Genomic DNA, 144,179 nt, shown 5'->3' with positions numbered 1-144,179 from the left:
CTTTCGTTAATGTTATATTTTCTTATATGATTTGAAAATTGCTGTCCTTGTATCGTTTTTGGTTACTTAATTAAATCAAGTCGATCGGATTAGTTTTCAATTTCATAACAAAGTCTAGACCATCGGCAAGTTCATTTCAGTCAAATTCAAACCACATTTACCAGCGTGCATGTTATTTTGTTTCGTTTTGTGAAATTTCTCGCAGTTTAAGCTTTGACGTTCACTGACACTGTGGTTCCAAATTCGATAAAAGTAAATTTCACTCCGATTAGTTCAAATGGCTTAATAAGGTGTTTGTGGAATTATTTAAATCTGAGTTTTATGAGAGGGGGACTAGACACGGGGTTGTTAAAAACGGCGGTTGAAAAATTTGAGAACACAGTTTGATATCCAAAAACTTGAAAATTTCGATTTCATGAAAAAATTTAAACACTCAATAACTTATGGGCTACGATAACACTCGGCCAAAACTTTCCATTGTAGATTTTTTAACCTGGTATAAATAAACAAAACAGGAAAATGCGAGCATTTTTTTTTCAAATCGTGCAATTGAAAAAATTCAATTTTTTGTGCAGGAAGTCAAGGCAAACTTATGCTGGCTTATGGGCAAGCAGTTCAAAATGTTTTTTTTTTCAAAAAGCAAAATATACAATTAAATGATCATAAAACAACAAACGGACAGTTTTCAAAAAATTTTGTAGCTTGTTTGTATTCATTGGTTTGAATTGTTATTTAAGTTGTTATTTTAAATATCTTAATCACGTTAGATTCAATTCTGTGAAGAAAAATACCTTTATCTGCTTTCTGAAATGGCAATACTTCAGCTTGACTTTATTTTTCAGCAAAAAAAAATCTTTATTTTATTTAACACGGCGGATTTCCAAGAAACCTCCATATCTACAAACTATCATACCTTGAAAGCAAACCTACATCAAAATTACATAACAATTGCATAATATTAGTAACCCTGGTGACAATTTATAGTTATTTTGAAAAAAATATTTTAATTTTCGACTTGTTGTAATGGTAATCTTTCATGGTATTATGCACGAATCGGCCCAACATCAATGTTTTTATATCATGAGCTTATTATACGGTCGAGAAAAATTATACGGCCGAATCTGATTTGTTTATAAAAGCCAGTTAATTTCAAGCAACATAGTCCGGTAACCTAATCAATCAAAACTTCCAGCAGATAAAACATTAGCCATGAAAAATATTTAATTTTGCGCACCAAAGTTTTGCCCCGCAAGGAAATTAACTTCAAGTTGCTTGGAAAATTTTACCCAGGAAAAAAAATTCAGTAAATGGATTCAGCAGAAAAATTCCTTTATTTTTAGTTAATTTGGCCAACAATTTTATTGGCTGGAATTTTTTTCAAAAAGAGCACGTTGAGTGTCTGAATAGCCTATCAAATTCAACCTTATTAATTTGAGTTCAAGAAAGATGTAGAAAAACTAATTTCGGGCCGTTTAGTGCATAAAAACCTTTTTTTGGCTTGTTGGCCAACCACCATGCAACAGCCGCTTTTTCGATGATCTATAAGTTTTTGTTGTTCTGAGCACACAAAAGAGAGAACATATTTTGTAGCAAATTTTTGTAAAGATTGAAATTTCAGTGGATTTTTCAACATGCCATTTTGCTTGGTTTTTTTCTTTTTCTTGGCTGTTTTGGGTTCCACGAAAAAAAGCTAAGCATTGATGTCTCAAAAATGCTCCTAAAACCGGCAGACTTAAAGATTACAAAAACTTGAGATCTATCTTAATACTACGCTGTCGCAAAATCCTCACATGTGAACGAATTCCGCAAACTGTGAGCTGAATTTGGAAATTGTCAGCGGAGTCTACTTTGATTTGCTAAATCTGCCAAAGCTTTGCGGAATCCACTTATAATTTTATTTTGGAAGAACTTTAAAGACTCTTCAATTCAGTGACCTACAGGCACTAAATTTTAATGAGGTTTGTAGGCAAGCGGCAAACATTGTAAGGAAATGGGCAAACTAAACCATTCCAATTTGAATTAAGGCAGACAACTTGCTTTTTGTTCCGACTTTCGTAACGAAATTAAAGGAATTTTGTGCTCGGGGTAGATTTTTTTCTTCAGACAAACTTCGACTTTTCAACTAGCCATTTTTTACATCATTTTTTACATCATTCAAAAGGTATTGTTGTCCTGAGCTTAAATTTGAAACGATATTTCACTTGTGATCATTTTTTGCAAAGTTATGGGGGTTGAAAGAATTAATCCGTCTTAGAAATCGTTCCAAATTGGTTGAAGGAAGCTTATTTGCCATTATTGATTTGTTACTAGGAGCGAAATTTGTCACTTCGTACTAGTATGGCGTGTGGGGGGATGATTTTCGCAAAAACCTGAAATAAAAAAAATATATTTTTTTTTACATTTAATTTTTCATGTTTACTGCTCCATAGACCTTAAAAGGCAATCGGAACATTCAAGGCCTCGCCCTAATACGAGGAGACTTGTTTTAATTTGTAAGTAAAAGCAATTTTCATCACTTTTTACTTTTCTTAGCTGCCGCGACGGGTGATAAATGTGGAAAAGAAGGAACAGCAATCAAAGTTTTTAATTTTTCTTCAAGCTTTTTTCAATTTTTAATCAATTGTGAATGGCAAACAAATCATTTTGCAACGAGAAGTCATATTCAAGGTATGCAATCATTTAGGAAATGAATTGCTGTTAATTTACTTTGGGAGCAATAAAAACCCCATCAACTTTAAAAAACGAGTTTAAATTAAACGAGTCTGTAAACTCCTTTTTTACTGATCGATCAATGATTATACAAAGCAAAAAACAGCAATTTAGTTTTGCAGTAACACTAAGCTCTACAAATAACAGCAAAACCTTTTGATTTACAGACTCAATGTGCGCATAAACCTTAAAATAAAAATCAAACGCATATCTAGGGTTTTTCTAGATTTTTAGGGTGCGAATTTGTATAAAAGGAGGGGCAGACTTTTCATTCTTGGTTCGGCCAACTTAATTTTTGCGAGCTCTCCAAAAACACGATAAAAATCTCATAATACACAATGTGCCGAATGACAGTTATTGTATATTATCGTTGCTTCTCAAAATTATTGTATATTGGCGCAGAAGAAAAATTTTAGGGCCAGTTAGCCAAGAAATAAGTCGTACAGTAGATCAGAAAGGTTTCCAAAACAATTCATTATTTTCTCGATAGCGCGCCATCTCGTTGACGTTCAATTTGATTTTATTTTGAAATTGGGCGTCTTTTTTTGCTCAAAAGTAGGTGAAGTCAGCATCATATCATATCGAACCCTTCTTCCGAAGCTTTGTATTTGAAATCATCTGGCTTGAAAAACAAACAATTACTGGCATGAAGTGTGGAATTGGGAAAGAATCTTACAAAGAATTTGGAAAGAAGTTCCAAATATAAGTATCGCTGAGGTCCGCAGATCCATATCTCGGATTTCAAATTAAATTAAAAAATAATTTGGAAAGAAAAACTTGAATTTGGAAAGAAATTGCAGATCTAATTATCTCCGCAATTCCGTATCTCGGGTTTCAAATTATATGGCAAAAAGCTGTCGAAAAAAGCCTTAGTCGTTTTACGTCGAATAAAACTGTTAAGATCCTTGTACTATCGACATTTTAAAAATAGCAATTCTATGTTATGGAGTGGTGGTTGAAAATGGTTGACGTAAATGCTGGTCTATCGAAATCGGTGATTAAAAAAACAAAACCGCAAACCCACCCACCTCACCCCACCCCATCCCAATGTTATTTAATTGATTTAGGTTGTTCATATAACTGGGTTATTTAATTGATTTGGGGTTGTTCATATAACTGGAGTTTTCGTTTCTGGGTTGCTTAGATTACTGGAGGGATTACTGTTTACTTTTTCTAGGATATTCGTCCCCGTTTCTGAGTCGAGTTCGTTCGGGTGCAAGATTGCCACTTGGCAGATGCAGAGCACTCTAGTATCTACCCGTTCTCTTCAGCTGTTCTTCGCTGTGAACTGTCTGATAGCAGTGCAGTTCCCCATTTTCTACCAGGGCTCTTGCAAGAAAAACTTGAACTACCCTCTGACTGTCATCGGCATTCTTCTGGTTTCGTCGGGACTACTTTTCTCTCATGTTCTTTTTGATTTTGGCCTCAGAGAAGATGGAAAGTGTGCCCTGAAGGAGGGAATCGAGGGCACTATGTGGGGCCACGTAGCAATCGCGCCCTTCATAGTCATGTACCTTATCTGTCCCTACATATCGGAAATAGCCGTTAACTTGTGGATCTTCAGACGTCTAAGGTTTGTGGTTCTTCAAAATTTGTTCATTACAGAATGGCAACAAAAGTTGTTCCCTTTTTTATATTTCAATTATTTTAATATAAAATGTTGTTTACGTTTTTAGGCAGAAAGGGTGTTCCAAATAACCCTTAAAGCCCTCAGACTATCTATATACAGATGCCTCAAATGTTCGTGTACCTGAAAAGTTATTCATGGATAGCAAATAGAACATAGCCAAAAAGCAGTGGGAAAAACTCAAGGAACGCAAGCAAACAGATAAAAAATATTGACTTGTTTTTTTTTTTGAAAAAATCTCAACTTTCGAAGTTCATGGAATGAAAAAATAAATAACCTCAAAGCTCTTCAAACTTCTAGAAAAGTTTGTGATTGGCACTTTTTTGATGAAACTAAACAATTTGAGAAAATTCAACCAATAGGTAAAAATTGTAATTGGCTGATAAATCTAAAAATTAAAATAAATTTTCAAAATTAGAAGTCGATCACGTTTTTGTGATCTTTAGCTGTTCAATAGTGCAGTTTGCCTTCCGTTTAACAAAGGAAATGAAGTGAATTTTAAAAGAAATTAAAAGTCAAACCGCAAAAAAATGAGTATTAACAAAATTGACTACTTTTCCTGAAACAAAAAAGTCAGTGCGACTTATATAAAAGTCTGCTCAAAAAGAGCAGCTACAAAACTTCCCTCATTTATGCGTTCAAAACAAAGATAACCTACATGGTGCCGAATGAATGCATCAAAAGACAATTGTTTGTTTTACAAAAAATCATATTGTCTTAGCCTTTAATCATCATTATACCATTCTAAGAGCTAAAATGTTTGAAGCGTCTTGCCATTTTCCCTTATTTTCAAAAGATAATAAAAATTTAGGGTTTTCAGTATTAAGAGCATTATCTTAAACGCAAAAATTAATTGAATACGAATTTGAACTGCTCAAAATACCAATATTATAAATGTCGAGCAACAGGAATTACACACGGAAACGTTTTTTATTGAAAGTGTGGTTATAACAAAAGGGAAATTACTATGGGAAAAGCTGATGCTCGCCTCTTTTTGAGAAACATCAAGTTTCGGAGTGATAATATTAACCAACCGTCGCTTTCACAACCGCAAGCCAGCTCATTCCAGACTACATTGGCAATCATTTAGCCCTAACAATTAGAAAAAATTAAAGACGAGAGCACAAGCAAGGAGAACAAGTTTTTTTTCCTCCAAGCAACCAGAAATTTCGCAGCACCCGAGCTCTTCAATAATTAGATAAAATTTGACAGTAGACAGAATGATCACGAGAAGTTTTCTGTGGCGACGCCGAAAGAATACATGTTCCAGAAAAATCAAACTCGTGGCTAGCTGACGTTTTTTTTTCAAAATCACCCCAAAAATGTTTTATCAAAGGCACTCTAGTCATGTTAGTTTTTCTGGAAAAACCACCGCTTGCACATAGGCATTCTTCTCAAAAAAATCAAAATGCCGCCCATTCTTAGAAGTTTTAGAAATACCAATCATTAATGGTGGACCTTGAAAAATTTTGCTGATTTTTGACCAGACAGCTATTCAAGCGTTTCAGAAAAATGTCCCAGAATCCAAGATGTCGGGATGTTTTTTTTTTATTTTTCACAAAATTATCTGAAAAAATTGGTCATCTGGGATTACAAAACGAAGACGAAACAAATCACGCGTTCGCTTCAGGTCTTAGTTGTTACCCCCACTGAATTTCGAAAAATAAGAAGAAATAGGAAACTCATACCGTAAAATAGTTCACAAGAATCAAATTGTATGCGACAGCGCGATGAAAGATCAGGAAAAAGCCAAAAAAAAACGACGACTTATGCCTGTAATTTGGATGCAATTAGGATCTCAAACCGAAAAGTCCTGTCCCCATTTACTATAAAATAAAAAAGATGCGGCATCAATTAGTTTGTCCAGAAAAACAAATGCTGCAGAGGAATGGCTTTTTGACCGGGTTCTAAACAAGCAAGTGCAGAATTTTAAGCATGCTTACGAAAAAAATTTATTGGCTTTTGCAATTTAAATTGTTCTTTCGTTAATGTTATATTTTCTTATATGATTTGAAAATTGCTGTCCTTGTATCGTTTTTGGTTACTTAATTAAATCAAGTCGATCGGATTAGTTTTCAATTTCATAACAAAGTCTAGACCATCGGCAAGTTCATTTCAGTCAAATTCAAACCACATTTACCAGCGTGCATGTTATTTTGTTTCGTTTTGTGAAATTTCTCGCAGTTTAAGCTTTGACGTTTGCTGACACTGTGGTTCCAAATTCGATAAAAGTAAGTTTCACTCCGATTCGTTCAAATGGCTTAATAAGGTGTTTGTGGAATTATTTAAATCTGAGTTTTATGAGAGGGGGATTAGACACGGGGTTGTTAAAAACGGCGGTTGAAAAATTTGAGAACACAGTTTGATATCCAAAAACTTGAAAATTTCGATTTCATGAAAAAATTTAAACACTCAATAACTTATGGGCTACGATAACACTCGGCCAAAATTTTCCATTGCAGATTTTTTAACCTGGTATAGATAAACAAAACAGGAAAATGCGAGCATTTTTTTTTCAAATCGTGCAATTGAAAAAATTCAATGTTTTGTGCAGGAAGTCAAGGCAAACTTATGCTGGCTTATGGGCAAGCAGTTCAAAATGTTTTTTTTTTCAAATAGCAAAATATACTATTAAATGATCATAAAACAACAAACGGACAGTTTTCAAAAAATTTTGTAGCTTGTTTGTATTCATTGGTTTGAATTGTTATTTAAGTTGTTATTTTAAATATCTTAATCACGTTAGATTCAATTCTGTGAAGAAAAATACCTTTATCTGCTTTCTGAAATGGCAATACTTCAGCTTGACTTTATTTTTCAGCAAAAAAAAAATCTTTATTTTATTTAACACGGCGGATTTCCAAGAAACCTCCATATCTACAAACTATCATACCTTGAAAGCAAACCTACATCAAAATTACATAACAATTGCATAATATTAGTAACCCTGGTGACAATTTATAGTTATTTTGAAAAAAATATTTTAATTTTCGACTTGTTGTAATGGTAATCTTTCATGATATTATGCACGAATCGGCCCAACATCAATGTTTTTATATCATGAGCTTATTATACGGTCGAGAAAAATTATACGGCCGAATCTGATTTGTTTATAAAAGCCAGTTAATTTCAAGCAACATAGTCCGGTAACCTAGTCAATCAAAACTTCCAGCAGATAAAACATTAGCCATGAAAAATATTTAATTTTGCGCACCAAAGTTTTGCCCCGCAAGGAAATTAACTTCAAGTTGCTTGGAAAATTTTACCCAGGAAAAAAAATTCAGTAAATGGATTCAGCAGAAAAATTCCTTTATTTTTAGTTAATTTGGCCAACAATTTTATTGGCTGGAATTTTTTTCAAAAAGAGCACGTTGAGTGTCTAAATAGCCTATCAAATTCAACCTTATTAATTTGAGTTCAAGAAAGATGTAGAAAAACTAATTTCGGGCCGTTTAGTGCATAAAAACCTTTTTTTGGCTTGTTGGCCAACCACCATGCAACAGCCGCTTTTTCGATGATCTATAAGTTTTTGTTGTTCTGAGCACACAAAAGAGAGAACATATTTTGTAGCAAATTTTTGTAAAGATTGAAATTTCAGTGGATTTTTCAACATGCCATTTTGCTTGGTTTTTTTCTTTTTCTTGGCTGTTTTGGGTTCCACGAAAAAAAGCTAAGCATTGATGTCTCAAAAATGCTCTTAAAACCGGCAGACTTAAAGATTACAAAAACTTGAGATCTATCTTAATACTACGCTGTCGCAAAATCCTCACATGTGAACGATACACGAGCAGTAATAACATTAAGAAAATAAGTGTACTAAAGCAAAATGAAATTTTTTTTCTAAACTTGAAATTTTTTATGAAGATCATCCCCCACACGCCATATAAAGTTCAAAAGGATAGATTTTGCTCCTTGTAACGAATCATTTACGGCAAATAAGCTTCCTTCAACTTATTTGGAAAGATTTCTTTGACGGATTAAATCTCCGCTTACGCGTTAATAGCGCGAAATATGTCGCGCGTTAATTGTCCTAAATTGGCCAAAATGGCAATCTTTAAACCCCAATAACTTTACGAAAATGATCACAGCTGAATATCTTTTCAAATTTGAGCTCAGGACAACAATACATTTCGAATGATGTAAAAAAAAATCCGTCAAAAATGGCTAGTTAAAAAGTCGAAATTTGTCTGAAGGAAAAGAAACCCATCCCGAGCACAAATATTCCGTTACTTTCGTATCGAAAGTCGGAAAAATTACATAATAAACGGATCTTTTTAACTGTATCCTCCTCGGGTACCTAGTAACGAATATCCCCCTATAAAGAAATAAATCAACGGTTAAGCATATAATTTTATACCTCCCCTTTTGCACAAAGGGGTATATATTTAAAGAGATCCAAGTTAACTACTATGCTAAACAAAAAGACTGCTGGAGCATTTAAGCATTTAAGAGCACTTTTTGTTCCAACTTTCGGAACGAAAGTAACGGAATATTTGTGCTCGGGTGGGTTTTTTGTTCTTCAGACAAAAATTGACTTTTTAACTAGCCTTTTTAGACAAAATTTTTTTATACCATTCAAAAGGTATAGTTGTCCTGAGCTTAAACTTGAAAAGGTATTTCACCTGTGATCATTTTTCGTAAAATTATGGCGGTTTAAATATTGCAATTTTGAGCAATTTGGGACAATTAACGCGCGATATATTTCTCGCTAATAACGCGTTAGCGGAGATTTAATCCGTCTAAGAAATCGTTCCAAATTGGTTGAAAGAAGCTAATTTGCCATAATTGATTTGTTATAAGGAGAGTAATCTGTTCTTTTGTACTTTCGAAAAAAAAATTAATTTTGTTTAATTACATTTAATTTTTTTTCATGTTATTACTGCTCGATAAAGCTTAATAAGCAGTCGGAACATTCATGGCTTCGCCATGATACGAGCATTTTTTTCTTTTTTGGACAGGATACAAACTGGATCTATTTTACATTCCCCCCATATGGTATCTAACTTACAATCTTACCCTCCCCCTATGAATAATTACAGTAAATTAGCACAGAACTTTCTAATGCGAATTCTAATTTTACTCCATTCTGATTTATCGAAAATTCGACTGTTCTAATCTCCTCAACAATCTCCCCCCTTTCTTAAAAAGGGGAGATTGTTAAGCAGATCCTAAACATTTTCATTATGTTATGTTTCGGTTTCACAGATCATTTTACCTCGCACTGCATTGATGTTTTTTTTTAAATAATAATTCCCAGCTATTTCTTACTGCTATACGAACTAATTTTTTGACCGAACACAATAACAAATGACTTTTTGGTACCGTCATTTTGATTGCTTCTTCAGAACAAAGCACTAGTTTATCCAGCATTAAAGATAAGATAATGGTTGTCGTATAGGTCACTAATGTTTGTGATAGCAAACCTCAAAGTATTTTTTTGAGCATTATTGAGTTAATAATCGTTCGAATATGCCAACATATCAATACACCTTTTGCTGTTACGCGGTATAATACCCTGAAGATTATTAAGGTACAAGAAGAACAACAGAGGACATAAAAAAGCTCACTGGTAAAGACTTTTCCAGTCTGAAACTTTGCTGTTAGTTTTTGCTTTTCGACATTTGATTTCGATGAAACTTTCAACCATACTGAGGGATTGCTTCTTCAATAATTAATAGCTTACAGAGTCATGTTTAATGGTAGACCAACTTCGCTTTTGATAGGTCAAGACACGCAGTTGCAACAAATTTATTTAAATCGGTCATTTAAATCGGTCATTCTGTGAAAAAATGAACGCGTTATCAGTAGATGAGCGTGACCTGCGCTCAAATGTGTATTTCTTGTTGCTCCCACTTTCGAAGAAACTGACCGAATATTTGTGCTCGGGGTCAGGGGCGGATCTAGGATTTTCTCGAGGGGGGGGGGGGCGGATTTTCAAAAAATTTTCGAAAATTTTGACGACTTTTTTTTTAGATCGACTAAATTGATTTTCCGAGCTCTCCTAAAGAAGTATAAAAACGCTGTTTCGGCCAAATTTTCTGCGCCGCCGGCAAATTTTTGAAAAAACAGGTAAAAAAGCCATTTTTGGGCTTTTTTTGGAAAATTTTGACAAAAAAATCGCGTTTTTTTGGGCGCGCGCTCCCCATCAAAGTTAGTATATATTGGTGCCGAAGACGCCTTTAGAAAAATTTTAGGGTCGGTCGGCCAAAAATGGATTTCTTAAAAAGTGCCAAAGGGGGGACCCTTTGGGTCGGCAGGGGGTCGAATCCCTGAGGGGGGGGGGGGGCGTCCGCTCCCCCCCCCCCCCTTTAAATCTGCCCCTGCTCGGGTTGGTTTTTTTTCTCCATAAAAAGTTCAATTTTTAAACTCGAAATTTTTGACGGAAGCTTTTTTTATATTAGCCGAAAGATTTTGTTGTCCTGAGCTCAAATTTAAAAAAATTTTTCACCTGTGATCTTTTTTTCCTAGTAGTATTGTTCCAAATTGGTTGAAGCACGCTATGAGCCTCGCCCTGATAAGAAAGACTTTGCCCTGATACGTGCAGTTTTTTTGTGGATCTAAGAAAGCTAAATATTGGTTTTAAAAAAAGTTTCTGAATTATTTTGAAAAAAACTCCCCGAGCACAAATAATCCGTTACTTTCGTTGAATTGCCTCAAATAAACTTAGAACGCTTTAACCCGCAGCTTACGCAAATTTTAAGAACGCAACATATTACAAGTGAACAATCCCAAATTTGTCAAATTAGCCATTTTCAAACCTCAAAAAAATGAATACAGGTAAATTTTTGATTTGAGCTCCATTCGACGATATATTTTAGATGGTATAACAAATTTCCGTTGAAAACGCCTAGTTATAAGGTCGAAAATTGGCCAAATAAAAAAATCAACCCAAGCATAATTCTTCCTCACTTTCTTTGAAAAATTGAGTCCATTTAAAGTGACGATCTTATCTTGTTTTTACTCCAAGCAGTAAATATAAGATAAGCAAGATAAGATTGTTTTTACTTCAATCTTATCTTGTTTTTACTCCTCAATTTTTTTGAAAACCCGCCCCCCCCAAGAAAATTCTAGATCCGCCCCCGCCTGCTACAGACAAAGTTATGCAATAGTCAAATTCACTCATTTCACTTGTTTGACTACTGTTTTCACGACATGTTTTTAGATTGTTGAATAAATGCATTGATCATGAAACCGAGGGGTTTCACAATTTGTGTTATACCGTTTTTGAAATACTATGCTTATATTTCCAAGGACCAGGTGAATTGATAGTTTTTTTGAATGCCATCGTCTTTGAGAGAAGTTTTTAAATAAAATGGGTCATACACATCTTTTTTTACTTATTTGTTCAGAATGATCTTGTGACACTTTTACAGCTGAATTTTGTCTCGGAATTGAAGCTCACATTTAAGCATAGCAAAATTGAAAATTAAACTCTCAATTCTGTAATTAATTTTGCATCAAAAACATAATTTGAGTCATTCTAGTCGATTGGAGGAAATTGAGATAAAACAAAGTTTGAGTCGAAAAGCAAACAATACTAGGGCAGAGCCCTAATTATTCCTACTGTCCCTTAATTCATATCGAATAGTTGTTTAGGAAAAGAAAACGGAAGAAAAAAAAGAAAGAATGGGAGCGTCCTTTTTGCGGAATCATTTCTTTTCACAAAATACACAGTTTGGCCTCGTACTGATTGTTTTTGTAGTAGTATTGTTTCAAATTGGCAAATTGGTTGCGTCACGCTATTTGTCTTTTTGAACTATATGAAATTTATCTCTTTGAACTATATATGAAATGTGCGGAGGTTATTTTAAAAAAATGGCCAGAAAATTTTACAAAATGTTCAATTTTTTTTTTGAAAAAACCATAATGTTTTCAAGTAAATAAGCAGCCCCATAGACTTTACAATGCAGTAAAAACATACAAGGCTTCACCCTGATACGGGCAGTTTAGTGTTTTGTGAATACAAGAAAGCTAAATATTGAAATTTAGAATAGTTTCTGAATTGTTTGAAAAAACATCTGTTATAGCTAAAATTTTATTTTTAGTCAGATTCACTCTTTTCACTCTTTTGACAACTGGTATCGCGACAATTTTTTTCAAATGTATTGAGAACTAATTTCTCGAATGAATGCGTTATTTATGAAACAGACGGATTGCTCAAATTTTGTTATACCATCAGTGATGGCCCATGTGGTTACTTTTCAGGACCTGGTCATTTGTAAGCACTGATAGTTATTGAAAGTTTTTTTGAATGCGATCATCTTGGAGATTAATTTTTCAATAAATTGGATCATACGCATCGTTTTTACTGAAGTAGTTGTTCAGAATGATTGTGTGAAACTTTTACAGTTGAGCATAGCAAATTTGGAAATTGAACTCTCTCTCTCTCTCTATCTCTCTCTCTCCTGTAATTAAATTTGCGTCGCAAACATTATTTGATTCCTTCTAGTCCATTGACGAAAATTGAAATTAAACGAAGTTTGAATTTAAAAAAAAACGAGAGTGCTAGTATATCAGGGCAAAATCCAACTGTGCCTTAACCCACATCGAATAAATTTTTGGGAAAAGCAAGTATTGAAAAACTATAAATTTTGGGCAACATCAAAAATCAAATGTGAAAATTTGATTACGAAATTATAACAAACAAGCTGATTTCGTTTCATTTTTGGAACCATTTTGAATCTTATTTGAAAAAATCTTCAAATGAAGCATAAATTAGTCCGGAGCTTGAAAATTGGCAATTTTCAAACACCTAGAATTTTGCAAAAATGGTCAAAGGTAAAACATACATGTTACATTTGGTTTCAGGGAGTCAAGATGTCGGGATGTTTTTTTTTATTTTTCACAAAATTATCTGAAAAAATTGGTCATCTGGGATTACAAAACGATGACAAAACAAATCACGCGTTCGCTTCAGGTCTTAGTTGTTACCCCCACTGAATTTCGAAAAAGAAGAAGAAATAGGAAACTCATACCGTAAAATAGTCCACAAGAATCAAATTGTATGCAAAAGCGCGATGAAAGATCAGGAAAAAGCCAAAAAACGACGATTTATGCCTGTAATTTGGATGCAATTAGGATCTCAAACCGAAAAGTCCTGTCCCCATTTACTATAAAATAAAAAAGATGCGGCATCAATTAGTTTGTCCAGAAAAACAAATGCTGCAGAGGAATGGCTTTTTGACCGGGTTCTAAACAAGCAAGTGCAGAATTTTAAGCATGCTTACGAAAAAAATCTATTGGCTTTTGCAATTTAAACTTAAAAATTGTCCTTTCGTTAATGTTATATTTTCTTATATGATTTGAAAATTGCTGTCCTTGCATCGTTTTTGGTTACTTATTTAAATCAAGTCGATCGGATTAGTTTTCAATTTCATAACAAAGTCTAGGCCATCGGCAAGTTCATTTCAGTCAAATTCAAACCACATTTACCAGCGTGCATGTTATTTTGTTTCGTTTTGTGAAATTTCTCGCAGTTGAAGCTTTGACGTTTACTGACACTGTGGTTCCAAATTCGATAAAAGTAAGTTTCACTCCGATTTGTTCAAATGGCTTAATAAGGTGTTAAATGTTTGTGGAATTATCTAAATCTGAGTTTTATGAGAGGGGGATTAGAAACTGGGGTGTTAAAAACGGCGGTTGAAAAATTTGAGAACACAGTTTGATATCCAAAAACTTGAAAATTTCGATTTCATGAAAAAATTTAAACACTCAATAACTTATGGGCGTTCTAAAAAGGTTTTTGCTACGATAACACTCGGCCAAAATTTTGCATTGTAGATTTTTTAACCTGGTATAAATAAACAAAACAGGAAAATGCGAGCAATTTTTTTTTCAAATCGTGCAATTGAAAAAATTCAATTTTTTGTGCAGGAAGTCAAGGCAAACTTATGCTGGCTTATGGGCAAGCAGTTCAAAATGTTTTTTTTTTCAAATAGCAAAATATACTATTAAATGATCATAAAACAACAAACGGACAGTTTTCAAAAATTTTTGTAGCTTGTTTGTATTCATTGATTTGAATTGTTATTTAAGTTGTTATTTCAAATATTTTAATCATGTTAGATTCAATTCTGTGAAGAAAAATAACTTTATCTGCTTTCTGAAATGACAATACTTCAGCTTGACTTTTTTTTCAGCAAAAAAAAATCTTTATTTTATTTAACACGGCGGATTTCCAAGAAACCTCCATATCTACAAACTATCATACCTTGAAAGCAAACCTACATCAAAATTACATAACAATTGCATAATATTAGTAACCCTGGTGACAATTTATAGTTATTTTGAAAAAAAAAATGTTTTACTTTTCGACTTGTTGTAATGGTAATCTTTCATGGTATTATGCACAAATCGGCCCAACATCAATGTTTTTATATCATGAGCTTATTATACGGTCGAGAAAAATTATACGGCCAAATCTGATTTGTTTATAAAAGCCAGTTAATTTCAAGCAACCTAGTCCGGTAACCTAGTCAATCAAAACTTCCAGCAGATAAAACATTAGCCATGAACAATATTTAATTTTGCGCACCAAAGTTTTGCCCCGCAAGGAAATTAACTTCAAGTTGCTTGGAAAATTTTACCCAGGAAAAAAAATTCAGTAAATGGATTCAGCAGAAAAAGTCTTTTAATTTTAGTTAATTTGGCCAACAATTTTATTGGCTGGAATTGTTTTCAAAAAGAGCATGTTGAGTGTCTAAATAGCCTATCAAGTTCAACTTTATTAATTTGAGTTCAAGAAAGATGTAGAAAAACTAATTTCGGGCCGTTTAGTGCATAAAAACCTTTTTTTGGCTTGTTGGCTAACCACCATGCAACAGCATCTCAAAAAAAATTGCGATATTTCAACATGTAGTTTGGAAGAAAATGAAAATTATCAGTTCGTTAACTGTTTTGAAAACGATGACTAGAGATGCTACAATCTTCTACTCCGGGTTCCATGTAGGCAGGTTTATTTCCCAATTTCAACTGTTTTTCAAAATAAACAAGACTGCTCGTATCAGGGCGAAGCCCTAAATGTTCCGACTGCCTTTTAAGGTTTATGGAGCAAAAATAACATTAAGAAAATAAGTGTACTAAAGCAAATAAAAAAATTTTTTGTAAACTTGAAATTTTTTATGAAGATCATCCCCCCACAAGCCATATAAAGACCAAAAGGATAGATTTTGCTCCTTGTAACGAATCATTTACGGCAAATAAGCTTCCTTCAACTTATTTGGAAAGATTTCTTTGACGGATTAAATCTCCGCTTACGCGTTAATAGCGCGAAATATGTCGCGCGTTAATTGTCCTATATTGGCCAAAATGGCAATTTTTAAACCCCCATAACTTTACCAAAAATGATCACAGGTGAAATATCTTTTCAAATTTGAGCTCAAGACAACAATACTTTTTGAATGATATAAAAAAATTCCGTCAAAAATGGCTAGTTAAAAAGTCGAAATTTGTCTGAAGAAAAAAAAAACCACCCCCGAGCACAAATATTCCGTTACTTTTGTATCGAAAGTCGGAACAATTACATAATAAACGGATCTCTTTAACTGTATCCTCCTCGGGTACCTAGTAACGAATATCCCCCTATAAAGAAATAAATCAACGGTTAAGCATATAATTTTATACCTAGAAAACGAATCTCCCCTTTTGCACAAAGGGGTATATATTTAAAGAGATCCAAGTTAACTACTATGCTAGACAAAAAGACTGCTGGAGCATTTAAGCATTTAAGAACACTTTTTGTTCCAACTTTCGGAACGAAAGTAACGGAAAATTTGTGCTCGGGTTGGGTTTTTTTTCTTCAGACAAAAATTGACTTTTTAACTAGCCTTTTTAGACAAAATTTTTTTTATACCATTCAAAAGGTATAGTTGTCTTGAGCTTAAACTTGAAAAGGTATTTCACCTGTGATCATTTTTCGTAAAATTATGGGGGTTTAAAGATTGCAATTTTGGGCAATTTGGGACAATTAACGCGCGATATATTTCTCGCTAATAACGCGTTAGCGGAGATTTAATCCGTCTAAGAAATCGTTCCAAATTGGTTGAAAGAAGCTAATTTGCCATAATTGATTTGTTATAAGGAGAGTAATCTATTCTTTTGTACTTTCGAAAAAAAAATTTAATTTTGTTTAATTACATTTATTTTTTTCATGTTATTACTGCTCGATAAAGCTTAATAGGCAGTCGGAACATTCATGGCTTCGCCATGATACGAGCATTCTTTTCTTTTTTGGACAGGATACAAACTGGATCTATTTACATTCCCCCCATATGGTATCTAATTTACAACCTTACCCTCCCCCTATGAATAATTACAGTAAATTAGCACAGAGCTTTCTAATGCGAATTCTAATTTTGCTCCATTCTGATTTATCGAAAATTCGACTGTTCTAATCTCCTCAACAATCTCCCCCCTTTCTTAAAAAGGGGAGATTGTTAAGCAGATCCTAAACACTTTCATTATGTTATGTTTCGGTTTCACAGATCATTTTACCTCGCACTGCATTGATGTTTTTTTTTAAATTACAATTCCCAGCTATTTCTTACTCCTATACGAACTAACTTTTTGACCGAACACAATAACAAATGACTTTTTGGTACCGTCATTTTGGTTGCTTCTTCAGAACAAAGCACTAGTTTATCCAGCATTAAAGATAAGAGAATGGTTGTCGTATAGGTCACTAATGTTTGTGATTGCAAACCTCAAAGTGTTTTTTTGAGCATTATTGAGTTAATAATCGTTCGAACATGCCAACATATCAATACACCTTCTGCTGTTACGCGGTATAATACCCTGAAGATTATTAAGGTACAAGAAGAACAACAGAGGACATAAAAAAGCTCACTGGTAAAGACTTTTCCAGTCTGAAACTTTGCTGTTAGTTTTTGATTTTTGACATTTGATTTCGATGAAACTTTCAACCATACTGAGGGATTGCTTCTTCAATAATTAACGGCTTACAGAGTCATGTTTAATGGTAGACCAATTTCGCTTTTGATAGGTCAAGACACGCAGTTGCAACAAATTTATTTATATCCGTCATTATACTGATTTTTTCTGTGAAAAAATGAACGCGTTATCAGTAGATGAGCGTGACCTGCGCTCAAATGTGTATTTCTTGTTGCTCCCACTTTCGAAGAAAGTGACCGAATATTTGTGCTTGGGGTCACGGGCGGACCTAGGATTTTCTCGAGGGGGGGGGGCGGATTTTCAAAAATTTTTCGAAAATTTTGACGACCTTTTTTTTTAGATCGACTAAATTGATTTTCCGAGCTCTCCTAAAGCAGTATAAAAACGCTGTTTCGGTCAAATTTTCTGCGCCGCCGGCAAATTTTTGAAAAAACAGGTAAAAAAGCCATTTTTGGGCTTTTTTTGGAAAATTTTGACAAAAAAATCGCGTTTTTTTGGGCGCGCGCTCCCCATCAAAGTTAGTATATATTGGCGCCGAAGACGCCTTTAGAAAAATTTTAGGGTCGGTCGGCCAAAAATGGATTTCTTAAAAAGTGCCAAAGGGGGGACCCTTTGGGTCGGCAGGGGGTCGAATCCCTGAGGGGGGGGGGGGGCGTACGCTCCCCCCCCCCTTAAATCCGCCCCTGCTCGGGTTGGTTTTTTTTCTCCATAAAAAGTTCAATTTTTTAACTTGAAATTTTTGACGGAAGCTTTTTTTATATTAGCCGAAAGATTTTGTTGTCCTGAGCTCAAATTTAAAAAGATTTTTCACCTGTGATCTTTTTTTCCTAGTAGTATTGTTCCAAATTGGTTGAAGCACGCTATGAGCCTCGCCCTGATAAGAAAGACTTTGCCCTGATACGTGCAGTTTTTTTGTGGATCTAAGAAAGCTAAATATTGGTTTTAAAAAAAGTTTCTGAATTATTTTGAAAAAAACACCCCGAGCACAAATAATCCGTTACTTTCGTTGAATTGCCTCAATTAAACTTAGAACGCTTTAACCCGCAGCTTACGCAAATTTTAAGAACGCAACATATTACAAGTGAACAATCCCAAATTTGTCAAATTAGCCATTTTTAAACCTCAAAAAAATGAATACAGGTAAATTTTTGATTTGAGCTCCATTCGACGATATATTTTAGATGGTATAACAAATTTCCGTTGAAAACGCTTAGTTATAAGGTCGAAAATTGGCCAAATAAAAAAATCAACCCAAGCATAATTCTTCCTCACTTTCTTCGAAAAATTGAGTCCATTTAAAGTGACGATCTTATCTTGTTTTTACTCCAAGCAGTAAATATAAGATAAGCAAGATAAGATTGTTTTTACTTCAATCTTATCTTGTTTTTACTCCTCAATTTTTTTGAAAATCCGCCCCCCCCCCCCAAGAAAATTCTAGATCCGCCCCCGCCTGCTACAGACAAAGTTATGCAATAGTCAAATTCACTCATTTCACTTGTTTGACTACTGTTTTCACGACATGTTTTTAGATTGTTGAATAAATGCATTGATCATGAAACCGAGGGGTTTCACAATTTGTGTTATACCATTTTTGAAATACTATGCTTATATTTCCAAGGACCAGGTGAATTGATAGTTTTTTTGAATGCCATCGTCTTTGAGAGAAGTTTTTAAATAAAATGGGTCATACACATCTTTTTTTACTTATTTGTTCAGAATGATCTTGTGACACTTTTACAGCTGAATTTTGTCTCGGAATTGAAGCTAACATTTAAGCATAGCAAAATTGAAAATTAAACTCTCAATTCTGTAATTAATTTTGCATCAAAAACATAATTTGAGTCATTCTAGTCGATTGGAGGAAATTGAGATAAAACAAAGTTTGAGTCGAAAAGCAAACAATACTAGGGCAGAGCCCTAATTATTCCTACTGTCCCTTAATTCATATCGAATAGTTGTTTAGGAAAAGAAAACGGAAGAAAAAAAAGAAAGAATGAGAGCGTCCTTTTTGCGGAATCATTTCTTTTCACAAAATACACAGTTTGGCCTCGTACTGATTTTTTTTGTAGTAGTATTGTTTCAAATTGGCAAATTGGTTGCTTCACGCTATTTGTCTTTTTGAACTATATGAAATTTATCTCTTTGAACTATATATGAAATGTGCGGAGGTTATTTTAAAAAAATGGCCAGAAAATTTTACAAAATGTTCAATTTTTTTTTTGAAAAAACCATAATGTTTTCAAGTAAATTAGACTTTACAATTACATAGACTTTACAATGCAGTAAAAACATACAAGGCTTCACCCTGATACGGGCAGTTTAGTGTTTTGTGAATACAAGAAAGCTAAATATTGAAATTTAGAATAGTTTCTGAATTGTTTGAAAAAACATCTGTTATAGCTAAAATTTTATTTTTAGTCAGATTCACTCTTTTCACTCTTTTGACAACTGGTATCGCGACAATTTTTTTCAAATGTATTGAGAACTAATTTCTCGAATGAATGCGTTATTTATGAAACAAACGGATTGCTCAAATTTTGTTATACCATCAGTGATGGCCCATGTGGTTACTTTTCAGGACCTGGTCATTTGTAAGCACTGATAGTTATTGAAAGTTTTTTTGAATGCGATCATCTTGGAGATTAATTTTTCAATAAATTGGATCATACGCATCGTTTTTACTGAAGTAGTTGTTCAGAATGATTGTGTGAAACTTTTACAGTTGAGCATAGCAAATTTGGAAATTGAACTCTCTCTCTCTCTATCTCTCTCTCTCCTGTAATTAAATTTGCGTCGCAAACATTATTTGATTCCTTCTAGTCCATTGACGAAAATTGAAATTAAACGAAGTTTGAATTTAAAAAAAAAACGAGAGTGCTAGTATATCAGGGCAAAATCCAACTGTGCCTTAACCCACATCGAATAAATTTTTGGGAAAAGCAAGTATTGAAAAACTATAACTTTTGGGCAACATCAAAATCAAATGTGAAAATTTGATTACGAAATTATAACAAACAAGCTGATTTCGTTTCATTTTTGGAACCATTTTGAATCTTATTTGAAAAAATCTTCAAATGAAGCATAAATTAGTCCGGAGCTTGAAAATTGGCAATTTTCAAACACCTAGAATTTTGCAAAAATGGTCAAAGGTAAAACATACATTTTACATTTGGTTTCAGGGAGTCAAAACTTTAATAGGGTATAACATGCAACCACAGAAGAACTTCGAAAAAGATGTGAAGAATAATTATTGTGATTGACTGCTGGGCCAAATGAAACAATTTGGCTATGCACTCTACAAACTAAACAATTACCCTAATGTGAATCATGTTTGTTTTGATTTACATGAAGTCTTCTATCCCGTACCCAGGTGTTTGTCTGTGCTAGATCTGAAATTCTTTCTTTCTGATTTTGACAAGAATTTGAAAAATTTAGATAGAAAACTTGGATCTGAAATAGAAAACTTCAGATCTGGAATAATATTGAAAAACAAAATTTCAGATCTCAAACCCTTTGTTGAATTAGAATTTATGGATTTTGAGCAAGCATTTGAGTTTTTTGGATGTTTCAGCAAAACATAGTTATGTTTAGATTGACTAGCGGTAAAAACACTTCCCAATAATTTCACGAACAATTTTTTTTGTCCAAATTTTTTGCTCAACTGTTTTAAAAAGTTTTCAAAAACTGTTAGAAAATTTATCTAATATTTGATTTTCATGCGCTACTTATGCGTTTTCAATGTTTATTCCATGATAAGATACGTTTTTTAGCAGTCTCTCGTTTGAGGCTTTGCTGAGTACCTGCTAGTAGCTAGCAGAAACTATCAAATAGTGAACTATCGAAAACAGCAAGAATTGGCTTATCAAATCTGAAATAACCAAAAAACAAAAAAAAAACTAAATTTTAGATCTGCAATTAGATCTGAAATAACCCATTCCTATAGTATCCAAGCGTGAGTCTAACATTTCCGAAAATTAGATCCGAAAAAGACTAATTTTATATCTGAACCAAAATATTTGCTAGGTACGGGATTGAAAAGATCTACTTAACAATCGCCTTATGGTATCTACTAAAAAATTGCCACCCCAATGAGTAAATGCAGTATTTATTGTTCTGTTTATTTTTCAATTTTCGTTGCATTCTGACTGACAGAAAATTGGAGCGACTTCATTTTTCTTACATTTACTCCCCTCTTCTTTACCTTTCCTTTTTCTTGCAAAGAGTTAATTGTTAAGACTTTTTCAAAAAAAAGCAAAGAAAATTTAATTAGACATTTTTTGTTAAATTTTTTTCAAAGATTACAAAAATGGCAATTTTGCATATGACTGCACAATAAGAACTCTTTAAACCATTGTTTAATTAAAAATTTTTTCAGTTTGCACACTTTTTGTTCCAATTTTCGAAGAAGATGCCGAAATTTTATGCTTTTAGTGGTTTTTTAATTGGTCAATTTTTGATTTCTTGACTAAGATTTTTTTTGTTTTTTTTTCATCTAAAACAAATTGTTGTCCTGGGCTCAATTTCAAAAAGATCTTTCAGTTTCTGTAAATTTACAGGGTTTTCAAAGTTACTAATGAGGTCAGTTTTTCTAATTAATCCACGTTATAGTGCGTTCTGAATTGAATTGAAGCCAACAATTTAGTTCTTTTAAAACAATATGAAACGCTAAACACAGTCATTCCATATTACATAATATGTGGGGGGATATAACGATAAAAAATATGATTATTTTGTCAGTTATTCACCATTTTGTCAATTATTTGTGAGACACGAGCAGTTTTATTCAAATATGCACCAAAAAAAAAGACTAACTTGGTGTTGATTTACAACTGTATATCTATTAAGTTTTCATCATTTGCTACAAATTTATAGATGAATGCATAAAAGATGAAAATTGGCATTCTGCGTCCTGGGTATCAAGGAAAGTAACGAAATATTTGAGATCGGAAAGTTTTATCTCCGGAAATTCTTCGACTTAATAAACAGTAGTATTTTGCATTTTGATTTTTTTTGTTTTGTTCGACAGATATCGTTGTACCCATCTCAAATTCCAAAAAATGCATTCAACATGTGATATGTTGTAATATATTCAACATGTGATACACAACTCCGACTGAAAATTCCGACTGCCTTTTAAGGTCTATGAAGCAGTACTAATATGAAAAATTGAATAAATAAAAAAGAAAAAAATATATATATTTTTTTTAGTTTGAGGTTTATTTGTAAAAATTACCCCCCCCCCCACGCCATTTAAAATACAACGTGATAAATTTTGCTCGTAGCAACACATAACATATCAATTACTGCAAAAAAATCTTCCTTCAACGATATTGGAATGATTTCTAAGACGGATTAAATCTTTAAACCACCATGACTTTGCAAAAAATGATCACAACTGAAATATCGTTTCAAAGTTAAGCTCAGGACAACAATACCTTTTGAATGATATAAGAAAAAATCCCGTCAAAAAAAGCTAGTTAAAAAGTCGAATTTTGTCTGAAAAAAAAGCCCACCCCGAGCACAAATAATCCGTTACTTTCGTTGAATTGCCTCAATTAAACTTAGAACGCTTTAACCCGCAGCTTACGCAAATTTTAAGAACGCAACATATTACAAGTGAACAATCCCAAATTTGTCAAAACAGCCATTTTTAAACCTCAAAAAAATGAATACAGGTAAATTTTTGATTTGAGCTGCATTCGACGATATATTTTAGATGGTATAACAAATTTCCGTTGAAAACGCTTAGTTATAAGGTCGAAAATTGGCCAAATAAAAAAATCAACCCAAGCATAATTCTTCCTCACTTTCTTCGAAAAATTGAGTCCATTTAAAGTGACGATCTTATCTTGTTTTTACTCCAAGCAGTAAATATAAGATAAGCAAGATAAGATTGATTTTACTTCAATCTTATCTTGTTTTTACTCCTCAATTTTTTTGAAAATCCGCCCCCCCCCCAAGAAAATTCTAGATCCGCCCCCGCCTGCTACAGACAAAGTTATGCAATAGTCAAATTCACTCATTTCACTTGTTTGACTACTGTTTTCACGACATGTTTTTAGATTGTTGAATAAATGCATTGATCATGAAACCGAGGGGTTTCACAATTTGTGTTATACCGTTTATGAAATACTATGCTTATATTTCTAAGGACCAGGTGAATTGATAGTTTTTTTGAATGCCATCGTCTTTGAGAGAAGTTTTTAAATAAAATGGGTCATACACATCTTTTTTTACTTATTTGTTCAGAATGATGTTGTGACACTTTTACAGCTGAATTTTGTCTCGGAATTGAAGCTCACGTTTAAGCATAGCAAAATTGAAAATTAAACTCTCAATTCTGTAATTAATTTTGCATCAAAAACATAATTTGAGTCATTCTAGTCGATTGGAGGAAATTGAGATAAAACAAAGTTTGAGTCGAAAAGCAAACAATACTAGGGCAGAGCCCTAATTATTCCTACTGTCCCTTAATTCATATCGAATAGTTGTTTAGGAAAAGAAAACGGAAGGAAAAAAAGAAAGAATGAGAGCGTCCTTTTTGCGGAATCATTTCTTTTCACAAAATACACAGTTTGGCCTCGTACTGATTTTTTTTGTAGTAGTATTGTTTCAAATTGGCAAATTGCACAAAATACACAAAATATCTACGGTATCGCCTTATGGTATCGCCTTATGGTAAATAAGCAGCCCCATAGACTTTAAAATGCAGTAAAAACATACAAGGCTTCACCCTGATACGGGCAGTTTAGTGTTTTGTGGATACAAGAAAGCTAAATATTGAATTTTAGAATAGTTTCCGAATTGTTTGAAAAAACATCTGTAATAGCTAAAATTATATTTTTAGTCAGATTCACTCTTTTCACTCTTTTGACAACTGGTATCGCGACAATTTTTTTTTCAAATGTGTTGAGAACTAATTTCTCGAATGAATGCGTTATTTATGAAACAGACGGATTGCTCAAACTTTGTTATACCATCAGTGATGGCCCATGTGGTTACTTTTCAGGACCTGGTCATTTGTAAGCATTGATAGTTATTGAAAGTTTTTTTTTGTTTGCGATCATCTTGGAGATTAATTTTTCAATAAATTGGATCATACGCATCGTTTTTACTGAAGTAGTTGTTCAGAATGATTGTGTGAAACTTTTACAGGTGAGCATAACAAATTTGGAAATTGAACTCTCTCACTCTCTCTCTCTCTATCTCTCTCTCTCTCCTGTAATTAAATTTGCGTCGCAAACATTATTTGATTCCTTCTAGTCCATTGACGAAAATTGAAATTAAACGAAGTTTGAATTTAAAAAAAAACGAGAGTGCTAGTAAATCAGGGCAAAATCCAACTGTGCCTCAACCCACATCGAATAATTTTTTGGGAAAAGCAAGTATTGAAAAACTATAAATTTTGGGCAACATCAAAAATCAAATGTGAAAATTTGATTACAAAATTATAACAACCAAGCTGATTTCATTTCATTTTTGGAACCATTTTGAATCTTATTTGAAAAAATCCTCAAATGAAGCATAAATTAGTCCGGAGCTTGAAAATTGGCAATTTTCAAACACCTAGAATTTTTTGTAAAAGAATATTATTTCGATCGCCAAAAATTGACTAAATAAAAAACAACACCAAGCAACCACATGCAACCACAGAAGAACTTCGAAAAAGATGTGAAGAATAATTAATGTAATTGACTGCTGGGCCAAATGAAACAATTTGGCGATGCACTCTACAAATTAAAGAATTACCTTAATGTGAATCATGTTTGTTTTGATTTACATGAAGTCTTCTATCCCGTACCCAGGTGTTTATCTGTGCTAGATCTGAAATTCTTTATTTCAGATCTTGACAAGAATTTGAAAATTTTGGATAGAAAACTTGGATCTGAAATAGAAAACTTCAGATCTGGAATAATGTTGAAAAACAAAATTTGAGATCTCAAACCCTTTGTTGAATTAGAATTTATGGATTTTGAGCAAGCATTTGAGTTTGTTTTGATGTTTCAGCAAAACATAGTTATGTTTAGATTGACTAGCGATAAAAACACTTCCCAATAATTTCACGAACAATTTTTTTTGTCCAAATTTTTTGCTCAACTGTGTTAAAAAGTTTTCAAAAACTGTTAGAAAATTTATCTAATATTTGATTTTCATGCGCTATTTATGCGTTTTCAATGTTTATTCCATGATAGGATACGTTTTTTAGCAGTCTCTCGTTTGAGGCTTTGCTGAGTACCTGCTAGTAGCTAGCAGAAACTATCAAATAGTGAACTATCGAAAACAGCAAGAATTGGCTTATCATATCTGAAATAACCAAAAAACAAAAAAAAACTAATTTTTAGATCTGCAATTAGATCTGAAATAACCCATTCCTATAGTATCCAAGCGTGATTCTAACATTTCCGAAACTTAGATCTGAAAAAGACTATTTTTATATCTGAATCAAAATATTTACTAGGTACGGGATTGAAAAGAACTACTTAACAATCGCCTTATGGTATCTTATAAAAAATTGCCACCCCAATGAGTAAATGCAGTATTTATTGTTCTGTTTATTTTTCAATTTTTGTTGCATCTGACTGACAGAAAATTCGAGCGACTTTATTTTTCTTACATTTACTCCCCTCTTCTTTACCTTTCCTTTTTCTTGCAAAGAGTTAATTGTTAAGACTTTTTCAAAAAAAAGCAAAGAAAGTTTAATTAGACATTTTTTGTTAAATGTTTTTCAAAGATTACAAAAATGGCAATTTTGCATATGACTGCACAATAAGAACTCTTTAAACCATTTGTTTAATTAAAACTTTTTTCAGTTCGCACACTTTTTGTTCCAATTTTCGAAGAAGATGCGGAAATTTTATGCTTTTAGTGGTTTTTTAATCAGTCAATTTTTGATTTCTTGACTAAGATTTTTTTTTGTTTTTTTTTCATCTAAAACAAATTGTTGTCCTGGGCTCAATTTCAAAAAGATCTTTCAACTGTGATCAGTTTCTGTAAATTTACAGGGTTTTCAAAGTTACTAATGAGGTCAATTTTTATAATTAATCCACGATATAGTGCGTTCTGAATTGAATTGAAGCCAACAATTTAGTTCTTTTAAAACAATATGAAACGCTAAACACAGTCTTTCCATATTACATAATATGTGGGGGGATATAACGATAAAAAATATAATTATTTTGTCAATTATTCACCATTTTGTCAATTATTTGTGAGACACGAGCAGTTTTATTCAATTATGAACCAAAAAAAAGACTAACTTGGTGTTGATTTACAACTGTATATCTATTAAGTTTTCATCATTTGCAACAAATTTATAGATAAATGCATAAAAGATGAAAATTGGTATTCTACGTCCTGTGGTTCAAGGAATGTGACGAAATATTTGAGATCGGAAAGTTTTATCTCCGGAAATTCTTCGACTTAATAAACAGTAGTATTTTGCATTTTGATTTTTTTTTGTTTTGTTCGACAGATATCGTTGTACCGATCTCAAATTCCAAAAAATGTATTCAACATGTGATATTTTTTTCGTTAAGGTTTTAATATATACAAAGACTAGGGCTTTTGTTGGCTTTGTTTGTTTTTTACTGATTAGTTTACTAAATTCTTACCTGAGTTGATTCTTAGGTTTATATCAACATAACCTGGTCATTGATAAGAAATATTTCATAAAAAGATATAAATTCACTATAGGTGTTAATAAAAAAAATGTAGAAATACTGAACAGCTTGGTTATCATAATATTATTAATTATCAGCGGGTGGTGTTAAATGGTAAACTACAACGGGTTTCTTAAACATCTCTGGGGGTACTGGGGGCAATGTTGTTGCATGCGTCGCTGAAGTTCCAGGTCGGGGCTATCTGCTTGTCTCAGGTTGTCCGAATCAGTCTCTCAACGTGTATTCTTCTCAAAATCAATGAGTGCCTTTTTCTATTTAATTTAGTATTTAATGAAAAAATTTAAGAGATTAATGAAAAAGAAAAATTTAAGTTTGACCAAAACTCCGACTGAAAATTCCGACTGCCTTTTAAGGTCTATGAAGCAGTACTAATATGAAAAATTGAATAAATAAAAAAGAAAAAAATATATATATTTTTTTTAGTTTGAGGTTTATTTGTAAAAATTACCCCCCCACGCCATTTAAAGTAAAACGTGATAAATTTTGCCCGTAGCAACACATAACATATCAATTACTGCAAAAAATCTTCCTTCAACGAATTTGGAATGATTTCTAAGACGGAATAAATCTTTAAACCCCCATGACTTTGCAAAAAATAATCACAACTGAAATATCGTTTCAAAGTTAAGCTCAGGACAACAATACCTTTTGAATGATATAAAAAAAATCCCGTCAAAAATAGCTAGTTAAAAAGTCGAAATTTGTCTGAAGAAAAAAAAGCCCACCCCGAGCACAAATAATCCGTTACTTTCGTTGAATTGCCTCAATTAAACTTAGAACGCTTTAACCCGCAGCTTACGCAAATTTTAAGAACGCAACATATTACAAGTCAACAATCCCAAATTTGCAAATTAACCATTTTTAAACCTCAAAAAAATGAATACAGGTAAATTTTTATTTTGAGCTCCATTCGATGATATATTTTAGATGGTATAACAAATTTCCGTTGAAAACGCTTAGTTATCAGGTCGAAAATTGGCCAAATAAAAAAATCAACCCAAGCATAATTCTTCCTCACTTTCTTCAAAAAATTGAATCCATTTAAAGTGACGATCTTATCTTGTTTTCACTCCAAGCAGTAAAAACCGATTTAAAAGGACGTTAATGAAATTTTGTAAAGCATTGAAATTGAGAATATTTTTAACCTAGAAAGTGGTACTAACTTTACAAAAACTACGGTCTTATTTTCAGTGCTTCCCTTTTCCTTGCCGCAAACCGAGACAATGAAATTGATATCAATTATCAAATATTGAGTGTTTCATACAGAAAAGTAGTATAAAAAAAAGTAATCTTTTAAAAGATTTTTCCAATGAATGGTTTTCTTAGATAGATTGAATAACATTGCAGCCAAAAAGGAGTAAGGTTGTTCTTCAAATGGCAATGTGGTTTGAAAACGGGATGCAGAAGAAGAAGAAAGATTTATTTGAAGCCTGACTCCACTTTGACTTTTTTCAAGATTTTTTTTCAGTGTCTTATTTTCGTTTTTTTTTTAAATTTGGCATGCATGCTAACTACATCATGTCTTAAGACAAATGTTATCTGCATGCACAATTTGGTTTCATCATTTGGTTAAAAATTGCAACAAAATCAATTTTTTTTTTCATTTTCTGCACACTCCTCGACTCTTAATTTATTGTGAAGGCTGACTGTAATTAGGTGAAAAATGCAAAAATAATAAATATTAATAAAAAATAAAAGAATGTTGAAATTATTTTAAAATTAGGTTAAACTGCAATTATTTCTCGCTATACTCGCTCAAAATTAGACTTAAATGCAAAAAATACGAACCAGTTTTTTCGACACTGAGTTTATGTTAAGCAAAAATAATGCAAAAAAAAATTATTGACCCAGTTACAAGAAGAAAGAAGAAGAAGAAAAAGAAAAAAAGAAGGATAAAAAAGAAGAAGAAATTTACCTTTCTCTTTTTCGAAATTCATAGGATTTTGAATTGAACTTCCAATTGACTCCATAATTTAGTTGAAGAAAACTTCTTTTAATTTGGGAGAGGAAAAAAACCGAGCCTTGTATATAGCTATCCAGAAAAAATTGTTTTCTTATTTTCTGGAAAAAGATGAGGAGTCCTTTTACGGTAAAAATTCTTTCTTTTAAAATTATTGAACACTACAGGAGCTCTCTTTGCATTCTTTTTTCTTCCGAAATCAGTTTTATAAAAAGAGTAGGTTGCATCTAATACTTTTGATTTCTAATGACACGAGTATTTTAATTAAAACCGTATGGAACAAAAAACTCTGCGGTACATTCTAACAATTTCCTAGCATAAAACTCAAAAACAGCTGGGCACTCATCAGTTTCGTTTTTGTATTGCAGAGAAGCTGAAATAAATGGTAAACAATAAGAGGTTTTCGATGTATTCAGGCTCCAGTTGTCCTGGCTAATTTTGTCCTAAAAGAACAAACTAAAAATTACTTTTTATGTCTAATGATAATCGTATTTTAAACCTAAGTTAGCACAGTGAAAAATCTAAAACTAATGCTTGAGATGGCTTGTTTCATTTTTCGTAACAGTATGAGTCACGACTTTTTTAATGTTATATCCCACGGTTTCAAAAAAGAACTGTATTTTAATTTATTTCAATCAAATGTCAATATACAATTTGGATGAGCGATTTTTGAAAGGCGCCTCATAGTGCCAGTAGTTAATAAACATGATGGGGAGTATAATGGGCAGTAGCGGATTTAGAAGGGGGCGGTGGGCGTACCCCCCTCAGGGATTCGACCCCCTGCCGACCCAAAGGGTCCCCCTTTGTACTATTTTGAGATATCCATTTTTGGCTGACTGACCTTGGAATTTTTCTAAAGGCGTCTTTGGCGCCAGTCTGTACTAATTTTGAGTGGGGAGTGCGCGCCGAAAAAACACGGTTTTTTGGTAGAATTTTTCCAAAAAGTGCCTAAAAACGCCTGGTCAAATTAGGGTCTTTAAAGTGATTTGGGAGAGCTCAGAACTTCCCCCCCCCCTTCGAGAAATTCCTAGATCCGCGCCTGATAGTGGGGATTGAGCACACGCAAATTTTGCATCATAACTTGACATGTTTATTGCATTGAAAAAATTGACGTAAAGTGCAGAAATTTTGGCAAAAAAGGGGATAAAAAATTTTCGAGGAAAAAAGGCCGAGGGAATTATCGAAAACTTTTTGAAATCGCCCACTCGCTAAAATTCTTGCTCAACTTCTGCTTTGAACAAAAGAAATGAACTTTTTTTGAAAGCCAGCTTCTCAAACTTAGCTTAGACTTGCTACAATGATGATTGCAAGCTAGATAGTACCAAAGGGTGATCTAGTCAACACCCTTGATCCTCTGGACAATCTGATTTATGTATCGTTTCAGATCCAACCGACAGAGGTTTTTAGCGTATGGGTGCAACATCAGAGCAAATGACATCAAAATGGCCAAATCTTCATTCAAGTCCTGCATACTATACATATCAACAGCAACAGCTCTTGCTCTGATCCTTTCTAAGTACTTCTACGTCCTTATGTTCGAACAAGATGCTTTAGTTGAACCCATTTGGAAAAAGAGCGAAAAGGTAGCCCAAATATATGGGCCATTGGTTAGCGTTATTAACTCTTCCGCTAACTTTTTTGTCTACATCCTTGGAAACGATTTATACTGGAAAGAGTTTGTTAAAATTGTCCGCAAGATTCGAAATCGCCAAAAATACACACAAAGTGTAACCCGTCGTCAACTAATCACTGGAAAAGTGATGATAACGTCAAGTCCAAATATCAACATGAATAGCGAAAATGCAAAAACAAGCTGTTTAGCAGTGGAACATATTAGTGATTCAAAAAGAGCGGCGTCCTGGGCGGGAATCGAACTCTTACCGGTGAATGCTGAAGTAGTTCTGAATGACGGCAAAGCACAGCTGCCGAATGTCAACATATCTCATGTGTAATAATGTCTGATGTTCATTGTATAGTTGTTGGTTGTTCAGTTTTAGTAAATGCTTCCTGAATTAGTTTTAAAGAAGAACCGAATCGACTTTCATCTAACAAGGCAAAAAATGAGAAAAGACATTATGAAAAAGCTAACAGTTTGAAAACATTTACCGTGCACGGGTTATAGGGGAAAAAACTGCAAATTTTTAGCGCAATTTTTACCGATTACCAATTTACTTAATGAAAACATGAGGGTCAGTTCGAAGTTCTATTATTATTTTTTCTCAATTTTGAACATCTTGAACTAAACATCTTCAGCCATGCCATCCAATCAGATTTCTGAAAAAAAGCAAAGCGTCAATTCTGGGCCGTCAAACAAGAAAATCCATGTTGTATCACCTGATCATTTTCCGGCCACTGTTAAGGCTATTTTGTAGTAATTTGAATGTGATTAAAGTGTATTTAGTTTGTAAAAATGAATTGAATTGACTCTTCTTATCAAGTTCGTTCCCCTCAATTCTCCAAAGAGTTTCAGTTTTGATTACCAGCTTTTGAATAGATTAACACAATTTTCAGAGGACAAGTATGGATTCACTTCTCAAAGTTTTAGTTACTGTTCCGACTACTTTCGTAGAAAATGACAAAAAGTTTGTGCTCGGGGTGGCTTTTTTCTCCAGACAAATTTCTATTTCTTTGAATAGCACTTTTTGACGGGAGTTTTTTTACACCATTCAAAAAATATTCTTGCCTTGAGCTCAAATCTAAAAAGATATTTTATCTGAGATAATTTTTTGTTATACGGGTTGGAAGATGGCCAATTAAGCCACTTTGCAACCATCAACGCACTTTAGTTTTCGCGCGACTAACGCGTAAGCGGAGATTTAATCAGCCTTAGAGTTCGACACAAAGTGGATAAGCAGGGAAAGCTGGCTAATTGTCATAAATGCTACCTTACGAGTGGTGAAATCTATCACTATGTTGTATATGGCGTATAGGTTGATGATTTAGTAAAAATCTCAACTTTTTTTTCTGAACAAATTGAAAACGTTCATCATTATTTTCTAGGCAAACACTTCTCTGTAGACCTTGAAAGTAAGTCGGAACATTCAGCGCTTTGTCTTGATACGAGCAGTTTTGTTAGTTTAGGGATTAAATTTAAAAAAGACAGAAGAAAAGTTAAACAAAAAACTCCAAATCAGTTTATTTCAAAATAACCGGTAATTTAGCCAAATATATCAACATCGAGTTCAATTCAATACAAAGCTACTCTGCAAGATGCCAGAAACCATGCCATTTGAATTTTGAAAAACCAGAAATATCAATATTGAGCCGTCTAACTATATTTTGTAACAAGACTGCTCATATATCAAGGCAAAGCACTGAATGTTCCGACTGCCAAATAATCTATATCAAATAGTTTTTGGGAAAAATTTTGTTGAAAAACTATAAATTTAACACAATATCAAAAATCGAGTGTAAAAAGTTGAGTCGTACGAAAGTTATGCGACCAAGCTAGCCTCATTTGAAATTTGTGTACGGGATAATTTGCCCCGCATGATTATTTTGCGTTAAGTTTTCAGCATTATGATTAAAACCTCTATGGCGCACATAGATTAGTCTAGAGCATGGTCAAATTGACAATTTTCAAACAACTAGATCTTAAAACAAAGAGGTACACTTTTTTATATTTGATTCCAGGTAGTCGATATATTCAATGGGATTTTAATTTTTTTTGTTACAAATTATGATTTCGATTGCCGAAAATTGATTGAAAAAAAAAACACACCAAGCATAAATATTCAGTTTTTTTTTGAAAGACGAGGCAATTAAACTGATTCAGTTTCCGGAAAATTTCAATTTTTTTAGTTTTTTGGAATTAGCTAATCAAAAACTAGAACCAACAACATGTTTCTTTGAATATCACCATTAAAAAAAGCTATATATCACTAAAAAAAAATTAGTGTATATTGGGGCCGATGGCGCCTTGAGAAAAATTTTAAGATCCCTCAAGCAAAAATTGATTTTTCAAAATAGTACAAAGGGGGACCCTTTGGGTCGGCAGGTAGTCGAATCCCCCCTAAATGAGCCGCTGTTCGAAAGTACGCTCCTATAACTTTTAACAAGGTCGTTCCAAGTAGGCAGGTAGGGCTTCATCCCACCTGTCTTCCTGAGTTTTGATCTTCCTTTTAAACGATCTGAAAAGCATTACTGGTCACCCAAAACGTTTCACAAATTTCTTAAAATCTGTTTTTTTTCTCAAAAAAAAAACTTGTTCGGCGAAAAATATTTTGGTGTAATGGTACAAGTAGACATTCTGGATTTTTGGCGGAGCTAGAAAATTTCAGAATAACCAAGCAACGGCTAATTTTTCAATCATTCGCCGTCGAAGCATTCCAGCCTCAGTCATAATTTTCATGGAAACATCAATTTGGCGAAGTCTATTATAAGTCTCAAAATACATAAAATTTATGAAAACAAACTTGACCCAGAGTTTTTTAATACTTCTTGCACCATTAGTTTTTATTTTAAGCGTAACATGAGAAAAGTTATGAGAGAAGACTGATTGTTCCCTAACTAAACTAGAGTTAGTATAAAAAAGCATATTGTCTGCTCCTATGTAATGAAATACTGTGTAACGCTTATGTTCTTTTTCAGGGCTAATTATTCAATCTGTTGAGAACAGTTCATTGTCATTAATACATTATATTGATGGCAGCGTATTGCACTTTATGAGACTGCCATATAGGTAAAATTTTTCCAGTCGGTTATTTTTGATCCAATTACGTCAATGAAATTAGTTTTTACTTCTTGAAAATAAATTAACGAGTTTTATCTTTCAGTTGAAAAAATTCGCCTTGTCCTTTACCTTTATTTTATCTTTTTAAAATAAGTAAAAACAAAAAATATCGATATAAATGGAGTTATCATCTTTAATTTCTACTTCTTTTTACCAGTAATGAAGTTTTAGTATTTCAGAAAAAAAGTCTTCATGAACGATAATATGTTCGAAGATAATATGTTATTATCTTTATTTTTTACTTTTTTTACCTAAAAGAAGTCTTTCTCTTTCAGATAAAAATCTTCATAAAAGATAGTACGTTCCAACAAAAAATTATTGCTAATTCATTGCTACTGCATTGCTAACCCCTATGTATTAAGATAGGGAATAGAGTATCCGGTCACCAACCTATGTATTAAGATAGCGAAAAGGTTTCCTAATGCATTAAGATGGCAAGGTTTCAGTGTGATGGTAACTTTCAGAAAATTTTCTCGGCGCCCGATATTACCATGTATTAGGATAGTGTATAGATTTCCCTATGTATAAGAATTAGAAATTCATTGTTGGGAATTCAGAAATCATTAAGATAAGGAGTAGGTTTTCCAATGTACTAAGATATGTAATGGTAAGGTTTCAGTGTGATGGTAAGAGAATGGTAAGAAAAACGGTAATTTTTTGGATTTTGTGTGTAAATGTCTAGTTTTTCGTCAAAAATCTGGGCACGCGTTATTTAATTGGTGAGTATTACTTAACAAATAAGTAATGAAGGTTTTATGTTTTTTTTGGTTAATGGTAAGTCAATAGTAAGATGTGCAAAAAATGGAACTTTCATTTAAAAAAATGAAATTTTTTAAAAAAATACTTCAAAACAAGATAAGATTTGATATAGTTTGACTTGAAAACTAGTTTATTAGATGTTCGTACTTTTTAAAACAGCTAAAACTCTATCTTGCTAAAACTATGTTGAAACCTACTGAAACTTTGAAACAAAAACAAGTTTTCGGAAAAAAATGCAAAAAATTTCAAAGTTTTTGGAAAAAACTGCAAAAATTTCAAGTTTTTGAAAAGAAGTGTGGAAATCTCAAGGTTGGGCTAGTTTTTTGTTGCTTCTAATCTAATTGAAAATTATTTCACGTGCATGTTTTAACATTAAGCTAAAATTAAAATTTAATTGGCATCATGTTGAGACAATGATAAAAAATTTTGAGACAATGATAAAAATATAGGTTTTTCCACAACTTTCTCTCAAAATCTTGAAATACGATAAACTTACCCTAATTTGAGCTAAAAAGCGGGTTAATCTTTGTTCTGAACACTAAATTGAAAGCTAAAATTAGCTGAATCATGATTGAAATTCTCGATCACAATTTTTCGGAAAAATCACGATTTCTCGGGAAAATTGGTGAATTTTATTGTAATTTTTCAGAAAGTAAAGTAAAAATTATTAAAATCTATTCAAAATTTTTTTCCTTGACCTTTAATTTGTGTAATTAACTGGTTTTTTGTTCAGTTCAGCGCAAATTCACCCAAAATTACAACTGTTTATCAGTTTTTTCTCAATGATGAACCCAAACTGTACAAAAATTACAACTTCTGAGAAGTTTTTCACGTTACTAACAAATACTAAGTTTCAAATCATTGATAAAAAACAAAAAATTTACTGCTAAAAACGACTAAGAATGGGGTAAGTGTTTCTTAAGAGTATATAAGGTTGGATGAAAATTAACAAAATCTTCTTTAAAACCGAAGATTATCTCTCTGTTGCTTCTACAACATAATTTTCATGATTTTGCCGTAAATTTTTTTTGTTTTAAGTTTAATCTTGCGTTCTGCTTACTACATGTTTTCGCTATTGAACTCACTGTGCAAGAAAAGGTAGTCAGAACTGAGGAGTTAAGGAGGAAAATAGTATCAATTGAACAAAAAATTTACATGTTCTCCTTTAGGTTCCCTTGTTCAGTTACTACATTAAACTATTCAAGCAAAAAAACAATTTTTGGGATCATTAACCATCCCTTTTTTTGCAAAAAAAAGCTATTAAATAGCTTTTGATTCTTGATTTCTGTCGAAAATTTTCTTAAAATTGTCTGAGTGAGAAAATATCGGCGCTAGTTAAAGCATTCAAAGGTACATGTAAAAAATGAAAACTTAAAGCTGTATTTATATGTTGAGTTTTTAGAAAAAATTAAGAACAGCTCTTTTGTTTATAATCTGAGAGCCTCCGGAAGTAGAAATACGCAAGTGGGCCTGGCCTAGTTCCTAACTTCTGCAACGTCTAAATACTTCTAGCAAAACGCTTCTGAAAAAAAAAATCGATTTGGAAAAGGAAATCAAGGTGCAAAATGCGACAATTGGATAACTTTGCGAAATTTATTAAGCAAAAAAAACTCTTTAGTTCTACGTAATTTTCTAAATGAAACTTGAAACTGAGAAAATTTCAGCAAGCTCCTTATTAAGCTCTCTAAGAATCTTTCTAAATTAATTTTTTTTGTTCTTCATCCAAAATAATGAATTGTTATTCTTGAAAGCAAATTTTTGATTCCTGCTTCAAGTATCATCTTCCAAAAGATGTCGGCTTGGGTTTATTTTGCACAAAATATCCTCAAAACATCTGAATTATCATATAAATTTACCTAATATATCAAATGATGAAAAATTTTCCAAACTTTACATTAAAATATAATTCAATGAGATTTCTGTTCATAATAAATTTCAAATAATTAAGAGATCCTACATCTGGTTTTGCTAAAGTATCAGTTTGTTTAAATTTTTCCTGCAAGCTCCATAATATTTTCCTTAAAAACCTTCCTTCTTATCAAATTTTTTTGTTTTTTATCCAAAATAATGAAATGTAGATCTTGAAAGCAAATTTTCGGTTTATGCTTCATCTATCGATTTCTAAACGATGTCGGAATTGAGCTTACTTCATGAAAAAATCTCAAAACATCTCGTTTTTCATTAAAATTTAGTTAAAATACCATATGAAAAAAAAATTGTATAACAATTTTTACACCAAAATATAAATCTTTGAGACTTTTTTTGTTGGGTTTTTTCTCAAGATATAATTTAACTTTTGAATTTTAGTAAAAAAATCTCAAAATTACTAACAAAATAAATTGATTTTCTATCCAAAATTAGTATTTTCTCAGGTTTTGCTCGATCTACTACCTTCCAACTTAATCAAATTTGAACAAAATTTTATTTGGAAACTGATTTTTAGATGGAGAATGTATCATTTTGATGAATGTTCAATAATCCGAAGCAGATTTAATACCAGAAATTTTTTGCCAAACATCTTCAAATGATTTTCTGAAACTGATATCTGTATGTTGCTGTTTCAACTCTGAATTTCGATAGTTAAGTAAATATTTCGTTGAGAATGATGTATATCTTGAAATTTTCAAAGAGTAGCAAAAACAAATTTTTTTTATATTTTCTAGGTCAGTCATCAACTTCTTTCTCGTCAAAAAGTAGTAGAAAACTATATTTCTTGATAAATCCAAACCCATTATCTGCTTAAAATTGCACTACTCTTTTAACACTTTTTCAAGCACTAAACAAGGAAAGTTTTAAAATCGTAACTAGGCAAAACCGTTCAATTAGTCGATGTTTTTATAAATACCCAACTTCGTATAATTTTTTAACATATACTTAACCACTCGTTAGCTTATTTTATGCGCTTTCATTACAATTTTATTGCAACAAAATCTCTGCAAGCTTACAACCAATGGAGTTTTTAAATTCATCACAATTGTATAGATATTTCAGTTTAAAAAAAAATCATTATTCAAAGTTTTTTCTCATATGTTTTTATTAAAAATAGTTTAATTTTAAGTTCTCTTGGAGTTTGTTTTGAGACAACTGAGGACATAAAATAACGTTTTGTCTTTTTGTTGACAAGAACAATGCTTCGTCTTAATATGATTAAAGAGTAAATCATTGGTATATGTAAAAAAAGTTACAAGTTAAACACTTTACAACATCACAGTGCTTACGATGTCTTGACGCATCTTTATGTGTATATTCTCTAACACATTCAAGACATGCAGTTTTTTTGTTTCAATTGCATGACGGTATCTCAACAAGTAAAGAAAGAACTTTAGAAAAAAAAGGAGATTTAGAATGTCCAAAGTTTTTAGAAAAGAAGAGTTGAATAGCCTCAAAAGTGAATAAAAGTAAATAAAAACAGTTGTGTGAATTTATTAACCAATTGTTTTTAACGTGAAAAAAAATCAGAATGGATATGCTATATGGCCTAGCTGAAATAAAAATCATCCAACCTAACCAATGGAGTTTTCAAAAGTTTCGGTATCAACCAATCAGAATCGAGCATTACTTATAAGCAAAATGTTACCTTTTTTGATAATAACCAATCAGAATCGGGCTTCAATGGTCATGGTCTTTGACAACAGTTTCAATGTCAATAAATCAGAATTGAGCTGTGTTTCTCATGGAAACTTCAACAATGAATTGAGTATTCTTTTAGTAACACTGTTTGTTGGATATCAGCCAATCAGAATACACCATTTTCCAAAAGGGAAGTTTTATTATTTTTAAAAAAACCTTAGTCCTTATTTGAAAAGTTTCTATCAAAAAATATTTGAATTTCATCGAGTTACTTTAAAAGAAAAAAGAAAATATTCCGTGCGATTTCCTTATTGATGAAATAGATGTAGATTCTTAATTTTTTCAAAATTTTTTGGACTTTTATGTTGTAAAAATTACAGTTATCCGGCTAAATAAAGGTATATCCAGAGAAACTTACTCAATCAAAGAGTTTACTTTCGAGTCAAGTGTTGAGTATCAAAGCTTCAAAATTAGTGCATAGTTACACTGACAAGGAAAAAAAATTTGTTTATTCTCGAGAATTTGAAATTGATCAAAAAGTCGTATGATAACATATCAAAGAATCTTTTTACCCCCTACCCGAATCCCAAAATTGTCAAAATCCACAGCAAAGTTCTCTATTCTTTCGTTTTTTAAAAGGTTTTCAAAGCTCAATATCCTGCATGATCAGATTGGAATCAGATTTCCAGAGATTTGCTTTGAAAAAGTGTTCAACTTTGAGTTATCCTCTCAAATTTATATCACAACCAAAAAACTTGAATATTTACTCAAAAATTAGCAATTTTTGATTGATTACATACAAAAAATTCAAATAACTTCTTGAAAACACTTTGGAAATTCTACTTGTTCTAATTTTTTTTCTTGTGTTACTTATATCGGCAATATTTCTTATTTTTACAGCAAACAAATTCCAAAACGATTTTAACAGTTTGCAAAAGCATCTTGCCAAAATTCTTGCAAGAGTTTTTGGCACACGTAAAAAAACTATTAAGATTTTTATATTGAAAAATGTTCAAGGTTGAAAAAATTTAACTTTGACAAGATTATTATAACAAAAAATCAATTATCAAAAAAAATATTTGAAAAAAGCCAATCCGAGGGTCTGATATGATTTTCGACAGAGCTAAGAGGTGTTTTTTGAATTTTTTAGGCAATAAAAAAGTAATTCCATCTGAGAAAATGACGTCCTTATACTTTAAGTTTTATGAAAGGGTAAAAGTTGTAGAATATTTCCACAAGAGAAATTGATGTCATTATTCATTAACTTCTAGAATCTTCTAATTTTTAGAATCTACAGATTGAATCGTCGAATTTTAAATGGAATCATTACACCTTAACCATAGATATTTATCCCCTACCCGAATCCCAAAATTGTCAAAAAATCTACAGCAAAGTTCTTTATTTCTTCATTTTTTTATAGATTTTTTGAGCTCAAAATCCTGCAATGTCAGCTATGGAATCAGATTTCCGAGATTTTTTTTGAAAAAATTCTCAACTTTGAGTTATCTTTTCGAATCTATATCAAAACCAAAGAACTTGACTATCTACTCAATCATCAGCAAATTCTCATTGATTACATACAAAAAATTCAATTAACTTGATGAAAAACATTTTGGAAATGCTACTTGTTCTAATTTTCTTTCTTGTTTTAGTTATATTGGCAACATTTCTTGATTTTACAGCAAACAACTTTTAGTCATTTATTTTTGCGACTACTTTTGTATATATTTTTATTTTTTTTGGAAGATTTCAGTCCTTAAACTTGTTCTCTGATTGGATATGACAACTAGATCAAAAAAGAATATTTTTGTGATTGGGAACGACAGTGTCTGCAATTTCCTAAAGTGGAATTTTGTTTCCGGTTGGACACGACTTTCATTTAAAAAATCCATAAAAGGAAGCTGATATCTAATTGAAGACGACTTCAGACCAAATACGGAAAATCAATTCTGATTGATTAATTCCACTTATTCGAGTTGAAGGTACCCCTCACTCCTACCTAAAAATCATTTTTTTTCAACTTAACTACCGTCAACCACCTCCTCCCTCAGCTCTAATCAACGTAATTTTAACTAATTTTTCATCAAATACGTCCTCTCTCAGCTCTAAATAAATCTTGTTTTACTCTTTATCTTTTGCTCAACTTATTGCTCAAAATGATTTTTTCATACAAAACAGCAGACTTATGTACTCTGTAGAAGTTTCGCCTAAATTAGTACAAATTCAAATTCGAGAAATAGTGTCTGGAGTGTTTTTGGTACAAATGGACATCCCAATCCACGTCTGGCACATGGTGGAAGTGATGCGAAGGGATTTTGACAATTATTATATAAGGCAAGTTCCCATTACAGAGAACCAACTTGGAGAAATGCAAATGATGGAGGAAGTGGCTGAGCATGTGGGAATGGACTACCCATGACTCAAGATTTGTGGCTCAACCGGTCGAAGATTTCCTCTTTCCTTGCGAGGAAGCAGGATCAGTCGAAAACGCCATCACAATAGATGAAAGTGAGGGCTTTTCAGAAACAATGACACCTCCAGCTCCACAGCAACCACTACAACCTCGTCCAACTCCGAGTTTTATAGAGAACTTCCAGAACTCTCGAGAATTCTTCGATTGAGTATTTTTTGTAAATAACTAATGCTTGATATTTGTTTCGTTCTTTGTAATTGATTATATTCTACAATTTCATTTTAATTATGAGAATAGATGGGAAGTTCGGTGTAAACTATTGAAAAACAAATAGAATACAACTTAAATTAGTGCTCCGAATTCGCGCACATATTAATAATTTGATTAATTTTTGCAAACAAATTAGAGAAGAAAACAATCAAAAATTTGTACACAGTAAAAAATACAAAATGATTTTTTGCACCTTGTCAAACAACTCAAACACTTTTTGCCTTTGTCCAAAAAAATTTAAACACTTTTCGCATCTTGTCGAAAAAACTGAAAAACTTTTCGCATTTTGTCGAAAAAAATGAAACACTTTTCGCATCTTGTCGAAAAAATTGAACCTGTTTTCGCTTTTTGTGGAAAGAAAAGGAAAAACACTTTTCACATACGGTTGAAAAAAACAAAACATTTTTCTTATCCTGTTGAAAAAAGTGAAACAAGTTTTGCATTTTTTCAATATGAAAATCCTTTAGAAAACTAATTTTAGCATGTCTGTTGATCAGAAACAATAGAAAACCAATGTATTAACATAAGGAATAGCGATGAAATTCATCAAAATTAAAATTTTCTAGGCAAAAGTCAACCTGTTTTTTATGTTGAAATTTTGCGTTTTTTGCTTAATCGTTTGGGAAAAAAAATAATTTTTCAAAAAACCAAGAAAAAACACGCATTTTACCAAAAAAAGCATCTTGCAAAAATTCTTATGAGAGTTCTTGGCACACTTAAAAAAATTCTTTAAAGATTTTCTTATTAAAAACTGTTTAAGCTGGAAAAAATTTAACTTTGACAAGATTCTTATAACAAAAAATCAATTAGCAAAAAAAATGTTTGAAAAAGCCAATCCGAGGGTTTGACATGATTTTCGACAGAGCTAAGAGGTGTCTTTTGAATTATTTTGGCAAAAAAAGTATTTCCATCTGAGAAAATGACGTCATTACACTTTAACTTTTATGGAAGAATTTTTCCACCAGAGAAATTGATGTCCTTATTCATTATTTTCTAGAATCTTCTAATTTTTACAATCTATAGATTGAATCCTCGAATTTTATTTGAAGTCATTATAATTTAACTTCTAGATTTTTCTGAACCTTCTAAATTCTAGAAATATCCAATTACAATTCAACCAATCAGAGTTCCAGAACTAACTCTTAGATGATGAGATTGATGAGAGAATATGTGTATTTTACTTAATTTGCTAGTTTTTCTACATCTAAATTAAGTTACTCCACAAGGTTGTAATTAAAAGAACAAGTTTTTAAGTAAATTTTTCCTTTTTGAAAACCTTTCAAAATTAGCTTCAGATCAACAAAAATTCTTTTCTATAAACCTTTTATAAACAATTAAAGTCAACCAAGTGTTGAACAATTTTTGAATGATTTCAGATATTTTTAGAGATTGTCAGCAAAATATGCATTTACTGTAAGCAAAATCTACATTTCAGCTGAAAATAAAATATTTCACTTCAATTGAAAATATCCTGCAGTTGAATTTACTCTATCAACATGAGTTAAACTTATCAAAGAAACGGAATTCTATCTCAAAATTTGAAACCAATCATAATCGAACGGGCGACTCACTGCATCCAGCTTGAAATTGGTGCCGAAACTGTCAAGATTCTCAAATTTAACAAAAATAAGGCTTGTGAGCAAATTATCATAGAACTTTCAGAATGGAAAGAACTCGAGAGTGAAAGAATTAGATAGTTTAGAAAAGAATTGGCTATGTCTAACTCACCTTCGAGAAAAAAGTACGGGTTTTTATATGATTCATATGAAAAAATTTTTGATGAAATTGTGGATCTGGGATACGGAAATAGTTTTCTTTTGCTTACGAGTGAACTTTACTACAAATCACTCTTTTTGAAGAAATGGTTGATTTCGACATCTTCTACAGAGAGCCGAAGAAGTGTTTCAGGCCTTTAAGAATTACCCCACATGATTGGCGAAAAATCGGAACAATTCGTGATAAAAAATTCAAGAAAGAAAAATTGAATGTTCAACAGGATATCATAGCTCTGTTGAGAAGAAAACATGGTGTGGCTTATGAAGAAGAAAGTGACAACGAACTCGAAATTTAACTTAATTTTTGTTTCACACAGATTTTTCCCACATTTTTTCAAGTTTCCCATTTGTTTGTATTCAATTGAATGAAATGTTCATAAACCAAAGCTAGGTTTTAAAGACATATAAGGTCAAACTACTAAGAGAACATTGTGAGACAGTTGATTATTTTATCTTGCATGATCACTATGCGTTGAACCATGACAATCAATAAAACGATCAATAATCTCACAAATCATATTCATATGTTGAATTTTGAACTTTTCGAGTTCTGTCCAGAAATGCTGAACCATGAGTTTGTATGGAAACAAGTTTTTGATTAGAAATTAGATAATGTCTCTTGAATTTTTCCAAATGAGTCGTTTCTTTGCAAAACTAGGTATCTTTTCGGCCCCTTTTCATCGTAAGTTATGTTGCACTGCTCGACTAAGCTGACTGAATACTTCTCCGCTTGATGTAACAGTACTTGAACGGATTCTGTGTTTGAACAAAGTGTAAAGACAGTCAATTTCTTGATATATGTAAATTTATCTATCTAATCTCTGCAAAATTTGGCTAAAAGATGTTACTATTGAAACGAAATGGAACTTAAAATTCTCCAAAGAACGCAATGAATTGTGGGTAGACACACAATAATCTTTGGTTACTATACATTTTTCGTAAAAAATCACTGGAAATGGAAATAAAAAGCGATATTTCGTTATAATCTAAAAAAAAGCTGGGAATAGCTTGACACATAGCTGCAGCCATCTGGACAAATCATTTTTGCTGAGAACTGTGGATTTATATAGGAACACTACACCTACACAATTCCATATTTGGAAACTTCACACAAAAACTCCATTTTTAATTTTATTTCCTTTTATGGTTAATTGGAGGACTCAGTTTGTTATTTCCATTTTTATATAGTCTCAGAATCAATTCTTTTATTTCTCTTCATCTGATTAGTCTGTTCTTCTATTGAAAAATACACTAAAAAAAAACACTAGTCCCAAGTAAATTGATTTCTCAAAAATCAAACAAGAATTGGAATATTTGCTTGGTCCCAAAAATCCTACAAGGGGAAAATTTATTTTTAACCCTGCTTTCAACTATTCAAAAAAAAATGATTTGGAACAACTCGAAAAAGACAGCGAATCTATCTTGGTGAAAAAAAAGAAGAAGCAACCTCGGCAATTAGAAATACTGTTACTCACGATGCTGAAAACCGTGGAACCCTTCCTATATTGGAACTCACTTCTGACAAGGAGTCAAATGTAGATCAGGAGCTTGCCAACTGCAACAAAAAGTTTGACATAACATCGTATAATAGAAGACAAGTTTGTGTCACCATCAATTAGTGCAATGTTAACAAACCTCCCTACATTCAGATTCGACTCTTCACTGCAAAAAAGAATGAAGCAATGAAACAAGTTGTCTATGTCAACTGTACTTTGAACGAATTCAAAGAACTGTCCCAATTTTTTGGAGACTTTATCTTTCCAGATAATTGTAAACTTCAGTAACGGTTTGTGATGTTTCGTATGTTTGGTAATTGAAATACTATTGGTTCAAATCTTTTTCTCTAACTGAAGTGTACATTTAGAGCTAGGATATCTGAGAAAAAGTCAGATAAAACATACAATTTAATCAAAAGTGATTTAAAACACTAATCAATTATCAGTCTAATTTCTAGTATTTGTTTAAGAAATTACACAAAAAACTTATTTAACTACTGTATTATCAAACTTAAAGTAAATATTGTCTTCCTTGAGCAAAATTACAATTAAGACAGTATATTTAATTGAGACCTTATCATTATTTTTCGAATTTCTGATTTTTATTGATTGTTTTTTAGTTTTTTGCCTAAAATTGAGGTTTTGATTGGCTACATGAACTACCTATAAATTAATTAGACTCTAAATAAGGGAAAAACTTTTTATGGCGATTGTTATCTCAAAATAAATTTAAATTGATAAAACAATTCGAGTTTTTTCAAGTTTCTTTGTTTTTTTTTAGTAAAAAATATGTTATCATCAAAAGCGTTTTCAATGTCTGAAATGAATATTGTTACAATGTCTGAAATGAAAAATGCACATTTTTTTCGAAATACTTTTTGCAATTTTCTCCAACTACTTGACCTTTTTCGAAGTTTCAGTAGGTTTCAACATAGTTTTAGCAAGATAGAGTACTGATTTAAAAAATAAGATCATCTATTAAAGAAATCATGAAGTCAAATTATATCAAGTATATCGTGTTTTGAAGTTTTTTGAAATAATTTTCAAATTTTTTGGTAAAATTTTAAATTTTTGTATATCTTACTATTGACAGGCCATGAACCAAAAAAACCATAATGCCTTCAATACACAACCGACAAGTAATACTCACCAATTAAATAACGCGTACCCAGATTTTTGCCGAAAAACTAGACATTTCTACCCAAAATCCAAACAAATACCCTTTTTCTTACCATTCTTTTACCATCACACTGAAACCTAACCATTCCATATCGTAATACATTGGGAAATCTATTCACTCTCTTAATGAATTCTTAATTCCCTACAATGAATTTCTAATCCTTATACATAGTGAAATCTATACACTCTCCGAATACATGGTAAGATCGGGCGCCGAGAAAATTTTCGGAAACTTATCATCACACTGAAACCTTACCATCTTAATACATTAGGCAACTTTTTCCCTATCTCAATACATAGGAAGTCTATTCCCTATCTCAATACATAAGTTGATGACCGGATCCTCCATTCCCTATCTTAATACATGGGGGTCACCACCCAACCCGCCACCCCCCACCTCCACTCTCCCTCACTCGTCTACTACTCACAATATAGTTGTGAAGTGGTTTCCCCCTCGACACAAATTATGAGTTTAGGTTGCTGAAATCCGGCAAGCAGAAGCGACAGTTCATGATGGTGCATTCGCAGCTGATAGTCCACGTGCACGTCCTAGTGTTCTTAAAGTAGCTCCAGTAAAAAGCTAATAGTCTGTTTTTGAGTCCTTGTCTGTCGAAGAAGGGGATAAAATTTGGAAGGGTATTCACGAGTCTTGCTGTTCGGAAAAAGAAGTTCTGCTCGCATACAAGTCTCTTCGGTCGTTCCATCACTATCTTCTGTTTGGTCGAATTTCTAATTTTGTTTTGGTGATCTGCTGGTAAAATGATATGATATGTCCAAGGAATGTCGTAGTTTTCTGATATAATTTTCGAGAGTGTGAGCAAGTCAGAAACATCAAGGAAAAGCGTGTGTGGCAACAAGTTCAGAGCATTAAGCCTCGTAAAGTAGTCAGCTTCAAAGTTACAAATCCATGCAGTGAATCTACGTTGAACAGGCTCAATGTGACGCATATTGGTTTTGTTGGCATACCAACAGCTAGACGCATAAAGCAAAACAGCATGACCATCGATTTATACAAATTAGGTTTGCTCCATGTGTTAGGACAAGGCGAGTGTTACGCCGGAGAAAATGACAGACGCCAATAGCATTTTGACGATATTATGTATATGTAAAGACCAGGAAAGGGAACTGGTGACTGTTAATCCAAGATCAGTGATGCTCTCAGCCCGAGGAATAACACCATTGTCAAAAAAACTAGGGGACTCACCGGAGAAGGTCAGATGATGACACTTGGTGACGTTAAGCTTTAACATGTTGTCAGAAGTCCAATATCTGGGAAAACACCGGTCTGCTTGATCTTGTAGAACAAGCGAGATAAGGAGACAGCAAGAGAGCTACATCACTCAGTAAAGAGAATGGGTGGAAGATTGTCAGGACCAAGATTGCTAATAGCATGAACAGAAGTGTCAAAGTCGTCAACAGTTGCAGTGGAGACCGTAAGACACTGCTGAAGAAAGACACTGTTGAAGAAAAGATTAAACAGCTCAGCTTGTTTTTGGGATGAGAAGTACTAAGGTCACCATTATGAAAAGTAACAAGAAGAGGACCATCCCCACGGAAACTCTTGAAGAACTTGAAGAGGCGATCAGTAGAACGCGTACCAGATAGCTTGGATTCGTAATCAGCTTTATCAGAAATCATGCAAGTGTCGACTTCATCTCTGAGGGCCAGTAGACGAACAAGAGGACGGATGGCATTACTAGCATATCGGACTTCCATCGTGTGAAGGCGCTTCATCTTATCAGAAGTACTGGATGTTTCCAAGGAGGAAGCTTAGAGCGATGTTGAGTGCGAGTTGGAACAAAGCGACACAGAAGACCTTCGAGTCAAACGTACCATTACTTGAGAAAGACATTTGGATTGGACCAACAAACTGGAACAAACGGATTAGAATCTATAGCCGCACCAAGAGAATCGAAGTCTGCTTTACAGTAGCTGAGACGCAGAGGAGTAACACCGCAGGACATATCGCTAAGATTATCAGTGCGGATAATGGTTTAACAGGAATATGATAAGAGAGATGACAATTGTCGTTCGAGTAGAAATCATGAAAGGCAGAGAAATGCTGGATGTGAAGAACAACATCAGTCGACCGGCAAATGAACAAGTCCAGAATGTCACTACCACGAAAAGGGAAGCAAACTTGTTGAATAAGCTGCAGAGAATCAATACAAGAAAGGAAAGTGCGATCATACTCGTGATGAGACTCATAAGTATCCCAGTTGACATTTGGGGAGTTGAATTCACCGGTGAAAACAATGTCGTCGAAGTCGTTGACGAAAAGAGCAAGGACACTGAAGAAGGTAAGCAAATCAGAAGCGGGCACACGGTAAGGACTTTCTACGAGGGTTGTAAAAACAGATGACAAGAAGACAAGAACTCGGAAGACGGACAGAGACAGCGACGCAAGTACAGGCGACACAGGCAGGGTAAACATCAAGATACCTACTAGCAGCGATCAGAAGTCAGCCATGTGTGCTAACACCAGAAGAGCCAAGATGCCTATGAACGCGGAAAAAAAGATACCGAGGAAGGAGGAGCACTGAGTCAACACAGTCGGGAGTGAGCCAAGTCTCTGTAGCACAAACAAGGCTAGGAGAGAAACGAGACACCGTCTGTACCAGTGCAGAACGCCTCTGCAGACGGAGAACGCTACGAACGTTGTATGTGATATTTCAAAGGTCTTCAGGAGTCCTAGACTTAGCTAGTCAAGATTCTTGATTCCTAGCATTGTCGTTTCTTATTTCAATTTTACAACTTCTTATGCGTATGTTCTTTCCAGACACTCCGCTTGAGAGAAGTTTTCGAAGGCTCAATTTCACACGGAGAAAGATCATTTGACATGTAGATTTTTGGATTATAATCATGGAGATTAACCAGACGGGACAATTTTCAATTTTTCTCGCAAAACGATCCCACGGAGACAAGAACATCCCTAGCTTTATTTTCATTGAATGAGTCGAGACGACGAGCATCCATTATTTGGCCTTTGACGCCCAAAAAGTCAAATAATTTACGAACTTGCGCTACATCCTCATCAAGCCGCTCATGCTTCTGGCCACTTGAATCAGGAATGCCTCTTATCCGTATACCGTTAGGGTCTGCCTCGCGGGATTTGGTAGCAATTTTTTGAGGAATTTCCATTTTACTTTAAAATTCAACAAAACCAGAAGTAATACTCCGAACTTGTGCATCAATTTTACCTGTCAGTACTGGCTCACTGTACAAAAGTTTCTGCTCAGGAGCAGGTTCGTAAGATACATGGGAGTATTTGATCATTTGCAGTTCTTCATGAAGTTTCGCTTGCTGCTGATTGAGACGATCACCCGAGTCGAGATTTTTCACCTAATTTGAAGCAAGATTTGAGCGGTTTGAGCGGTTTTTTAGACAATTACGCTCAAAATCTTGCTTCAAAATGAGCGGTTTGAGCGGTTTTTGAACGGTTTTATCTAAAAAAAACCCGCTCAAAAACCGCGCAAGATTTGAACGGTTTTGAGCGGTTTATCTAAAAAAAAAACGATCAAAAACCGCTCAAATCTTGCGCGGTTTTGACCGAACATCTTCACCTGGTTTGCGAGCATTGCTTCGAAAGTTGCAGTATGGTCCTTGTCGTTGATCGGCGATTGTTGAGCAATTTTTGTGATAACGAGGTCTCGATTGCCGTCATCTGCACAGGAATTGCAGAATAGCAGAACATTGACTCTAACCAATTTATACCCATCAAGGAAAATTTTTGGGAAACCGGTACAGTCCTTGGTCCAGTGGAATTTGGAACAGCAAGTGAAGCATGAACACAGGTCGCCTGATATCACCTTCGTACACATCTGGCAGTTGTGGGTATTTGCCAGAGCCCCCCTGACTCCGCTGCCGTCATTCAATCTGAAGCTATTTAAAAAGTTTAAAACATTCACTTTTGTGGACACTGACAATGAAACTAAATTATAATCGAATTTTTTTGCACTTTACTGAGATGCGAATTTCAATGCACATAAAGTCTTTTCTACGTTTCAAACTAAGGTTGGTTACGTTGGTTACATGTTGTTCAATTTAATTTTTTTTCTGCCTAACTTTGATATTTTTGTTACTTTTTATATTACTCAAAAACAGAATTTTGTTCCTTTCAACAATTTTGGTTAATTTATTAGAAACTTTGGGGGTGGGGTAAAGTTGAAGGTGGACTAATCCCCCTTCCATTACCCCCCTAGCGTTTGCCGATTTACATTACCCCCCTAGCGGAGCAAAAGGGGCAAACGTTAGGGGGATTGAAGGGGCGCAAAGGATCAAACGTTAGGGGATGGGGGGAGAGTTTAACGGAATCTTTTTGCGAATTGAGTTTAGTTTTAGAAATGGATCAGGCCGTACACTCACTTTGCAAAGTTCCCGCATAACTCACTTGATAAATGCTGAAATTCTTGCAAAATTTTGCACGAAGCGCGAAACAAAAATAAAGTGGAAGAATTCCATTTTAATGTGATTTCCTACTTATTATAAAATCCATCATAGCCGATTCCAAATGAATTATAATGTATTTTGTTTTGGCAAGAAAAAATGGATTTAAATCCATTTTTAGTCCAGTTTTTTTGTCTGAACGTAACATGGGAATCGATTATATTTACAACACTTCAGACCACGAAAATCCATTATGATCGATTTTTTTCCTAAATGCGGGAAGTCAATCAATGTGATCAATTTTCTGTTCTATGCGTACATAAATTGAAATTACAAAAACGCAAAATTCAGAAAATTGGGCGTAATAAATGAAACGACCCAAATGTTGCTAATTCATGGCTAATTTTTGAGCTTTCTGCATAAATTAGCTATTTGGGTAAAACCAAGGATGGCGACCGCAGTGTTTTCGAATTTCCATTGCTAATTTTGAATCAAAACTCAACCTCAAGTTCGAAGTCCCCTTTGCTAGTTCCTGAGCGTCATGCTGTTGAAATTCTATACTTGATGTATCGCACGTGGTTTTAGCTTGCGTCGAAGAATCTGTAGCTTGCATCTTGATGTATTGCAAGTGGTTTGAGCTTGCATCAAATGAGGATGCTTCGCCTCTGTGATTCAGCTGGCATCGAGGAAACCTCATGTATTACTATATATAATCTATGAAAAACAATGAAGAGCTTCTAGCAGTTAAATTCAATTTCTTATTCACATTAACAAATCATTTATGGTTTTTCAACCTTAGCTCACAGCTTATTTCAGCCAAAATTTAGGCTTGCTGAGTTGAAACGGAACCCATAGATTTAATACCACTACATATATTTTTACTCCTGAAAATAACTTTTAATAAAATTAAATTTAAATAAATATATTTTTTCTAAATCAGCCTTATGAAGTCTTTTTTCTAGTTCCATTATGGCGTCTGGTGCAACTTGACTATTTCGTTGATGAAACTGTCGTAGTTTATGAGGCCATTCTTTGAGGCATCCACCTAGACAACTATTTTTCTTCATCAACCCATGTGATTTCTAACCAAATTTCGGATCAACCGTACAACTCCCCCCCCTTAATTTTGAATGAATATAGACTATTCCTAATTTGATTGGGAGGGAGGGGGGATTGTACTGTTGATTCAAATTTTTAATTAGTTAACGCATAAAAATGCAGTAGATCGCGTTTGCCCGAAAAACTTGGTTATATTGTTCAAGTGTTCTCCATTAAGATGGCTGAATCGATCGATCCAAAAAGAAAATTTCATTCATACTCGTAAATATTAAGGTGTGAGAACAAAAATAAGGAAGAAGCGCTCAAACGGTTGTAAATTGCAAGTTTTAAAACATAATTTGAGCAATGCGGTCAATCAAAATATGTTTATCCAGTACACACTGTTTTTTGGGCGAAGAAAAGAATAAGAATCATCATGCCAAGTTACCGCGGGTTTACATTTAACGAGCCGTGGCTTCGTTGCCTAATGATCAATTTAAGCATTCCCATGGGCGTGAAAAACTGCAATTTCTTTTTGCAGTCTCTCTATTCCTACCATTAAAAACAAAAACCTTTACGGCAGTTATTCACAGAAGCATATAGTTCATAATGTTCATAAAGTTTAAGGACAAAAATTCCCATGCCGCATCTCTGATCGAGCAAAAACAGTAATTAAAATTTCTCGTATATGAGGGCAGAGCCCTGAAGGTTCCGACTGCCCTGTTAATGGTCTCAACGAACATAGCCAATTGATGTCAATATAAGTGACCAGATCTTACATTTTAAAAATGAAACTTAGTCATAATCTTGTCTCATATTTTTGACACATAGAATAATGCTTGATATATCATTTATTTTGATTTTAATCTTTCGTAATGTTTTAGAAAAAAGTATCAAAATTTGCACTTTAGATTGTCTGAAATAATCTTTAAAAATTTTAAACTCTTTGATTGCATTTACATCTTTGTATATTGAATCATTGTATATCTCGTCGGAGATGGAAAAATGGTCTAAACTTTTTATTAGTTTGTTTTTTTTTCTGTAAAATTCCATTTTTAACCACCTGATTTCCATTGCAAGATTACTATTCTTCTACAGGTGAGCTTCTTACGTAAAGCACTGGTCGCAGTTTGGAAAAATGACCCCTTTTCTGCTTGTCATTTGAAAATGCTTTGCATAACCCTAACTGCGACCCTTTTCCTTCTTGCTACGAAAAGATAATTTCCATAGCAATGGGTAATTGCAGATTTTGAGCTGAGCTAGTTGTCACAAATAATTGTGCTAGTTCTTCCTTAGAGTTTGATTTTCTTCGTAAGTTTACTAGAACTATTTACTAGAAATTGGTTTCGTCCAGCTTCTTTCACGCTTTTATAATCGTCCAGTTTCGCCATAGCATTTTTTCTCTCAGTTCAGTTTTGGTTTGGCCCAGCTTGCTTGCCGCCTTACTAGTCACCTGTAGCCGTCTACGTTATTTCTTCAGAGCAAACTTTTTTCTAAAAGTTGGCTCCGTTCAAGGTTATTGTCGCCTTGCTAGTAAATAGCTAATTGATGGACAAGCCTTATATCACAATGTCTCTTTGTTGCAATCGTGGCAAAAACTAAAAATCTTTTGAATGGACGCGTTTCAATAGCAATGTTGTTAACAAGAAAGTTTTTCAACCTTCATAGTCCATTCGTCTATATAAAATCAGTAAAATTCAGTGACGAGCCGACTATTTTTTTTCTGCCAAGATTTAGAGATTGGTAAGTGAGAAAGTGGGTTAAATACAGGGGCGGATCTAGGATTTTCTTGAGGCGAGGGGGGGGGCGGTTTTTGTTAATCTCGAGGCTTGGCGGTGGCTGATATCGAAGGGGGTCTAAAAAAAATAGTTGAAGGCGCGCGGTTTCTTTTCAAAATTAGAAAATATGGGCGCCCAAGTTGCCTTTAGAAAAAATTAGGGTCTCAAAAGTGGTTATCTCAAAACAGTACAAAAAAGGACCCTTGGGCCGGCAAGGGGTCAAATCCCTGAGTGAGAGGAGGCGTCCGCGTCACCCCCCCCCCCCCCCCCCTCAATCCATCCCTGGTGAGATAATTTACCTCTGGCGAGGGAGATTGCTTCTGTCGTCGCCTGCTTAGGTTCCTTAAAGAATGGTCCCCTACCCTAAATTGGTAGATCGAAAAACCGCAGCACCTATATTGATACTCGAGGACTTCGTGCCGAGTGTAGATTTAGGAATTTGCTTCTCTGGGTTCTTTCTTTCTCTTACTCTCCCTCTCCCTTAACTACAACGCAAAGTGGTTCCTTGGGTAGTGAGTTTAGCGGGGCGACTGAGTTTCACTACTTTCTACAATCCGGAAAGGGTTAAGTTGGTGCTACTCTGTACTGTATTATGTTACTTTCCTCCTTTTTGTCTGCTCTCAGAGCGGTGTCATCCGGCCTCACAATCGCACGAATTTCCAGAGGTAATTAACTTCAGAAAAATTAATTCCGATTACGCAAAGCTTTAAGTGACCAGAGTATTGTCTAACAATCTCATTGCAAACTATTTTCCAACTAACTCAACTAGATTTTTCTCTCTCAAAAATAAATTAACAAATTACACACGGTAACTCCAGACAATTACGCAATTTGAACTGCTAGAAATAATAGTGTCTCTACGGATCACTGTTCCTCTGAGGTACTTCAACTGATCTCGTTAACTTCACAAATCGCTGTTCTCAACTATGATGAGAACCAACTATCTAACAACTTTGCAATGTCCGTTCTCTGGTAATTGTTCTCTAACTAATTGAGAACCAACTGTTATTACGCAGAACCAATTGTTCACTGACTAACTAGGAGAGTCAACCGTTCGCTCTCACAGCGAAATTAGTCAGCCTAAGGATAGAATATCCGTAATTTTTTCGCACTTTGTCTATTTTAGTTTCAATTATGGTTAGAATTATGATTGTTAATACAAATCCTGAGATTTACTTTGTTACCCTTTTCGGAAGGTTTTAAATGAGACCTTACTCTGTCGTCACTAGTCCCAAAATCCATGTTCATTATAGGTATTTACAACTAAGTTGTGCAAATATCAAGCTATTTTTAACTTACCAGTCTCCCAATGTTTTTTTTGTAATTATCTGGTTCACGTTCCGACATCCCAGGTGTAGAAGAGGACCCTTTCAATGGGCCGCTAAATCATTCCAAGCATTTAAAATTTTGATATATTCATTATTATAATCCCGACCTTCTAGATATTAGGGGAGCGTCATTTGCTTATTAGAGGTCAAATTGTGCCAAAATTTCACCTCCATGAAGCTAATTGAGTATCCCGTCTGTTTCCACTACGGTGTTCCGATTGAGTTTCTTTTAATAGATTTTTCGCTAGGCTAAGATGAACCCATTGTTTGCACAGTCTACTTTAATTCTTTCCACTACTCTAATGTTGCAATGTAACAATCATATCTTTTTTCAGCGTTTGCTTCAGTTCCCGGGAAATAAAATCTCTCTGATTATGAAAAACGCGACAAAATCTCACTTCCAAAGAATTACGCTTGCAAGAGGCCACTTTATGGTGAAATTCCTGAGTTTTTTTCTGTGCATTTTTAGTGCTTAACGCCCAAAGTTTATTTAAAAGTCAGCTCGATATCACCCGGAGTCACTTTTTATTTTTAGGCTCAGAATTCTAAGGGAGTCCTACCTACCAAGTTCCATTCATATCCCATTATTTCTTCCCAGTTTATCTCAATTCTAAGGTCCTTTATCACTTTTCCCGGGAAAAGGCAATTAAACCCGAAAGAGTCTTCAGAGGGGTTATACTTACATGTTTCATGTTTTCGGGGGTGGGTATCTAGTGTCTATTGCCTCTATAAAACCAAATGCACTCGCTCATTTATTCGCGTAAATTGGCTGCTATTTCCCGGTTAAGGGGTGCTTTTCCCAACTGCTAATAACCTACTTCCGGTCCAACAACCGGATTTGACTCAAATTATAATACATGACATCCCTACGCCCACCTACTTAGAACGCACGCCCACCTATGCTACGGCAAATTCACCGACAAAAAGCTTCCGTTGATGTCTGATAACTTTCCGATTGGTCATGTTTTGTCAAAACACTCCTGCAGCAGCCTTCCATGAAGCACCTACTCACAACTCGTCCGAAAGCAAGGAAAAGACAGAATTGAAAATGTGAAATCATTTGAACACGTCTACTTGAATGATACGCCCAAACCCTCATTCAGTGGGCGTTCGTTCAGTACCTATCATATCCCAAAGTTTCAGCTCCCTGTGTTCAACTGGGCCCGAGAAACGACCTCCGGAAATGAAGATGAGGTTTATTTGCTTAGGGCATAACACCGAAGTAGAGATTCATGGGGTCTGGAGTTCGAAAGTTATGCTTCCCTCAACTGGGTTTATCACCTACTAAATTTTGATTCAATTCCAACCGCTAGTTACCGAGGTCTAATAGGGCTATTTGCTATTTCTGCAACCGTTATCACTTGCCCCGAGTGAGTTCGAGGGCTCCGGGTCTTTGCAAAAATCGAGACTGATCATTTGTTTGCCTTTCTAGTTATCATATTTCTTAGTGAATATCAAGCTACCTACTACTCATTTGCTTTCCTTATACTGCAGGCATTTTTCAAGGTAAAACTCTGAATAGAAATCTGAGCATGGCGAAAGAGTGTTAGGATCACCGATACTACACCGAGTACCATCTCACCACTCGGACGACAAATGAACGAGATTTTCAACAAACCTGGCGTAAGAGCACGCTCGTGCGCGATAAAACAGCGCAAGAGAAACTAACTAATTTTTAAATCGCTAATCGCGATTACATTTTATGTGTTTTACACTTAGGTATAACACTGAAGACTCATCCCAATATTTTAACTATGATATCAAAAAACAACTTACAGCGTGACTTCTGCAAGTTTCCGTTCAAAAATCTAAGGAAATATTATATTTCGTTTTCCATCGTTGCATGGTGCTTTTGACATTCGACTGAAAGCTTAAATCGGAAAAATAGTTTGAAAAAAAAATACATACAAAAAAAAATGAAGAAAGAAAAATGTCCTACATAACCTAAATAATAAGAAAAACACGAAAATAATTTTCATCAAAACATCAAACTGGATCATGGTGCCAATCAACGAAAACTTGTTTTTGAAAATTTTTGCACCTAATGACTTAATAGAAAATCGCTTAACAAAACATGATATTTTTCCATTGATTTTTTTGATTTGAGTTTTTTCAATTTTTTGGACAAAAACGCGGGGAACTTGTGTTTTCAGGACTCCATTGTTTTAAACCAACCGGCCAATTAATATGTTTCTTAGGATAATTATCAAAAATAACAAGTTATTGATTGATTTTTAAAAGTAAACTATCGAAAAACCATAATTAATGAAAACGCGCATTAAAATTCCGCCTATTCTTCAAAAGTTGGAAAAAAAATTATTTGAAATTAGACAATTGGTTCAAAATTCATGAAGAAAATTAAGATTGAACGACATGTTTATGAAATCAAAAATGAAAACAATTCGTCCTCCAAAAAATTTCATATGGTTCCAGATATAGTATTTCAAAAAGATGAAAAATTTGTAATACTTAGTAAGCTTGTTTTGTGAGCCCATTCAGATCAGCTATGAATTTTTTTTGAACCATTTTTAGACGATTATTTACCAAAAATATTTGTCAAATTTCTAACTTTTGGAACCTGATCTAAACTACATTTTATGATTGGATAAATTAGATATTTTACCAATGTAAAGTATTTAATATTAACCAATCATGATCCATCTAACTAACAATCCACTTATTTGTAAGTGCTGAAATTACTTGTAATTTCAGCACCAGAGAGATTTGAATTTAACTTAGAAATTAGTTGAACTCTCCCGAGTACTTCAGCAGCCGCAATAAACCAGTATACCCTAGATCTATTGAGCCTAGCAGAGACTAGTTAAACAACCTGAGACTAGATAGTATAAGAGTAAGATTAAGATCGGTATTAGACTAAGAAGTTGCACGAATCTATCCGGCCGAAAATAAGATAGCGTGACGAGCAGACGGTGTACCCTATCCGAAATTACTCTATGAGTTATACCCATCGGTCCTAACTCATCTGGTGCGACCATAAGTCTCGAACAAGACCTTAATAGCTTAGAATTAACCAATAATAGATTAGAATTTAGACAAAACATTTACAAAAAGTTATACGACAATAATTTAATCGAAATGTCTCTACGACTCAATAGATCAGAGCCAATATTCCGAACGATAACAGAACTACCCGGAATTGGAAGAAGACCTCGAACCAGAGACGACATACGACAAAGCAGAAACTTACCATATAGTTATATGATTGTTCGGCAAAAGCCAGAACAAACTTTTGTATTTAGAATACTAATAGCAATGAATTTAGATTTTCATTTGCAAACATAAAATTTTGAAGTCAATCTTCAAAATCATTTCAGGCGCTAAACAAAATTATTAATATACAATAACGATTGATAAAAAGATCTCAGATCGTTTTCCTAAATTCTGCAGTAATATACAAAACATGTTTGAAAAGATTTATTGAAAAATCAAAATAAAAATTAGTAGCATGACAATAAATGGTTAGTAATTATAAATCATCCTGTTGTTCCAGCTTCATCACCTAAACATAACAGCATTCATAAGCTCACTAATATCATAAAAATACTAAATCTTTTCTTTACACAAATTTAAAACATTTTAAACTTAAATTCACTTAATTTTAAAATCAGATCATCAAGGCTTATCCTTGGATCTTAAATCATTTTCTATTTAATTAAATTTAAAACTTGATCATCAAGGCCTATCCTTGGATCAAAAAGAACAACTTTGTTCTCCCCCACCCACTTAACTAGTGTCTAACGACCTCAAACGTCGATTCACTATCCAACCCTTTCTAAAAACCCAGGACTAATAGAAATTTTTGAACAAAACTAATCATTCAAATTAGGATAAACAGTGAAGAACTTCGGTTATTCATCCTTCACTTGATCCCCCCTCTTACCAGACCCAGGATAAATCTTAAACTTAGTAAGTTTAAAATAGTATCTAACGAACTACTCGCGTTCTAATTATACCTGAACCTTGTGGATCGATTTACTATTCTCCAACCCTGAACACAATCACTACCCTTAAGTAAGATTAAGTAAGTTAACACCTTAGCTTATACTATCCACGAGAAAGTATAAAATCATTCTTCGGAATCGATATACTTTTCTCCCCAACCCTGAACAAATAGACCCAGGTTAGGCTAACAAAAAATCGTAAGGACTAACAGTTTAAGCAAATAGAAATCATTTAACAACCTTTTGCATCCGTCATCCTAAACCTTATGTCATTTAAAAACCTAGGAAATAAACAAACAATCGTTTTACACAATTGTGAAATAGATAATAAAAAATACGACCTTGTAATCACACCTCATACACAAACAGTTGGATACATTAGAACAAAACGACAAACATTAAAGAGAAAAATAATAACTAAACAAAGACAAATAACACGAAAAAGATTTTCAAAAAATCGAAACGCATTTTCAGAATCAGAAACCAACAGTTTAGACGGACTTTATAAACTAAAAGAATCAATAGATAAAAATTGCCCAATTCACGATCAATTATATTTCTCTGACTCAGAAACAACTTCAAATTCATCAAAAAGAGGAAAAAGAAGAATAAAAAAGCAGTATAAACATAAACCAGTACATTTATACAATTGGAATCAACCAATTAGACACATTGATAATTACATATTAACAGTCATCGAACGAAAAAATGAGCTCAACGCACACCCCAGGTGAAGAAAGTCCAGATGATGATGATATTTTCCCCTTTATCGTAGATGCAACCACTGATAGAGGACAGCATATATTCTGCAAAAATTTACTCTTAAATTTGTTTGAACCCGGAATCAGTCCATGTAAAACAGAGTTCCCAGATGTAAAAATCAAAAGACAAATTATCGATCACTATCTAAAAGATATATGTAACCTAACACAACAATACGGAATCTACTCCATAGAATTCAGCTCACCAAACCAGAATCACAGTAAATATATAATTCAAACAGACGATCTTGATTTAGAATTCTCAAAAGTATTCTCAGAATATATAAAAAGCATCCAATATCATAACTCACAAAGAGCAAACTCCATATTCACCAATGAAGTTTTTGCGATAATATATAGTTATATCTCGATATTAGAAAACGAAATCCAGATACCAAATGTCTCACCGACAGAAACATCTAAACATATAAGAGTACGACATGAAATCACACTACTCTCTAGTTTTCTAAATATAATTAAAGAAAATTTCACGAAAGATGAAGTTTCACAACATACAAAACACGACTTACAAAAAATCTTGGCATGGTTCATAATAGATTATTTCACACATAATATTGATTTAATTTCACAAGCAAGAAAAAATTTTAGACCCCAAAACTCAAACGATGATACTGCCATCACAGAACAATCAGACTATGTTTGGGACCCCGAATGGTCTCATCCCGCATCCATAAACTTCCCACAATCAATCTCAAGTCAAGCAATAAGTACGATATCTTATGTAAGAGATTATGTACGAGTAATACCATTAACCATTGATGCAACACCATTAAACTATAATACATTTTTACCCGATATGCAAAACAATAGTTTAAACTCTACAGTCATACACAATGAAAACCTCAATGGAACTAGGAATCTTACTCAACAAGATATCCAGACACCATCACACTTCATAAATGAAGAAATCGTACACACAACAACTACACAACAAAGTATTTCACCAATACGTCCAAACTTAACAACACCAAGAAATACAAATCCTTCACAAACACAGGTAACATTACAATCAACCGTTAAACCTTCGGTTGCCCCAAAATATTCACACATGGATTACCAAACATACAGACCCATGACAATACCACCAAAAACACGCAAAACGTTCACTAGAAACAACTTTGCAGACCATAATTATAATTACACACATCCATCAAAAACAAATTATCAACCACGAAAAAATTTTAGTAATTATACAAGATCTCGAAACTGGGATAACCCAATGGCACCACCTTATTCAGTAAATTTCCAAACAAATTTACATCCTTCACAGGATCGTAGTGAAAACTATCCATTTTTTCAACAAAATAAAAATAAAAAACAAACATCTTATCAAATGGATTACTTATCCTCAGATGATGATTTCTTACAACCAGATATATTTACACCCTATAATCAAGAATATCGTGGACAAGGAATACAGAAACCACATACATATAATAGAATTTTTTCTCCACAACCAATAGATACACAAAACCAACAACCAATTCAACAACAAAACCCAATTAATACAAAATCTTTTCAACCAATTCAGCAACAAAACCCAATGATTGCAAACTCGTACCAACCAGCACAAATGCAAAATGAAATACCACTCCCATATTATCTTCAACAACACGAAATAACAAGAAATCAACTTTCAATTTTTTCTCAAATGCCAAATGCAGCAGAATCATTACAAATGACGATGAATCCATACCTTATGGGTGGATCATCAATAACATCAAATAAACCTTTAATGGTATTCACAGGAACAGACCCTGAATATTCTGTAGAAGACTATTTAAATGCAGTCACAGCAAATTTGATTTTAAATATAGGACCTGAACCAATTAATACGCCACTACATCAAAACTGGATACATCGACGCACAGCGTTAATACAAACAACTCTAGATGGCGCAGCCCAAAAATGGTTTTCAGTATTGCCTATAGAAATAAAATCAAATTGGAAAAGGTTTACACAAGAATTTTCAAAAATGTTTGACTCCGAAAGAAACAAACAACAACAAAGAGTTTTATGTAATGAAATTCGCAGATTACCAAACGAAACCATCAAGCAATTAGCAGTACGAATCGAAACACTAGTTCGAAAAGCATATTCATTAAATACACATGACTATAAAAACACAAAGATGACAGAAATCTTAATGATGACCTTAACACCACAATTAAGGAAAATAGCAATAAAAAAGAGAGCATCCCATCCTTCGTCAATTCGAGAACCCGATTTAGATTTTCGAAAACTAGTAGACAAACTAGAACAAGCAGAAATCACAATGAAACTCGAAGAAACGGAAAATCTGAAATTACAATACGTTAACAGAATTGAAACAGCTTCCACAAATATAAACAATATACAGGAATCAGATACAGACCTCGTTGAAAAAATCACTGAAATACTCAATATTTACGAAAAACACCCAAACTTTAAAGGCAAACCATCTTTCAAAAAATGGTGTAATTATTGCCGACGATACGGACATAGTATTTCTGAATGTAGACAAAAACAGCAAGACAATCAAAATAAACCTTAAAAATATAAAGAACCAAATAAATCATTCTACCAATACATGAAAAAAGATCAAAATCTACCGAACAAAACAGTCTACAGCAACAACAGTTCAGGAAAACCACTCCCGAACAATACAAATTATACAAGAAATCAATCCCCATATAACTCAAGTTATAGAGGAAGATCACCAGAACGAAGAAACACGCAAAATTCGTCACAAAATCACTACAATAGACCAAATAGTCGAAATAACTATTCCAGATCAAATTCAAATACACAACGATTTGTTTCTAGATCTAATTCCCAATCAAGAAATAATTACTACCCAAACAATCAATCACGAAATTCATCATACAATAGGAATAGAAACTACTCCAATAATCGGAATAGAAGTTATTCAAACAACTGAAACCAGAATTACCAGAAAAATCAATCAAGGAATAATTCATATAATAGATCGAACTATAACAGACCAAACAATAATTACCAAAATAGATCGCGAAATAATTCACAAAATCGCCACTCAAGTTATAATAATCGTTATAGAAATTATTCCCAATCACCACACCGGAATAATAATAACTATAATAATTCTAATAATCGCCACAGAAGTAGTACACCTAAACATCAAAGACATATTAATCAAGTACAATCTAATCCAGAAACAACATCAGACCCTCCAGGTATTGATGACACAGTAACTGATACGTTACAACTCAATCCAATAAACTGTGGATCATCAGATTCAGAAAGCGATGCAGAAAACACTCTCTCCATCAATATGATAAAAGTCGAAAATGACTATGAACCTGTTTTATATGAACAACCTTTTTCATCACACATATATGAGAATCAATCAGAACTCCTTCACAATTATTATATTGAACCCGTCCATTCCACACCGACGACGCAAAAAACTAATGAAATTAACACTACAAATCAACCCAATGAGAAAGAAAAAACAAAATGCTTGAATACAAATCACATCTATCAAAACATACAAAAAGAACAACCCAAAGAAAAAATTTGGACAATACCATTTCTTTTGGAAAGTCCAAGAAGCAAAGAATTTCAACCACCAGATCTTGAAATTGATTTTTTAATTGATTCAGGAGCAGAATCAAATATAATAAACATTCCCACATGGAATGAAATAAAAACCTTACACCCAAAGCTAACACCTCTTGAAACCTCCAGCAAACTAGCAACAGCACAAGGATCAACATTAATAAACTACGGAAAAATTCAATTATTTCTTCTCCCCACAAGAACAATGGAGCAAAACAAAATTTTAACCAAACCATTTAAACAAATATTCCATATCACTGATATTAAACACAATATCATTGGAATACCATTTATCTCTAAATATATACCAACAATCAACATCTTGAATAGTAAAATATTAATCAAAGATAAATATACAAAAACAAAAGACACATCCCTAACATTTTTTCAAAGATTAAATAAACAACCACCATTTTTTTCAAAATTTTACCCAATATATAACCAACAAAGAAAACACTTGAAACCACTATCAGGAAACATCTATAATTTTTCAATCAAACAAGTTCACCAATATGATAAAAAACTAAACAAACAAAAATTTTATATGTCAGATTTTGAATTCAAACCTATTCATAAGTTTTTCAAAATCACAATCTCATCAATAAAATATTTGAAAAACTCGAATTCAGATATTATTTCCTTACATGTATACAACAATACACCTTACCAAGTAACATTACCTTTAGGACTTTTAGGCTATTGCGAAACCAACGCTACAATATCACCAATACACGAAAAAGCATATCGTGTAAATAATATACTCCAATTACTAGATATTTGCCAATCCACAATCCTTAATGAAGAATTATCTATAAATAATATAATAAGTAACGAAAACAGAAATACGGATTATTTCACAAAAACCCCATATTTCAAACCTACATTCAACATAAGTAACTACACAGAGAATCAACAGAAATTTTTAACAATGTTTTATTTCCAACATTCACAAATAACACAAGACGAATTTGAAAAAACTAGCAAAACAGCTAATTAATTATTCATCAGTCTATGCAACATCCAAATTTGATGTTGGCAAAATCAGCTCATCACTACATCTCCCATTAAAACCAGACGCAGTTTTCAAAAAACAAAGAGCAAGTAAAGAACCAATTCACTTACACGATAAAGTGAACAGATTACTCGACATTTTAGAACAATACAACATTATATCACCAGTAAACAAAGAGGAACAACCAAAAGGCAACACATTTATCAACCCTGTTATCATTCTAGCCAAAGGAGAGTCATTAAAAATTGTTCTCGATGCTAGATACCTCAACTCACTAATAGATGAATCAAAGTGTAATTGGCCCATTGAACCAATACAAGTTATTTTAACAAAAATAAACGGAAAATACTTTACCACCGCCGATATGAATAGTGCATATAATCAAATGCCATTAGATGAACAATCACGACGCTTAACACAATTTGTTATTGGAAACCAACAATACGAATTCAACCGCTTATTCTATGGAATATCCATAGGACCAGCAGCATTTTCAGCTTTTATGAGCAAAATTTTTCGACCACTAACACTCAAGAAAAATGCAATCACCTATTTAGACGATGTTTTTATGCAATCACAGACAAAAGAGGAAATGTTCAATGTTTTAGAACAATATCACCAAATACTTCAGAACGAAAATCTGAAGGCCGCCCCCGATAAATCACACTTATTTTTTGACAAAAGTTAAATTCTTAGGACATAATATAGAAAGAAAAACAATCACTCCATTGAAATCACGTATAGACGCTATTCAAAAACTCCAACCACCAACAAATCAAAAGAAAATCCAAGAATTCCTTGGAATGTTAAACTTTTTAAGCAAATATGTTTATAAAATGCAATTATATCTACGACCATTCTATAACATACTTAGACAACAAAATAATTTTGAATGGAATACAGAACATCAAGCACGATTTGAAGAAATTAAAAAACTTCTAACTGAACAAATTTCAAACACAATTCCAGACTCAAATCAACCATTTTATGCAATGTGCGATGCTTCGAACTTTGGCATCGGCGCAGCATTATTACAATCACATAATATATCAAATAAAATGAACCTCATATCAGCAAATTCTCGATTATTCACTCAAGCAGAGCTACGAATCTCAACTCTAATGAGAGAATGTACAGCCATAATATATACACTAACAGAATATGAATTTCTGATACTTGGATCAAAACATCCCACAGTTCTATTCACAGACCATAAACCAATCATCTTTCTTTTTACACAAAAGTCTAATCCAAACCACCGAGTTTATAGATTTCAACTCATTTTAATGAAATTCCCAAACTTACATATAGTTTGGACCGCAGGAAAAAATCTTGCATTACCAGACACCTTAAGTCGAAATACGCCACCTGAATTACTTACACGTAAAACCACAGTCGAAATACTCAAAAACATAAAATTCTACCTTGCAGAAAATGAAACATCACCCCGATTGGAATGCAAATATGCAGTAAAAACTGACGTTGAACAATCACAAATAAATAATTTACAACATTTCCCACTTTATTTAGATTGTCAAAATAATCACTATGAAGTTGATCTACTTGGAACATCAACTTTTAAACCAATCCCATATTCACAATGGATAAAAAATAACACCCAACAAAAAAGAATAAAACAACACCCGCCTAAAAAAGACCATTTTCCACTAATTGAAAAAGAAAATTTAACTGATAAAATAAACTTATCAGGACCACAAACAAACGATTCAAAATACACAATAAATCAAGTTTTTGACCTCCATGACCCACTTGACACAATACCCTTATCTAAATTAGAAATTGAAAACCCTTTTCTCCCCCCAACAGAAACAATTACAATTTCAACACTGAAACAATATCAAAACCTTGACCCAGTAATTCGACAACTGAAATCATGGCACAAATATAAAACTAAACCTATCAAAGCAGATTCAACTATTCTAGGAAACAAAACACTCCTCCGATATTTTCGAAAATTCAATAATATAACAATTAACGAAAACACAGACCTTCTAGAATACAAACTAAATGAATCTACAGTTCCCTGTCTCCCTTTAAGTATGATTCTTATAGCTTTTAATATTTCACATACACAAAATATTAAAGGACACTCTGGATCAGAAAAAACATATTCAAATTTTGTACAAAACTTTTATTTCCCAAATGCACCAATTTGGATAAAAGTACTATGCAATAATTGTATAGTATGTCAACTAAATAAACCTTACCCAAATCAAAAACAAATAGCACAAAAACAAGATTTTAAAGGACAAAGTTTGTACTTTAATCATCGTATCTCATTTGATACCAAAGGACCAATTTCACCCTCATCCGAAGGAAACTCCTACATTATGGTAATTGTTGACGCATTTACACATTATGTAGCACTTAACCCAGTACCACATTGTAACGCTTATTATGCTTACACAACACTCTATGAACACTGGATAGCCAAATTCGGACTACCAGAAATTTTAGTTACAGACAACGGTACAGAATTCATAAATAATGAAATCATCACACTATGTCATCTATATAACATTAAACACAAACCACGTACATCTCACGCACCTTGGACAAACGGCTTAGTCGAAGGTATGAACCGTTCATTACAAGAATATCTCAGATGTATCATCAATGGAAATGATACAAGATATACCGAATGGTCAGCAGATGTAAAACTATTTCCCTTAGCATATAATTCACAAATTACGACAACTCTAGGAATGTCACCATATGAAATGGTTTTTAACCAAAAGCCACGCAAACCAAAAATGTTTACAGCAAACTCTCATAAAAACGCACAAGGTTATTGTCAACCAAATAAAGACTCAATTTGTTATAACCTACCTTTACATACACACGATGAAGATCGTTTTCATCACCCACAAATTCTTAAATTAGCCTCCGGTACACACACCGAATGGATTTTAAACAGAGATAAAAAACACAATGAAATTTACCAAAAAGTAACAAAAAAGTTGTTACAAAGGCAAAACATTAATGAACAAATAAATTCACGCTTTACACCAGCCTCCGATTTAAAAATTGGAACATTTGTTTTAATACCCAATTTTAATACTCAAAAAAGAATTTCAAAAAAGTTACAACCCCTTCGTAAAGGACCATACCAAATAATTGCAAAACCCACTGATGTCACATATAAAATCACCGACTCAGATAAAAAAGAAATCGTTCAACACCGAAATAACCTATTACCTTATTATCCAAAAGAATACGCACTCCGCGAACTAACTCAATTATTTTCTTTTACAGGTTTAAAAGTTATTCAAAATGACCCACATACGGACAACATAACAAAGGAACAAAATGATATTCACCTCGGAAATCAAAATACAAAATCAAACACCACAAAAAACAATACAAAAAATCTCGATCAAAATACATCTCAAAAAGAAAGAAAAAATAGAAAAAAGACAGAACAAATAATACCCCAAGAACCAATCGACAAATCAGAACATAGAGAGTCTTCACGACTTAGAAATCAACCACGTAAAAATTATAAAGTATTCATCCCACAATCTAAAATATTAAAGAAAGTTGAATTTCAAAAACAACCTTAATTATACATTTAATAATCTTTGCACCTCTGAAACATTTTACACTTTCAATTTTCAAGATAACATGCTGACAAACACGCAACGATTCTAGTTCAAAATTAGCCAATAGGATTCATCCAATCCGTCACCTTCTATAACTTTAACACAAACCAACTAGACGAAAAATATTAAACTCCAGGCATATCTATAACTATAACTCTACGACCTCCAGGTCAAAAATAAGCAAACCACTCCAACTTGACAACTAAAATAAATATCACCATAATATCATAACCCTCCCTTATCTAATAAACCAAAGATCAACAATATTTCCCCAACTCAGACCTCAAATATTCCCCAAACAAATATGTTAAATTAGCCTAAAGTAAAAGAACGACCATTTTATTTAGCCTAAAGTATAAAAATCTCAAAAATACCCCAGATCATTTGACAAATGAAAATAAAGACAAAGAAGACCTCCCGATCACCATAAAAATTGCCCCCAACAATTTTTCACAAAACTCAACCCACTTGTCAAAAAACTAATAAATAATCCGACCACACTTGAAAATTGCCCCAAACAACAAAAAATATTCGATCACGAAGCCATTTCTTAAATGCTCTTCTATCAAACAGTCACTAAAATTATCACAAACCTCAAACAATTTTTTACGATACTTGAAACTTTCATAATATTTCTTTTTGATAACCTTGAATCTTTTCTAATACTCTTAATCATTTTTTGTAATATTTTTTTAATGTTCTACACTATATTCGAACTATTTCTCCAACTTTCAAAAACCCTTGATTATATCCACAGGTACGATTTATAAAACTTGTCTAAATGATACGAACTATTTTCAGTAGAACTGATATTTTTCTACTATTTGTAATTTTCATAACATTTCTATCATCCCTCATTTTGACCATATGCAAATGTATAAAGAAAGCAATCATCACATTCGCTCTAGCAACAATCCTCCTAATTCTTTTCTTAGAAGAATACTATAATAAACATAAACTTTTTCACTAAAAGAATAGACCAAAAAGCTATCAAAAATTGCTACCCAACAGTCACAAAGTCAGTCTTCACCGACATCATCCCAAGATAACCCAACAACACCTTCAACTACCCAAAATCCTCAAACATCTACACGAATTTCCTTTCAAGATAACCCATACACTTTTGAAGAACGACACGCTCGTTTATCAGAACCACTAGAACCAGTTCAACGACAAGCACCTCTAAGTGAACCAACATATAACTTATACCCAACACTACCACAAGAATTAAGAAAAATAAGAAATCCTAGTCAAAACCAAAATACAGTCGAAATAAATAGACAAATTATACATCCTCGACGAAACAGAAATTTTCAAACTCCCCGAGTTCATTTTGATATACCTCAATCCCCATCACAAAACACTCCAGAAAACCCCATTGGTATATTACCAGAAACCCCTACGCATCTTTCACAACGTAGCACCTCAAGCTTACCATCAGATTATTTAGGTTCAACACCAACATCTGAACAAATACGTGAAAATCCCTTTAACCCCCCAAACCAGGCATCACGACTACCATATTGGACAACACATTCATTTACACAAGGTGAACTAAATTTAGTCAATGATCCAATAGATATTTCTACGGATACAACTACATCCTCATCACTACCAGAAACATTATCACTACCATCAACACCATCAATAAGCCAGATTTCACCACCACCTTTTAACTTAAATTTTCCAAATAATCTCGACGCCAGATATCGAGAACAATCATCAACAAATATCCCTTTATGACTAGATTGGAATACATTTACAGCCCCTCCACCATTATTTGGTCAACATCTAGAAAGTAATCGCCTTCACAACTGGGCACTTAATAGATTGCAATACCGACAAGACATTCACGACGATATCCGTGATCACAATATCCAAATACTCCAACAAAACAGTTTACAATTAAAGTTTGAAATCACAGTTAAATTAAACAACATTACTCAACATCCCTACCCATTAAACCCACCAAACATAACAGCCCAATCACTACCACCACCATTTATAACCACTGAAGTAATATATAAATACGACAGATATACCAAAAAGACAATTGGTTACATCACATTTTATAACCCATACTCAGGATTATCCTACACATGTATATTCTAAAATTATTAATTTTTCTCCAACTCCTTTTTCTAGTAATCTCAAATCAAAACATAAACCCTTCTCCCCGCACAGGACCCCAAGATTTATTAGTAACACATTACGATTGTGAAGAAAACGAACAAAAAACACTACACAAGTATGCAATAAATCAAGTATCACAGTGCGAAACAGAACCCCAAGCCATAGAAACTACAAATGTAATAGCAACACTTTATTCAAAAGCCCGAGCAACTACAGTTATAGGATATAAATTCACAGCAACATTTTCTGAAAAGAAAGTACATTGTTCACAAGTCTCAAACGGAAATAAAAACCGACTTGACCATGAATCATTCTACCAGAGTAATATAGAACGACTTTTACATCTCGAAGATTGTAAAAACGAGTTACTCCGACTAAACATCACAAAAAATAAAAACACAGATAGAAAGTTAGTATATTTCCAAGTTTTTTCAGATTCTGTACATCAAGCAGAACTTGAAAGATATCAAGGACATATAAAATTAGATGAAAAATACCCATACAACGGCGCACACGGACGATTAACCTATGACATGCACGATAAACACTGGATACCACACATTGGTATAAATGACCCATCAAACTGCAAAGCAGACACAAAAAATAAAGGATACCAAGAAATAATGTTTTTCGATTGGAAAATACAACTCGAAAAAATACAACTCACACGAGATTTATCAGACAACACAATGATTTATCAAGGAATTAGATTACCTTGTAAAAACGACCAAGGTTATTGCGACCCTACAACAAGAACACAAGCAACAATTGTTTGGTTCCCCGAAGACACATGTACAACATTTCAAGTAGCAAAAATACACGCTCGTATGATAAAATTTCACGAAAAATATTTTATACAATCAATACCATATGAACAAGTAAATCCATTACGAAAAATAAGTTCTAATTTTCGAAACATTCATAATATAGAAAATAAATTAACACGTTTTCAAATATATCAAGAAACAGAACTTGCATGTAAATACAGAAACCCACTTCACAAAACACAATACTCTGAAATATTAGTTGAATACGAAAATGGATTCGACATGACCACTGGAAAAATAAAAGCCGACCCATACGCCACAAGTCATCCCCTAAACGAAGGAACATCATATATACCAGTTAACTTTCAAAAGAATACAGGTCAACCTGGTGGACATTTAAAGCCCCAAGACGATCACAGCACACGTTTACAAGAACTATCCCTAATGAAGAGTACATATTTTGGTAATATCCACTATGATATTCACTTGGATATGAAACTAGACTACACGATTAGCCGAATTTTTCAAGAAATGTCACTCTCCGAATTAGAAACACTACACCAACTATGCGAATTAGAAAGAACACAAATATTACAATCACTCGCACTAGCAGTATTAAAAATACCCTATGCAGGATATTTATTATCAGGAAATAGATCAAATTTTTTAGACTATGAAGGAAACATCTTATGGTTTTATACTTGTACTAAAAAAGTATCACCACTATACGTTTTTGAAGATAAACGATGCTATAAAAGAATCCCTATCTTTTATAAGAATAAAGTACATTTCGTTGACACACTTTCACGAAGAACCTATTTCTGGGATACCGCAGTTCCATGTGGATCAGAAAATAGCCACAACGTAGTACAACTAAACCCTGATGAAGATAAATATTACCTTCTCACCCCATATCCCACATTAATGCAATCACTCAAAAAATTTTCACCAGAAAGCATTCGCGCTATCGCTCGAAACCCAAATATAGACTTACAATCAATAGGAATATACTCAAAATCAGATATTCAACATCACATTAGAACACAACAATTCCAGGAATTATTAACACAAATGGACACAATACAAAGACAATCAATTGACCAAAACTTACGCAAACTTGCCGAAACCGCAGGATTTGCAGACATCTATACGCAAGACTATAGCGGATATTTTAAGGACATTAAAGATTATATATATCTAAACGGTGAAAAATACCGTCCCCAAGATATATCACCTATCAATATTTTTAGCTTTGTTACACTTAAGAATGAAATTCTTGATTTTCTAGGATGGCCCTACTACATCTTAGAAAAACTGACTATTTTATACGCAATGTTTAACTTTATTGGATTTCTTTTTTCACTCTTAAAAGGAATCTATAACACATGTGCTATACACACACAAGTCAATAGACAAGCAAGTGTAGCACGCATACTATTTGCAGGGTTTTTTGGAATATTTTCTACGTCTATAAACAAAATTCTTTTAGACGCACAAATAAAAGAATATAACACAAAAATAGCAACAAGACAGAACACATACGACGAAGAACATAACAATGCAGACACAACACCAACAGCACCACAGTTACCACCCCTACCACATAACCATCCATTATCCCTAGTCCCACGTAATTTTCGAAATTTAGCCATAACACATAATAATTTTAGACCAACCATATCACAAAGCCCCATCCAACATATAATGCCACACCACTCACAAGATGAAAATACTTATGAACAAATTATAGAGCAACCCCATACCACCGCTTTTCAGTCTCAAAATAATAATAATTTTTTTAGCCCACGATGAGCCGACAACTTGGATCCCTACACCGATCAAATTCCCACCCAACCAACCTCACCACTCCAATCCCAATAATACCACTTTTTGCTTTTCCGCCACCCGATTTCCCATCCAGTAATGTAACATCCGGCATGAATTCCGATACTAATTCACACATCTCAGTTTTATACTCCATCTCACAACTCAATAACCCGAATATTGAAACCCCCGATGAATGTGCCGACTCTGAACCATCTCCATCAAATAATTTTCCCACCAACCCCTCAATTTTTTCCCAACCCCCTTTTCAACCCATATTACCAAATAACCCTGACCCATCCAATTCTACACCCTCTTATGCTTCCCAAGTCACTCCAACCTATTCCTCACTTCACTCAGACCAATCATCTCATTCTCCAGATACCCCCCGAATCTCCCCAGAACTAGATAACTTCATTACCCTACAACAACAACCCTATCACCTTGACATCCCAACCATAAACCAAATCTCATCCACAATAGATTCATCCAACCCTCCTACCCCTACAGCCTCTTCAATTTATACTGAATCATTAGCACCATCATCCACAACTACTGAATCTTCACTCAGCACTAATAGAGCTTACCGCACTTTTAAAAGAAAGTTCCCCAACCATCCTTTCCCAGCGAAACCAGGAACAGCCCGTGAATATATCAACCATCCACAACACACTAATACAAAAGAATTTTTAGCTATCACCTTACCCTCATTTCCACAATACACCTTAAACACCCCTCATGACACCAACGAGACACGTAACTTTGTAGACGAATACGTTTTAATGCCTACCCTTCCTTGAACCTCATATTATCATTTTACAAATCCCCTTTTCTTACCGTTATCTAACACTCATATCGATATAGAACGAAATAAGGACATGCTATATCGACTCACTACAACACTAACACCTAGACAATTTACTTACATTGGATATAAAAAATCACTAAAAACACACACTGCACCCCGAGATAATGAATATACACTAGAATATTACGATCATAACATCATCAGAACTAACCAAGATCAATTCTTAGACGACGATCGCTTCGCTAACCCACAAATCACCGAGAAATTTTTCATTAAAACACCATATGTATTTACACTAAATATCTTCGATCGCAAGTTTGACCACATTATTTCAGAAGCACTAACAGACACGCAAGCCTACGAAAGTTTTAAAGAACGCTTCCAAATATTTTCACTAACCTTTCATTTCCTTGCACCACATGAAAGAGATTTGCACTGCTCACACGATATTATGTTGCGCACTAAACAAACACACACATATACTTATTATCGTTTCATCCAAAATCACTTTGACCTACACACTCCCTCCAGACAACCCCACCATCGTTTTCAATTCATCAATTCCAAATACACCTCACCATTCTTTCTTAACTTCACATATTGCATTAAAGATACTAACCTTCATGGTATTCTTCGAAATTATGATCCCATAACCCAAATGTATATCTTTTGTCCCATCACCAAGACCTTCAACGCAGAAGAATCCCGACCCTTCCTCATCCCACACGAGTTTGTACAACCTATAGAAATCCCCATTTTAGAATTCATCCATAACACTAAATTCAACCACAAATTATATAATCTAATCCAAAACACACCTTATGAATTTGCAGTTGGCACTGAAGAACTAACCACCATTAAGGCACTTCAATTGCTTTGGCCACTGCTTCAAACTAAAAATATCATCCGCATTTTAGCCAAATTACTAACAACTTCAGATCTCATCCACGACATCTTCCCCCACGGTTTCTTCCCCGACGACTAACAGGTAAGTATGAATTATACATATTACTAACTAATTTACATATTAGAAACTCACCATTCTTTATCCATGTTTTCTTTAGAATTTTAGCCTTTATCCTCGATCATCTGAAAAATTCACAAAAGAAAATAAAAATTGAAAACTTCTTCAAGCTGTTTAAAACCCTATTAATTTTTTGCACCAACAATTAAATAATTATAATACCAATGCAGTAAATGAATTTATAAATTTTTCCCCCACAAGCAGTAAATCTAATAATGATGAAAATTTGTAACTTAATTTTCCCCAACAACTAGCAGTAAAATTAAAAATTCTATGTAGTAAATTAATAAGAAGCAAATGCAGTACTAACCTTTTGATATTTTCATTCACTCGCACAAGAATTCTATCCAAACTCGCACAGCTCGCCCACGAAGAATTGTTTAAAATAATGAATTTCAGTTTCAACCTTTCACACTCGATAACTCTAACACAAGATAACACGTTTCAAACTTTCCTTTAACCCGGTTGGAAAGGAATTATATACTAAACAAAACTAACCAATGCAGCTTACTAAACACCACAACACATAGCATAACAGCATGACTAAGAAAAGGAAACCAACGGTACCCAAACCGGATTAACCCAGTTTAAAACTGGATAATTTATTCTTTTGAAGACTATTATAAAGTCTAAGAAAGAAATAATAAAACACAAAAAAGTCGAAAGACAAACCCATACCACAAACAATTTGATTTTTGAAAAAAGGAAACAACCAACAAAACACAAGAAAAACCACAACAAACCCAACATAAAACGTTGTCACATAACAGGACCTCTCACAAAAACCGCATGCAATCATACTCCCACTCCTGGCCTAACCCACCAGGAAGGACGTCCTGAGCATGCTCTATAGCCGGCCTAACCCACCGCGCTACATCCACGCTTTGTGACCATACTCCTATTTTTAATAAGAGCTACTCAAGGGTGAGTAACTCTTCAAAATAACTGAACTAAAACAAAAAGCTTTTGTGAAAACAACTAACTAAAATCATAATTAAAAAATATTAAACTAATAAAAGTTTTATAAAATGTAAATTACATTATGCAATATATAGATCAGAATACAACACCAAGGACGAACATCCAAAGACAAAACGACCCTACTACACTCGAGAAAGAATGGCCAACTACAATCAATATGCCGCCCACAATCACAACTCAAAGGATTTAGAGTACGACTTGACTTCGCAGAAAAGGACTTCATTGAACTAGACCAATGACCACCTCGATGTTCAAGTATACGTACAGATCCGAGTAACCAGGCATCCCCTCCACGCACAATCTCCACGCCATTCCCAGACAAGGTCAAACACAAAGAAGTTCTCACCAATGAAACAGAAAAACCTGACATAGCCAACCATTCTGAAATCAGATTTGAGTTTGTTGCGAAAACCCAGTCGTTGTCTTGAGAAGACACAACGATTGAATCTGGGACTTCTCTAATAAGAAAACCCAGAAGAAATAAGATGTTCGCCAAATACCAACGTCCATCATCCATCTTTTGAATTGCAGAAAGACTATTCTAAAAAACTCTGTAAAACCCGGATGGGTGGAACCTGATCTAAACTACATTTTATGATTGGATAAATTAGATATTTTACCAATGTAAAGTATTTAATATTAACCAATCATGATCCATCTAACTAACAATCCACTTATTTGTAAGTGCTGAAATTACTTGTAATTTCAGCACCAGAGAGATTTGAATTTAACTTAGAAATTAGTTGAACTCTCCCGAGTACTTCAGCAGCCGCAATAAACCAGTATACCCTAGATCTATTGAGCCTAGCAGAGACTAGTTAAACAACCTGAGACTAGATAGTATAAGAGTAAGATTAGGATCGGTATTAGACTAAGAAGTTGCACGAATCTATCCGGCCGAAAATAAGATAGCGTGACGAGCAGACGGTGTACCCTATCCGAAATTACTCTATGAGTTATACCCATCGGTCCTAACTCACTTTGACGACTCTATGAGTAATTTCAATCAAAGCTTCCAGATATTTAAAAAATAAACATTATAAAAATAAATAATATAACAAGTGGGATCTAGTCAACATCCTTTTGTCGCCCCCTCAAATAAACCACAAGGATTGATTAAGAAAATTCGATGATACCGTATATGTACCTCTGCAATCATCTCCTCAGCCTTCTCCTCCGACACCTGTTCACCCAGCACTCTTAGAACTCTTTTCAGCTCCCACGCACTAATGAGTCCGTCGTTGTCCCGATCGAACTGACGAAACGCCTGGTATTTTAAAACAAGAAACACGATAAAATTATTTGGTCAAAAACAAAAATCATATTTGACCCAATTTGAGACAAAAATTTGATGAATTAGAAAAATGAAGCGTTTTTAGTTCAGCTCAAAAATTGCTCCAAGCCATTAAAAACAGATTTTGGCATATTTAGAATCAAGTATTAATTTTCTCAATGTCATTTAAAAAAAAAAACTTGGAGCATAGTTAAATTACATAGAGGTTGGAGAGAGCTATTTGAGGAGTTTTATGAGGAGAAAATTTCTTCTAGGAAATTCGTAATGCTTTTGTTTGAAAAAGTTTATTGGACAAAGGGTTGTACACTTAAGATTCAAGAAAACTCATAGACACTACAGTATGATAAAAGAGGGTATTTATCAGACTAGGGCCAGTTGAATAGGGTACAATGCGCCGCTGAAATTAATCGCACAACCCACGTCGAATCGGTCAAACGATGTCGATTGGAACCAGTTTAAAACTAGTTTTTATAACCAATTACATTATTGATAAAATTATCTCTATAAATTTTTTCTTTTCAAACAACCATGATCCATAACTAACACTAACAATTATTTGTAGTGCTGAAACTACTCGCAGTTTCAGCACAAGAACAATTTGAATATAAGTTAGAAGACAATTTTTCTCCTTTGGAACAAGTTCCAGATATCTAGCCCACAAATACCAGTATACACTAGATCTATTGAGACTAGGAGATAAAAGAGTAAGATTAAGATTGGTATTAGACTAAGAAGTTGCACGAATCTATCCGGCCGAAAATAAGATAGCGTGACGAACCGATGGTGTACCTTATCTGAAATTACTTTATGAGTGACCACTCACGGAAGTAACTCAGTTGGTATGACCAAAAGTCTCAAACAAGACCTATTAACCAGCTTAGCTTTAGCAAAAAAGAATTAGAAATAAAATCGAAACCTACATTGCAAGATTGCAAAATATTAGATAGCATAGACAACTTAATAAGTATATCACTACGTCTCAATACGCCCACACAAATATTTCAAATGATACGGCAAAAAACAGGTCAGAAAATGAACAACACCAAGCTTTTATATCGTGAAACGACAAAAACTGCAACAATTATTCCTCTTCAAAATTGTCAATGCAGTAGATTTTCATTCTCTAGCATGAAATAAAAATTATTTGGAGCAAAAAGATTCATTTTCAAGCTACAAACTTCTTGATGTTGTATAAACATATTATACAACCATAATAACGACAAATAAAAAGATACACAAGTCGTTCCTTTCATCAAACTTGTAACAATAAATTTTATTGAAAAAAAATACAAAAATTAGTTAGTAATAAAAATGAAGTTAGTTTTGTTTATATTCACAAGTTCCTTGCTTCTCAGGGGACCTAACCATTTCAGCTTTTACCCATCCTTTCATCCTTGTTTCCTCATCTAAAATATAACCATAATTGTTCAAAAATTATTGTCATTTAAATTTTCAATCTTTAAGTCAATTCTTTCTAAATTTTTTTTATCATTTTAATTAGTTTGAAGTTAAAGCTTAAATATTATCAAGACTTATTCTTGCTTTATAAAACTGAATTTGCTTTAAACCAGATCGTCAACGCTATCCTTGAATCTTTAAATTTTAATTTCATTTCGAATTTTATTTCATTCGAAAACTAGAATCCTGTTCCCCCAACCTCCTCATAAAAAGTGTCTAACGCTCTCAAACGTCTATTCACTCTCCAACCCTTATCATTGACGCAGGACTAATAGAAGTTTTTGAAAAACTAACCATTCTTATTGAGATAAACGGCGAAGAACTTCGGTTACTTATCCATTACTTGAGCTCCTCCTATTAGCTGGCCCAGGCCAAAACACATCAAAAAACTAAGTAAAATCTATAATAGTATCTAACGATCTACTTGAGTTCTAAATATACCTGAACCTGGTGGATTGATTTACTCTACTCCAAACCTTGATCACAAAATCACAACCATACCTAAGATTAAAAGTTTTTTAAGTTTTCCCTAAAATAAACCTTAGCCACAGAAAACGTAAATCATCATTCTAACGAATTGATATACCTTCTCTCCAATCCGTCAACCTCGACAACCTATGCCCCAAGATAGGATAACTCACGGGAATCGTAAGGACTAACAGTTTAGGAAATAAAAATTCTAACCCCTGGATTTCTAAACAAGCAATCATACTCCACAATTGTTTATTTCAAAACGAAAGATACGATCTTGTACTCACACCACTTAGACAAAAATTAGGATATATCAGAATGAAAAAAGAAACGAGAAAAAAAGCATTTATAACGAAACAATTACAAATTATAAAGGGATAAAAACTACCCAACAAACGATTACAAAAAATTTTCGGAATCAGATTCGACAACACCATCATCAATAAAAGTTAAATGCAAATAAAAAAATCATACCTTTGTAAACCGGTACGATTCTATATTTAGAGTCAACCAATAAGACATATTGAAAGATACAAATTAACTGTAAAACAACACAAAAAATGATTCAATACGAAAAAAAAAATTTGACGATGATTCAAATCTTCCCATTGTTATTCACCCTTAAAGCGATCCCGCTTGAGGCCAAGTACAATTTTGCCATTATCTAATAGCAAATTTTTTCAAAAAAAGAAGTAGCCCATGCAAACAAAAATTTCCTGAAATAAAAATTAAAAGACAAATACTTGATCACTATCTACCAGACATCAATTAAAATCACTTCATATTACGGAATTTTTTATCTTGAAAGTTTGGAATTGCAAACAAATCAAACACCACACAGAAAACAAACAGATGACATAAGCCTAAGTTTCTCAAAAGTTTTCAACTAATATTTTAAAAATATTCAACATCAAAACTCACAAAGAGCAAACTCAGTTTTCACAAATCATATTTCCTCTATCACCACCTCAAAAATTTCGACATACAGTAGTAAGTCAAGAAATCAACCTTTTTTTGCGATTTTTAGATTCAATTTGTGAAACACTTACCGATAAAGAAGAAACACAAAAAGTAAAAATTGATCTTCAAAGAATCCTAGCATGGTACATATTAGACTAGTTCGTACACAGTTTAGTTTTAATCTCAACAGCAAGAAAGAGTTTCCGAACACAAACTCCTGACGATGAAACTATATTTGCAAGTAACGCAATCGAGTAACCCTTGTTATTGGAAAACTTACTGTTTTTTAACTTTTAGGATAAAAAACTCAATTTTACCATAGAAAAAATCAGTTTTGGATGTTTCTTTCATCGCCTGTTTGGCAAAAAGTTTTTTAAAAGTTTAGAAATTGTGTTCAAAAATTTTATTAATTTTTTTAAATTTCCTGTTTTTTTTTCTTTTTAAGGACCCGTCAGCCGAAAATGGATATCTCAAGTTAGTACAATGGGGGACCTTTTGGGTCGGCAAGGGTCGAATACCTGAGGGAGGGGCGTATATCTAAATCCGCTGGTGTTTCTAGGCGTATAGTTCTCGAATCACCCCGTCCACTAAAAACGACACTAATTGAGGAGAATTTAAAAACTCTTCTTTCTATTTTCTTATGATTATGGTCGAAACATTGTGTGCTACTTGCACAGCAACCGGCTATCCTTATTCTTTTTACAATTTTTTGTTGACTCGTACGAATTTTTAAGCATAGTATTTTTTGCACCATTTTAATAACTTCCGGGCTCTAAGACAAATAGTATCTGTAACGAGCAATAAAAAATGAAATTGAACCGCTGCGGGACTAACTTTAATTTTGTTTCAGATTTTTTCAGTCAGTTATCTTTTTGAACAACATAAAAATATTTTTTGAACAATTTTGAGCAATTATAACAATTCTGAATAGTTCATTAGTTACCGGAAAAATCTTGTAACAAATGAAGAAATAAAATTTAGTTTGCTAACAAAATTTCAGTGAAAGGATCTATTGTTTTGAGTAAATTAATGTCTTTTATTTTGTATGTTAGGGCTTCTGAATTGAAGGTTGCTCCGATAAAAAGCGTCAAATTTGGAGACTAAATGACCTCTATTTGAAGACAAAATTGTTTTTAAACGCTCAATGCACTCATACTCAACCATTTTGTGAGTTCGGGTAAAATTTTCTCCTGATAAGTTTCGAAATTTGACGAAATTTCAAATATCATTCGAAAAGTATTGTTGTCCTGAGCTTAAATTTAAAAAAATATATATTTACTTTATCCTACGATCAATTTTCGTAAAATTATGGGGGTTTAAAGATTGCTAATTTAGCCAATTTGAGTCAATTAAAGCCCAGTACAGTGCTGATTTTAATTACCCGGACAAAAAGAATAATACTTGAAATTGAGATTGCGTTTTTTTTTTCAAATTTAATTGACTTTAGGCAAAAATTATTAGACAAAACTTGCTTAGATTTTAAACCGAATCAGTATGGTGCAATTTAATTTGCAAAAATCCAGTCCAAAATTTCATCCCAAAACTGGCCATTTTTTTTGTATTCAACCAAAAATTACGCCAAAACTACTCCGTCATCAATAATAAGCAAAACGTTTAAATTTTGTTTTTAAATTAAAAAAATGGTGTGTTTGATTGATGAAGACAAAATTTGCTTCAAAAATTTTGCGAAACTCGGATTCAGAATTTTACCCAAAAATTGACACTTTTATAAATTAACAAATACTATTGACAATTGACATTTATACAAAATAAGCGCCAGACAACGAAGGCAACATGTATCAGCCAAAAGAAATACACGATTGCTCGTATCAGGTCGAATCCCTTAATGTTCCGACTGCTTTTTAAGAATCCTGGAGCAGGAATAACTTGAACAGCTTGAAGGTAAATAAAATTAAGCGAAATTTTTTTTCTGCAAATTTGAGATTTTTTTTTTGTAAAAGCATGCCCCCACGCCATATAGAAAACACATTGATACATTTCGCTCCTGGTAACTTATCAATTATGGTGAATAGCCTTCATTCAACGTATTTTGATTGGTTTCTAAGAAAGATTAACTCCCCACTCACTTGTTGATAGCGTGAAATGTAACGCGCGTTAATTGTCCCAAAGTGGCAAAAATGGCAATCTTTCAACCCCATAACACTACAAAAATTAATCACAGGTGAAGTATCTTTTCAAATTCAAGCTCAGGACAGCAATAAATTTTGATTGATATAAAATTCTCGCAAAAAGACTTGTTAAAATGTCGAAATTTGTTTGAAGAAAAAACCACCTTAAACACAAATATTCCGTTAGTTTCCTTAAGAAAATGGGAACAATGAGAAACTATCAAGCAAGAATTAAATTCTTCTGAATGTATTTCGAATTTTCTTTCAGAAGTTGTCCTCAAAAAATATTGAACTTTATCTCAAATTTGAATATATCATATATGGCTAGAACGTCATAAAAATACATTAGTAGAGAAGCTTTATAGGTTTTGTAGGTTTTACGATAAATTGACGATGGAAAAGTTAAGTTCATCCTCGAAAATGCTTTATGGCTAACAACATTTAGCATGGTTTAAAATGTTAACTTTCCTAAACCAGCAAAACTTTAATCAGGTGCGGATCTAAAATTTTTTCAGTCTAGCAAATTTTGAGAAAAAAAATACTGACAATTTTTTTCAGCTCGAACAAATTCCAAAAATTCTTCCAAAAGAAAATGAAATTTTCTGTTAGTTTTCAGCGTCAACTCTTCCTCATATTCACACAAATTGGAGCCAAAGGGGCCGTTTGAAAAATCTTAGGTTTACTTAATTTGTCGACTTAATTAGCCCAGCTCGACTTAATTAGCCAATGGGGAAATTAGTGCATCAAAATCTATTTTATTAGGCCTTTTGGATGAATCCATGTTCTATTGAATCTCCACCATATGATGTAGTTGATTCTGTGTGATCATGGCTCGCTGATGGCTGATAGATAATTCTGGCCCCCGCGTTCTAAAACTTTTTGAACTCCGGTTTTTTTCATAGTACTCATGAATGATGTTGTTTTTTGACAATTGCTGAGTTCCTATGAGGCAGTAGAATACGTAAAATATACTTTCTTGAAAGTACAACCCATTAACGAATAAAAAAACATAACCGCAGTTTCTATTGTTTTACCGCAATTTTCGTTAAGATGTTTCTCCGAAAGAAAATGGCCGAGTTTTTTTTCCGGCAGCGCTGTATTGCAAACCAACGCCTAAGTTGCGTTAAAAAGAATTTTTTTGAGTTATGTGATACTAGTGTCTGAAATCAGTTCCCTCGGAAAATCGATTACTTTTTTGGTTGACCTATACTTGCAACTATATGCCTTTATCAACCAAATCTAGCATCGGCATCAAATGAAATTTGACCATGGATGAGCTAATAGGGCAAATCCATAAAAATAAGTCGGTCAGTAATGTGTGGGTGTGCCATTGCTCATCTTTTGATAATGGCACAGTCACCGTTTTTGAACAAAGTGTCCCAGGTCCATCAATCTTTGATCTTTGAAAACTCTTGAAGAATCTTGGTTAAATCTTTAAAATATTTTTGACTATCTTGGCAAGTTTTTGGCAAAGAACCTTGGAAGATATCAAAGACTTTTAAAGAAAATTCAAAGAATCTTGAAGAAAGAAAAAAAGTAGCAAAGATTTTTTTTAAAGATCTTTGACGATTTGCGAAGAAGATGAGTGATTTTAATTTTAAGTTTTCCAAGATTTAAAAAAAAAATATCGGCATTCTTATTCTAGATTATTCTAAGATGATTCTAAGATTATTCTAAGACTTTCTGAAAAAAAATTATTTCTGAGCTCCCGGTTTTGAAACTCAATTGTAAAACAATTACAAGTTAGGCTAATTATGATTATAAAGAAAGTAATTATGATTGCCAGAAAAATCAGAGTATCTTCTGATGATTATCAGTCTCAAAGCAAATTTAAGCAAACAGTCAAAGTCATTTAACTTATCAAAGTAAGCGCCTGTGAATAAAAATAATGAACTAGCAATCATCAGTTTTTGGTATAAAAATATTGCAAAATTTTCTTAATTTCACGATTAAAGATTTCAAAATTTTTCTCAAGGGGAGCCATCTTACACGTTTCTTAGGATGTTTTCATGTAGTTTGGACGCTTAGGTACCTTCAAAAAGCCGGAAGTATTTTAAAATGTCTGTGATATTTTTGATAAATCTTCAACAATTTTCAAGATTTTGGCAAGATTTTCAATATGATTGGTTTCAATGTTTTTGTCGTCCAGGCCACAAGATTCACAAAATTTTGCGCAGCCACAACCACACTGTGGATCTGATTCAGTTTATCCAAGACATTCTATCAAATTGGGCGTCGTTGATATGGTAATCTATTATTGCAAAAGATGTTATTTCTCAACAGTTAGCGATCTTTTGTTTCGGGCAAACTGAACTCCAATGTTGCTGTTTTGTTTTGGTATATATGTTAATTATCACGTTTATTATGTTCGGATGAAATATTAATATTTCCCTCTTTGTATGTTTTTGCAACTCATGACTGGTTTTTCGAACTTCAATTGGGCGATAAGGTTATTGTTGAAAATCATCCCAAGGCTGTGTTGCCGCGTTCCCGCGATATTGCATCATCATGCATGATGGTTAATCCAGCTGCAAGCTTGATATCGCAATCATCAAAAATTTTAATTTAAAACCATGACACAAAATTTACTGGACAGCCTTTTTTTTACGCAATAAGCCTCTTGTTTTATACTATCCATTCTAATTCTAATACTGTTCAATAACCTCGACACAAAATTTACTGGACATCCTTCTTTTTCAAGCGATAAGCCTCTTGTTTGATACTATCCATTCTAATAGTGTTCAATAACCTCGACATAAAGTTTACTGGACATCCTTCTTTTTCAAGCAATAAGTCTCTTGTTTGATAGTATCCATTCCGATACTGTTCAATAACCTTGACAAAAAAACTACTGGACAGCCCTGTTGCACTCCAATATTTGTTTCTGAAGAAGCATCCCTTACGGAATATTTGTGCTCCGGGTGATTTTTTTCTTCAGACAAGTTTAGACTTTTCAACTATAGCCTTCTTTACGGAATTTTACATATTATTCAAAAGGTATTTATGTCCTGAGCTTAAATGTAAAAAAAAAACATTGCACCTGTGATCTTTTTTTGTAAAGTTATTGTGGTTTAAAGATTGCCAATTTTGGACAATTACCTCGTGATATATTTAGAGCTATTGATGCGTAAGTGGAGATTTATTTCGTCCTAGAAATTGTTCCAAATTGGTTGAAGGAAGCTTATTTGCCATAATTGATATGTTAAGGAGCGAAATCTATCATTTCATACTTTAAATGGCGTGTGAGTGGATGGTTTCACAAAAAATCTAATTGGCATCATTGGCATCAAGCCGCAGCCTTGTTCGACTTCTGACAATTGAAGTTTGTCGGCTTCCCGGCAAAATTTTTGAGCTCATCTTTGCACGTCGGCTTTTTTCATTGCAAAACTGCCAAAGTCCATCTGTGCTAATGTTTTTGTTTGTTTTGAAGTACTCTGATAATTTGGCTATGAAATGAAGTCCGAACCACTGCTGCATGGGTTCGATCAATCCGTGATGGTCAACCATTTTTCAATCTGCGCGCACACTCCTCAAAATTTTAATGTTTTGGCGCCAATGGCGCCTATAAAATTTTTTTGGGTCAGTCAGCCAAAAATGGATATTTCAAAGTAATATAAAGGGCGGACCCTTTAGGCCAGCAGAGGGTCGAATGCCTGAGGCGGGAGGGTGTCCGCACCCCTGCCTTTCTCCTAAAGCCACCCCTGATTTGCTCGTCAATCTATTTTTGCGTTTCGAGATATTTTCTCAATATTGTTGTTATTCAAAAAATTCCAGGTTGCCTGCAACTTTTGGTCAGCTATGGGTCGTGCTCATTTCTATTTTCCAGCGCGCAGGTACTAAGTTGTTTGTATGTATTTGGAATATAGATTTTCTTATTTCTGTTGTTGTTCCGACTTTCGTAACGAAAGTAACGGAATATTTGTGCTAGGGGTGGGTTTTTTTTCTTCAGACAAATTTCGTTTTTTTTTTAATTAGTCATTTTTGAAACGGAGTTTTTCAAATCATTTAAAAAGTATTGCTGTGCTGAGCTTGAATTTGAAAAGATTTTTCACCTGTGATCATTTTTGTGAAGTTATGGGGGCTTAAAGATTGTCATTATGGCCAAATTGGGACAGTTAACGAGCGATATATTTCGCGCTATTAACGCGTTAGCGGATATTTAAGCAGTCTTAAAAATGGTTCCCAATTGGTTGAAAGAAGCTTATTTACCATAATTGAATTGTTACTAGGAGCGAAATATATCACTTTGCACTTCATACGATATATGGGGGGATGATTTTCACAAAAAATCTCAAAAAATAAAAAAAATTATTTCGTTCTTTTGTACATTTAATTTTTTTCACGTTTTTCCTGATACAAGCAACTTGTTTCAATTACACACAGCGACATTGCAATGAATGTGTAATCTGGGTACAACTTGCTATTTTTTCCGACTTTCGGAACGAAAGCAACAGAATATCTGTATTCGGGTTGTTTCTTAATTAAATTTCGACTTTAAAGCTAGCCTTTTTTGACGGATTTTGTCTTAGATCACTCAAAAGGTATTGTTGACCTGAGCTTAAATTTGAAAAGTTTTTTCACCTGTGATCATTTTTGTGAAGTTAAGGGGGTTTAAAGATTGCCATTTTGGCCAATTTGGGACAATTAACGCGCGATGTATTTCGCGCTATTAACGCGTAAAAGCGGAGATTTAATCCGTCTTAGAAATTGTTCCAAATTGGTTGAAAGAAGCTTTTTTGCCATAATTGATTTGATACAAGGCGCGAAATCTATCTTTTTGTACTTTATATGGCGTGTGGGGTGATGATTTCAAAAAAAATCAATTTTTAGAATTTTTTTTTCATTTTGTTGTATTACATTCAATTTTTTCATGTTATTACTGCTCCGTAGACCTTAAAGGCAGTCGGAACATTCAAGGCTTCTCCCTGATACGAATTTTTTTTCCTCTGCCTTAGAATAAAAAATTGTCAACAATTTTACTTCGGAGAAAAGATTTGACTAAGATAATCAACTAAGCTCTGAAAAATGTTTAAAACTATAGAAAAAATTTTATTTGATGAAAATAGCAATGTTGATTGAATGTTGGTTGACGTAATAATTGAAGAAACACGAAAAAAATTAGCTGATTATCATTTGGATAAGTTGAAAGAAGTCTGGGCATTTTTGTTTGTTCTTATTTCAAAAATTCAACTCTCAACGTTTCTGGGATTCCATTTTATTTTTCGGCCATAGTTTAGTCACATATGATACCAGCGTATGCAGAGAAACTCAAGATACTAAAAAAAAATTTTTTGTAGTTTTTGAAAGACTATGGGTATCCTTGTTTGCATTTTGTGCATTGCCCTGCATGTAAAAAGCCCTGAACTTCATGCAGCGAGCGTAAAAAGTAGTCTACACAATTCTCAAAAATCATTGAAGCTTGAAACATATATACCCAATTTTTTGATATTAATGGGTAACTCACATCTTGAATTTCTTCATGCATGGATTTCTTGCTAAGCAGGCAATCCATGAGGTAGCAAAACTGTTCCAATTGAAGCCTCTCAGTTCCGGCGAAGTCAATGTCGTAGAGAAGATCTTTGAGAGCCAATTCAGACGGCTCCATTCGGAAGGCTCTAAAAGAGAAGAAGTGCGTTCAAAAGTAAAGTTCTAAACTAAAATAATAAAGATGCGGATAAAAAAAATTTAATTAAAATTTCGAATGTTTTATTCTTTTTTTTGTAAAACCGTTGTTTCCTACAGCAATATTATGCTTCTCATTAGTTCGTTTCTCTTAAAAGCGCTAATAAGCATTGAAATACTAGAATAATTCAAGTTTGACCGCTAGAAAGTGGATGCAGTGTAATTGAACTATAAGTCACTACTTTCACTTTTTTGAAAAGTCCTGTTTAAACAAGTTTAAAAATAACGCAAGTGAAATTAAGCGTTTAATCTAGAATTTATTACGTAAATATTGCGTAAAGATCATCAGTGGATATTTCTCCAGTTTCTTCTGGGTCAAAAAAGGTGAATGCTTCCTGATAGACTTCCTTGGCAAACCGGGAGCCTCTTTTCTCTTTCTTCTCAATCCAGCCGAGAGGAAGACGTCTGCGTTTAACCACTCCAGTGTTGACAGCGTCTGTTTTTATCAAAAAGAACCTTATGAAGCATATTTGAATAGTTAACAAAAACGAGAAACACTAGTTGCTGTTCGAGTAGCACATACTTTGCCGATACCGATACTGTTCTACGTAGCACAGTAAGTTTTGTAGTGCTGGGTAATTCGCCTCGGGTAAAAAATAAAAAGAGCAGTTTGGACAGGATCATGACATAATAGTATAGTGATGTGCCTATGAACACTATAGGGCCTATGAAGCTCCAGAGATAGATCACCCGAGGGAGCGAAGAGTTTTGCGAAATGGGTCTAGATAAAAAACAACACCGAGCATATGCATTTCTCATTTTTTTCAAAAGTCGAAGCGAAAATAACTGGCGACTTAGTTTAAACTTGAGAATTTATTTAACTACTACCCGGACATTGCTGCTCTCAGTTCCATTCATTTTTACACAATTAAATACCAAGCAGTTATGAATGCGCTCCAGTATGTATCATGCTATTCATTTAAACCTAGCCAACTGACAGTTGGAAAATAGTAATGAAAGCAAGAAAATAAAAAATTATAGACTTGTTGTTCCGATTTTTGATCCAAAGGTAACGAAATGTTTGTGCTCGGGGTGGGTTTTTTTTTCATTAGACAAATTTCGACTTTTTAACTAGCCATTTTTGACAAAGTTTTTTTTATCATTCAAAAAGAATTGTTGTCCTGAGCTCATTGTTGAAAAGAAGTTTCACCTGTGATTCTTTTTTGTGAAGTTATGGGGGTTTAAAAATTGCCATTTTGGCCAATTTGGGACAATTAACTCGCGATATATTTCATTTTATTTTTTACCTTGAATTTTTTAGTGTTATTACTGCTCCATAACCCTTAAAAGGCAGTTGGAACATTCAGGGCTTTGCCCTGATACGAGCAGTCTTGTTTTCTATGTCAAAAATTTTGCATCCAAAATTTTAAAGAAAAGCATATATGACTTTTAAACTTTTTGAATTTTATGAACTATTCATGATTGAATTTAATTTTTAATTTCGCTGGGTAATCTGATAACTAAATTCCATTAAAAAAAATTAGTGTCGCTCACGTTGTCTGTGCTCTTTTCTTTTTTCTTTTCAATAGTGGAGTTTGTCTTCTAACAATGTAAATGAAGTCAACTTAAGTTGAAATCAAAAGTCAAACATGAAAAAATAAAGTTTAAGAGTTTTCGTGACAAAAAAGCAACATAAATCACCAGGCCCTTATAAGAACACTCTCATGTTCATCACTCTTAAAAAAATTGACAAAAAATAGTCAACGTAAGGTCTTTAAAGTGATCTGGAAGCGCTCGGAAAATCAATTTGGTCGATCTAAAAGCAAGATCTGCAATTTTTTGATTTTTTTTTAAAATCCCCCCTTATCATCGAGAAAATCTTTTTGCAATTTTTGCAAGTGCATCTACGTTGTCTCTTTCGAGAAATGATGGTAACTTCGTTCGATGCAAGGTTCTTCGATGGAAGTTTTTCGTCCTGGTTAGCCAAGCTTTTGTTCGCATCAAAACGTTAAACAAATCAACAGAATATTTGTAGCGGTCAGTCTAAAATAGAAAAATTATTAAACTCAAAATACAACCATTGTTCTTACGAGTTCGTCCCGCAATTCCACGCTTTTGCAGAGCAAAACAATTTTCCGAGCTGTCCTGAAACACTATCACTACCTAGTTTATTTTGACGAAGTGATGTTTTTGGGCACGTTTCGGAAGAAGTGACCAGAAATTTGCGAAGTATTTTAGTGAGGTTTTGGAGCTTCTCAAATTTTGGCGTCTTCCAAAAAACTGAGAAAGAAGGTGTTTCAATCAACCTGTTACTTCTAAATCCGCTCTTACTTTGAGGAAAATTTATATACACGGTTTTAGTCTTTCGTTTATTTTTCGTTGGGCGTTTGGCAACAAATTAGTTTTAAGTGAAAAAACGTAGTCTAATATTGTGGAAATTTTCGTTGCCTAGGTTAATCTTTTAAAATAATGATGATATAAGGCCACCCGTTAGTTTTTTGTTTTATAATTATCTTAGGTAAACTAAAATCTTTGGAATTAAAATCTCTGAAAGAATGATTCAAATGGAAATAATTAACAAAAGACATGAGAGAAGGCTGTTTTCTTAAGTTTATTTTCAAATGAATAAGTATAATAAAATAAAAAGCAACTAAATTTTGTAAGAGATGCAAGTTTTTTCGTGCCTTTTTAGTCGGTTTTTTTTGAAAAATTTTCAATATAATGGGGTATTCATCTTATCAAAATAGGGTTTTTCTTAGTCTTCTGGAGTGCCCGGAAAATCAATTTGGTCGACCTTAAAAAACCTTGACAAAAACTCAACGGAGCTCGACGAAATTTTTTTTTTTTAAAAAAAGAATCCCCCCACTCCCCTCGATAATACCCTAGATCAGCCTCAGTGCTTCATCTTTTTTGCGCCCTAGTTTCTCTGCAACTGAAGCACCGTAATTAAGCAACACTGAATTTTCAAAAAAATTTTCAAGAAAGATTACTAAACTGTTCGTACAGTCTCAAAAAACTCAACGAGAATAACGAATGAACTTCCGAGCTTCAACGAAAAAAGAATCGCTTTTAACTTTTTACCTTCAAAAAATTGATTTAAATTCTAATCTTTTAAAACATTTATATCTTCAAACACTTAAATTCCGTGTTGGAAATTTGTCTATTCAAGTCTTTACATTAAAGTCGACTGCTGCCCTTTTGTTTTGAAACTCAAAACCACAACATGGTTTTTTTTGTTGTTCCGACTTTTGTAACGAAATTAACGGAATATTGTATGCTCGGGTGGGTTTTTTTCTTCAGCCATTTTTGACGGAGTTTGTTATATCATTCAGAGGGTATTGTTGTCTTGAGCTTAAATTTGAAATAATATTTCAAATTTGATTATTTTTCCTAAAGTTATGGCAAAATCTATCCTTTTGTACTTTATATGGCATGTGGGGTGGTGATTTTCATGGTGTTTTTACTGCTCCATAAGCCTTAAAAGGCAGTTGGAACATTCAGGGCTTTGCCCTGATACGAGCAGTCTTGTTTTTTTTTGTCAAAAGATTTTACTTTCAAGTTTTAAAAAAAAGCATATATGCCTTTTAAAATTTTTGAATTTTTTGAACTATTCATGATTTAATTTAATTTATAATTTCGCTGGTTAATCTGATAACTAAATTCCATTTTCGAAATTGAGCGGCGCTCACGTTTTTTGTGACTGTTTCTCTTTTCTGTTCAATAGTGGAATTTGTCTTCCTTCTAACAAAGTAAATGAGGTAAACTTAAAATGAAATCAAAAGTCAAACATGAAAAAATAAAGTTTAAGATTTTTCATGACAAAAAAGCAACAAAAATCACCAGGCCCTTATAAAAACACTCTCATGTTCATCACTTTTACAAAAATCGACAAAATTATAGTCAAAGTAAGGTCTTTAAAGTGATCTGGAAGCGCTCGGAAAATCAATTTGGTCGACCTAAAAGAAAGATCTGCAATTTTTTGATTTTTTGAAAATCCCCCCTTTATCATCGAGAAAATCTTTTTCCGGTTTTTCCAAGTGCATCTACTTTGTCGTTTTTGAGAAATGATGGTAACTTCGTTCGATGCAAAGTTCTTCGATGGAAATATTTCGTCCTGAGTAGCCAAGCTTTTGTTCGCATCAAAACGTTAAACAAATCAACAGAATATTTGTAGCGGTCAGTCTTATATACAAAATTCATTAAACTCAAAATACAATCATTGTCTTTACGACTTCTTCCCGCAATTCCAAGCTTTTGATGCCGAGCAAAACGATTTTCCGAGCGGTCCTGTAACACTATCACTACCCAGTTTATTCTGACGAAGTGATGTTTTTGGGCACGTTTCGGAAGAAGTGACCAGAAATTTGCGAAGTATTTTAGGGAGGTTTTGGAGCTTCTCAAACTTTGCGTCTTTCAAAAAACTGAGAAAGGTGGTGTTTCAACCAACCTGTTACTTCTAAATCCGCTCTTACTTTGAGGAAAATTTAAATACACGGTTTTAGTCTTTCGTTTATTTTTAATCTTTTAAAATAATGATGATATAAGGCCACCCGTTAGTTTTTTGTTTTATAATTATCTTAGGTAAACTAAAATCTTCGGAATTAAAATCTCTGAAAGAATGATTCAAATGGAAATAGTTAACAAAAGACTTGAGAGAAGGCTGTTTTCTTAAGTTTATTTTCAAATGAATAAGTATAATAAAATAAAAAGCAACTAAATTTTGTAGGAGATGCAAGTTTTTGTATCCACCACTTATAGGTATATATAGTTTTTACTCTGAATTAGCAAAATTTAGACCGTTTTGCCGTTTTGCCGCAATCCAAGATACGTTTTCTGATCGCGACCCAACCTGCTTTAAAAAATATCAAAAATATATAACCTCCTCTCAGGGATTTGACGCCATCACCAACCAAAGGCTACTCCCTTCGGTATTTTTTTATGAGATCAATTTTTGGCTGATTAACCCAAAAAATTTCTCAAAAGGAGCCTTCCCCGTCAGTATATACTAATTTTCCAAAAAGTGCCTTTTTAGTCGGTTTTTTATGAAAAATTTTCAATATAGGGGGGTATTCATATTTTTTTTTCAAAATAGGGTTTTTCTTGGTCTTCTGAAGCGCCCGGAAAATCAATTTGGTCGACCTAAAAAGAGCTTGACAAAAACTCAACGGAGCTCGACGAAACTTTTTTTGAAAACAAGACTCCCCCCACCCCGCTCGATAAAACCCTTGATCCGCCTCTGTGCTTCACTATTTTTGCGCCCTAGTTTCTCTGCAACTGAAGCACTGTAATTAAGTAACATTGAATTTTTAAAAATTGTTCAAGAAAGATTACTAAACTGTTGGTACAGTCTCAAACTCAACGAGACTAACTAATGAACTTCAAAGCTTCAACGAAAAAAGAACGCATCGCATCGCCTTTAACTTTTTTACCTTCAAAAACATTCACTTAAATCCTTAAATTCTAAAACATTTAAATCTTCAAATACTTAAATTCCGTGTTGGAAGTTTGTCTATTGAAGTCTTTCGAAATTAAAACTCTTAATTGTTCATGCACGAAAAGTTAGAGATTCTACAGATTTTTTTCTAGTGAAAATGTTGCTAAACATTTTTTTCTACAGATGATTCGCAGGATCATCTACAGCCTTAAAAAACGTGCTTTTGAAATTCTGAACGTTTTTTAGTGGCAGCTGTTAATTGTTCCGACTTTCGATACGATAGTAACGGAATATTTGTGCTCGGGTGGGTTTTTTTTTTCATCAGACAAATTTCGACTTTTTAACTAGCCATCTTTGACGGAATTTTCTTATATCATTCAAAAGGTATTGTTATCCTGAGCTTAAATTTGAAAAGATATTTCACCTGTGATCATTTTTTGTAAAGTTATGAGGGTTTAAAGATTGCCATTTTGGCCATTTTGACCAATTTGGGACAATTAACGCGCGATATAATTCGCGCTATTAACGCGTAAGCAGAGATTTAATCCGTCTTATAAATTGTTCCAAATTGGTTGAACGAAGCTTATTTGCCATAATTGATTTGGTACAAGGAACGAAATCTCTCTTTTTGTTCCGACTTTCGATATGAAAGTAACGGAATATTTGTGCTCGGGGTGGGTTTTTTTTTTCTTCAGACAAATTTCGACTTTTTAACTAGCCATTTTTGACGGAATTTTTTTATATCATTCGAAAGCCATTGTTGTCTTGAGCTTAAATATGAAAAGGTATTTAACCTGTGATCATTTTTTGTAAAGTTACGGGGGTTTAAAGATTGCCATTTTGGCCAATTTGGGACAATTATACAATTAACGCGCGATACATTTCGCGTTATTAACGCGTACGCGGAGAGTTAATTCATCTTAGAAATCGTTCCAAATTGGTTAAAAGAAGCCTATTTGCCATAATTGTTTGTTACAAGGAGCGAAATTTATCCTTTTGTACTTTATATAGCGTGTGGAGGATGATTTTTTTAAAAAAAATTTCAAATTTTAGAATTTTTTTTTTTTCATTTTGTTTTATTTCATTGAATTTTTAAATGTTATTCACATTTAAACTCCATAAACCTTAAAAGGCAGTCGGAGCATTCAGGGCTTCGCCCTGATAGGAGCAGTCTTCTTGTACTTTATATAGCGTGTGGGGGGATTATTTTCATAAAAAACTTCAAATTTTTGAAGAAAAAAAATTCATTATTGTTCCGACTTTCGATACGAAAGTAACGGAATATTTGTGCTCGGGTTGGTTTTTTTTCTTCAGACAAATTCCGACTTTTTAACTAGCCATTTTTGACGGAATTTTTTTATATCATTCGAAAGCCATTGTTGTCTTGAGCTTGAATTTGAAAAGATATTTAACCTGTGATCATTTTTTGTAAAGTTACGGGGGTTTAAAGATTGCCATTTTGGCCAATTTGGGACAATTAACGCGCGATACATTTCGCGTTATTAACGCGTAAGCGGAGAGTTAATTCATCTTAGAAATCGTTCCAAATTGGTTAAAAGAAGCCTATTTGCCATAATTGTTTGTTACAAGGAGCGAAATTTATCCTTTTCTACTTTATATAGCGTGTGGGGGATGATTTTTTTTTTTAAAAATTTCAAATTTTAGAAAAATTTTTTTTTCATATTGTTTTATTTCATTGAATTTTTAAATGTTATTCACATTTAAACTCCATAAACCTTAAAAGGCAGTCGGAACATTCAGGGCTTCGCCCTGATACGAGCAGTCTTGTTGTACTTTATATAGCGTGTGGGGTGATTATTTTCATTAAAAACTTCAAATTTTTGAAAAAAAAATCATTATTGTTCCGACTTTCGATACGAAAGTAACGGAATATTTGTGCTCGGGGTGGGTTTTTTTTTCTTCAGACAAATTTCGACTTTTTAATTTAGCCATTTTTGACGGAATTTTTTTGTATCATTCAAAAGGTATTGTTGTCCTGAGCTTAAATTTGAAAAGATATTTCACCTGTGATCATTTTTCGTAAAATTATGTGGGTTTAAAGATTGCCATTTTGGCCATTTTGACCAATTTGGGACAATTAAAGCGCGATATAATTCGCGCTATTAACGCGTAAGCGGAAGTTTAATCCGTCTTATAAATCATTCCAAATTGGTTGAACGAAGCTTATTTGTCATATATGATTTGTTACAAGGAACGAAATCTATCTTTTTGTATTTTATATGGCGTGTGGGGAGATGATTTTCATAAAAAGTTTCAAATTTTAGAAAAAAAAATTTTCATTTTTTTTTATTTCATTTAATTTTTTAAATTTTATTACTGCTGCTCCATAAACCACCTTAAAAAGCAGTCGGAACATTCAGGGCTTCGCCCTGATACGAGCAGTTTTGTTTTTTTAGGACTAACGTATGAAAACAGCGATCAATTTGTCGGCAAGATCCCTTTTTCTCTATTGCATTTTTGAAAGTTTACTGCGTTACCTAGTTTCTTGTGAGCACTTGTGGAATGTGTTCAATAAATTGGGCTTAGTTTGGATATTTTCATTTAAAACAAAAGTCAAAAACTAATGCATTTGCACTAAAACTATGGCAAAATTTCAATTGTTTTACTTTTCCAATTGGAAAAGACTGCTAGTTTATCGGGACAAACTTTTGAATTTTCCTGCTGCTTTTTTATTGGTCTCCGATCGTTTTTGCTACAAAATGATAAAAACTAAATTTATGATTGTCAGTGTCAAATATTAAGAGTTGAACTCTTATCGTTTTATCAGTGAACAAAACGATCAATCAGCTTGTCTGATGTCGAGTGGGAACAAAAATTGTTTGCGGAACTAAATTCGTGTTATTTTTCATCATCATAGACAAAATCTTCAAAATCTTCATCAGCCGCTAGAAAATACGCAATATCCAGGTCCAAGCGTAAATATTCCTCATGTTCTTCGAAAGTCGGAACGAAAAAGCAAAAGGCAGTGTGAGCAATATAATTGTGGTTTCTGCAATTTGCAAAAAATCAATAAAAAGCTATCCAGCATGTCTATAAGCAAAAGGTGCTTCTTTTAATTCCCCGCAATTCACACTAGTCTGATGCTTTTTTAATGGGCATTAAAGTTGACTGTTCCTCTTTTGTTTTGAAACTCAAGTCCACAACATGATTTTTATTGTTGTTCCGACTTTCGTAACGAAAGTAACGGAATATTTTATGCTCGGGTGGGTTTTTTTCTTCAGACAAACTTCGCTTTTTTAACTAGCCATTTTTGAGGGAGTTTTTTTTATATCATTCAAAGGGTATTGTTGTCTTGAGCTTAATTTTGAAAAGATATTTCACCTGTGATTGTTTTTCCTAAAGTTATGGGGGTTTAAAGATTGCCATTTTGGCCAATTTGGTACAATTAACGCGCGATATATTTCGCGCTAATAACGCGTAAGCGGAGATTTAATCCGTCTCAGAAGTTGTTCCAAATTGGTTGAATACAATTCCATAGACTTTAAAAGGCAGTCGGAACATTCAGGGCTTCACTCTGATACGAGCAGTCTTGTTTTAATTGGATATCAAATGTCAAGGATGAAGACAAATTTCTATGTTCTTGTTATGAAATTATTCTAATCAATTTTTTGAACGTAAGCTTTAAATTTTTTTGAAACAGCGCAGCAATAGGAAAATAGAGTACAATTTTGCTGGCTGAAAATTGTAGAATGTTTGCTGAGCCAAAACTAATGAAAAATGGGGGATCCAAAAAATAAACTACAGGTTTCATATTTTGCAGGATCTATAATAATCTGCAACATCACTTGTTTCAGAATCTGCAACTTGTTCTAGGATTGTAATATTTTTTGCAAAAGTTAAAAAGGAGTTAAACTTTGCTTGCTATTTCACTGATTCTCAGTCGCGCTTTTCAACTGAATTTTCAAGAAAAGTTTTATTTTACACATAAATAAATAATTTGGAAAATTGTTTTTATTTGCTACATTTTTTACACAAAAAAATTGAAAGAACATGAAGTAATGAAATTTGCAAAATAAATTTTCGAGAAAATAGATTTGAAGGGAAAGGTTGAGTCTTCAAATATAATGTTTTTGCAAAACTATAATTGCCTAAAGGGAAAGCAAAAAAAAACAATGGATCAGCAAAAAATCTAAAATTTTGCCGTTTTTTCTTCTACAAGAGACTGCTGAAATTCATCCGTCGTTCTACGGTAGACCTCCAAGGAAAAAAAAAGATTTCGTTTTTTTTAGTAAACGTGATGTTTTTACCCACTTGAACGAAGAGAAGTTTTTCACTGTTCGATGGCTCGCTTCGTTTTAAAAAAATTTTTGAGACAAGAAGCATGGAAAAAAGAGACTTTTTAAGTTTTCAATTGGCATAATCATTTTTTTTTATTTGAAACATCTAGCTTGGAGTTTTTAAACAACAATATGTCAAAAGAAAAATTTCCTTAAGAAAAACCCGGTACGTAATTGATTTATATGAAAAATTATTTACATGCAAAGAACGCGATAATCGCATTATCGTTCAAATCTATCGATAAGCATATAACCAACATATTAAAAAAACTCGATCAAGCTGGAAAGACCTAGAATAGCTTTTGCGATAAAGTTACCTTACCAAAACGAAAAATGAATTAAATCGGGCATTACAAAGAGCTTAAATATTGCTCGATCTGCTACGAATTCAATTTAGTTTATCAGATTTTGCGTAGAAAAAAAGCAACCGAATATATAATCCTCCCAGTTTATCATGGTCGGAAGAATCAGATAATTTTATAGCTTAACACAGAGGAGAATCTGGGATTCTCTCGATGAAGGGGGAGAGGGCTGATGTTTTTGGGCTGGTCATATTGATTTTCCAAACTCTCCCAAAAAATGGGGTCCGTTTTTTGGTTAGTCTTAAAATAGCAACAACGGGGGAAAAGCCTTTGGAACATCAGGGGTCGAAAAAGTCTGCTTCTGACTAATTTTTTCCCATTGATCCAAGACACAAAATGAACATAAAAATTGAAAAATGGAAGCTGTAATTTAATGGCAAATGACATAACCACAACAAGAAATGTCACAACAAAAGGTACCAACTTGTCGCCGTCAAGGTATCCACAAAAGGCTGACCTTATGAAATTTGTATTTTTAGTTTTGTAAGCTTATGAGACTCAAAGTTAAACTTGAAAATGTATATCACTTCCTAAAACCATTCGAAGAAAATACAACTAAAATATTGAGTTTCCTCGGCTTTGAAAGAAAAAAGATGCCCCCTAGATCATGGGAGAACATCTTGCAAGGATCTTTTAAAGATCTCGCAAGATAACCTCCTTTGAAGATAATCTTCTCAAAGCAAGATCTTTAAAAATATGATTTTTTATTGTGGGAAAAAAAGTTTTACATGCGAAGACAACCTATAGGTTTTGAGTAAGAAGTGTAGAGGTAACAATCAAGGTTGGATTTAGGGGGCGGGGCGGACGCCCTTTCCTCAGGGATTCGACAACCTCAGTAACCAAAGTGTCCCCCTTTGGTATTAATTTATGATATCTATTAACTATTATAGCCGACCAACCCTAACATTTTTCTTAAGGCACCCTAACATTTTTCTCAAGGAACTTTTGGCGCCAATATTCTAACTTTGACGAGGAGTGCACGCCAAAAAACACATTTTTTGTAAAAATTTATCAAAAAGTGCCCGAAAATGGCATTTTGACCAGTTTTTTTTAAAATTTTGGTCAAAATAGAGACTTTATAGTGAAAAGCTCAATTCAAAATGCATAAATTATAAGCACAACCTGAAGCGGAAAAATGAGCATATAAATGAACACTTTTGAGACTTAAAAATCTTTGTGACCGTGGTCGAATTGGATATCCATGGTGTTTTTCTGGCGCTCAGAATTTTTTTGTTAAATTTGCACTAGATTATTTTGCAAGATCTTGCAAAAATCTATCAAGATTCTTGCATGATAGCCTCACTCTTGCAAGATCTTGCAATTAACTTCCATCGTGCAAGATTTTGCAAGACAACCTTCATTTGCAAGAGTCTTGCAAGATCTTGCATTATAAGCTTCCTTGATCAACTAGGGCCCCAAAATTGTATGCTCAACTTTAGCATCATTGCCGTAAGACTTGGAAAAACTGCAGTGCCCTCTTCACATCTGGTTAATAAAAAATACACACTGGGCGGTCTGGACATTTTTGTGTACCTTAGACTTCCATGTGAGTTAGGACCGAGTTGGTTAACTCATAGAGTAATTTCGGATAGGGTACACCGTCTGCTCGTCACGCTATCTTATTTTCGGCCGGATAGATTCGTGCAACTTCTTAGTCTAATACCGATCCTAATCTTACTCTTATACTATCTAGTCTCAGGTTGTTTAACTAGTCTCTGCTAGGCTCAATAGATCTAGGGTATACTGGTTTATTGCGGCTGCTGAAGTGCTCGGGAGAGTCCAACTAATTTCTAAGTTAAATTCAAATCTCTCTGGTGCTGAAATTACAAGTAACTTCAGCACTTACAAATAAGTGGGTTGTTAGTTAGATGGATCATGATTGGTTAATATTAAATACTTTACATTGGTAAAATATCTAATTTATCCAATCATAAAAAGTAGTTTAGATCAGGTTCCACCCATCCGGGTTTTACAGAGTTTTTTAGAATAGTTCTTCTGCAATTCGAAGGATGGATGATGGACGTTGGTGTTTGGTGAACATCTTATTTCTTCTGTTTCCTTTTTGTTAAAGAAGTTCCAGGAAGCTGGAGTTAGAGATATAAGACGTTGTGTCTTCTAGTGACAACGACTAAGTCTTTGCAACAAACTCAAATCTGATTTCAGAATGGTTTGCTATGTCAGGTTTTTCTGTTCTGCGTGGAGAACTTCTTTTGTGTCTGATCTAATTTGGGAATGGCGTGGAGATTGTGCGTGGAGGGGATGCCTGGTTACTCGGATCTGTACGTATACTTGAACATCGAGGTGGTCATTGGTCTAGTTCAATGAAGTCCTTTTCTGCGAAGTCAAGTCGTACTCTAAATCCTTTGAGTTGTGATTGTGAGTGGCATATCGATTGTGGTTGGTCATTCTCTCTCGAGTGTAGTGGGGTCGTTTTGTCTTTAGATGTTCGTCCTTGGTGTTGTATTCTGATCTATGTATTGCATAATGTAATTTACATTTTATAAAACATTTATTAGTTTAATATTTTTTAATTATGATTTTAGTTAGTTGTTTTCACAAAAGCTTTTTGTTTTAGTTCGGTTATTTTGAAGAGTTACTCACACTTGAGTAGCTCTTATTAAAAATAGAGGTGTGGTCACAAAGCGTGGATGTAGCGCGGTGGGTTAGGCCGGCTATAGAGCATGCTCAGGACGTCCTTCCTGGTGGGTTAGGCCAGGAGTGGGAGTATGATTTCATGCGGTTTTTGTGAGGGGTCCTGTTATGTGACAACGTTTTATGTTGGGTTTGTTGTGGTTTTTCTTATGTCTTGTTGGTTATGTCCTTTTTCCAAAAAGTAAATTGTTCGTGGTATGGGTTTGTCTTTCGACTTTTTTGTGTTTTATTATTTCTTTCTTAGACTTTATAATAGTCTTCAAAAGAATAAATTATCCAGTTTTAAACTGGGTTAATCCGGTTTGGGTACCGTTGGTTTCCTTTTCTTAGTCATGCTGTTATTCTATGATTTGTGGTATTTAGTAAGCTGCGTTGGTTAGTTTTGTTTAGTATATGATTCCTTTCCAACCGGGTTAAAGGAAAATTTGAAACATGTTATTATATGTTAGAGTTGTTGAGTGTGAAAACTTGAAACTGAAATTCATTATTTTAAACAATTCTTCGTGGGCGAGCTGTGCGAGTGTGGATAGAATTTCTGTGCGAATAAATGAGAATATCAAAAGGTTAGTACTGCATTTGCATTTTATTAATTTACTGCATAGAATTTGGAAATTTACTGCCAGTTATGGGGGAATTTTAAGTTACAAATTTTCATCATAATTAGATTTACTGCTTGTGGGGAAAATTTTAGAAATGAATTTACTGCATTGGTATTAAATTTATAAATTTGTAAGTGTAATTGATTAAAAGAATTTTTAAAATTGTTTGATGAAATTTGCGATTTTTATTTGTCTTTTGTGGTTTTTGTAGGTGATTGTCGGATGAAAGCTAAAAATCTAAAGAAAACATGGATAAAGAATGGTGAGTTTTTTAATATTTCAATTAGTTAGTTATATTCATTTAATTCATACTTACCTGTTAGTCGTCGGGGAAAAAACCGTGAGGGAAGATGTCGTGAATTAGTTCTGAAGTTGTTAGTAGTTTAGCTAAGATGCGGATGATATTTTTAGTCTGAAGCAGTGGCCAAAGCAATTGAAGTGCCTTAATAGTGGTTAGTTCTTCAGTGCCAACTGCAAACTCATAAGGTGTGTTTTGGATTAGATTATATAATTTGTGATTGAATTTAGTGTTGTGGATGAATTCTAAAATTGGGATTTCTATAGGTTGTACAAACTCGTGCGGGATAAGGAAGGGTCGGGATTCTTCGGCGTTGAAGGTCTTGGTGATGGGACAGAAGATGTACATTTGGGTTATGGGGTCATAATTACGAAGAATACCATGGAGGTTAGTATCTTTAATGCAATATGTGATATTTAGGAAAAATGGTGAAGTGTATTTGGAATTAATGAATTGAAAACGATGGTGTGGTTGTCTAGAGGGTGTGTGTAGGTCAAAGTGATTCTGGATGAAGCGATAATAACTATATGTGTGGGTTTGTTTAGTGCGCAACATAATATCGTGTGAGCAGTGTAAATCTCTTTCGTGTGGTGCAAGGAAATGAAAGGTTAGTGAAAATATTTGGAAGCGTTCTTTGAAACTTTCGTATGCTTGTGTGTCTGTTAGTGCTTCTGAAATAATGTGGTCAAACTTGCGATCGAAGATATTTAGTGTAAATACATATGGTGTTTTAATGAAAAATTTCTCGGTGATTTGTGGATTAGCGAAGCGATCGTCGTCTAAGAATTGATCTTGGTTAGCTCTGATGATGTTGTGATCATAGTATTCGAGTGTATATTCGTTAGCTCTAGGTGCAGTGTGTGTTTTTAGTGATTTTTTATATCCAACGTAAGTAAATTGTCTAGCGGTTAGTGGTGTAGTGAGTCGATATAGCATGTCCGTATTTCGCTCTATATCGATGTGAGTGTTAGATAAAGGTAAGCAAAGAGGGTTAGTAAAATGATAATATGAGGTCCAAGAGAGAGTGGGCATTAAAACGTATTCATCTACAAAGTTGCGTGTTTCGTTAGTGTCGTGGGGGGTGTTTAAGGTGTATTGTGGAAATGAGGGTAAGGTGATGGCTAAAAATTCTTTTGTGTTAGTATGCTTGGGATGGTTGATGTATTCACGGGCTGTTCCTGGTTTTGCTGGGAAAGGATGGTTGGGGAACTTTCTTTTAAAAGTGCGGTAAGCTCTATTAGTGTTGAGTGAAGATTCAGTTGATGTGGATGATGGTGCTAATGATTCAGTATAATTTGAAGAGGGTGTAGGGGTAGGGGGGTTGGATGAATTTATTGTGGAGGAGATTTGGTTTATGGTTGGGGTATTAAGGTGGTAGGGTTGTTGTTGAAGGGTAATAAAATTATCTAGCTCTGGGGAGATTCGGGGGGTGTCTGGAGAATGAGATGATTGGTCAGAATGGTATGAGGAGTAGGTTGGGGTAACTTGGGAAGCATAAGAGGGTGTGGGAGTGATTGGGTCAGGGTTATTGGATAATATGGGTTGAAAAGGGGGTTGAGAAAAATTAGAAGAGTTATGAAAATTATTGGATGGGGATGGTTCTGAGTCGGCAAATTCATCGGGGGTTTCAATATTCGGGTTATTGAGTTGTGAGATGGAATATAAAACTGAGATGTGTGAATTAGTGTCGGAATTCATGCCTGATGTTACATTACTAGATGGAAAATCGGGTGGCGGAAAAGCAAAAAGTGGTATTATTGGGATTGGAGAGGTAAGATTGGTTGGGTGGGAATTTGATCGGTGTAGTGATCCAAGTTGGCGGCTCATCGTGGGCTAAAAAAATGATTATTTTGAGACTGAAAAGCGGTGGTATGGGGTTGTTCAATAATTTGTTCATAAGTATTATCATCTTGTGACTGGTGTGTCATTATATGTTGAATGGGACTTTGTGATGTGGTGAGTCGAAAATTTGGATTATGTGTGATGGCTAAATTTCGAAAATTTCGTGGGACTAGGGATAGTGGATGGTTATTTGGTAGGGGTGGTAATTGTGGTGCCGTTGGCGTTATGTCTACATTGTTATGTTCTTCGTCGTATGTATTTTGTCGTGTTGCTATTTTTGTGTTATATTCTTTTATTTGTGCGTCTAAAAGAATTTTGTTTATAGATGTAGAAAAGATTCCAAAAAATCCTGCAAAGAGTATGCGTGCTACGCTTGCTTGTCTGTTTACTTGTGTGTGTATAGCACATGTGTTGTAGATTCCTTTTAAAAGTGAGAAAAGAAATCCAATAAAGTTAAACATTGCGTATAAAATAGTCAATTTTTCTAAGATGTAGTAGGGCCATCCTAGAAAATCGAGGATCTCATTTTTGAGTGTAACAAAGCTAAAAATGTTAATTGGTGATATATCTTGGGGACGGTATTTTTCACCGTTTAGATATATATAATCTTTAATGTCTTTAAAATATCCGCTATAGTCTTGCGTGTAGATATCGGCAAATCCTGCGGTTTCTGCAAGTTTGCGTAAATTTTGGTCTATTGATTGTCTTTGTATAGTGTCCATTTGTGTTAATAATTCTTGGAATTGTTGTGTTCTAATGTGATGTTGAATATCTGATTTTGAATAGATTCCTATTGATTGTAAGTCTATATTTGGGTTTCGAGCAATAGCGCGAATGCTTTCTGGTGAAAATTTTTTGAGTGATTGCATTAATGTGGGATATGGAGTGAGAAGATAATATTTATTTTCATCAGGGTTTAGTTGTACTACATTGTGGCTGTTTTCTGATCCACATGGGACTGCGGTATCCCAGAAATAGGTTCTTCGTGAAAGTGTATCCACGAAATGTACTTTATTCTTATAAAAGATAGGGATTCTTTTATAACATCGTTTATCTTCAAAAACGTATAGTGGTGATACTTTTTTAGTACAAGTATAAAACCATAAGATGTTTCCTTCATAGTCTAAAAAATTTGATCTATTTCCAGATAATAAGTATCCTGCATAGGGTATTTTTAATACTGCTAGTGCAAGTGATTGTAATATTTGTGTTCGTTCTAATTCGCATAGTTGGTGTAGTGTTTCTAATTCGGAGAGTGACATTTCTTGAAAAATTCGGCTAATTGTATAATCTAGTTTCATATCTAAATGAATATCATAGTGGATATTACCGAAATATGTAGTATTCATTAGTGATAATTCTTGTAAGCGTGTGCTTCTGGTGTCATGGGGTTTTAGATGTCCACCAGGTTGTCCGTTGCTTTTTTCAAAATTAACTGGTATATAGGATGTTCCTTCGTTTAGAGGATGACCTGTGGCATATGGGTCGATTTTTACTTTTCCAGTGGTCATGTCGAATCCTTTTTCGTATTCAACTAATATTTCAGAGTATTGTGTTCTGTGAAGTGGATTCCTGTATTTACATGCAAGTTCTGTTTCTTGATATATTTGAAAACGTGTCAATTTATTTTCTATATTGTCTATGTTTCTAAAATTAGAACTTAGTTTTCGTGATGGATGGACTTGTTCATATGGAATTGATTGTATAAAATATTTTTCGTGAAATTTTATCATACGAGCGTGTATTTTTGCTACTTGAAATGTTGTACATGTATCTTCGGGGAACCAAACAATGGTTGCTTGTGTTCTCGTTGTAGGGTCGCAATAACCTTGATCATTTTTACAAGGTAATCGGATTCCTTGATAGATCATTGTATTATCTGATAAATCTCGTGTTAGTTGTATTTTTTCGAGTTGTATTTTCCAATCGAAAAACATTATTTCTTGGTATCCTTTATTTTTTGTGTCTGCTTTGCAGTTTGATGGGTTATTTATACCAATGTGTGGTATCCAATGTTTATCGTGTAGGTCATAGGTTAATCGTCCGTGTGCGCCGTTATACGGGTATTTTTCGTCTAGTTTTATATGTCCTTGGTGTCTTTCAAGTTGTGATTGATGTACAGAGTCTGAAAAAACTTGAAAATTAACTAACTTTCTTGCGGAGTTTTTATTTTGTGTGATGTTTAGTCTAAGTAATTCATTTTTACAATCGTCGGGATTGAGATGTAAAAGACGTTCTATATTACTTTGATAGAATGATTCATGGTCAAGTCGGTTTTTGTTTCCGTTCGAGACTTGTGAACAATGTACTTTCTTTTCGGAAACTGTTGCTGTGAATTTATAACCTGTAACTGTTGTTGCTCGGGCTTTTGAATAGAGTGTTGCTATTACATCTGTGGTTTCTATAGCTTGTGGTTCTGTTTCACATTGTGATACTTGATTTATTGCATATTTATGTAGTGTTTTTTGTTCATTTTCTTCACAATCGTAATGTGTTACTAATAAATCTTGTGGTCCTGTACGAGGGGAAGGGTTTATGTTTTGATTTGAGATTACTAGAAAAAGGAGTTGGAGAAAAATTAAAAATTTTAGAATATACATGTGTATGATAATCCTGAGTATGGATTATAAAATGTAATGTAGCCAATTGTGTTTTTGGTATATCTGTCGTATTTGTATATTACTTCAGTAGTTATAAACGGTGGTGGTAGTGATTGAGCTGTTATGTTAGGTGGATTTAATGGGTAGGGATGTTGGGTAATATTATTTAACTTAACTGTGATTTCAAACTTTAATTGTAAACTGTTTTGTTGGAGTATTTGAATATTGTGATCACGGATATCGTTGTGAATATCTTGGCGATATTGTAATCTATTAAGTGCCCAGTTATGAAGGCGGTTACTTTCTTGATGTTATCCAAATAATGGTGGAGGTGCTGTAAATGTATTCCAATCTAATCTTAAAGGAATATTTGTTAATGATTGTTCTCGGTATCTTGCGTCGAGATTGTTTGGAAAAGTTAAGTTAAGGGGTGTCGGTGAAGTTTGACTAATTGATGGTGTTGATGGGAGTGATAATGCTTCGGGTAGTGATGAAGATGTTGTATCTGTAGAAATGTCTATGGGGTCATTGACTAAATTTGGTTCACCTTGTGTGAATGAATGTGTAGTCCAATATGGAAATCGTGATGTTTGGTTTGTGGGGTTGAAAGGATTTTCACGTATTTGCTCAGATGTTGGTGTTGAACCTAAGTAGTCTGAGGGTAGGCTTGAAGTGCTTCGTTGTGAAAAAAGTGTAGGAGTTTCTGGTGTATTACCAGTGGGATTTTCTGGAGTGCTTTGTGGTGGTGATTGAGGTATTTCAAAATGAACTCGGGGAGTTTGAAAATTTCTATTTCGTCGAGGATGTATAATTTGTCTATTTATTTCAACTGTATTTTGATTTTGACTAAGATTTCGTATTCTACTTAGTTCTTGTGGTAGTGTTGGGTAAAGATTATATGTTGGTTCACTTAGAGGTGCTTGTCGTTGAACTGGTTCTAGTGGTTCAGATAAACGAGCGTGCCGTTCTTCAAAAGTGTATGGATTATCTTGAAAAGAAATTCGTGTAGATGTTTGAGGATTTTGAGTAGTTGAAGGTGGTGTTTGGTTATCTTGGGATGATGTCGGTGAAGACTGACTTTGTGACTGTTGGGTAGCAATTTTTGATAGTTTTTTGAATTATTACTTTAGTGAGAAATTTTGTGTTTATTAAAATATTCTTCCAAAAAAAGAATTAGAAGGATTGTTGCTAGGGCAAATGTGAGGATTGCTTTCTTTATACATTTACATATTGTCAAAATGAGGGATGATAAGAATGCTATGAAAATTACAAACAATAAAAAAATATCAGTTCTACTGAAAATTGTTCGTATCATTTAGACAAGTTGTATAAATCGTACCTGTGGATATAATCAAGGGTTTTGGAAAGTTGGAGGAATAGTTCGAGTATAGTGTAGAAAATTTAAAAAATGTTACAAAAAATGATTAGGATTATTAGAAAAGATTCAAGTATATCAAAAAGAAATATTATAAAGGTTTCAAGTATTGTAAAAAAATGTTTAAAATTTATGAGTATTTGAGTAACTGATTGAGAGAAGAGCATTTAAGAAATGATCTCTTGGTCGAATATTTTTTGCTGTTCGAGGCGATTTTCTAGTGTGGTCGGATTATTTATTAGTTTTTTGACAAGTGGGTTGAGTTTTGTAAAAAATTGTTGGGGGCAATTTTCATGGTGACTGGGAGGTCGTCTTTTTCTTTATTTTTGTTTGTCAAATGATCCGGGGTATGGTGAGATTTTTATACTTTAGGCTAATTAAAATGTTCATTTTGTTACTTTAGGCTAAGTTAACAAATTTGCTTTGGGGGTATTCGTGGTCTGAGTTGGGGAAATATTGTTGATCTTTGGGTTATTAGATAAGGGAGGGGTACGGTATTATGGTGATATTTATTTTAGTTGTCAAGTTGGAGTGGTTTGCTTATTTTTGACCTGGAGGTCGTAAAGTTATAGTTATAGATGTGCCTGGAGTTCTATATGATTCGTCTAATTGGTCTTAGTTTGAGTTAGAGAAAGTGACGGATTGGATGAATCCTATTGGTTTATTTTGAACTAGAATTATTACGTATTTGTCAGCATGTTATTTTGAAAAATGTAAATGAAAAATGTTTCGAAGGTTTCAAGATAGTGAAGTATAATGTTAAAATTACTTTTGAAATTCCACTTTCTTTAAAATTTTAGATTGGGGGATGAATATTTTATAGTTTTTACGTGGTTGATTTCGGAGTCTTGTTGTTTTTCGATTTTCTGATTTGTCGATTTGTTCTTGGGGTATTATTTGTTCGGTCATTTTTCTATTTTTTCTTTGTTTTGGAGATTCTTTATGGTTTTGTGTATTGTTTTTGGTGGTGGTTGGTTTTGTGTTTTGATTTTCGGTGGGGTTATCATTTTGTTCTGTGTTTTTCAGATGTGGTTCATTTTGAATGATTTTTAATCCTGTGAAAGAATATAATTGAGTTAATTCGCGGAGTGCGTATTCTTTTGGGTAATAAGGTAATAGGTTGTTTCGATGTTGAACGATTTCTTTTTTGTTTGAGTCGGTAATTTTATATGTGACATCAGTGGGTTTTGCAATTATTTGGTATGGTCCTTTTCGAAGGGGTTGTAATTTTTTAGAAATTCCTTTTTGAGTATTAAAATTAGGTATTAAAACAAATGTTCCAATTTTTAATTCGGAGGCTGGTGTAAAACGTGAATTGATTTGTTCATTAATGTTTTGTCTTTGTAATAACTTTTTTGTTATTTTTTGATAAATTTCATTGTGTTTTTTATCTCTATTTAGAATCCATTCGGTGTGTGTACCGGAGGCTAGTTTAAGAATTTGTGGGTGATGAAAATGATCTTCATCGTGTGTATGTAAAGGTAGGTTATAACAAATTGAATCTTCATTTGGTTGACAATAACCTTGTGCGTTTTTATGAGAATTTGCTGTAAACATTATTGGTTTGCGTGGCTTTTGGTTAAAAACCATTTCGTATGGTGACATTCCTAAAGTTGTCGTTATTTGTGAATTATATGCTAAGGGAAATAATTTTACATCTGCTGACCATTCGGTATATTTTGTATCATTTCCGTTGATGATACATCTAAGATATTCTTGTAATGAACGGTTCATACCTTCGACTAAGCCGTTTGTCCAAGGTGCATGAGATGTACGTGGTTTGTGTTTAATGTTATATAAATGACATAGTGTGATAATTTCATTATTTATGAATTCTGTACCGTTGTCTGTAACTAAAATTTCTGGTAGTCCGAATTTTGCTATCCAGTGTTCATAGAGTGTTGTGTAAGCGTAATAAGCGTTACAATGTGGTACTGGGTTAAGTGCTACATAATGTGTAAATGCGTCAACAATTACTATAATGTAGGAGTTTCCTTCGGATGAGGGTGAAATTGGTCCTTTGGTATCAAATGAGATACGATGGTTAAAGTACAAGCTTTGTCCTTTAAAATCTTGTTTTTGTGCTATTTGTTTTTGATTTGGGTAAGGTTTATTTAGTTGACATACTATACAGTCATTGCATAGTACTTTTATCCAAATTGGTGCATTTGGGAAGTAAAAATTTTGTATAAAATTTGAATATGTTTTTTCTGATCCAGAGTGTCCTTTAATATTTTGTGTATGTGAAATATCAAAAGCTATAAGAATCATACTTAAAGGGAGACATGGAACTGTAGATTCATTCAGGTTATACTCTAAAAGGTCTGTATTTTCGTTAATTGTTGTGTTGTTAAATTTGCGAAAGTATCGGAGGAGTGTTTTGTTTCCTAGAATGGTTGAATCTGCTTTGAAAGGTTTAGTTTTATATTTGTGCCATGATTTCAGTTGTCGAATTACTGGGTCAAGGTTTTGATATTGTTTCAGTGTTGAAATTGTAATTATTTCTGTTGGGGGGAGAAAAATGTTTTCGATTTCTAATTTAGATAAGGGTATTGTATCAAGTGGGTCGTGAAGGTCAAAAACTTGATTTATTGTGTATTTTGAATCATTTGTTTGTGGTCCTGATAAATTTATTTTATCAGTTAAATCTTCTTTTTCAATTAGTGGAAAATGGTCTTTCTTAGGCGGGTGTTGTTTTGTTTGTTTTTGTTGGGTGTTATTTTTTATCCGTTGAGAATATGGGATTGGTTTGAAAGTTGATGTTCCAAGTAGATCAACTTCATAATGATTATTTTGACAATCTAAATAAAGTGGGAAATGTTGTAAATTATTTATTTGTGATTGTTCAATATCAGTTTTTACTGCATATTTGCATTCCAATCGGGGTGATGTTTCGGTTTCTGCAAGGTAGAATTTTATGTTTTTGGGTATTTCAACTGTTGTTTTTCGTGTAAGTAATTCAGGTGGTGTATTTCGACTTAAGGTGTCTGGTAATGCAAGATTTTTTCCTGCAGTCCAAACTATATGTAAGTTTGGAAATTTCATTAGATTTAGTTGAAATCTGTAAACTCGGTGGTTTGGGTTAGATTTTTGTGTAAAGAGAAAGATGATTGGTTTATGGTCTGTGAATAGAACTGTTGGATGTTTTGATCCAAGTATCAGAAATTCATATTCTGTCAGTGTATATATTATGGCTGTACATTCTCTCATTAGAGTTGAGAGTCGTAGCTCTGCTTGAGTGAATAATCGAGAATTTGCTGATATGAGGTTCATTTTATTTGTACCATTATGTGATTGTAATAGTGCTGCACCGATGCCAAAGTTCGAAGCATCGCACATTGCATAAAATGGTTGATTTGAATCTGGAATTGTGTTTGAAATTTGTTCAGTTAAAAGTTTCTTTATTTCTTCAAATCGTGTTTGATGTTCTGTGTTCCATTCAAAATTATTTTGTTGTCTAAGGATGTTATAAAATGGTCGTAGATATAATTGCATTTTATAAACATATTTACTTAAAAAGTTTAACATTCCAAGAAATTCTTGGATTTTCTTTTTATTTGTTGGTGGTTGAAGTTTTTGAATAGCGTCAATGCGTGATTTCAATGGAGTGATTGTTTTTCTTTCTATATTATGTCCTAAGAATTTAACTCTTGTCAAAAAGAAGTGTGATTTATCGGGGGCGGCCTTCAGATTTTCGTTCTGAAGTATTTGGTGATATTTTTCTAAAACATTGAACATCTCGTCTTTTGTTTGTGATTGCATAAAAACATCGTCTAGATAGGTGATTGCGTTTTTCTTGAGTATTAGTGGTCTAAAAATTTTGCTCATAAAAGCTGAAAATGCTGCTGGTCCTATGGATATTCCATAGAATAAGCGGTTGAATTCATATTGTTGGTTTCCGATAACAAATTGTGTTAAACGTCGTGATTGTTCATCTAGTGGCATTTGATTGTATGCACTATTCATATCGGCGGTTGTAAAGTATTTGCCGTTTATTTTTGTTAAAATAACTTGTATTGGTTCAATGGGCCAATTACATTTTGATTCATCTATAAGTGAATTGAGGTATCTAGCATCGAGAACGATTTTTAATGATTCTCCTTTAGCTAGAATGATTACGGGGTTGATAAATGTGTTGCCTTTTGGTTGTTCTTCTTTATTAACTGGTGATATAATGTTGTATTGTTCTAAAATGTCGAGTAATCTGTTCACTTTATCATGTAAGTGAATTGGTACTTTACTTGCTCTCTGTTTTTTGAAAACTGCGTCTGGTTTTAACGGGAGATGTAGTGATGAACTGATTTTTCCAACATCGAATTTTGATGTTGCATAGACTGATGAATATTTAATTAGCTGTTTGGCTAATTTTTCGAATTCGTCTTGTGTTATTTGTGAATGTTGGAAATTAAACATTGTTAAAAATTTCTGTTGGTCCTCTGTGTAGTTACTTATGTTGAATGTAGGTTTGAAATATGGAGTTTTTGTGAAATAATCCGTATTTCTGTTTTCGTTACTTATTATATTATTTATAGATAATTCTTCATTAAGAATTGTAGATTGGCAAATATCTAGTAATTGGAGTATATTATTTACGCGATAGGCTTTTTCGTGTATTGGTGATATTGTAGCGTTGGTTTCACAATATCCTAAAAGTCCTAAAGGTAATGTTACTTGGTAAGGTGTGTTGTTATAGACATGTAAGGAAATGATATCTGAATTCGAATTTTTCAAATATTTTATGGATGAGATTGTGATTTTGAAAAATTTGTGAATAGGTTTGAATTCAAATTCTGACATATAAAATTTTTGTTTGTTTTGTTCTTTATCATATTGGTGAACTAGTTTGATTGAAAAATTATAGATATTTCCTGATAGTGGTTTTAGGTGTTTTCTTTGTTGGTTAAATATCGGGTAGAATTTTGAAAAGAATGGTGGTTGTTTATTTAATCTTTGAAAAAATGTTAAGGATGTTTCTTTTGTTTTTGTATATTTATCTTTGATTAATATTTTACTATTTAGTATGTTAATTGTTGGTATATACTTCGAAATAAATGGTATTCCAATGATATTATATTTAATGTCAGTGATATGGAATATTTGTTTAAATGGCTTATTTAAAATTTTGCTTTGTTCCATTGTTCTGGTGGGGAGGAGAAATAATTGGATTTTTCCGTAGTTTATCAATGTTGATCCTTGTGCTGTTGCTAGTTTGCTGGAGGTTTCAAGAGGTGTTAGCTTTGGGTGTAAAGTTTTTATTTCATTCCATGTGGGGATGTTTATTATGTTTGATTCTGCTCCTGAATCAATTAAAAAATCTATTTCAAGGTCTGGTGGTTGAAATTCTTTATTTCTTGGGCTTTCTAAGAGAAATGGTATTGTCCAAATTTTTTCTTTGGGTTGTTCTTTTTGTATATTTTGATAAATGTGGTTTGTATTCAAGCATTTTGTTTTGGTATTTTTATTGGTTTGATTTGTAGTGTTAATCTCATTTGTTTCTTGTGTCGTTGGTGTGGAATTTATGGGTGTAGTGTAATAATTTTGAAGAAATTCTGATTGATTTTCATATATGTGTGATGAAAAGGGTTGTTCATATATGACAGATTCATAGTCATTTTCGACTTTTATCATATTGATAGAAAGAGTGTTTTCAGTATCACTTTCTGAATCTGATGATGTACAGTTTATTTGATTGAGTTGTAACGTATCAGTTACTGTGTCATCAATACCTGGAGGGTCTGATGTTGTTTCTGGATTTGACTGTACTTGATTGATTTGTCTTTGATGTTTAGGTGTACTACTTCTGTGGCGATTATTAGAATTATTATAGTTATTATTATTCCGGTGTGGTGATTGGGAATAATTTCTATAACGATTATTATAACTTGAGTGTCGATTTTGTGAATTATTTCGCGATCTGTTTTGGTAATTATTGTTTGGTCTGTTATAGTTCGATCTATTATATGAGTTATTCCTTGATTGATTGTTCGGGTAATTCTGGTTTCGGTTGTTTGAATAACTTCTATTTCGATTATAGGAGTAGTTTCTATTCCTATTGTATGATGAATTTCGTGATTGGTTGTTTGGATAGTAGTTATTTCTTGATTGGGAATTAGATCTAGAAACAAATCGTTGTGTATTTGAATTTGATCTGGAGTAGTTATTTCGACTATTTGGTCTATTGTAGTGATTTTGTGATGAATTATTCGTGTTTCTTCGTTCTGGTGATCTTCCTCTATAACTTGAGTTATATGGTGATTGATTTCTTGTATAATTTGTATTGTTCGGGAGTGGTTTTCCTGAACTGTTGTTGCTGTAGACGGTTTTGTTCGGTAGATTTTGATCTTTTTTCATGTATTGATAGAATGATTTATTTGGTTCTTTATATTTTTGAGGTTTATTTTGATTGTCTTGCTGTTTTTGTCTACATTCGGAAATACTATGTCCGTATCGTCGGCAATAATTACACCATTTTTTGAAAGATGGTTTGCCTTTGAAGTTTGGGTTCTTTTCATAAATATTGAGTATTTCAGTGATTTTTTCAACGAGGTCTGTCTCTGATTCCTGTATATTATTAATATTAGTGGGAGTCGTTTCAATTCTGTTAACGTATTGTAGTTTCAGATTTTCCGTTTCTTCTAGTTTCATCGTGATTTCTGCTTGTTCTAATTTGTCTACTAGTTTTCGAAAATCTAAATCGGGTTCTCGAATTGAAGAAGGATGGGATGCTCTCTTTTTTATTGCTATTTTTCTTAATTGTGGTGTTAAGGTCATCATTAAGATTTCTGTCATCTTTGTGTTTTTATAGTCATGTGTATTTAATGAATATGCTTTTCGAACTAGTGTTTCGATTCGTACTGCTATTTGCTTGATGGTTTCGTTTGGTAATCTGCGAATTTCATTACATAAAACTCTTTGTTGTTGTTTGTTTCTTTCGGAGTCAAACATTTTTGAAAATTCTTGTGTAAACCTTTTCCAGTTTGATTTTATTTCTAGAGGTAGTACTGAAAACCATTTTTGGGCTGCGCCATCTAAGGTTGTTTGTATTAACGCTGTGCGTCGATGTATCCAGTTTTGATGTAGTGGCGTATTAATTGGTTCAGGTCCAATATTTAAAATCAGGTTTGCTGTTACTGCATTTAAATAATCTTCTACAGAGTATTCAGGGTCTGTTCCTGTGAAAACCATTAAAGGTTTGTTTGATGTTATTGATGATCCACCCATAAGGTATGGATTCATTGTCATTTGTAATGATTCTGCTGCATTTGGCATTTGAGAAAAATTCGAAAGTTGGTTTCTTGTTATTTCATGTTGTTGGAGATAATATGGGAGTGGTATTTCATTTTGCATTTGTGATGCTTGATACGAGTGTGCAGTCATTGGATTTTGTTGTTGAATTGGTTGAAAAGATTGTGTATTAATTAGATTTTGTTGTTGAATTGGTTGTTGATGTTGTGCATCTATTGGTTGTGGAGAAAAATTTCTATGATTTGTACGTGTTCTCTGTATTCCTTGTCTACGATATTCTTGAGTATTTGGTGCAAATATATCTGGTTGTAAGAAATCATCATCTGAGGATAAATAATCCATTTGGTAAGATGTCTGTTTTTTATTTTTATTTTGTTGAAAAAATGGGTAATTTTCACTGTGATCCTGTGGAGGATTTGTTTGGAAATTTATTGAATTAGGTTGAGTCATTGGGTTATCCCAATTTCGAGATCTTGTATATTGGTTAAAATTTCTTTGTGTTTGGTTATATGTTTTTGATGGATGTGTATAATTATAATTATGGTCTGCAAAGTTGTTTCTAGTGAATGTTTTGTGTGTTTTTGATGGTACTGTCATGGGTCTGTATGTTTGGTAATCCATATGTGAGTATTTAGGGGCAACCGAAGGTTTAACGGTTGATTGTAAGGTTACCTGTGTTTGTGAAGGATTTGTATTTCTTGGTGTTGTTAAATTTGGGCGTATTGGTGAAATACTTTGTTGTGTAGTTTTTGTGTGTACAATTTCTTCATTTATGAAGTGTGATGGTGTCTGGATATCTTGTTGAGTAAGATTCCTAGTTCCATTGAGGTTTTCATTGTGTATAACTGTAGAGTTTAAACTATTATTTTGTGTATCGGGCAAAAATGTATTATAGTTTAATGGTGTTGCATCAATGGTTAATGGTATTACTTTTACATAATCTCTTATGTAAGATATCGTACTTATTGCTTGACTTGAGATTGATTGTGGGAAGCTTATAAATGCGGGATGAGACCATTCGGGGTCCCAAACATAATCTGATTGTTCTGTGATAGCGGTATCATCGTTCGAGTTTTGGGGTCTAAAATTTTTTCTTGCTTGTGCAATTAAATCAATATTGTGTGTGAAATAATCTATTATGAACCATGCCAAAATTTTTTGTAGATCGTGTTTTGTATGTTGTGAAACGTCGTCTTTCGTGAAATTTTCTTTAATGATGTTTAAATAACTAGAGAGTAGTGTGATTTCATGTCGTACTTTCAAATGTTTAGATGTTTCTGTCGGTGAGACATTTGTTATTGGGATTTCGTTTTCTAATATCGAAATATAACTATATATTATTGCGAAAACTTCATTGGTGAATATGGAGTTTGCTCTTTGTGAGTTATGATATTGGATGCTTTTTATATATTCTGAAAAAACTTTTGAAAATTCTAAATCAAGATCGTCTGTTTGAATTGTATATTTTCTATTATTATGGTTTGGTGAGGTGAATTCTATGGAGTAGATTCCATACTGTTGTGTTATGTTGCATATATCTTTTAAGTAGTGGTCTATGATTTGTCTTTTGATTTTTACATCTGGGAACTCTGTTTTACATGGACTGATTCCGGGTTCAAATAAATTTAATAGTAAATTTTTGCAAAATATATGCTGTCCTCTATCAGTGGTTGCATCTACGATAAAAGGAAAGATTTCATCATCATCTGGACTTTCTTCACCTGGGGTGTGCGTTGAGCTCATTTTTTCGTTCGATGACTGTTAATATGTAATTATCAATGTGTCTAATTGGTTGATTCCAATTGTATAAATGTACTGGTTTGTGTTTATACTGCTTTTTTATTCTTCTTTTTCCTCTTTTTGATGAATTTGAAGTTGTTTCTGAGTCAGAGAAATATAATTGATCGTGAAGTGGGCAATTTTTATCTATTGATTCTTTTAGTTTGTAAAGTTCGTCTAAACTGTTGGTTTCTGATTCTGAAAATGCGTTTCGGTTTTTTGAAAATCTTTTTCGTGTTATTTGTCTTTGTTTCGTTATTATTTTTCTTTTTAGTGTTTGTCGTTTTGTTCGAATGTATCCAACTGTTTGTGTATGAGGTGTGATTACAAGGTCGTATTTTTTGTTATCTATTTCACAATTGTGTAAAACGATTGTTTGTTTATTTCCTAGGTTTTTAAATGACATAAGGTTTAGAATGACGGATGCAAAGGGTTGTTAAATGGTTTCTATTTTCTTAAACTGTTAGTTCTTACGATTTTTTGGTTAGCTTAACCTGGGTCTATTTGTTCAGGGTTGGAGAGAAAAGTATATCGATTCCGAAGAATGATTTTTTACTTTCTCGTGGCTAGTATAAGTTAAGGTGTTAACTTACTTAATCTTACTTAGGGGTAGTGATTGTGTTCAAGGGTTGGAGAATAGTAAATCGATCCACAAGGTTCAGGTATAATTAGAACGCGAGTAGTTCGTTAGATACTATTTTAAACTTACTAAGTCTAAGATTTATCCTGGGTCTGGTAAGAGGGGGGGTCAAGTGAAGGATGAATAACCGAAGTTCTTCACTGTTTATCCTAATTTGAATGATTAGTTTTGTTTAAAAATTTCTATTAGTCTTAGGTCTTTAGAAAGGGTTGGGTAGTGAATCGACGTTTGAGGTCGTTAGACACTAATTAAGTGGGTGGGGGAGAACAAAGTTGTTCTGTTTGATCCAAGGATAAGCCTTGATGATCAAATTTGAAATTTAATTAAGTAGAAAATGATTTAAGATCCAAGGATAAGCCTTGATGATCTGGTTTTAAAATTAAGTGAATTTAAGTTTTAATAAATTTTTAAATGTGTGTAAAGGAAAGATTTAGTGTTTTGATGATGTTAGTGGGTTTATGATTGCTGTTATGTTTTAGATGATGGAGCTGGAACAACAGGATGATTTATGATTACTAACCATTTATTGTCATGCTACTAATTTTTATTTTTTATTTTTCAATAAAAATTTTTCAAACATGTTTTGTATATTACTGCAGAGTTTTAGGAAAACGATCTTAGATCTTTTTATCAATCGTTATTGTATATTAATAATTTTGTTTAGCGCCTGAAATGATTTTGAAGATTAACTTCAAGGTTTTATGTTTGCAAATGAAAATCTAAATTCATTGCCAGTAGTATTCTAAATATAAAAGTTTGTTCTGGTTATTGCCTAACTATCATATAGCTATATGGCAAGTTTCTACTTTGTCGTATGTCGTCTCTGGTTCGAGGTCTTCTTCCAATTCCGGGTAGTTCTGTTATGGTTCGGAATATTGGCTCTGATCTATTGAGTCGTAGAGACATTTCGATTAAATTATTGTCGTATAACATTTTGTAAATGTTTTTGTCTAATTTCTAATCTATTTTGGTTAATTCTAAGCTATTAAGGTCTTGTTCGAGACTTATGGTCGCACCAGATGAGTTAGGACCGAGTTGGTTAACTCATAGAGTAATTTCGGATAGGGTACACCGTCTGCTCGTCACGCTATCTTATTTTCGGCCGGATAGATTCGTGCAACTTCTTAGTCTAATACCGATCCTAATCTTACTCTTATACTATCTAGTCTCAGGTTGTTTAACTAGTCTCTGCTAGGCTCAATAGATCTTGGGTATACTGGTTTATTGCGGCTGCTGAAGTGCTCGGGAGAGTCCAACTAATTTCTAAGTTAAATTCAAATCTCTCTGGTGCTGAAATTACAAGTAACTTCAGCACTTACAAATAAGTGGGTTGTTAGTTAGATGGATCATGATTGGTTAATATTAAATACTTTACATTGGTAAAATATCTAATTTATCCAATCATAAAATGTAGTTTAGATCAGGTTCCACATGTAATTTCACGCCCTTTACATAGTTAATAAACCTTAAGCTTTACCTTCTGCAGTATTGTTCTGCTCAAATTGTTGGTCGTTTTCCTTCATTTATGAGTGCTCTTTCTTCGATGACTTTGCTGACTTCTTCTACATTTGACTAGTTTTGATTGTTTTTCTCAGTTATCTTCTGATTTGAACTAGTTGAGTAAAAGTGGACAAATTAATTAAACGCAAGTCAAGGGTCGATTTGGAAATTTTAATGGTTTTTCGATTAACGAACTTTGCCATGCTGATTTTTTAAGGCTCTAAAAATAATTCCGCTAAAAAGTTGATAAAATAAGCAGATTAATTTTACACCAGTGAACAAAACTGAACTCAATTTTTGGGTTTTTACTCAGTAGAATGCCTGTTAACAAGCAAAAAGGGGACAAAAATTACAACAACTTGAATGAAGTTTTTACCAAGACAAAGAGCAAATGATCAGAGCTACCCTCTATGAAATTATCAAAAATTGTTCTCAGGGACGTTTAAAGGACCAGTTTATTCCTTGTCTGAAAATTCTGTTTCACAATCTGCAATAATTATTGCATGAGAGTGAACTCTTTCTTCATTAGGCGAAGAAACGAATGTTCATGTGATGTGAAACATTCTCAGCGAGAAAATGGAATTATTAAGTTTGAATATTATACTTAATTCAACTAGTCCTAAGAGTTTAACGAAGTTGGAAGAAAATAGTTAAGATGGCAAAAACTAGCCTTTTCAGACAAAAAAAACTGGTTTGGCAAAGTCCTTGAAACCTTTTTTGATAAATTCTCTGGTCAATTGTTATTGCTTTACATTGTTTCTCAGACAATGTTTTATTACGTGCACAAAATGTTGCCAATTTTTAAGTGAAACGCTAAAGTTTAAGGATCTTTTGTGACAATAAACAACTTAACACACTATTTGATAAATTTAAACGCATATTTTCATTTTACTCTCTAAATAGTTTTTTTTTCAGCTACAGTTTTATAAATTATCTATTTGGAATTTGAAAAACATTTAACATCGACCAAAATTAAATGATCGGAAATACCATGTTTGAAACTCAATTTTTTATTTAAAGCACTTGTTAGTGTTTTTCCGAGTCCGATTTTTGTAATAAGTTTTCCAACAATGCGATAATGTAACAAACAACAGAGATCAGCAAAACTGTCATTCCGAACAAGGCAATTTTCTTGATTAAACGTTTTCACATTGAATGGTCATCAATTTTTTTTCTGCTTGTTTAAAACGTGTTTACTCCGATAGAAAAATTACTAAAAATGGTGAAAACTGGCATTTTTAGGCCCAGAAAAAATTATTGAAGACTTCAAATTAAAATTGATACTTTCAGAGAGACTATTATACTGGGCGACATTGAAAACGCTTTATAAAAAAATTCGTCAAATTTTAGCTCAATTTGAAAAAGGTTAAAAAATTGTGAAATCTCAAATATTAACAATTTGTAACAAATTTGAACACATTTAGCAGCTAGTTCAAATTCAGTTTTTTCGAAATTTGGGTTTCTTAGTAAACATGAAAAAAATGCCACAAATCAATCATAAAAAAACTTGTTTTGTTCCAAAGAAAAGTGGTATAACCCGCAAAAAGTCAAACTAGCAAAAACCTAAAAATTGGCGATGAATGAGTAAAGGAAGAAGGATTTTTTTCTCTGGGCTTTTGCTCATTAACGAACGTTCTCTTCTGAAAAAATGACATATATTGAAAAAATTGTTAAAAAACAATCTCCATAAACCAAAAATAGAAAGACTTTGTTTTTCAGCCAACTTTTTGGCTAATAAACCAAAACTTGTCAGCAAGCTTTTTTATGACAAAATTTTCCGGTAAAAACCACGCGGTGTTTGAACTTTTCAAATAAAAACTAATCACTAATCATTGGCCTAAAAACTACTTATGAACAAAATTTGCTAATTTCGATCAAAATACAACCTTTTAAAAGTTTGATTGATCATACGTCAACATTTCAGCCATGAACCGCAAATAATTACTGAAAAAATAGCATAATCATAAAGAAGAAAAACATGAAGACAAAAATCGTTCATTTCATCGGTTGTAATTTGCAACTTCATTGTACCAAGACTGTTTTTCAATCTCAAAGATTCTTCTTAGTACATCGGAACATCCTATTGATTTATTTAGTAGATGAGCAACAGCAAAATTCTGCATCGAGAAATTTTAGAAATCAAACGAGACATTTCCTCGTGCTTCCTGTAAGCCACCAAATCTTCGTCCTAAGGCCTGAATACATTGAAAATCCCATAAACGCAAACAGATACAACAAAGGCAAAACTTGAAAACTCGTAAGCAATTTCTCGGATTTAAAAAAAACTTATCAGTGAAAAAATTGTATCGAGCAAGTTAATTTTTGAGACAACGCTGAAATATAAAAACTTTTCTATCATTATAGCTTAACAATTTACCCCTTGGATCACAATATTAAGACATCTTTATGGAAATCATTTCTTTATGGATTTCGCGTATTTCGAACAATTCAACGAGCCCTTTTTGAACAAAACAAATGCACACAAAGGCAAAACGGAGCTTCGCAACACTTGCTATACAACAGGAACATGAAAAAACATAAGTCGAAAAGAAATCATTTATTGAAAAAGACTAAGTGAACCAAAATGTCCATGTCTCGATAAAAACAATTATTGGCCCAGCTAAAGCTGGAGGTATGTGTTTGATATTGAATGATTTTTCTATATTGATGCGGCACAAAAAATGTGATTTGAAAAATTGGACTTCGCCCAAAACCTATCTTTGTTTCTCTACTAAAATAAAAGAGAAGAACAAAAATGTTGAGATAAACAATTTTCCAAAAAAAAACTTTTGTTATACAAAAAATTAAGAAGTCGCCATTTCAGCAAGAACAGTTATCGGGCCCGGTTCTTTCAATTGAACGTTTTATCTCAGATTTGATTGGGTGAATTTCAAGAAATTTCAACAAATTTCTAAAAAACGGTCAAACGTTCAAAAAACGGTCAAAATATATGCAAAATCGATGAAATAAAAAAGCAGGTTATGGCCGATTAAGCAGAGAAAATTTGCAAAACAGGGTTTCTCGCTTCAACACAACCTGAAAATTGGCAAGGTAGTTTTCGCGTACAGTCAGAAATTTCCAAAAAAATTTCAAAGTGTGAAAACTTTGTTTTGTTTGAAGGAAATAACTTTAAAAAAAACTGGGTAAAGTCAATTAAAAAAGGTAAGCTTTCAACAACTTGTTATTTCGATTGAACCTATGATATCAGATTTAGCAGGATATTTTGCGAGAAAAGTACAAAAACTGTGAAAAAACCAATAATTTGACATTTCTGAGAATTATAGCTTTTTGTATGAAAAATAGGGCGTAGCCGCTTCTGCATGTGGGATTCACGCAACCTGTATTTTCGATTGAACCCAAAATCTCAGATTTGGTAGTGTAGTTCCCGAGAAAACTCAAAAACTTTCGTCAAAACTGTTCAAAAAATTAAAATTTTTACTTTTCCGATAGCCATGATTTTTGATATCAGGAAAACTTGGGCGTAGTCGCATAAAAGAATGAGCTTACCGCAATCCGTTCTTGGAGTTGAACCGAAATTTCAGATATAGCAAGGTAGTTTTTGAGAACAATCAAAAAGTTCAAAAAGCGGTCAAAAAAATTTGACTTTCCCGGAGGCGATAATTTTTCAGGTAAAAACGTTGTGGTGACCATTAATTTAGGTGAGTTTTTAAGTACTCGCTATCTCAATTGAACCCGCAGTACCATATCTGAGAGTGCAGTTTTTGAGAAAAGTCAAAAAGATTCAAGAAAACGGTCGATTTAAAAAAATTACCAATCAGAGGTCCATAGCTTTATGGGTAAGAATTATGGGCGTAGCTGCTTATACAGGTTGTGTTTCAAATCCGTTCTAAACTCTGAAATCAAAATTTAAAATTTGTGATAGTTTATGAGAAAGACAATTTAAAAAATCGAAACCATGTTTAGCATTTTCTCCACAGACTTTTTCGAACGCTGTAGACAGAGTGGTAAACTAAAAAAAGAGACTCTAGGGGAGCATGCACGCAAACAAGGGAGTACGCGGTCTCTCAATTAATACCCCTTTTTTAAAAATCAGAAAAGGTTTTTGAGAAAAATGAAATTTTTTCTAATCAAGGTGGAAAACATAGAGAAATTTCAACAAACCGATTGATGAACATACTACCAACTTGAAACGTGAAACAATCCAACATTAGGTCATCAGGACCACAACAAATAGGCCGAAACATTTAGGGCCGCCACAAGTAAAAATAAAAACTGTAAGAGTAAATCAAAAACTAAAAGCAAAATTAAAAAAAATATATGCGCAGCAAAAAACAATTCCAAAAAGTGACTGGTCAGCCTACAAAAGATAAGCAGACAATTTTAATTGAAACAAAAAAACCGGAAGAACAAAAACAGGTCCTGGTCAGTTTCGAACCCAGGACTTTTGCTGTCCCAGGCATATTCGTTACCTCCAGGCTAAGTTTGAGCCAAGATACAACTGATTCTGTTAAACGAATCGTCAACCCGAAAACCAATCTCTATTTCGGTTTGATAACGCTCGCTAATCGCAAGCGTAATTACAATAAAAATGATTGATATTATAAGCCATGATAATTGAACTTCGTTTCTGATATATGCCTAAGTTTGTACAGACTTGAATCAGATGTCTCGTGCTTTAGTTTCAACCGACTTTTAAGGATAAAAGACTGCTCATATGTCAGGGCAAAGCAGCCCTTCAATTGGTTGGTCTTGAATAGTTTTTGGTTTAAAAAACTACTAACTTTGAACAATATCGAAAATCAAATGTGAAACACAGACGCGTAGCTCCGCTTCTTAAATACTAGCGAGAACACGACGAAAAGTAGCTTTATAAAGTGAAATAAGAAAAGATAGAAATAAGCCTCGAGCTAATGAAATCAGCTCTACCAATTGAAATCATAAAGAGTAAGAGTAAGCCACTCACTAGCCTAAAAACTACTTATGAACTAAGTGAACTAATGACAGGTATCGTTCATTTTATTTGTTGAAAGTTGCAATTTCATGGTCTCATGATTGCAGTTCAATCTCAAATATTCTATTTTTAGACCGAACATCCTAGGGTCTTATACAAGAGATGAGCTATAAAAGCTATAAATTGCATTGCGAAATTTTAGGAACAAAACGAAACACGCAGTCGTGATGTTACCTCAATTTTGAGATGTAAGGTAAGTTGTTGCTTATTTGGTACAACTACAACGTTTCCTTTATTATGCTTCTTCTAAGCGAATAGATCTTAGTCAAACCAGCAAAACCTAAAAATTGGCGATGAGTCAAGGGAGAAGAATTTTTTTCTCTGGGCTTTGCTCAATAACGAAGGTTTCGTTACTGAAAAAAATGACATATATTGAGTGAAATTTTTAAAAACCAATCTCCATAAACCAAAAATAGAAAGACTTTGTTTTTCAGCCATTTTTTTGGCTAGTAAACCAAAACTTGTCGGCAAGATTTTTTATGACAAAATTTCCCGGTAAAAACCACAAGGTGTTTGAACTTTTCAAATAAAAACTAATCATCGGCCTAAAAACTACTTATGAACAAAATTTGCTAATTTTGATCAAAATACACCCTTTTAAAAAGTTTGATTGATCATTCGTCAACATTTCAGCCATGAACCGCAAATAATTACTGAAAAAATAGCATAATCATAAAGCAGAAAAACATGAAGACAAATATCGTTCATTTCATCGGTTGTAAATTGCAACTTCATTGTACGAAGACTGTGTTTCAATCTCAAAAATTCTTCTTAGTATATCGGAACATCCTATTGATTTATATAGTAGATGAGAAACAGCAAAATTTTGCATCGAGCAATTTTAGAAACATAACGAGACATTAATTTTGTACACTCAGCTTAATCTTGTTTCACTTCAGGTGCAAGCATACAATCTTTTTCCTCATGCTTCCTCTGAGCCACCAAATCTTCGTCCTAAAGCCTGAATACATTGAAAGTCTCATAAACGCAAATAGATACAACAAAGGCAAAACTTGAAAACTCGTAAGCAATTTCTCGAATTTAAAAAAAATTTATCAGTGAAAAAATTGTATCAAGCAAGCTAAATTTTGAGAAGACGCTGAAAATTAAAAACTATTCTATCATTATAGCTTACCCCTTGGATCACAATATTAAGACATCTTTATGGAAGTCACTTCTGATTTAACAGATAATTCGGATTTTGCGTATTTCGAACCATTCAACGAGCCCTTTTTGAACAAAACAAATGCACACAAAGGCAAAGCGGAGCTTCGCACCACTTGCTATACAGTAAGAAGATAAAAAACATAAGTCGATAAGTAATCAATTGTTGAAAAAGACTAAGTGAGCAAAATTTTTCAAATGTTTCGATAAAAAAAATTAGTGGCCCAGCTAAAGCTGGAGGTATGTCTTTGATATTGAATGATTTTCTATATTGATGCGGCACAAAAAATGTGATTTGAAAAATTGGGCTTTGCCCAAAACCTATCTTTTTTTCTCTACTAAAATAAAAGAGAAGAATAAAAATGTTGAGAACAACAATTTTCCAAAAAAAAACTTTTGTTTTACAAAAAATTAAGAAGTCGCCATTTCAGCAAGAACAATTATCGGAACCGTTTCTTTCAATTGAACTTTATATCTCAGATTTGATTGGATGAATTTCAAGAAATTTAAACTAATTTCAAAAAAACGGTCAAACGTTCTAAAAAGCGGTCAAAATACTTTCCAAAATCCATTTTAAAAAAGCAGGTTGTGGCCGCTTAAGCAGAGAAGAATTGGCACGGTAGTTTTCGCCTAGTCAAAAATTTCCAAAAAACTGCCAAAGTGTTAAAACTTTGTTTTGTTTGAAGTTCATTATTTTTTTTTAAAAAAAAACTGGGTAATGTCAATTAAAAAGGTAAGCTTTCAACAACCTGTTATTTTGATTGAACCTATGATATCAGATTTGGCAGGATATTTTGCGAGAAAAGTCCAGAAACTGTCAACAAATCAATAATTTGTTGACAGTTTCTGTCAATAAATCAATAATTTGAGAATTATAGCTTTTTGTATGAAAAATAGGGCGTAGCCGCTTCTGCAGGTGGGATTTACGCAACCTGTATTTTCGATTGAACCCGAAATCTCAGATTTTGAAGCGTAGTTCCCGAGAAAAGTCAAAAACTCATTCAAAACGGTCGAAAAATCAAAATTTTTACTTTTCCGATAGCCATGATTTTTGATATCAGATTTTCCGATAGCCATAATTTTTGATTCGCATGAACGAATGAGCTTACCGCAATCCGTTCTTAGAAATGAACCGAAATTTCAGATATAGCGAGGTAGTTTTTGAGAACATTCAAAAAGTTCAAAAAACGGTTAAAAAATCAAAAGTTTGACTTTTCCGAGGTCGATAATTTTTCAGGTAAAAACGTTGTGGTAACCGCTAATGCAAGTGAGTTTTTAAGTACCCGCTGTCTCGATTGAACCCGCACTACCATATCTGAGAGTGTAATTTTTGAGAAAAGTCACAAAGATTCAAGAAAACGGTCGAAATAAAAAAAAAGACCATTCAGAGGTCCATAACTTTATGGGTAAGAATTATGGGCGTAGCTGCTTATGCAGCTTGTGTTTCAAATCCGTTCTAATCTCTGACATCGAAATTTAAAATTTGAGAGTGATAGTTTATGAGAAGACGATTAAAAAAATCAAAACCATATTTAACATTTTCCCCACAGACTTTTTCGAACGCTGTATACAGAGTGGTAAACTATAAAGAGACTCCAGGGGAGCATGCAGGCACACAAGGGAGTATGCGGTCTCTCAACTGTGACCTTTTTTTTCAAAAAAAAAATCAGTAGAAACTTTTAAGAAAATTGAATTTTTTTCTAATAAAGGTGGAAATATTTTTCCATAGCGAAATTTGAACAAACCGATTGATTAACATACTACCAACTTGAAACGTGAAACAATCCAACATTAGGTCATTAGGACCATAACAAACAGGCTGAAACATATAGGGCCGGCACAAGTAAAATTAAAAACTAAGAGTAAATCAAAGACTAAAAGCAAAATTAAAGAAAAATATGCGCAGCAAAAAACAATTCCAAAAAGTGACAAGTAAGCCAACAAAAGATCAGCAAACAGTTTTAATTGAAACAAAAAAAACCGGTTGAACAAAAACATGTCTTGGTCAGATTCGAACCAACAGATTCGAAGCCAACAAAAGATCAGCAAACAGTTTTAATTGAAACAAAAAAAAACGGTTGAACAAAAACATGTCTTGGTCAGATTCGACATTTGCCGTCCCAGGCATATTCGTTACCTCCAGGATAAGTTGGCCGAGAATCCTAAGAAGTTTGATTTTTTTATTGAGCCAAGATACAAGTGATTTTGTTAAAAGAATCGTCATGAATCGTCAACCCGAAAACAAATCTCTATTTCGGAGAGATAACGCTTGCTAATCGCCAGCGTAATTTCAACAAAAATGATTGATATTGTAAGCCATGATAATTGAACTTGGTTTCTGATATATGACTAAGTTTGTACAGACTTGAAACAGATGTCGTGCTTTAGTTTCAACCGACTTTTAGTGATAAAAGACTGCTCATATGTCAGGGCAAAGCAGCCCTTTAATTGGTCTTGAACAGTTTTTAGTAAAAGAAAACTACAAACGTTGGACAATATCGAAAATTAAATGTGAAACACAGAGTCGAAGCTGCGCTTCGCAAATACTAGCGAGAACACGACAAAAAAAGCTTTATCAAGTGAAATAAGAAAAGATAGAAATAAGCCTCGAATTAATAAGATCAGCTCTACCAAATGAAATGAGAAAAAGCAAGAGTAAGCCTCGATTTAGCAAAAACTCGGCTACGTATAGAATTCGAATCTGCGACCTACTGCAATCAAGAGATTTTGAGTCTCACGCACTATCTACTCAGCCACGCAAAATTAACAACCGACAAACACTAGCCACGAATAAAGCAGCTACATATGCTAATAAATTACCAATGCCATTCACCAAAAGTGGCACCAAACACAAATAGACTCAATTTTGCAAGTGATAATTTGGAATAAAGCAAACTGAATGCATCCACTCTAACTTTGCACATAACAAATCGCAAAGCATAAAGCCACATTATGTATAAAATATGCATTTCAAAAAATTTCGAGATATATCGCCTAAGAAAATTTCTGAAATCGAGTTTTCATTATTGTTATGTTGTTTGAAACAAATTGCTTTTTTTCGGTTCATTTGATGAATTAAAAATGCATCAACTGTGTTATTTTTGTACTATTCGAAAGTCAAAGCACATGAAAAGCTATTAAAAATCTGTTAAGGTGCTCCAAAAAAGGCACCTGTATGTGCGACTTAGGTTGGAATAAAAAAAGAAGGTTCGTACTAATACACTCGCGTCGCAAGCGTAATGAAGAGTAAACAATGCCAACACTCTTTGAGCAGACACAAGTTGAGCCGGAAAAAAAAGGTTTCATAAACAATCTTTGTGAAGTTTTAGGTCCCTCCTGTATCTACAGTGATCAACAATCGCTATTAAACTGAAAATAGCGTACATCACAGAAAAAAACCGACTTGTGGCAACTAAGCCAACAATTTTCGAGCAAACACCAGTTGAGCCGAAAAAATATATTTACTTGTAAACACAACTTTTTTTAAAAATTTCAAGCCTTCCCTGAAACTGCAATGCACGTTGCCTACATCACATGCAAAACCGGTGAAGTGGCAAGTCAGCCAGAAAAAACTTGAGCAGACAAACGAAATCCCGACAGTTCAAATTTAACCGGAAAAATTTTTTCAAGTGCTTACATATTGAAAAAAACAAGGCCCCACCAGGACTTCAACCCCGGATCTTCGACTGCAAAAGCGATTGCGTTTTATCTAGCTAGGCCAAATGCACAGGAACCCAAAAACTGCTAAGATAAAAAATGAACACAGATGCGAAGCTGGCCTTCGCACCACTTGCGATACAAAGCCACCAAGTCGCGAAAGGCAAAAAACAAAATCCGAATTTTTTATATATTCATCTCTCATTTTAATGATAACCTATGGCGGAACACAACGACCAGCATTGAACAAGCATAAAAATTTACCGAGCGGTAACTATGCAGACAAAACTAGGATAAAAGATCCTAAAAAACCAAACGTGGAATTTTTAAGAGCAGAAAATGTTGCTGTGAACTAAGTTTGAACAAACTAAGACAAAAAAGTTCTCCAAAACTAAGACAAAAAATTCTCCAACAGAATAATATAGGCAAAAAAACTGTCGTCCATTTCATTTTTTTTCGATATCAACAAGTTTTGGTGGATTAAAAAAAAAACGAAACACCTAAATCACAATGGCCTGCTGAAACTTGAATTGCAAATGAAAAAAACATTACAAGGAGAAAACAAACAATACGTGTACTAGAAACAAATAGCGCACACAAACAAAATTTTTCATTTTGAAACAATTTGGAGGTAATTTGTCAACTGATAGCGTTTAAGGCTTCCTAAAACGGAGTCTTTTGCTTAGAGAATTTATCGTTTTACAAAAAAATAATGGCTAGAAAGCACTTAAAGCAAAATAAAAATCAATTAATTGAAAAATACACCAAGAAAAATGCGAACAAAATTATGACTTTAATTACCTTCGTCAAAAATAATATGATAAGAACAGCAGGCCGATCAGAGAAACTTTTTCATATTTTTTCTAACGCTTTTCAAAAAAGGTAGAAGTGATTTCAAATTTCCAAACATACAACATCAAAGTTGAATTAAACTAAGAAACTACTGGAAAAAATATTGGGCAAATAAGACGACAGAATTAAAGCCGACACTTAATCAGCTGAAAAACAGCCGAAATATTTTCAGTAAGAAAAACAGAAAGATTTTATCTATACGCTACAATGCAATCCCTATACAGGCAAAACAAGTACGCTGCATAAGCTGCATTTTTTACTATTTCAAACTTCTTTCTAAGAATTTACCATTCTGTGACCAAAGTTAGTTAAAGAAAAAAGAAGTCTAGTACCCAGTTGCAATACCCTTGCTTATTGCAACTTGCAAGGGTAAAAAGTGCAAGAAAAGTTGTTTACAGGGAAAAAAGTCTAGTTCCCGATGACAAGACTTTTGCTTTTGCAAGTGTAAACAAAGGTGGTACATAGGTAAGCGTGGTAAGGTAAGATTTCTTTGTAGTAAGCGTGGAAAAATACGAGATATTCATGCACACATTTAGTGTACGGAACTATCATAATACAAAAGATCAGAAGAACCTGAGCTGAGGAGGGTATAGCAGTTGGGAAATATAAAAAAGAATAGTTTTTCTGCGTTCTAATCTAACTACTCCCATTGAAATTAGATGAAAAAAGTGATATCTAGTTTTTTATTGACTAATATGGATATCAAAAACAAAGTGTTGAATATGGGGTGCATAGTTTTTAACTTTACAGACATTTTGAAGGCCAACATGGTATGAATAGTTTTTTACTTTTAGAAGTTTACCAGTTAATTCGTGACATATGCTCATGCCTACTTGTAAACATTTTTGATCACAATCTGTTCGCGGCGTCCAGCTGCAGAAAATATTTGGATTTGCATCATTCATTGAACCGAGTTCCTTGTTAATTCCACTAATTAAAACATTTCTGTGAACATGCAAAATTCCTCCGGTCAATTTTATGGCTCTGCAGGCAGCTTCGTAGAATTCGGAACATTCTGGAATCAGGCCAAGATTGATTCTATCAGCAACGTTTGCGGGACAGACCTTGCGGTTATCCCCCTCTAAAACTTGACATCGGTTGTCAGCTTTGTTCAAAACGAGAGAACGTCTCAGAGCTTCGCACGATGCTGGATTCCACTCGCAAGCGTATAGAAATTTTGCTTTCGCATGAACTAAAAAGGGAAGCGTGAAATAACCAATTCCAGCAAACAAATCGACCACGACCTCTTCTGAGCAATCGAATTTCGATACTCTAATTTTTTCAGAAATGTTTCCGAAACAAAACATTGATTTCGTGATATTAAAACAATATTTGATTCCATTATCTCTATGTATGACCCAGGGGTCTGTGCCAATAACTAGTGTACAATTAGGACTTCTGAAACCATCGTTGTTGATGAACGACTGTACCGCGATTTTTTCAACTTTGCAAAACTTGCACACAAACTCCCACAACTCAGCTTCACTACTTTTCCAGTAGGGATGTGCAAAATCATCGCTTTTAAATATTATACAATTTTGGTGTTTTTGATATTTAGCTGGAATACAAGCAATTTGTTCGTCAGATTCTTTCAAGTGAAAATATTCAATAATAGCTGCCTTTAGATTTTGCAAAGACATCCATAATATATTTGTCACAAAACTCTGAAAAACAAATGAACCTATATTTCAAACCTTTTAAAAAACATTTTATAAAAACAACTTTGCTTTGCGTCTTCTTTGCGGCAATTGTAAGCGATAACAAAAAGACTGTTTGCTGTCAAGATCGCTTCGAGGAGAATTTCCATGAGCCTGTTTGCCTGCTAGTCAAAACACTAGGTTCAAATGAATATATTTGCACTCCTTTTAATCTCAAACTCCTTTGAATCATTTTGAGATCAGTTCATTTAAAGGGATCATCCAGAAACAATTAAGAGAACAAGTTTAAATGTCAACATGCCACTACACAAGTCCGTCATTTTATTTTCTTCTCTTCATAACTGATTTGTCCATGTCCTCATCAAACTCTCGGCTGTCCAAATTTAACAGAAGCGAATTGGCATCCAAAAACATTCTATTTGCGCTGTTCGACATCACACGTGAAATACCTTGGGCCGCCTGGATTCTTCTCAATTTGAGGTATCCCTGGTTCTGGGCTACGGACTTTCCGATCAGTTTGGCAGCCTCCGATTCTCCCTCCGCTTGTACTATCTTTTGCTGGCGTTCTTGCTTCGCCCGCTCCACAATAAACTGGGCTCTTTGCGCCTCCTGTTGAGCGACTTGTTTCGCTTCTACCGCAGCTGTGTAAACTGGCGAAAACGACAAATCAGTAATCGATACATCGTCCAGAATGATGTAAAAGTCTTTAGCTCGTTCAGTCAACTCCTCTCTAATCATGGCTGAGACTTGAGGCCGCAGCGTGATCAGTTGACTCGCGTTGAACTTCGCCACCACACTTTTCAGCACCTCGTTCACAATCGAGGGCAGCACTCTTTCGTTGTAATCCGTTCCCAGAGTCTGGTATATTTTGGGCAGCATAGATCCATCTGGACGCGACAACACTCGCAACGTAACATTGACAGATTGCAAGTCTTTACTTCCAGTAAGAGACGAAATTTGGTTGGGCTTTGTCCTCACGTCGTAAATAATTGGAGTTTGGAACCATGGTAATCGAAAATGAAGACCTTCAGTGAAAATTTCTTTCCCAACACCTCCAATCCGGTGGAACAAAATTGCTCTGCAACCACCCTCAACTTGATAGATGGATTTCGTACCTCCATAGGCAAGACCAAGGGTGCCAATTCCTAGCGCTGCTAGACCTGTAGGTACCCCTCCCGATCCACCACCTCCGCCAGAAGCGGCCGATTTCATGATGTTCGCAAATCTTTTCATCCTTCACCTGAAAAAAAATTACACGAGAGTCAATCGACACAGCAGAACAAAAGATTTGCCTATGAATAACCAATCTGTCTTATAAGGAAAAACTTGTGCAATACTTGAATGAAAAATATTCGAATTAAAAATATCAGCAATTTTTGCAAAAACAAATCAAAATAGATCAACGCTTAAGAATCAATGTTTAAGTAAAAATAAGGCCACAAAATCCGGTAAGTAAAATTACAGCATGGAAAACTATCAACAACGTATAAATAAATTAGTTCAAATCATGAGTTTTCGACAAAACTTAAATGCAAACATGATTGATTCAGTTGAGGAACTTGCGGCAGTTCCTCGAATTGCAAAGACAGTCCAACTTAGACGAATCGTCTTCAATATCGAATTTATAGTCGTAAGTCAACTCTTCGCCTCTTAAAATGTGTCTCATTGCGAAGATGACGATGTGCTTCCTGTTCTCGGCCACGAGCACTCGTGAGTAGCAATTCGGCTGGCAAGAATGGTTGATGAATCTGGCTGCGTTTCCACTAATGGTCGCATCTATAACGTGTTTGTTGTCCACTCGGAACATGTAGCAGCCAATTCCCTAAAAAGGAACATTCTAACCTTATCGATTTTTACAGGACAAATATTTGACAGACAGTTGGAAAAGATTCAACAAACGCAGAAACAAAATACTGACTTGTTTTTCTCAACTTTCGAATTTCCAACAGAGGGCCTCGAAGCTAATTGGATTTCTTATTAACCTTTTTCTTGATAAAATTAACCCCATTTGAGAAAATTGGATCAATAGGTAAAATTTTTTGGGGAAATCTAATAACTAAATTCCGTTTTCGAAGTCGATCACATTTTTCAAGACCTTTACACTTTCGCTGTTGGATCGAACTGCGAAAAAGAAAACTTGAGCCTGAACAAATTTTAAGACTTTTCCTAAAAAAAAACAAAAAAATCATCGCGCCCTATATAAGAACCTGAACCACGTTCATCGACTCTTAAAAATACAATAAAATCAACTTAACTCCATTAAAAGTATCAAAGCAAGATAAACTTCATTGCTATTCTCGGGTTATGTTGAGCCTTGACGCACGATACCTTTTAATTGTCCAAAAAAACTCGTTGCCTTGTAAGAAATTAGATCTTTTAGGGTTTATTTCTAAATCGATAGCTGAATCATAATAACATAGCCGACAGAAATGTGTTGAAGGTCAATGGTTGCAAAAATTTTAAAAACTGCCCCTGCCACTTCACTTATTGTTCCGTTCACTTTACGAAGTGGGAAGAAACTAAGGCGTGGGGACTGTTTTTTTTTAAGCCAAAACTGATTACTTTAAGTCGTCCAATATCCTTGTTCTCTATTGAATATTAATATCTTTCAGGTTTTATCAAGTCGGCGCCTAAATCAACAGAACATAGCCGACAGACATTTCTTAGAAAGTCAGTGGTTGTAAAAAGTTCAAAAGCAGGAACTATGGCGTAGGGACTATTTTTCAGCCGATTTTGATTACTTTATTATGCTATCTCATTTGACTCCCTGTAAGCTTTGTTTAAAGATCCTTCAGCGGTGATTTGTGCTCAAAAAAATTTCATCAACATTGTCTGTGTCGAGAAAAACAGGTCCGTTCTTATTTGTTTTTATCCTGAAAAATTTCAGACTGAATTTCCAATCAAATTCGCTCGGGATTTTTTTGCAATACTTTGTCTATTACTAACTGGTTCTTAAAGCATTTAAAAAACAAAAAAAAACATTCAAACACAGGCGAAGTTGCACTTCGCATACGCAAGCAAAAATATGATCGATAACGCTACTTGAAAAACTGAATGAGTAAAGCTTTGAGTCTACAAAATTTCTTAATCGACGCACGCCAAATATGACGCAATGGCAGTACCAGTGAACTTGAAAAAAAAATAAATTAACCAACTAACATGCCTATTTATAGAGCGGACGCATTTAAACTAGTATACGAAAAAGTTCATTAAAAACATCCGACCCTACCCAGGTTCGAACCCTCTTATCTTGTTGCAGGTCTCCTCCCCTACCTCTACGCTGCGCAAATCTATGATACCTTGAAGCTTAAGTGCTATTTGTAAAATAATAGTGTGTGTAGATATCGCTTAGCATTGGCTGTACTTAATAGCTAGTTATTGATCAAAATGAACTCTTTCAAAATGAACACTAATATTTGCGACTTAGCTTGGAAAAAAGAGTTCATACTATCACACAGGCTTTGCTTATGAAAAAACAATGAAATCAACTTAACTCGGTATCAGAGCAACTTAAGTATCAGAGCAAGATAAACCTCACTGATCTACTTGTGTTATGTTGAACCTTGATTCACGAGAACTATTAAATGTTCAATTAACTCGTTTTTTATTGGAAAATTGGATCATTCAGGTTTAATTAAATGGGCGCCTAAATCAACAAAACATAGCCGACAGACATCTTTTAAAATGTCAAAGGTTGTAAAAAGGTCAAAAGAAGGAACTATGGCGTAGGGACTATTTTTTTAGCCGATTTTGATTAGTTTAAACAAAGCTTGCAGCGAATCAAATGAGATAGCATAATAAAGATCCTTCAGCGGTGATTTCTACTCAAAAAAAAATTCACCAACATTGTCTGTCTCGAGAAAAGCAGGTCCGTTCTTATTTGTTTTTATCCTAAAAAATTTCAGACTAAATTTCCAATCTAATTCGTGTGGATTTTTTTCCAATACTTTGTCTATTACTAACTGGTTCTTAAAGCATTTGAAAAACCAAAAAAAAAACATTCAAACACAGAGGCGAAGGTGTACTTCGCGTATACAAGCAAAAATATGATCGATAGCGCTACTTGAAAAACTGAATGAGTAAAACTTTGAGACTAAAAAATTTCTTAAGCCACGCACGCCAATTACGAGTCTACATAATCGCTAAGTGATGCACGCCAATTATGACGCATTAGCAGTACCAGTGAACTTGAAAAAAAAATTAACCAACTAACATGCCTATTTATAGAGCGGACGCATTTAAACTAGAATACGAAAAAGTTCATTGAAAACATCCGAACCTGACCACGTTCGAACCCTCTTATCTTGTTGCAGGTCTCCTCCCCTACCTCTACGCTACAGATCTATGATATCTTGAAGCTTAAGTGCTATTTGTAATAATAGTGTGTGTTAAAATCCTTAGCATTGGCTGTACTTAATAGCTAGTTATTGATCAAAATGAACTCTTCCAATACTTTGTCTATTACTAACTGGTTCTTAAAGCATTTGAAAAACCAAAAAAAAACATTCGAACAAAGAGGCGAAGGTGTACTTCGCGTACACAAGCAAAAATATGATCGATAGCGCTACTTGAAAAACTGAATGAGTAAACCTTTGAGACTACAAAATTTCTTCAGCCACGCACGCCAATTACGAGTCTACATAATCGCTAAGTGATGCACGCCAATTATGACGCATTAGCAGTACCTGTGAACTTGAAAAAAAAAGAAATTAACCAACTAACATGCCTATTTATAAAGCGGACGCATTTAAACTAGTATACGAAAAAGTTCATTAAAAACATCCGAACCTGCCCACGTTCGAACCCTGTTCTGTTCTGTTTCCCATTTACGCCCCTCGGGGGGCCTTGGGTGGTTCGTTCTGGCACTTCCTCTCATGCTTGGCTAGGTTATTAGCAGTGATCCAGGCTCCGCAGGATCCACACTCTTTCCTCTCCCTGGTCCCCGTGTACCTGTTACCTCCCGTCTCCCTTGCCGCCGTGTTCCCTACCGTTCCACTCCCTCCTCCGCAACTCCTCCTATGACTCGCCATATTACCCCTTGTTACCGTCACCGCGCAGTCCCCACACCTACCCATCTGGTCCCCCTTACAGCTCTTGCTGTGGTTTGTTAAGTTGTGCTTCTCCGCGAAAGTTCTGTTGCATCTATCGCATTTAAACACCCTCTCCTGTATCCTGTGAACTCGTCGTTCATGCTGCACTAGACCTCCTTTCGTTTTACAAATTCGTCCGCATCCCTCCCACCTGCATGTTAAGTTTTCTCCCTGATACCTCGCCTGGCTCCTAGGTTTCTCCCCTCCCCTGTATCTGCACATTTCACTCTCCTATTTCTCTAGCGCTTCTTTTCTCCTTTTCACTGTCGCCTTCCATTTTTTCCGGTCCTGTGTTAAATTTTCTATATTCGTCCAGTCCTCTCCCGCTTCCCTTATGAGTCGCCTCCAGTAATTAACCACGCCTCCATTTAACCTACCCTGTTGTGTTCTCTCGTTTGTCCAGTGCCCTAGTATAACTTTTTTAGTTGTCCTGTTGTTGCTCATCCGAAGGACGTGGCCCATCCTTTCCAACGCCCGCGTCTCTATTTTTGTTCTGATAGATGTTATCCCCAGAACCCTACGTATCTCGAAACTATTGACCCCCTCTCTTTCCATTCGCAAGAGTGTTAAACCTCTCCCCTCATTCCATATCCACCGGTAGCATTTATCCGCCATGCTCTGCATCTTCGCCATATCAGTCACTGTCCATGCTCTTGCACTGCAGTCAAAGAGCATTGTTGATTCGACCACTGCCTGTACAATAATTGCCTTCGTTCGTTTACTGACCTTTGTTTTCCACAACCATCTTCTTACTTTTGACCACGCCCAGTATCCCCTTTTAATCCTCACTGCCCTGTCCTGCTTCCTCCCTATTAGCGTCCCTAACATCCTCGTACAATTCGCTGTCTCGCTTCCAAAAGCTATGTATTCCTCTTTTCCGTTGTGACATTTTTCCTCGAACTTCATCATTTCCGCCTTGACCGTTTCTTTGCCGACCGCTAATTCTTCCGTCCAGCCCAGGAGAGTTGAGTCGTCTGCGAAAAGGGACTCTTCTAATCGAAAGACTTCCTGGGTGCTGCTCCTTAAGGCCCTCTTTACTTCTATTGGAGGGAGACTATTACCTGGTCCCCACGACCATACTAGACCGCACTCTTCGCCTATCTCCGCCGCTTTTTCTCTTCGTTTTTTGGCAGCTAACCGCATCGCCTGTGCGTGATACACATTGAAAAGTATCGGAGATGTAGCGCAACCCTCTCGTAGACCTCGTACCGGTAACCATTCCTCGCTTAGTTCCCCTCGACCCTTAACTTTGTATTTCGTTCCTTCATGCAGGTTTTTCAAGACCTCTATCACACCCTCTGTAATTCCTAAGTTTTCCAAAACCATCCACAATAAGGGCCTGTTGACTCGGGGGTATGCTTTTGTTATATCTAACAGTACAGCTCCCGGTCTGTTCCCGGTCGTCTCCGCCTTCCCAAATACCCTCCTTGTTTCCTCATCTTTTCTCAGTATGATTTGCGTTGCGTCACACGTCGATCGTCCTTCTCTGAAACCATTTTGATTCTCACCACATGCCTCTATCTTCTCCGCCCATTTTCTAATCCTACTCGTTAGTATCCGTGCCATTATCCTGCTCAACACCGGGAGTAGGCACACACCCCTGTAGTTGTCGAGTTCATTTCTAGCTCCTTTCTTATGTAGGGGTATGACCCATCCTTCCTTAGCTTTGTCGGCCCAGTTCTCAACCGGTGTGGCTAATTGTTCCATCATGCATTGGTATAGTTCTTTCCGGGTGTCTATACTTAAGGCTTTCACTGCGCTAACACTTACATTGTCTACTCCTGCCGCTCCGTCTTTCATGTTCGCCAGTTCTCGTTCGAATTCCACGAAGGTTATTGCTTCTTGCATCTCTTCCGCTGCTGCCTTTGCCTCTGGAGAGTCCTTAATTTCTGTTGACGATGCCGTTCTCATTATCTCTATGACGTCCCGCTCGTATCTGTCTTCCGAGACTTTCATGAAGTGTCGTCTGAACTCTTCTGGCGAGAAAAATTCTTCTTCTATGTTCTGGAGGTTTTTCCCCCTAAGTACCTTAGTGTCTTGTACATGCGTCTTATGTCCCCTTTCACTTCGGCGTCCTTTGTTTCGTCTACCAGTTTAAGCCACCACTCTTCTTCCCATCTTCTTTTAGCCTTCTTGTACTCTTTCCTGACCTCCTGCCTTTGTATTTTAAAGTTTTCCGTTCGTGTTCGTTCAAAACTCTTCGTAAGTGCCCCGATCCTCCGTTTGAACCCCTGTATTTCTTCTAAATGCGTATCCAGCCATGGACTCAGTGCTTTCTTTTCTTTAAATCCGCACACTTCTGTACCCGCTTCATTAATCAAGTTGATTAGGCGTTCACTTTCCTCACCCGTACCCTGTTGCTCTCTTTTACCGTCTACTGTCGATGCGAATGCTTGCCGGATTGATCCATCTCGAAGAGCTTCCCAGTTTATTTTCCTTTGAGTCTCACTTTTCCTATTTGCCTTCGCCCCCTTCCTTCTCCAGACCTCCATGCATTTCGGCCTGTGGTCCGATAGAGATGTACCCGCTATTACCGTGTTTATACTCATCACTACCCTGCTCCGGTCTTTTTTCTTCACCATGAATCCGTCAATTTCGTGCCATGTTCTTCTTCCTGGGCACTTCCAGGTTCCCCTCCTGTTGTGCCTAAAGAAGGAGCTAGTCCAGGTTAACCCCTGTTCGTGACACCATTCTATTAGATCCCTCCCCGCCGCGTTGGTCCTACCCAGTCCGAATGGTCCTACCGCGTCATCTTCTTCCCTCTGGGAGGTGTCCCCTACACTGGAGTTGAAGTCGCCTCCTAGTACTAGCTTTTTTGCGCCACATCTAATCATTTCGTTTAGCTCTTCTCTATACGCATCGAAATCCCGTCTATCGCTATTCCAAAGGGGCTGGTATGTCGCTACAAACTTGATTTGGTTGACCTCTACTGCCGAACTCCTGTCCCCGCATGTCCTCTTGCATCCTTGGTCTCTCCAATCTAGCGCCCATTCGTCTCGGAGTATTATCCCGCTTCTTTTGCCGTGTATAAGGACCCCAAACATGTCTTTTGCTTTAATCCATTTCATTCCTTCCTCTTTTTCCCTCAGTTCGGACAGTAATACCACTTCCGCGTTACTCTTGCTTATACATCTTAGGATTTCTGCAAAACGATTCCGTCTAGGGAACGAGACTCTCGCCCCCTGTATGTTCCACGTCCATACCCTTGTTGCTTTACCTTTCCCCTTCGTCTTTGCTTCCCTTTCCCTCTTTTCTGCTCTGGTCTTTTGCACCTTCTCCCTACGTTTCCGTTTTTCTGTTCGTCTTCTTTCCCTTATCTCTCGTTTTCCTCCCTCTCCTTTACACCAGGAGCACCGGTCGCATACAAACTCATCTGAGTATCCCTTGATACTCCGCATGCTTGTGCATTTCATGTGGACATACCCCCCTAAATGACACCACACGCTTATCTGCCGCCTATCCTTGATTTCCTTCCCACAGATCGGACATACGTATGTTTCAGGACCTGGGTTTCGTTCCACGTCTCCTGCACTCACCAAAAGCTGGACCCAGTATGCAGGTTTACCCGGTCCAGCTGCCAAAAACCCGCCAAACATGAGAATGGTGCTCGTCCGAGAACCATTGATCGCCTTTGTTTTCCCACTGGAGTCGGCTGGTCCCCGTGGTGTTTGATAGGAGGGGGGGGGGGGGGGGGTGTCCGACTTCTTTGCCTTGGCTGGGTAAGTCGTTCCTTCCCACACTCCCCTGGTGTACGTTTTGTTTGCAGCGCTTTTCCCCACTCGAAGGGAGTACACCTCGAAAACCACGTTCGAACCCTTTTATCTTGTTGCAGGTCTCCTCTCCTACCTCTACGCTACAGATCTATGATATCTTGAAGCTTAAGTGCTATTTGTAATAATAGTGTGTGTTAAAATCCTTAGCATTGGCTGTACTTAATAGCTAGTTATTGATCAAAATGAACTCTTCCAAAATGAACACTAATATTTGCGACTTAGCTTGGAAAAAAAAGAGTTCATACTATCACACAGGCTTTGCTTATGTTGCAGGTCTCCTCCCCTACCTCTACGCTACAGATCTATGATATCTTGAAGCTTAAGTGCTATTTGTAATAATAGTGTGTGTTAAAATCCTTAGCATTGGCTGTACTTAATAGCTAGTTATTGATCAAAATGAACTTCCAAAATGAACACTAATATTTGCGACTTAGCTTGGAAAAAAAGAGTTCATACTATCACACAGGCTTTGCTTATGTAAAAGCAAAGAAATCAACTTAACTCGGTATCAGAGCAACTTAAGTATCAGAGCAAGATAAACTTCATTGAACTTTTTGTGTTATGTTGAGCCTTGATTCACGAGACCTATTAATTGTCCAATTAACTCGTATTCTATTGGGAAATTAGATCCTCCAGGTTTAAGTAAATCGGCGCCTAAATCAACAAAACATAGCCAACATACATCTTTTAAAATGTCAAAGGTTGTAAAAAGGTCAAAAGAAGGAACTATGGCTTTGGGACTGTTTTTTCAGCCGATTTTCATTAGCTTTAACAAAGCTTGCAGCGAGTCAATGAGATATAATAATAATAAAGATCTTTCAGCCGTGATTCTTTTTCTGATTTTTTTTTCTCTCAATTACTATCAGGTTCTTATGGCTCATTCATGGCTAATTAATCTACTTTACTAGTGCAAAACACAATCTGCGGGTCAATAGTTTCAACGTGATATAGTTGAGCAAAATCGATAAAAAAATGCATCAATCGCACGAGAGATAGATTGGAATAAACAGTGGACAAGTAATATAACTTAAAAATAAAAGTACAATGAATTACAAACATTCTCATATCGTAGAAAAAATTCAAAGTGGGCAAAAATTCTGGAATACCAATTACCCGCACAAGTACAGGAATAAATAAAAACTAAGTATCATTTAAATTAAAAGAAAATCGGAGGTCAAAAAATCAAAGCTTAATTTTTTCTATTAGCCCCCATCCCAGCTCCCGCCGTTCTTCCTTGGGTTTACTCTTCCGTGGGGGAGAGAGATGTCATTCATTTTTCCGTAGCCCGTCGCACCTTGAGGAGGCGGATGAAATTGAGACCCCTCCGACCGTAATTGAAGCGGGATTCGAACCCACGATCTTTATGTTAAAGGACGCGTGTCTTAAACACTCAGCCACGGCTGCTCACCTGCAACCGGATACCCTGAATTGTGTACATATCTTCGTATCTATTAATTAATAGCTCACCTTGCTCTCGTAGTAGTTCTCTCTCTTGTCCGTGTGTATGGCCCTTATGATCTCCCCAGTGTACTCTATGATCATCTCGTCTGGGAAGATGGCCTGTAGAGAGTAGAGACCCCTGCCGTGAATATCTGACTTGAACACTGCACACACCTGCTTAGCAGTCTTTTTGAGGTTCCTGTATCTCATCTGGATTGGGTACTCACTCGTCGTTTTCCTCCTATAGATAGATACAAAACTACGCTTGCCTCAGCAACAATCGTCATTCAACAAATAAGTTGGAACATCATTTAGCTATTTTCAACTTGCATACCTGTCGTTATCTTCCTAATATCGTTTGCATTGACATATCAATTCAACTTCGACTCAAACAATGTTTTAATTGTTGCACGGTTTCACACTCGTTAAATGCTTACTTGTCTAGATTTGCAAACTGGTACTCCAGATCGGCCATGGATTGGCTATTGCACTCTGACTTCCTCCGATTGCGAGATGACAGCCAGCTGAACATGTCTCGTCGCCCAATCACGGTCCGAGTGTCTTCTCTCGGCTGAAAAAAGCATATGCACAGATACTAAGATATTCATAATCAGGGGCGGATTTAGGGGGGGGGGGGGGACGCCCCCTCCTCAGGGATTCGACCCCCTGCCGTCCCAAAGGGTCCCCCCTTTGATACTTTTTCAGAAATCCATTTTTGGCCAACCGACCCTAAAATTTATCTAAAGGCGCCAATATATACTAACTTTGAGGGGGAGCGCGCGCCAAAAAAAAACGCGATTTTTTGTCAAAATTTTTCAAAAAGTGCACAAAAACGGCTTTTTTGACTATTTTTTCAAAAATTTGCCTCCGGCGCAGAAAATTTAGCCAAAATAGGGGCAAAACAGTGCTTTGGGAGAGCTCGAAAAAAAATTGGTCGACCTAAAAAAAAAGGTCGTCAAAATTTTGCAACATTTTTTGAAAATCCGCCCCCCCCCTCGAGAAAATCCTAGATCCGCCCCTGTTCATAATCGCAAATGTATTATAGAATCTTCTTCTTCAAATCCTAACTTTTTTAGCTATAACCAGTGCCCTGCGCAGAAATTTTTATGGGAAAATGGTTTTTTGAAAAAATTAGAAATATTAGTCGACTTTTTTTAGGTTGACCTATTGGATTTATCCGAGCTCTCCGAAAATACTATAAAGACTCTATTTCGTCAAAAATTTTCTGCGCTACAAGCAGTTTTTTGAAAAAAAAACCCGGCTAAAAATGACGTTTTGAGCACTTTTTAGGCTGGCAAAATTCAAGCATTTTCGCTCTTTGAATTTTAAAAACAAGTTATAATTGAAACTTTTTATGGTAAAACAAACTCAAATAATTAAAGCACTTTCGAAACAAACAATTGATCGTGTTTTTGGTGCCCTTTACACTTTCGAAGTTAAATAATGGCAATGTACTGAACTCGAAAAGAAATCATAAGTGACTAAATTAATGAATTTTTCGAAAAAAAAACGAAAAAAAAAAACAATAAACAGTGCCTATATTAGTGTATTCACTAAGTTCATTGACACTTAGTTTAAAAAAAATTCAAATTATAACCACCTGTTTCGTTAAAAGTAGAAATTTTCTTCATTGGGTTGACAAATAATTTAAGTTTCATTAATAGATTTTCATAGAGTTAAAATGATTACTTGGTATGGACCAAGGTGAGCAGTGTATGGGAGTAGATCCATTAAAATTGAAGTTGAGACTTACCATCAGCACTGGCAAAATGTCTGAAGGAAAAGGGTAAAAACAAAGATCATGTTAACAACTCACCTCACATCGCGCACACCCCGACTCGTTGATCTGCAGCGGCTGCACTTTCAGATTGAAGAACTTAAACTTGTACTTGCTGCAGAACTTGGCACTTGGGATCTGTTCCAGCAGAAAGATCAGACTGTCAAAACTGAGGCCGGACAGCTTGAGACTGTTCATGTTGTCAATCTTGGAAAACACCCTCCAGTTACCACCAATCAAGTCCCCATCTGCAGGCGAAATGCTCTTCTGTAGGATGCCTCGCTCCACTCTTTTTAGCCATACTTCCTCGAACACTTTGCTCCAGACTTCTGCAAATATTTCAAAGATATACCTCAACGAAAAAGTATTAACGCAGCCAGACGACAGCTGGAAGTGCCAAACATGGCCAACAGAAGATTTCATGAATCTTTTCCAACTCAAGTAAACAAAACATACTTTTTAAGTTTTTTGGAAAATCTAAATCTTTGAAATTAAAAATTAACCATATTTGAGAAAACTGGATCAATAAGTTAAACTTTATTTCACAGGGAAATCTAAAAATTAAATTTAACTTTCGAAACAATTCACGTTTGCTGTTCCATAGTGGAGTTTACATTCCTTTTCATAAAATTATCTCCAAAAATCCAAAAAACCGTTAAACTTATAAACTAAATTCTACATTTGAATCAAAGTCAATCGCGTTTTTTGTATCAATTTCACTTTTGTTATAGGAGAGCGTATTTTGTGTAAGGAACTTTAGAAGAACCTTCAGCACAAAGTCAAATCAATAAAAGTTTGATCGAGAAAAAATTGGAACTTTTTACAGAAAAATTCTTCACTAACTTAGTGAGCGAAAAATTGATTCAAAGAAATAAAAGCCAAAAACCAGTCGGAAAAATCTCAATGAACTCAATAAATTCAAAGAAAGCGATTAATGACATTTTGTTTGAACTTTCGAAAAAAAAACATATCGCAATAAACCTCTTCAAAAGTTAATATTCTTAAATGATTTATATTAACCTAACCAATAAGAGTGATTTGTATCGATCAAGCTAATTTTTTTATTCCTCTGAAAATTGTCAAAATGAGCATCTCATTGAAATTTTTTGGCGCACATGGTCTGCCCCTGATAAAAATCAACCCTATCATACTCAAAGAAAAACAACCATCAAAATTGCCAATTATCGTTTTTCCATAATCATAGAATATAGTGGGCGACATTGAAAACGCAACAGTAGAATTTCGAAAAAGCAAAAAAATCTTCCAAGGTGTATTTGTTGAAACTTTGTTTCAGTCATAGTTCTGGAAACAACCTCGTCTTGTTAAGGCCACTTAACGAAACAAAACTAAAGGATGAGCCATGAACATACCTTTGTTTTTTTCAAAATCAAAACTGGGTTTTGCTGGTTAGTTTCAGGCATAATTATCTTTCAAGCTTACAAAGGAAACTCATCTTTAGAAATTTTGTTGCTGAAATGTGCTCAAATTTATTACTGAAATGGGCGCTTTCAATGTCACCCAATATATATCTTAAAGCCCTAGTCTTTCGTATAAAATTATATTAGGAAGCCTTTCTCCAGTAATCACTCAGCTCGCACAAAATAGTTGCTGTTCTGATCAAGCTATAAAACTTCGAAATCTCAAGCTGAGCCAGATCGTAAATCGGTTTGAAAACTTTAAGAATCATAGAACGAATCAGTTCACGAAAAAATGAAACTTACTCTGAGCAAGCTATTCAAGCTACGAAACCTTGAATAATTCAAGTTAATTTCGTGAAGCGAATCGGAGCACTAAGTTTTTTTAAGCAAGCTGTTCAAGCTATTAAACTTCAATACTTCAATTAATTTCATGGAGCGAATTGGTTGGCAAAACACCCAAGCAAGTTAATGAAGCTATAAACAATTGAAATATTTCGAGTTGTTTAGATCGAAACACTTTGCGAAAAATGGGTTTTTTAAGCGAGCTAATGGAGCGAGCTAAGAGAGCGAATCAGTTCGAAAAAAAAATCAACTTCACTTAATCAAGCTAGTGTAGCTAAAAAAAATTGAAATATTAAGGTAATTATTAGACAGAACCGTTTGCGAAAATTAGTTTCCTGCGCAAGCTAATCGAGCCATGAACTTCAAAAAATCTCAGCGCTTCGTAGACCGAATCGTTTTACCAAAAGTTGAAGTTTTCTAAGCAAGCTACTCAAGCTATGAAACTTTGAACTTTGGCAAGTTATTGCGTGGACCGAATCGGTACGCGAAAAGTTTCATTTTTTCTAAGCAAGCTTTTAAAGCTACGATTTTTTGAAATATTTCAATTTAGTTCATAGACTGAATCAGTTCGTGAAACAATTAAGTTCTTCTAAGCGAGCTTTTTCAGCTAGAAATGTTGATATAATTCAAGTTATCTATAAACCGAATCAGTTTGCGAAAAGCTCGAAGTTTTCTAAGCAAGCTATTCAAGCTATGAAACTTTGAAATTTTTCAAGTTATTTCGTAGACCGAATCGGTGCGCAAAAGTTTCTGTTTTTCTATGCAAGCTTTACAGGTATAAAACTTTGAACGATAAAGCTATAAAACTTTGAACTTTTTCAAGTTTTTTGGGCAGACCGAATCGGTTCGCGAAAAGTATAGGTTTTCCTAAGCAAGCTTTTAAAGCTACGAAACTTTGAAATAGTTCAATTTAGTTCATAGACTGAATCAGTTCGTGAAACAATTAAGTTCTTCTATGCAAGTTTGTTCAGCTAGAAAATTTGAAATAATTCAAGTTATCTATAAAACGAATCAGTTTGCGAAAAGCTTAAAGTTTTCTAAGCAGCTATTCAAGCTATGAAAATTGAAAATTTTCAAGTTATTTCGTGGACTGAATCGGTACGCGAAAAATTTTACACAAGCTTCATGAGCAAGCTTTTCTAAGCAAGCTTCAAGCTATAAAAGTTTGAATGATAAAGCTAAGAAACGTTGAAATATTTATATTTATTTCATGGACCGAATCGGTTTTCGAAAAACATTTTCTCAGCACGGAGGTTGCTGTTTTCAGTTAATTCGTTTCAGACTGAAATGAATCTGTAAACGCAAAATTTTGGACAACAATTAGCAAGTACTGTCCGTCCTTGAAATTGGACCGAGTTCATTTTTCTCTGATGG

General features: G+C 34.1%; 4 protein-coding genes across 5 annotated transcripts in view; all 4 read right to left on the bottom strand.

Annotated features, from left to right (window-relative positions):
* Positions 1 to 48,796: 48,796 nt before the first annotated feature.
* On the bottom strand, positions 48,797 to 116,685 carry LOC134844919 (neo-calmodulin-like). Its single transcript, XM_063861744.1, has 5 exons — positions 116,640 to 116,685; positions 86,363 to 86,534; positions 85,881 to 86,031; positions 75,252 to 75,371; positions 48,797 to 48,940 (listed from the first exon to the last, which is right to left on the bottom strand). The coding sequence occupies exons 1-5, from the start codon at positions 116,683 to 116,685 to the stop codon at positions 48,797 to 48,799; spliced, it is 633 nt and encodes a 210-aa protein (XP_063717814.1).
* An 11,305-nt stretch (positions 116,686 to 127,990) lies between these two features.
* Positions 127,991 to 129,118, bottom strand: LOC134844917 (tRNA wybutosine-synthesizing protein 2 homolog). The gene has a single exon (XM_063861743.1). The coding sequence runs from the start codon at positions 128,945 to 128,947 to the stop codon at positions 127,991 to 127,993; it is 957 nt and encodes a 318-aa protein (XP_063717813.1). The 5' UTR covers positions 128,948 to 129,118.
* A 23-nt stretch (positions 129,119 to 129,141) lies between these two features.
* LOC134843705 (prohibitin-2-like) lies at positions 129,142 to 130,210 on the bottom strand. Its single transcript, XM_063859943.1, has one exon. It carries the CDS (start codon positions 130,196 to 130,198, stop codon positions 129,287 to 129,289), a length of 912 nt encoding a protein of 303 aa, XP_063716013.1. The 5' UTR covers positions 130,199 to 130,210; the 3' UTR covers positions 129,142 to 129,286.
* A 128-nt stretch (positions 130,211 to 130,338) lies between these two features.
* LOC134843704 (histone-lysine N-methyltransferase 2B-like) overlaps positions 130,339 to 144,179 on the bottom strand; it is a 14,484-nt gene continuing 643 nt past the window's right edge. Inside the window, exons 2-5 of one of the 2 annotated variants that reach the window (XM_063859941.1) lie at positions 141,085 to 141,374; positions 139,706 to 139,839; positions 139,296 to 139,509; positions 130,339 to 130,787 (exon numbers count right to left, since the gene is read on the bottom strand). In XM_063859941.1, the coding sequence (XP_063716011.1) occupies positions 130,512 to 130,787; positions 139,296 to 139,509; positions 139,706 to 139,839; positions 141,085 to 141,374 (914 nt within the window). In that variant the 3' untranslated portion in view covers positions 130,339 to 130,511. Of the gene's footprint in view, positions 130,788 to 137,876; positions 138,483 to 139,295; positions 139,510 to 139,705; positions 139,840 to 141,084; positions 141,375 to 144,179 lie in introns of those variants that run through there. The other variant, XM_063859942.1, reaches the window with a different exon arrangement.

Source organism: Symsagittifera roscoffensis, chromosome 4, assembly GCF_963678635.1.
Source record: "Symsagittifera roscoffensis chromosome 4, txSymRosc1.1, whole genome shotgun sequence".
NCBI classification, from domain to species: domain Eukaryota; kingdom Metazoa; phylum Xenacoelomorpha; order Acoela; family Convolutidae; genus Symsagittifera; species Symsagittifera roscoffensis.
This window is presented reverse-complemented; position numbering and strand designations above follow the sequence as displayed.

Excerpts from the sequence above, each read along its gene's own strand:
- LOC134844919 (XM_063861744.1), bottom strand. The coding sequence starts at position 116,685 with ATGAAGGAAAACGACCAACAATTTGAGCAGAACAATACTGCAGAAG. Across the intron at positions 86,535-116,639 it reads GCAGAACAATACTGCAGAAG|ACGCTGTCAACACTGGAGTG; the intron begins GTAAAGCTTAAG and ends TGATAAAAACAG. Across the intron at positions 86,032-86,362 it reads GATCTTTACGCAATATTTAC|AGCCTTCCGAATGGAGCCGT; the intron begins GTAATAAATTCT and ends CTTCTCTTTTAG.
- LOC134844917 (XM_063861743.1), bottom strand. The coding sequence starts at position 128,947 with ATGTCTTTGCAAAATCTAAAGGCAGCTATTATTGAATATTTTCACTTG.
- LOC134843705 (XM_063859943.1), bottom strand. The coding sequence starts at position 130,198 with ATGAAAAGATTTGCGAACATCATGAAATCGGCCGCTTCTGGCGGAGGT.